This window comes from Rhineura floridana, chromosome 2, assembly GCF_030035675.1.
Source record: "Rhineura floridana isolate rRhiFlo1 chromosome 2, rRhiFlo1.hap2, whole genome shotgun sequence".
Lineage (NCBI taxonomy): Eukaryota > Metazoa > Chordata > Lepidosauria > Squamata > Rhineuridae > Rhineura > Rhineura floridana.
This window is the reverse complement of record NC_084481.1, coordinates 77,445,594-77,589,772: the sequence shown is the minus strand read 5'-3', so window position 1 is coordinate 77,589,772 and position 144,179 is coordinate 77,445,594. Positions and strand designations below refer to the sequence as shown.

Genomic DNA, 144,179 nt, shown 5'->3' with positions numbered 1-144,179 from the left:
TCACCAACATGTTACCCACTGCTGAAAGAATTGCACTGGCTGCCTATTAGCTAGCAGGCTAAGTTTTTGTTTTGGTGTACAAAGCCCTGTACAACTTGGGACCAGGTCACCAGAAAGATTGTCTTATCCCTTATATACCCAGTCGATCACTGAGCTCTGCAGGTGAGGGCCTCCTGCTTTTAAAGATATTTTAAGTTTTTTTAAAAAAGATGTTTTTCATGAAGTTTTGTTTTAATATATTTTAAAATCTGTTTTTAAGATATTTTCAAGTGTTTTTAGTATTTTTGTTTGCAGCTCTGGGCTCCCACTGGGAGGAAAGGTCGGATATAACTTTAATTAATAATAATAATAATAATAATAAAGGATAGCATCTTCTATCACACCTGGGGCAGCAGACCAGGTTAGGGGCTCCAGGACAGGCTGTATGGCAACAGAGGGGGAATGGATGGGATGCTCAGGAGGAACAGTCTCTCCCAGCATCTGCTGCCTGAGATGCTTGCCTCCCTCTGCCACATGGTAGAGCTGGTCCCAGCTCTGGGCATAACTGGTTGGAGACTTAATTGAAAGGTTATGATACGTACCCTTACAGTGCAAGCCTAAATGCAGTAGTAAGTTTGGTTAAGAACCAAAATAAGTGTGCAGAGGAGTGCACCCTTAGACTGTAAGCTCATTGATGCAGCGACTGTCCCTTTCTCTGTGAAAGTGCTGTCCTCATTTCCCCCCCTCACCTTGACCTGAGTGGAATGTGGGTTGCATCCATGACTCCAGCTCCTTTTTCAAGCCTATAGAGTTACTCCAGAAACAAAGTGGTTTTGCTCGCCTTTAGGACCAATCCCATTGGCAGTTTGCATCTAGGTCCCTCAGCCTTCACCCACTCCAAAAGGTATTAAGAAGATGGTAGTCATTAGCATTAATTTCAGCTTTTAACTTAAGCCTGTAATTAGCATTCATTGGAGAGAGAATGAACATGTTCTTAGGCACAAAGCTAACAATTCAGTTTATGCAAAGGAAAACTTTGGGCGGAAAGAACGGTCATTGTTAGAATGAGGATTCTGTTGAGCTGAGAAGGAATATGAGTGCTTCAGTATTGTACAGGATGTAAGGGTGCAAACTGTTAAGGTACTGCCATTTATCTGGAGAATGAACATGTCTTTGTTAAGAATGTTACCTTATCTTCCTTGATTCTATCACAAATGCTTTTCCAGCCTTTTCCAGCAGGCACTGGAAGGAACTTTTGAGTGGGAAAGAAATTAAGTGATTCATTAAAAAAAAAGACAACAGGCCTATCCCAAGTGCTTTGTTCTTATTTTGAAGTGGTGACTAAAAATAAAAAGTGTAATGAAAAGTAGAGGGAAGAACTGAAGATGTCACTTAGAGCTTCAGAAAGCCACCTGATGCAAGGTCTCATTTTAATCAATCACAAATGTTTGGCAGTTCTTCATTACAATAAGGTGAAGGAAAAGCCTCCAACAATTTTAGTTCTGTGCTTTCTTGGATCTGATAAGTACCTTGTTAAACATGATTAATGTTAACATAAACCATGTAGCTTGCAAGGTCTTTATTGGCAATGTTTAACTATTGAAAGACACAACTATTCCCCCCTTTCATCACTTCCAAAATAAGGTTGCATTGGAGCAAACAGAGGCTGGGATAAAAGGAGAGGGGAGTCCTTCTGCCTCCACCCACTTTTTTTTGCTGAGCACCAAACCCCTTTTCAAAAGATTTCCTATCATCCCCAACATGCAAGGGCACCTTCACATATAACATTTTTTGTAGGTGTAGTCAAATTTGTGTGTGTATGTGTATGTGTGTGCATCTAAACATGTGTAGAGTAAAAGTGACAAACAGGTGTTTAGAAAAAGAGCTGTGACTGACTGTACTCCCTTATGAGTGTACTCTTGGTGGGACTCTCAGCTGTGTAACCTGGTATGTGAATTGCCCCAAGACTACTGTTGAATACATGGACATTTATGCAGTTTGGGGGGATGGGAAAAGGAAAGGGATAGAGGTCTGTGGACATTCTTATTGAAGCTCAACCCAAAGTCTAAACAAGGTCCAGCTGATCAAACTGGAATGATGCCCAACACCACAAGATCCCAAATGGAGTTCGATCTTTTTTATGGTCCACTGTTATATTAGTTTTTCTTGTTCTTCTCATCTAATACCATGTTCTCACCAAAGCTGAAATCACAGTTACTCTCTTACATTGCCACAAGGACACCACATCTAAATATTTTTGTAGAGTTACAGCATTGTGTATGTCAATGAACACCTGGGGCATATCAGCTCTACAGATTGGTTGAATAGTCATTCTCTCTCTCACCAGGGGACCTTGGTATTATAGTTCTATAATCAAGGGGCAGGGATAGCTAATGTGGTGCCCTCCAAATGTTGCTGTATTACAACTCCCATCAGCTCTCGCCAGCATGGTCAGTGTTCAGGGGTGAAGACCATTGTCCAACAACTGGAGGCACTATGTTGGCTTACCTATAGGCTTGGGAATCTCTGTGTGACCTGTTCGTAAATGTTGCTGATATGCTATCGGTCCAGGTTTGAGGTTTTTGTGTTAATTCACAAAGCCCTAAACAACTTGGGCCTGAAGTACCTTAAGGGCTACCTGATTCCATATGCTGCCCCTCAATCACTGAGATCTCCTAACCCTCCCTGTGGAACTCCTTGCCAACAGAAGCTCTGTAGAAGTTATCCTTATTTTCATGTGGTCATCTTTTAAAAATTCTATTGTTCAGACAGGCCTTTTGAAAGTGATTTGTTTTTACAAGCCAGTTTTTATTGATGTTTTTGATCATTTTTATTAATGTTATTGTTATTCAACTCCATGAACCCTCTAAGAATTAGAATTTTAAGTTGTACACTGCCTTGTTATATTTTCTATGAAAATGCAGATTGTAAATGTTTAAACTTAATACATGAAGTACTTTGAGGACAAAATCACTCATATCCATTGTGACTTGGACACCACAATGATAGTACCTGGATCACATGATACTTCTAGGGCACTGCATAGTCATTTTCACATGGATGTGTTTCAGTTGCTGTGGGCTGAGGATGTGGGCATGGTGCTCCGAGGAGTATGGTCTACCATTGCTTACCTGTACATGTTATGGCTAATAACATCAGATAGGAGTGTGATGACTGGTTGTTTCCAGGGGAATACAAATGCTTCATTAAGAGAGAATGTGGGTCTGTCTGCCTTGAAGGAAGCAACCATAAAGCCACTCCCAAAGAAGCCCGGCTTGGAACAAGAGGATAAGCTACCAGCCAGGAGCTAATATCCTTTTCCTCAACAAGCTGCTTGAGTGGGTGGTGGCTGAGCAACTCCAGACACTCCTAAATGACACAGATTATCTGGATCAATTTCATTCTGGCTTTAGATCCAGGTTTGCCATTAAAACTGTCCTTAGGGATGTCTTATGCCAAGAGAAGGACCGGGTGGTATATGTGTGTGGCCATACTCATTCTTTCAGACATCTCAGCAGTCTTTGATACCATCAAGCATCCTCCTAGATCCATTTACTAGGCTGGGAGTTAATGGTAGCATGCTTGGGTGGTTTCACTCCTATTTGGCAGCCAGTTCCAGAAAGTGTTGTTGGGAAATTATTGTTCTGCACTGTGGAATCTCTTCTATGGAATTCTCCAGTGCTCTATTCCACCTCCTCCATGCTGTTCTTCATCTCCATGATCCCTCCAAGTGAGTTCATCACTTAGATTTGTTGTAAGATGTCAACAGTATATGGATGACAACTGGCTCTATATCCAGACAAGATGGAATTGCTGTTGGTAGATGGCCTGTTTGACCTAAACGGGTTATAGTGAATTATGTTTGCCTGGAAACGTATTCCAGCTGTGTAGAATGTCAAGATGCTCTTATGTGTGGAATATCCAGTATTTTCTGGATAGCTTAGTCCTATTTAATGCTTTGGATGCTTAAATTGCATTGGTGACACAAATAACTTTTCACTAACCTAGGTTGGTATGGCAAGAGCAATCCTGCCTGAAGGTACCTTAGTCAGGGTTATCCATGCCCTAGTAACATCTAGCTTTCAGTAGTGCAGTGTGTTGTCCATGGGGCTGTATGTGAGGATCTCTTGGCAAGTGCAATTGGTTCAAAATGCAGAACACACTCTGCTAGTTTTGAAACAGCTTCACTGGGTTTCCAAGTATTTGTGGACCCAATTAAAAATGCAGGTTTTAACCTATAAACACTATGGGGTATTCTCATGTTACATTCAACAAGTGTACAGTCTGTATACCTGTGTACACAAACAGTTCAGCTGTACAAATCAACACATGTACACTCACACAAAACCCCAGGAACCCAGGAAGCTGTTTATATTGAATCAGACCATTGGTCCAACTAGCTCAGCACGGACTGGCAAAAGATTACTAAAGTTTCAGATGGGAGTCTTTCCCAGCCCTACCTGGAGATGCCAGGGATTCAACCTGGGATCTTCTGCATGCAAAGCAGGTGCTCTAGCACTGAGCTATGACCCCTACACCCATTGGTACATGTGTAGAGATAGCTTCTTCCTGTGCTTAGTGTATTGTGCAAACAAACCTTATATGAACTGAAGTCAGGGTTGAAATCGAGGACAACTTGATCTCATATGATGACTGTGTTCTAAGATGATCCGGAGAAGCCCATCTGAGCACTGAGTACCAGTTGAGTCAGGCAGGTGGGGACTGGAGAATTCTTTGTTTTCTATAGGTATCACTTCATCTGTGGAATGTCCTCACCAGATCTATATGCCTGGCTCCCATGGTCATCAGTTTTAAGCATCAAGTAAAAATATTCTTATTTGCATAGGCATTCATATTGCTTTATTATTTTTACTGTTTGCTTGCTATTTTAGGATTTAGAAATGTAAGAGCCTATTTGATGAAGTATTTGCTGTTTTAGTTGCTGCTTTTAGTTTAGTTTAAAAATATTACTGGGTTGTATTTGACAAAGTTGTACTCAGAGTAGATGCACTGAAATTAGTGAACCTAAGTTAGTCATGTCTATTAACTTCAATGAGTCTACTCTGAGTATGACTAGCACTGAATACCACCCATTGGATTTGTTTTGGGTTATGCTCATTTTATGCTGTAGGAAATACAATAGATAACAGAGAATTCTCCATACTCTTGCTGGGCAAATATTTGTGAGATTCTTTGTAAGAAGCCATGACAGATGATACATGCTTGTAGGGTAGACAAATATACAACCATTAGTACTTAATAGGACACAATTGGGCTGTTGTCCAGCTGGCAAGTATTTATGGTTAATACCACCAACTTAATAGCCAAAATGGTTATGTCCCCAATCCAAAGAAGCACACCCCTACTAAAGTCCCTTTGAAAGGGTCTGAAATTAGTCACAATTTACTTGTCTTACTGATTTGAGTGGGACTTAAGCATGACTGATATTCTCTGGATTTGGCCCAGTTTATCAATATTTATATTTCTTTTCTCCATAACAATTCATTAACTATAGGTGGCTCCCAATATGTTAGCTAATGTTAAAAGTGCTGTTCAGCTAAAAAGCTACGAAGTAGATGAGTCCACATCCATCTGTGCAAACACCCATTTTGTGAATACTGCAGCTGTTGACAATAGGTTAGATCTACGCTAAGTTAGTTGCACATGGTGCAACTTTTATTTAGTGGGATTTCAGTTTTTTATTATGACTAGTTTTTCACGTTGATTTCAATGTGACCCAAGTGCAACTAGCTTAGTCTAAATCGACCCGGTGCGTGTGGTTTTCTTATTTCTGAAGCAGATTTGCTATCATATCCCCCCCTTTAGCTTTACCTCTTTAGTCTCCTTTTAATATCACTCCCCTAGATTTCTATTTTTTAATCTATTTTAATGGTTTGTGTGTTTGTTTATGATTTTATGGTGAAGCACCCTGAGTGCCCTATTTTAGGGCAGAAGGGCAGGATAGAAATATTTTAAATAAATTCAATAAAAAATCACAGGCTGCAATCACAATTGCCTTTATTCTTACTTCCTTGTAATGACATTGGAGTCAATGGCTTGAAGTGTGCAAGCTGCAGAATTGTCATTCTATAAAAGATCTGTCCCTGTTTGGGTATCCTTTATCCAGAGCCAGACCAAGACATTTTGCTGCCTGAAGTGAGGGACAAGATGGCCCCTTCTTCCTGTTCCATGTACACAATATTATTTATTGATTAGATTTATATCACGCCCTTCCTCCCGGTAGCAGAATGGGCTGGCGGTTGAATCCAACACTGGGGATGGGGTGGGATGGTCCACCTTGGCAGCAGGTCAGATTAGGGGATCCAGCATGGGCTGCACAGCAACAGAGGGGAATAGATAGGGTGCTCAGGAGGAATAGTCAGATGCGGTTGCTGCTGCCCCCCAGCGTCTCCTGCCTGAGGCACTTCCCTCACACTGCCTAATTCAGGGATAGTCAATGTGGCGCCCAGGGGCACATATTGTAGCCAACTGAAAAAGCTGGTGTGTGAGTGAGGTGCCCAGGACAGCTTTTCTTTTGTTGCAAATGTGCCTGTGAGCCCAAAAAAGGTGCAGTTTCTGCTTTAGCCAAAGCAGGGGCATTTCTCTGCTCTGAAGCTTTCAGCAACCTCCTGGATAAGCAGCATAAAGTAAGTTCTGGGGAGAGCTGAACAGCGTATCTCAGTCTAACTTACTTTCTGGGAAGGAAGAATTTATATTGCTTATGCTCATAACACCACAGAAACGACAGTAAGAAAATTATAAGTGGAACTGATAGTGGAATCCATGGACGCTTTTCAGTGGATGTATAAACTCCATGCCATGGAGTAGTAGTGCTAATAACCATATATACTAAAACAATCTCAATTCTTAAGCATGCTAGTCCTCAGTGTAGCCCAAATGGCACTTTCCACACATAAGAGGAAGGCATCAGCAGCATTGGGTAAATAAATAAATAAATAAATAAATAAATAAATAAATAAATAAATAAATAAATAAATAAATAAAAATAAAAACAAAAACAATCTATTTCTCTTATACATAATACCTTACTGATCAAATCCCTGAGCTAGATTGCAAAGCAGATTGCAAAGTAGTATTTATTGTGTAACAATAGATGTATATGCTAGATAATGCCTTACAGCTGTAGTATATTTTGGCTTGCAGGTATGGTCTGAAGGCACATGAGCCTGTCAGCTAGCTGATGTTAAGCAGGCCAGGGTCTGGCCAATGCCTGGCACAGAGGCTGTTTGAGAACCACATGTATGCCAGAGATGGAAAGATCTGTCTATTTCGGTTCTCTGTTTCTCATTTTTCCAATCTTAAATTCAGTTCTCCACATTTCTGCAGCAATTTGTGAATTTCTTTTTTAAAAATCCTCATGAAAATTCTCCAGCATATTAGTGCAAATTTCTCCTATTTTTGTAGGCAGTTTTGACTAATGCACACATTTTTGCAAGCCATTTATTGTCATATAATGCATTTTTGTACATTATTTTCACTCGTATATTCATTTTTATGCACACTTTCCTCTAACAAATGCATTTTTTAAAACATTGGTTGACGAACTGCATGGCAAAATTTAAATAAGTGCAAATTTTGCAAGATGTCTGTGTTTTGGTTCTCATATTGTTTCAGAAAGTGCAAATTTGATATATTTAGCTTGAAATGTGAACTGAATCAAATTTCTCACCCATCCCCGGTGTATGCCATCTTGGGTTCCATGATGGAAGAAAGGTGAGATACAACTAAGGAAATTAATCAGTAGTGTTTTTAGTGCTGATGAGAAAACAATGGTTGAATTAAAACAACAACAACCCTGCACATGAGTAGAAGACACCTCTGTTCACAGGAGTGTGTGCCACTGGTCTCTGCTATCTGACCGTTTGCTTAAAAGAAAAGAAAAGAAGACCTGGCTGTAGAGAGTAGGGGGAAACTTCACAGTGGCTTTTTGGAGGCTTTAGATGGGTCTGGAGTAGGAATTGAAAATGAAAGTGCTTTCGGCTTGTGCAGCAGGATCTTTGGATCCAACTTGATGGGTCACTACATTCTTTTGCACCAGTGATATCCTGTTGACAGTATTAGATGGAAGTGTAAATAAAGGAAAATATGTTAGTTAAAATCAGAGTGACAGCCCAGAGCACAAGAGCAGTTGGTATAGCCCAGAGTATCAGTACATAGCTATGTGGCTTTGTATAAGAATTACCCTTTTATGGGGTTCTACTTCAGTTGTGGCTCTTCTGGAGTGAAGTTCAGGACACAACTTTCCTTGTGATACAAATTTAGATAAACACTCTTCAGAAGATGTAAAACCAAAATATCTCTTACTGATTATGCGTCCCACACATTGTGACAATGAAAATTGCAGCTAAATTAGAAATCATATTTTTCCTGTCTAATTTTTGGATAATAGTATTCCTGTTTCATTCTATGAGTGTATACCAGGCTGTGGGTTGAATTCAGCTAAGAAATAGACCTGTTGAAATTAATATTGAATGTAGCACTAAACAGATTGTTCTTTCTGAGCAAGGATTTCTTCTTGTGTAACAGAATAATTTCCCACTCTCCTCCCCCTGTGCTCCCCCGTAATATGTTCTGGGTTTTTTCCCAACCCCCTCCCTAGAGCATATTTGGGGGTAATGCAGGATCCACATGGCGAGGGCAGGAGAGAGGGGAAATCTTGTTGCACTAACCCTTGCACTAACACATTTTTAGTTGAATACTGCCCGATGGACCTACTCTCAGTAGGAGTAAAATTGGATACGACTCCATGGCTGTGGGCATGTCACACCCAGTTTGTGAAACAGTTATCCTAGACTTTTGCTAATGTATTAGAACTGGGCATTTGAAGAATACAATATATCAAACTTACATTGGAATCCATGAGAGCTAGAACCTTAAAAATAGAGGCAGAAAGTTTCTGGAATCTAAGAAGGAATGATAGACCATATAAGAGAACATTGGGGCTTTGGCTCTCTAGCAGCATTCAGCAAATATGTAATATGTGAACAATAGGTGCACAAATACCCATATAACAACAGAACTGCAGGCGTGTTAAAATCCATGAAAGCTTATGCCATAATAGAAACTGTTCGTGTTTAAGATGTCACAAGATTGTTTGTTGATTTTACTGCAGCAGCTACCCCTGAAGTGGTCTACTGACTCTTGTATATGGGTGTTTAAGAAAGCCTATCTATCATCCACATGTTATGGTATTTTTCTTGTGGGAAACACTGGTGTATTTAGTTTTACTTGCAGCAAACATGGTTGCTGTTTAAATACAAAATGGCCATTTCACACATAACACAGCAAGAGACCCAGCAAATTGTATACTTGGCAGGGAGTTGCAGCCAGGTTCTCAAATAAGTGTTTTCAAATACTGATTTGTTACATTTACTCTTTGTACTTTCAGGTGTGTAATTTCCAAAGGTTATGTGCCCATCTAAAAAACCCTCACAATTAGTGAAGGGGTTCTTGATGTGCTAAGGATCACAGTATGAGATCCTAAGCCTTAATGAATTCACAACATTTTGCAATGACAAATGTCTGAATGAGATCTGTAATCTCAGAAACACTGCATCAGTCATAACAGGGCATGTCAAGATCCCGCTACTGTATAACAGCCATTCATTCTTTGGACAGCAGGACCAGCTTATGAATGAAAGGAAATTCTCATATCTGTACCTGTCTTACATTACTGTGAGACTTGCCCTCTTCTGATCATCTCTGTATCAAAGTCCTAAGTCTAACTGATTTTAATTATACAAAGGAAAATAAAAGGGGTTAGCTCCTATTCCATTACAGCAATCAAACAATTAATGCTGCAATCCTATTCACCTGCACCTTTGGGTCTCCAGATGTGCTGAACTACAGCTCCCATCAGCCCTAGCCAGCATGGCCAATGGTCAGGAATGATGGGAATTATAGTCCAGCAACATCTGGAGACCCAAAGGTTGGGAAAGGCTGCTATAGACACAACCTGGGAGTACCATTGAACTCAATGGGGCTTATGTTATTTCTGAGCAGACAAGTATAGGATTATGCTGTAAAGCTGTCATTTTCAGCTCATATACAGCAGATGAATATTTCTTCACATATCATATGAACCAATTTGAGGCTTTAGATGAGCACAACGGACTCTGTACTATGGTCCACCACTGGCAAATATTAGATTTGTAGCTGGTTACTAAAAGGACAGGACCTTTTTCGCTGTAGTTCTAGCATTGTGGAAGTTCTGCCACATATCCATGTTTACCATTTTTAGGCAGGTGTTGAAAACATTTTGATTTTGCAAGGTTTTTTTTAAAAAGGTGAGATAAAATTGATTAATATACGTAAGTTCATATTTAGTTATCAGCTTTGCACCTATCAGTTTGACTGTCATGGTGCTTCTTGAAGAATCCAAGGAGTTATAGCTTGAGAGGTTACTGAGGATTATATAACAGAACACAATTCCCAAGGTTGTGCTGTGATAGAATATGGATTGTGACTTTAAATGTTTGTTAATGGAATTCTTGATTTTTTTTTTAAACCTTGGTAAAATGGCTGGTGGCCACTATGTCAGAAAGCTCAACTGTGAACTCAGATTGCTGGTATCTTTTGAGAATTCCTACTGTGGAAGATACCAGGATCTACTAATAATGAGAGCAAATTTTGATTGATGGTTCCAAATAAATGCTTAAATGCCTACAAAGGATTGATGAAACAGGGTGATTACTTTTACCTGGATTTCTATCCTCTTATCAGCAAGGTTCTTGGAAGTTTACAATTTGTTGAAACAAAAGTGCAAAATCCACTCCATGGGCTCAATCCATTGGGAAGTTCTATTTAGGTGTAAGTCAAGTTGAACCCACAAGAGCTTATTTTTGAACACATATGCATAGGATTGTACTGTGACTCTTCAAAGCAGGTGTGGGGAATGTTTGGCCCTACAGATGTTGCTGAACTACAACTCCCATCATCCCTGGCCATTGGCCATGCTTGCTGGGGCAGATGGGAGTTGTAGTTCAGCAACATTAGGAGGCTCAAAGGTTTCCCATTCCTGCTGTAAACCATCCTACAACACAGGGCAGTTGTGAGGATAAGAATTTGTGAAATCAAAAATTGCTGTAGAAATTATTATTATAATTTTATTTATTTATTATTTGATTTATATCCTGCCCTTCCTCCCAGCAGGAGCCCAGTGATAGCAGTGATAATATTAATATGTTACACTCGGGGCTCTGCTCCTGCTTGCTTCACTTGCCAACCCTGCCTACCGTCACCAAGTCCCCTTCCCCAAAACCTCGTCCCCCAGGTCACCAAAGCTCCCCTCCCCCATGGTTCACTGAAACTCTCCCCTGTTCCCGTCAGGTGTTGCCAGAACTCCCCTCCCCCTTCTCCCCCCCACTGCCATCCTAGAAGCCACCAGAACTCCCCTCACCCTTCTCCCCCCCCCACACCACCACGCCAGGAGTCGAAGCTGATGAGGCCTCACTGCTGTTGTGGGCCTCACCGCTGCTGCAGCCCTGCTACCTCAGCTCAGGGCCTTGCTTGCTGCTACTGCTCGGGCCTTGTCTGCCACCACTGCAGGCCTGCCACGCAGGGCTTTATTCACGGCCTCTGCAGTCACGTCACTGCTCCGGGCCTCACCCACTGCCACTCCGGGCCTCGCCCACCACCTCACCTGTAAGCATCATGCTACCCATGAATGCCTACAAAAATAAAACAAAGATATAAAATATTATATGTAAATATAAAAGAAGTTTAGATGGCTTCACCTAACTCAACACATTGCAAGGAAGAACACTGCATTGCAACAACAAACAATGCTTTGTTGTTCATAAAAGTGAACAATGCTTTGTTGTCCATCAAAGTTCATAGCACTTAACATCAGTTCTCTGCCCTAACAGGCTTACAATAAAAAATAAATAGTGGAGGAGATACTAGATAGGGTTGAGAGGGGAAAGGGAAGACAGAAGTTGTCAGAGTTCAGCCCTGCCTAGCCTCCAAACCTGGGGTCTTCTCAGAGAAGCAGCAGAAAGACACCCCTGTAGGACTCCCCAGGAGAACTCTGCACCACCAGTGATTCTGAGGAGCCATAGGATCTAGACATCCCTGCTCCCCAAGACCAGAAGTCTCCATAGCAGTTGCCTTTGTTCCTGGCTGGATTTTGGAACCCTCTCATGACTCCCAGGGCCAAAGGAGCAGCAGAGATGATGAGTCAAGTAGGAGCTTCAGGGCTGCTGGCAAAATGACAAGTTAGCTGCCTGTGAGGCTATTTAGGAGGCCAGAGAAGTGCATGTAAGCACCTGCCTGGATCAGAACTTGTCTAACAATCAGGAAGGGTTAGAGTCTCCAGCTCTGAATATAAGCTTTCAGTCTGAACTGATTCACTGCTGAAACAATAGCCCTGAGCTCTGGTGCAAAGCCTTCTTGAACATGGGAAACGGGCCTGTGTCTATCACAAAGAAGCTTAGTGTCACCACACAGAACCATTGGACAGCTCCTGGGGTCCTAGCAGAACCCACCACTGATTCCTGCTCTGAATGGCTGGATCTGGGGTCATTTTAATTTCCCATAATGCCTCCCCAATGTAGTGTTGCTCAAAGGCATTATGGGAAACTGAAACCTCATTGGGGGGTCTGGGAGCCACAGTCTTTATTTCCTACAGTGCCCTAGAATGATACTATGTCTGGGGATTGTATTAATTAATTAATTGAATTTAAATCTCACCCTTCCTCCCGAAGGAGTCAATTATTTATTATTATTTATTACATTTGTATACCGCCCCATAGCTGAAGCTCTCTGGGCGGTTTACAACAATTAAAACATTAAAAACAAATATACACATTTGAAAACACTTTCTTAAAAAAACAATTTAAAAACATATGCTAAAATGCCTGGGAGAAGAGGAAAGTGTTGACCTGGCGCCGAAAAGATAACAGTGTTGGTGCCAGGTGTACCTCATCAGAGGGATCATTCCATAATTTGGGGGCCACCACTGAGAAAGCCCACTCCCTTGTTGCCATCCTCCGAGCTTCTCTTGGAGTAGGCACCCGGAGGAGAGCCTTTGATGTTGAGCGTAATGTAAGGGTGGGTTCATGTTGGGAGAGGCATTCCATCAGGTATTGTGGTTCCAAGCCGTGTAAGGCTTTATAGATTAAAACCAGCACTTTGAATCGAGCTCGGAAACATACAGGCAGCCAATGCAAGCGGGCCAGAATCGGTTTTATATGTTCGAACCGTCTGGTCCCTGTTACCAATCTGGCCACTGCATTTTGCACAAGCTGCAGTTTCCGAACCGTCTTCAAAGGCAGCCCCACGTAGAGTGCATTGCAGTAATCTAATTTGGAGGTTACCAGAGCATGGAGAACTGAAGCCAGGTTATCCCTGTCCAGATAGGGGCGTAGCTGGGCCATCAACCGAAGTTGGTAGAAGGCACTCCGTACCATCGAGGCTACCTGAGCCTCAAGTGACAGAGATGGTTCTAGGAGAATTAAAGTGGCAGCACCCAGGCCCCCTGGAGATAACCTAGCACTGATTGCTATCTCCAGCTAAGACAAGTCGGGGGTCATAAATGGCTATTTTTCAATCTATTTTTCAACAGATATATTGAAATTCTGTAGTGAGCAGGGTCATTTGTAAGGCTGGAAGTTCATTTGCTCCAGTTTATAGATGGCCCAATTCAGCCATAATGAAGCCCTTTGAAGTCCCATGACATCCACTGGAGCTGAGCATAAGTTTATACTCGCTAGCCATTGAAATTGTCAAAACTCAAAAGCGCTTAGATGTGGCTGGAGCATCCCCAGAGTTTTCTGCAAATATTTTATACACAGAAAGCACTGATCCAAGCTATAGTACATTACAAAGTCCTTCGATGTATATAATAACCTCTTCTTCAGGCAACACATTTATTGCTATATGCATGTTGGTGTCCTGAAATAAACTGTAATTATAAAACCCTTAGCAGTCTGGAGACCTAGTGAATGCTTATCCTAAACAGACCAATCTAGACATTTGTTTTACATTACTACTGTTACATGATAGGCATCTTAGAACTATGTCAGCCAATGCCAATAAATTCAGTGTTGGATTTGCTGCAAATATTTCCGCAAAAATCAAAGGAATATATGGCGTTGCTTCTGTAACTAGAAACCTTTGCTCTTCATGCTCAAGCAACTGAAATCAAGAGAATCTTTGAATGACAATTGTAAAAGGGCCTGTTCAGACCTGGCACCACTTACTCGGGTGAGTCATCTTATTGACATCAATGAGCTGAATCACTAATTGGGGATGGCACACCTCACTCAAATTTTTATCTTCACTTTAGGCTGTTATGAAGAGATGATTCCACAGTAGTTCTTCATATCAGGCCCACAGTTACCTAGCTAGAAGGATGGCTTTAAGTTCTTCATCCTTTTTCACAAGCCAGTCCTGTGAACGCCACACATGTCTTCCTGGAGTAAACTTAGCTTTTGCACTGCATTTCATCTGGCTGAAGAGTTTTGGTTTTTTTGCTTGAACCCAAACACAAAAGCCTTCTGATCTTGCCTTTACTAAATTTAATGATATTTTCTCCACTAACCCTGAAAACCTGTGGCCCTCCAGATGCTGTTGGAATCCAACACCCGTCAGTTCCACCCAGCATGGCCAATAGTCAAGAATTATGGACGATGTCATCTAGCAGTATCTGGAGGGCTATAGCTTTTTTGCCCCTGATCTAAAGGACACAGAATTGTGACCTTGCTATACAGGATCATGATGTTTACAGCAGCCTGGTGTGCATGCAAATGTTTTCTGTTGTTTCTTGGTTGCAGCAATACATTCCTGCATGCAATAATATATATTCAGATACAACAATATTTCAGAATATTTCACTTGCTCTGTGTAATGTCTATTTTGTACTTTGGAAATCTTTCTGATAATATTCTTTCTTTGTCCTGGGAAAGTTCACCACTTGTGTGTGTGTGTGTGTAAAAACATTTTTACTAAAAACATTTTTGTTTCAGCATGCTTATCTGGACACATAAATTTGACATGTATTTTAATAGGTAATATTCTTTTACAATGCATATTTTTAAAATCTGCTCATTTTATTTACATTTAATTTTATGTTACCTTGTTTTTAATATCTGATTTTATCAGTTATTTTAACGGATATTTTATGTAAACCACTTAGAGGTTTTGATGATTAAGCAATATATAAATGCTGTTAAATAAATGAACATAAACATAGATTAACACACAATAGGGAAGTGTGTGCATATTCAAGGAAGGATGAAAAGAAAAATAGTCGTGTGTATTATCCCTATTAGAACATAGATATAAATTTCCCAAAGAGAGTTCTAAATTGTTGATCATTTAGTAGTATGAGGGCGGCTGCACTGACCTCAAGATACAGTATGTGTGGCAGCAATGCAGCATGTTCACAAAGAGTTGTTCAGCTTTCTGAGTATTCACAATGGAGCAGAATTGTACCAGGTATGGTCTCTTAGTGCACCTGGGGCAATCTGAAGATGGTTATAAATAACTGAGATGTTGTTAGTCATTAAAGATGGTCTGAATTGCAATTGTGCATCTGAGTGCTGATAGCACTGTGTTTCTCCTCTGTTAAGAGTAGAAACCAAGGCAGAATAACTAGGACTGATTAACAACAGCAGTGATTGCCTCAAGGACACCTGTCCAACAGGAGTCTTTTCCAGGAATGTTTGATTTTATATTTTAATGACCAAGTAATCAGAGTGGGTTTATGGTTTCATGTTTCACTAAACGTCTGACATGCAGTGAATGTTGACTTCTATCATTTTGAACATTGACAGTCCTAGATGAATGTTGTGATTATGCAGAGGTCGACAAATGCAGAGCTGCTAACAGTCAGCTAAGTGAGACTGGCAGCATTCACACGTACATGTTCTAAAAGTGGGGGAAGAAAGAGATACAGTGGCTAGTAAAATGTGTGGTTTTTGGGTTGGGTGGGCATAAGCAGAGGAAAAAGGACTTGCATTTTGGGTCCCTTCAGGGTTGCAGTTTTTATATGAGCACCCTGTACATAGAGATGCTTTACCTCCCTGCGGTAGCCTTGTTGGCAAAGCCAGGACATTCAGTGACTGGGGTGTTATGGGTTTTTTAAATACCACATTTTGGGTCAAAGGCCTGGAAATCTGTGCACAGTCTATTAATACAAAGAAAGATTTAAAAAGTACAATAAATATGATGTCAGTTAAAACAATATAAAATAGCAAACATTTGGGGTGGGAGATAGCATTTTGCCCTCATGGCAGCTCCCTAGGTGGAGCAGAGCTGCTATGCTAAGTTTCCTGGCAGGGGGTTGCTGTTGCTTACTGGGAGGAAGAGGGGGCAGGAAGGTCAGTGTGGTGCAAATGCATTCACAGGGCCAATCTGCTACTCCTGCTGGTGCATTTGTACTGTGCTAACCTCCCTGCCATTTTGTCCCATGCCCTCCCGCTCCCAGGAAGCAATAGTGACCCACCAGCTTGGAAGCTAATGTAGTTTTGCCCCACTTGGGGAGCTGCTTTTGGAGTGAATGCCAACCATTCACTTGCATGAGAGAAAGTAAAGAGGTGCACACGGGGGTGACACTGGGGCCGGATATCAACTTGCTCTCTCTCCCAGTGACCTCGGTCACTGAGGATCAAACCTGTCCCCTGCATAGCCTCATCCTGGGTTTTGCGCACTTTTAAGTATGATGGAATGTTGGGAGATTTGAGCAGAAGAATGCTGGAAATAGACTTTTCCAGGAACTTGCAAACTTTATCTGGGATTGTCAGCATTGACATACGAAAGTTAACCACTGAATTTTAAACATTCACAGTGCATATTTCATATAGGGTCAAACTGATGGGAGTTAAAATGAAAGCAACCCTGACTTAAATGTCTGTGACTGCAGTGTTCTTTGTATATCCACCCCTAGTCCTACTCCATAACAATTAGATTGATTGATTGCAATATTTGCAATCCTCTTTTCTATCCCAAGACATGCTCAAGGTGGTGTCCAGAATGAAAGATGGAAGGATAAAATCAGAATACACTAGTTAAAAAAAAAATCTCAACAATAGAATAATCAGCAAAGGAAAATAGTGCCATAAAACACACCAGCAAACAGCAGATCTAACAACAGTGTGATGGCTCTCACTAAAGCAGGATGGGGAGGGGATTAGTGCCCCTCCAGATGTTGCTGGAATACAGCTCCCATAATCATTGAATATTGCCCATGCTGGCTGGGGCTGATGGGAGTTGGAGTCCAACAACTTCTGGAGGGCCACAGGTCCTGCATTTAAGTAATCCGCTCTGGAAGAAAGCAATCTTAAGAGCTCACCTGAATGTAGATAAAGCAGGATGTTCTTTGAGATGATATTATATTGGGTAGGTGTCCCAACCAAAAATGTTCTCTCTCATCACCACCAACATGCCTCAGTTGGCAGGAGAACAAGAAAAAGTGTCTGAAATCAAACTCAGATCATGAGCAGGTTCTAGGGATGGTGGAGAAATTCAATTCAGTTTGCACTTAAAGCCAAATATATCAAATTTACATGTTCTGAAACAATATGTGAATCCTTTGAAATCTGCAGTTTTTTAAAATTTTGCAATGCAGTTCTTCAATCACTGTTTAAAAATGCATGGGTTAGGGGAAAGTATGCATGAAAATAAATATATTAGTGAAAATAACATTAAAATGCTTTATACTAGAACTTGCTTGCAAAAATGTGTACATCAGTCAAAATGGCATACAAAAGTGTGTTTATTAGGAGAAAACTACACTGAAAAACTGGAGAATTTTCATGAGGATTTTTTAAAATAAAGATATTGCAAATTGCTGCAGGATATTTCTGCAAAAGACTGAAAAAATGAAAAACCGAGAGAATCAAAATTGACGGATCTTTCCATCCCTAGCAGGTTCCTTTGGGAGCTGGAGGCTCCTGAGATATCCTAATCTGAAGCTTTTTACGGCTATAAAGTCGATGTCTTGAATAGAGTCTAGAAATTAGTTGGATGCCAATGAAAGTGATACAGAATTGACACACTTTCAGGGGGAACTGGCCGCACGCCTAGCTGGTAGCTCCTTTGAAGAATATTGTATCTTGCTTGATGGCTAAAGATGCAAGCCAATGTTAAACAGAAAAGAAGATTGCCTGGTCAGCCATAGGAATGGCTTTAGCAGAAACTTCAAATGTGTGCAGCTGTATATGCACATCCCTTCATGCACATAACTTCTAGTTGGTATAGTTGCTAATATCTGTAAAATGTACTTGGTTAATGCTGCAGCTGCAAGTGAATGTCTAATCTGATTCTCTTGAATGTCAGCATAAACATGTTGCTGAGAGCCATTACTGTTGCAAACATTGCGAAGAGTGGTGGACCATGTCTGTGTTGTAGGTTACCTTGCTTCTGTCTAATGCTACCATGGTCTGCAGCATATTTTGTGCCCCTTCCTTTGACTTTTTCCAGTGCTTTCACTTTAGAAGTGAACCCTGTGTGCACATGTTTTGGGTTATTCTGGGACAAAAAGGGCTGTTCACAAAGACATGTGGAGATAGTTAGGTAAGACACAAAAATTGCCTGTTGAGTATTTGGAAAGGGAAAGACAGCTTTGGTTAATTTAGAGCACTTATCGTGTTCACAGAGAGATATAACTAAATAAAAAATTAACACGGCACTCCCACGTGCACATATTTACTTAATACTTACTTACTTGAACTCAGCTGGACCTTCTTCTGCGTAAATATGCATAGCACGGAGCATATTTTGCATGTGGTTTTTGCCACATCACCCCTAAAAACTGACAGAAGTAATTGACAACAAAAAGAAAAAAAATCCCAGCAACTTGATGCACAGGCTACAGCCTTTGAAACCTCAAAGAGTATTGGCTGTAAGACCCCTGGCTGCAGTTGACTGAAATAAGCCCATTGGCTCAGCAACTGAGGTGCTACAGAATACTCATAATCTGCCAGAACACAAGGTGCAGGAATGGATGGGCTTTGTTTTGCTGGCGGGAAGGAGTTTGGCAGAAGAGAGAATAGAACACACTGTTGAGATACTGTTCAACTGTTAGGCTTACCCATATGTAGAGGGACAATATGTAGTTTTTCTATATGGAATCATTTATGCTCATCCTCATCCTCAACATGCTCCTTTCAGTCTACATTGATTGTAGATCCCACCATCCAGAGGGCTGTTACTTGATATGTGTTTAAAAACCCTCCCTTTGATTAGATTATGTTTGAAAGCCCGACCTTTGCAATCTTGGTCCACGCCCACCCACAGCATCGTTGGACTGGTGTGAATACCCCATCCCCATTGCTGGGACCCTCTACATCTGTTTTCAAATGGACACAATGCAGGGTAACACAGAATCAAACTGCAGTGAGCCTTTGTTTTGGGAATGAAATAAATTTGTCAAGAAGGGATTTTCAAGGGCAAAAAATATGCAATAGGTCTATACTGTGTGTAGACTATGAAGAAAAAACAAATAGTCTCCACTGATTCTAGAATAAAATGTAATATGTGTGCTGCCTTAGACTGAGTGCCTGTAGTGTGGTTGAGTAGGGTGCATGTGGTGGGGAGGGTTTAAGAAAAGATAAAGGGAGAATTGACATAGATGTGGGGGTACCTTTCTCAGACCGAGGGTAGTATTCTCTTCTGGACAGCTTTGAGAGCCACATGCCAGAGATGGGTGAAGCCAGGTGCAAAAGCAAGCAGAACAACCAATGTGAATGTCACCGTTGTACAGTAGGCTAGTTTCTGCACATACATACCTGTCTCTACCCCCCCTCCAGCTACGCAACAGACATTATCGGTAGTCCGTGACACATTGCTGACTTGCAAACACACTTGGGGTTTGAAGCTGGGCCACTGAGAGGGTGTGGCTTGGGGAGGGGTAGTGTGGCCAGTGAGAGTGCTAAGAGCCAGAGGGAGGGGCCAGAAGGGCTGCACTGAGGCCTGATGTTCTCCACGCCTGATGTGCTCCACCCCTGACATAGAGAATGTATATACACACACAAAACATTCCTAAATTGACACAGGCCTTCACTTGTATATTCCTATTTATCGAAGCTCCCTCCAAACAAAACAAAAGAAAGACAAGCTTAAAAGACTCACTCATGTTGGGACCATTCACCTAAAATGTTAATTGGGACATATTTCGATACATTCACTTAATACCAGGTTGCTGCGATAATTTCTTGCAACTGTTGCCGCAGCCGCCTGTGTTAAAAGAAGGCATTTCTTTTTGAAACTGACTATAAAACCTGTCAACGTTTGCAAGCCTGTTGGAGGACAATTGTGTGTGTGTGTGTGGCAATTCAAAGCAGTCTGTTTGATGTTTGGCTCAGAGAATGTGCTACCTTGGGATGTATCCAACTTCTTCATAGCGTTCAGATGTTTTTCACTGTAGATTGTATAAATGCAAGCATTTGGCAACAGCCATGTATTGATAGGATGCTGGTGTATAAATCAGCTACTCTCCTTCCTCGGGTGAAGGGAAGAATATGGTGGTGTTATGAATGGAAGGTGTTTTAAGGGATGTCTGTGAAAGCTGAGCACAGTCCTCCTCCTTGGCATAGGAAAATGTAACCAAAAGGCCCACCTGCCAACATGAGTCGTGGCTTGCTTTTTAAATAAGGTTACTGGAGTTGGTGAAAAAGCTGTGCAGTTAAAGAAAGAAAAGGAATTAAGATTACTGTGCTTTCCTGCACATTATATCTACAAGAGTAACAAGCAATACGGATCACTTTAGATGAGGCACTAATTCTCAAGCTGATGGGCCTTTATGCTCCCCCCTTTTTATAAAAGCTCTTTATCTAGGCTGGTTAAGTGCTGCTGCTTAGTGCTCAGCTGCTTAGCACACTGTCTGCTGCATTATGTTGCATGGGTAGTAAAAGAGCACCTTGTGGCAGAATGAAAACGATTTAAGTTTCTTTTCATGTACCACATAGAAGGCCTATGTGCTTCACTTTTGGGGGATTATGATTTGTATTATGAAATGCTTATCAAGTTTTGTCCTCCTCCTCTCCATTCTCCAAGATTAGTTTAGCTTTAATTAAGTAAAGCTTTCTCAGGAGAAACCTCCCTGACTATTCTTCATACCCAGAGGCAACCATACTTGTTGTTTTTAATTATTTTTCACTGTTACCCAAACTGCTTTGGGTACTCCTGCCCAATTAAATCAAAGTCACAGGATCTTCAAACACAATATGTTTAATATTTAATTTTAATTAAATTAATTAAATTGTTTATTTAATTTTATGTCGCATTATTGTGCACCAAGTAATGCAAAATTTATAATCGGGAGAATTTTGAGGAGGGGTAAGTGAGGGCGGGGTGGGGGAGCAGGAGAGGAAGCTTTCAAACAAGCTAATCACAGCAGTCAAAAAGAGCCTTCTGTATCATTCCCAGGGAATAAGCAACCAAACAGAAGAAGATAAGAAAAACCAGAAGTTGTTTGGACAAAAATAGGTGAATGCTGAGCCCTGCGAGTGGTTTGTCTTACTTGAGCTATCTTGCCACCCCCCCACTTGCATCTGTTACAATAGCACAATGGCACTTCCTGAATTAAACAGGTAATCAAGTCACCATTTAGTAAAAATACAATTTAAGCTTTATCTCCACCTTTCAGAGGACTCAGGATGACAAATGTATTGCCATCATTACAGGTTAACACTGGAGCTTCATATTCAGCAGTGCTGCCTACGACGACTATTACGACTACTAGTAGTTACCACTACTATTTGTCTCTTTTCACAGATCCTGTTTCTCTACTTAACAGCAGGGAGCTCAAGTTAGCATTTGAGTTTGCACTGGGTGTATAATTCCAGCCCATTTTTTTACCTTTTTACTCTGGCCTTTGACACCTGACATGTATATTTTCAGGACCCATCCTATTTTTTGTGATGTGATCTTGGGTTGTTTTTAACTGTTTTTAATGATATATTTTAAAACTGTTGTGAGCCGCCCTTTGGGTGAAGGGCAAGCAATAAATCATCATCAATTAATTTTCTTATCAGGTCCACTTTGTTAATGTACCCAGTAAGAGAATAAAATAAACACACAAAAAAGCCATCACTTTAAGTCAAAATGATTAGTTCCCTTTGTGATTGCCTGTGAAAGGAATATATATATATATTTATATTTGTGAGCAGGGACTTTAATAAGCATGTTTTCATCCTTCTTTTCAGTCATAAAGTTTCCTGAAGTTTGGTTTCATGCCTGGATCATGATCTACAATATGGTATGATGATATGAACATAACATATCATAACATAAATTACTGCTCACTCCAATATCTCTAGGGGTATATGGATCTATATCTGTAATATGAAAGGGGATTTCATATAGCATTAATCTATGTTATTGCAGGAAGCAATTCAAACTTACTGTAAATATGTCAGTGTGCTGTGTGATATTTTTTCATAATTTGGACAGAGGAGGTTCTTCATATTCATTTGTAAGAGAAGGAGATAACATATATGCATACTTGCACTGAGGCACTTTCTGTGTGCGGGCATACACACACATCAGCATAGTCCTACAAACACAAAGGCTTTGGTAGTGATTCTGCAGGACTAACAGAGATGCCTCTCTCTGGATTTAACAGGCATTTGGTGGGAATCTTTCCCATGAAGTTGGGCACAACTCCTCTCTCTTGCAGCCTGCAATGTTATGTCCCTTTATACCTCCATATGCCTTCAAGATGTCAACTTGGATTTCCAAATTTGTTTAGAAACCTCTTCCTACTTATATCTATCTAACCTGTTCCAACTCTTCACCTTGATTCCAGCATTCTCACAGGTGTTCATGTGCTGCGTTCTGTGGCTAATAGGTGACTAAGGATCACGCCAGACTGATAGATATTTTTTTTTTGGTGGGGGTATATTCTGCAACATGTCATTGATGCAATAATAATGCATTAGTGGTGGATTTATACCAGCTAGTGCACTCATCATTCGCTTTATTAGTTGTTCTGTGATGCTTTCTCAATGTTACTCATTGCCATCTGTAGGGGCCCTCTTGCGCTATAGCTCAAAAAAATTAAAAAAATACTCCCTGTCCCCAGGAACACTTGCAGTATAAAAAGTTATAGCGGAAAGCTACAGGGCATGTTTGGATTGGAATTGAAGCAGTATGTCTGCCCCAAAACTATTGCAGCACAAACATTATTGAATACAGATCATGTATAACCGCCCCAATACCATCATGAGCACAAATCATCACAAAGGCACACTACAAAGGGCAACGGGAGGGGCACTAAGATAACATAAATGCTACAATCCTGTGCACACTTTCATAGAACTAAATCTCTTCCAACATTGTGGGACTTGCTTCTGAGTCAACATGCACAGGGATCAGGCTGTTAAGTTTCCTGTCACCCCCCCCCACTTGCACAAAAGTTCTGATCCCAAATGGAAACGATGGATGGAGTTTATCTGAACAACTTTGGCCAACTTCCATAGAAGTTTTCAGGCAGTCCCTGTTGCTGCCCTACTGAAATGGACAGAGGTTGTTCAGCAGCAATGGCATATCAGATTGCTTACAGTATGAACTGCACATGTGTTGTGGGTAGATACCGCCTTATTGAGCAAAATGGCCAAATACAGAACAATTGCTTTTACTATTATTCTGGCAAAATAATGGAGTGTATTCCCCGCCCCACTTTCCCAGACTTAATTGTTAAGAACTGATAGAGATATTCAGTCCATTTCTTAGTTTTAGCATCATGACAGAAAGGCAAATATAAATATATCCACATATATTATTCATACCCTAATGAGCAGCACCTCATCCCTAAGGAAGGAATGGCTAAAACCCAATCTCTCTTCAATATTATAGATATTCATAGGGCACTAGCTTTGTTTTAGCAGATTAAATATTATCATAAAAACAGCTTAAATTAAAAATCTGATTGGGGTAGACTTTACAGAAGGCTTTTCAAGACTAATGCAATTACTTGTTGTAGCTAAACGTTAGAATTAAATGGGCAGCACTTGCCAGAAAGATTTCCCCCCTATGTAAAAATTAATGTAAGGACAATTTAGGATCAAGCCAGATTTGTAGTCACACAATGTCTAGCAAAGACTTAGGGCCTGATCAGATGCCGGTATAATCTGGATCTGATGCTTTTTGCAGATCCTTTTAATTTGGAGTGTTTACACGATGTTTTTGCCAACGCGAGTATGTTCAGCTGCTTTTGCCTTTAACTCCGGATTAAATTGATGCGACAAAACCTCGAAATTGCTTTTAAAATCCGCACCTGCTTCGGTGCGCTTCTACAGTATATTACCTTTTAAGCGCCTTTTTTTGGCTGCGCAGTTTTGTCACCATTAGATCTTCCCTTTTCTCCAGCCCTTTAACTGTCTCTGGGCGTCATTTTGTTTCCTGCCATTGACGAGAGGAGGCTGGTGAAGGTGCCACTGGGGTAATTTATAAGCACTCAAAAGCACAGGGGAAAAGGGAGCTCATCCCAGCATCTGCTCCACTCATCTCACTCACGGAGAGCGATAATATTATTAATTTATTTATTATTTAATTTGTATCCCGTCCTTCCTCCCAGCAGGAGCCCAGGGCAGCAAACAAAGCGCTAAAAACACTCTAAAATGTCATAAAAACCGATCTTAAAATAAATTAAAACAAAACAGCATTAAAACATTTAAAAAAACAACTTTAAAAAAGGGTTAAGAAGATTATTAAAAACATATTAAGCAATTCTAACACAGACACAGACTTAAATGATCAATGCTTCCTTTAGTGTAGCTGCTTTTAATGTCTCTCTAAAGATAATTGTTTGGGGTTTTTTATGTTTCCCAGAATGCATGCTGAGGCTTGTCTCGGGGTGCCAAAGGCACACCAATCTCGCGCAGGGACAGCCTAACAGCCACAGGTGGGAGCAGGGGGGACGGGAGAAAGCCTGCACCACAGGGAAGGGGGGCAGCTGTAGGTGATTCATTTTCTTTCAAGTGCCTATTCCTCCTTTCATTTAGGGAAACACCGCCCCTTCCCCGCCTCCGCAGTTAACATGCTAATGTGTGGGCACGGCAACAAGGAAATGCTGATAAAAACAAAAGCAGCCAATTTATTCTTAGCGAGGGTGGAAGTATGTGAACTGTCAAAATCAATCGCGATGGAAAAAGCAGCATTTTTAATGCGGATCTTGGCTCATATGTGAACCAGCCCTTAATAGTGAGGAAATGGCTATTGGAGAAAAAGAAGTTAAGTACAGATAATATTTCCTTTATGCTTTCTATATTTACAGTGTGTGCATTGATAAATGCAGATTTGGCACTGGTTGGTGTAAATTGATCAAACCAGAGTATAAGGCACCTACAATACAGATGTATTGTGGGAAAATCCATGCAAATTCACCTCAAATTCACATTCATGTTCAACTCCACATAGTTAAAGAATAGTGGGGGGGATTAAAGTTTTTAAAAGTGGAACCAGGCTTTTTATTGTAGTTACAACAGATGGGAGATTTGCATAATATATTATGTTCATGCATCTGAATACAATACAATTAAAAATTGCTTACTTTCCTTGCTTTTCTGTGTGCCCAGACCACACAAGAATGAAGACACGGAAAGGTAGTTCTCTCTTTTTCTATCTCTCTTTTCATACCTATAGGGCAAGGATGGGGAACTGACAGTCATACCTATAGGGCAAGGATGGGGAACTGGACGCGCCCTGCAGAGGATTCCCATCTGGCCCACAGGGCCAGTCTTCCTCAGCCCTGCCTCCTCCTCACTTCTCTTCCTCCCCAGGTCACTCTGCAAATTGCAGGCACAGGATCCCAATCCAGACTGGAAGCCTGATGTCAGCTTTAACCCTTCTCTCTGCTGCCCCTTCTGGCTGTGCAGGTTCCCCTTCTTGCTCTGATTCCTTACTGTCCTCCAGTGCTGGCATGTTGCTGTAATCTGTAGTGCTGTATGGTATTTCTACTTCATCTTCTTCACTGTTGTGGTCTTGGAATGGTGCCCCTTCTGGTTGGAATGCACCATAACCTTCATCAAAGGAGACAGCTCTTTGGATTTCAATCCTTTCTGTTTTGGGATTTAGGATTCTGTATCCCTTTTGTTTTGAAGAATATCCAATGAAGATTCCTTCCTTTGTAGTGTTGTCCAATTTGGTTTTCTTCTGGTGTGGAATGTGACCATACACTTTTGATCCAAAACCTTTATATGAGCCAAACTGGGTATGCGCCCATACCATAACTCGAATGGAGTCTTGTTGCCATTCACCTTTGTTGGCAAATGATTTTGTAGATAGGTGGCAGTATACACTGCCTCTCCCCAATGCTTCTGTGGGAGATTGGCATCTTCTAGCATGGATCTCACCATCTCAATTAGGGTTCTGAATTTTCTCTCCGAGACTCCGTTCTGTTCTGGGTTATGGGGTACAGTGGTTTGATGCTCAATACCATTTTCAAGCAGAAACTGCTGGGTAGCATGTGACATGTACTGTCCTCCATTATCAGAACGTAGAATCTGTGGTTTTCTCTGAAATTTAGTGGTCACCATTGCCACATATTCTTTGAATTTCTGAAGCACTTCCCCCTTCTCCTTCAACATATAGATTACAGTGAATCTTGAATAAATAAATAAATAAAGCTGACAATATATTTGTTCCCACCATGTGAATCATCATCATCATCATCTTTATTTATACCCCGCCCTTTTTCCAAACTGGAACTCAAGGCGGCTTCCAGATAAAAAGTACACATGATTAAGAACTACAGTCCCTAGTGGCTTCAAAGGGTAAAAGTGCCTTCTGCCAACTTTGCCTGGTGCCACATTTATTGCCATTCCTGGATCAGATAGCTTAGCTACAGAAGTCCAGACTTTGGTAACCCCCAGACTGGATTACTTCACTGTGCTTCCCTTAGCTGTAGCTAGTACAGAATGCTACAGTAAGAATTGGCATTTCACAAATGTCGCTGTGAATCAACTCTAGGGGGTGCTTGGTCTTCCTTTCACTGTACTCAGGAAAACTGGGTCGGGTCCCTTTAGCTTTAACACAGCATGTGCATCTCCCCTTTTCTTGGCAGGGTTCAATCTTCATGCCTCTCACTAGATTATGCTTTTGAAGGGTAATAATCTTTGCCATATCTTTATGCCCTAATCTTCTATGCCACATATGTAAACATGACTTGTTACAGCATTCTTTCACAACATTAGCTTGTGGACTTTCCTGATCCACTTCATACATGCCCTTTCTTTTGGTAGCTGTGCATAAAATTTCACCATCTCTAGAAATTATGCAAGAATCTTGCTCAAATAACACAGAGCACCCATTGTTTGTAGCTTCACTGACTGATATCAAGTTGTTCGAGATTCCTGGGGTCCAGAGCGCATTCCTGAGATAAATTTCCTCAGTGATGCTTGGACTCTGGCAAATCAGCTTAGCATTTCCCTGCCCCTTTATGGGCAGTACTCTCGAGTCAGCCAATTTAACTGTGCCTTGATGTGGGGATAGTTTTTCAAACAAAGCATTTTCATTTATTAAATGAGCACTGGCTCCTGAATCAACATAGAATTTTGTTTCATTATTATAACATTTTTCAACTTGGGTTACTTGAAAGCTCTTTGCATTTTTCTTTTCTGTCCCTTTAAATCCTTGTCTTTGTTTTTCAGACCTCTCTCCCTTATCACACTGGTCTTTAAGGTGTTTTTCTGAACCACATAAGAAACAACTCTTGGATTTCACACCCTGGGAAACCTTTTGTTCCTGAAATCTGCATATGACTGCCTGTCGGCCAGCAGCTTGTTTGCTTAGTTGTTTACTTAAGAAAGAGGAGACGCAGTCCTTTTCCGTAGCTGCTTTCTGAGACAACTGCTGTCTCACTTCTGAAATAATCTCGTTTAAAGTCTTTTTCTGTTGTTGTAAAATAAGTACAAAAGTCTCCATATATTCTGGGAGAGAGTCCAGAAATAAGGCAACCTGTACATTTTGGCCCAGCTGCGTTCCCGCCTCTTCTTTCCCTTGGATTAACACCATAAATTTAGTAAGGTGTTGTTCAAAAGAATCATCCCTCATTTGCAGATTAATAAGACTTCTTAACATCGCAATCAGATGTCCCTGGCTTTTCGGATTATGATGGGATTCAAGAGTTTTCCACATCTCTCTGGCATTTTTAGAATTCACAATCAAAGGAATCTGCGCATTACTCACACATTTAGTGATGAGGTCTTGTACGGTCACATCCTTCTCAGTCTAAATTCTTTGTTCCTCCCGAGAAGCACCTTCTCCTAGTTCCGATCCTGTAATTACTTCCAACAGCTTCTGTTGCTTTAGGTGTTTCTTCATTCGAAATTTCCACAGTTTCCATCCTCCAGGTTCCAGTCTGTGGAGACCTAGCAGCTCTGTCATGCTGGCCATCCTGAAGTAAAAGCCTCAACTCTTCACTGACTAAAACTCTGAAGGTCTCTAATAGCTTCCTTGATTCAAACACAATAGCTCCTTTAATTGCTCAAATCTCCATTTGCATGGCTGGGCCCATAACCTGTCGGAATTCTATTGAGTTGCATAGCAGAGCAGAGAGTATTGAGCGAGCTTATGTGTGTGTGTTTGAATCTTTGCTAAGATTCTACCTTCCCCGCAAATTAGTCAGACAGAGACTTTAAGCTGTAAAATAAGAAACAATTACTTTATTCTGGAAGTACATGCTTGATAGGAAAGAGTCCTATATCTAGCTAACTAGCTATGTTGGAGCAGTCTGCATTGGTCCCAGTGCAGTTCTCATTCTGGTTGAGAGGGAGAGACAAAGGAAAGATGTCTGCTCGCCTCTCGAGAGAGAAGAAGGAACTGGGAAGGGGGAAGGAACTGGGATCAACTTCCTTTGCATATCAGTCTAGCAGGAGGGGGAGAGACGGGAAGGATCAAAGGACAGGTATAGCCTAGCAACAAAGAGGTCTCCTCTCTAGCTACCCTTTTTAACCCCATGCAGCCTCAACCCACCAAGTTGGAGTTGAACCTCATACATTCTAACAAAAAACACCTTAAAAACAATTCCAACACAGACACAGACTGGGATAAAATGTCTACTAAAAGGCTTGTTGAAAGAGGAAGGTCTTCCGTAGGTGCTGAAAAAATAACAAAGATGGCACCTGTCTAATATTTAAAGGGAGGGAATACCAAAGGGTAGGTGCTACAACACTAAAGGTCTGCTTCCTATGTTGTGCGGAATGGACCTCATGATAAGATGGTATCTGCAGGAGGCCCTCACCTGCAGAGCATAGCGATCAACTGGGTATATAAGGGATGTCTATGGTAGTAGCATGTGGACTTGGAGATCACATAGACAGCAAGAGAAATGAGGAAAGGTGGAAAAGGGGGTGTGGCTGTATAGGGGCATGGTGTGACTATCACAAAGGGACCCTATACTTCTGAATTTACCACTACACTACTGGCTTCAATGGGAGTTTTTCCCCCTCGTGCAAATTGCAGGCATGGGGGTCTGATCCAGATTAGGACCACAACAGGAGGGGGATTATCCCACCTCCTCACACACACCAGGGTCATGACATTCTAGAAAGGAAAGTCCTCTTTAGGACTATCCTGCTATCTTGTCTGGTGGTATGTATGGATAGGGAAGTTTTCCCAAGAAGCCCTAATGAGCATTTAGCAGTGTTAATTGTAGTCAATTCTACTCTGCCTTCCTTATATGGCCACACAGGTTGCAGCCATCCTGGTCAAGAGTTAAATGGGAAAAGGTCCTTTTTCTCTCAGTGCTTAATTTGCACTGAGGTTTGTTGTAATTTAAAAGGTGAAGCCAGCATGGCCTTGGGCATGGGAGGAGGATTTTTATTGGTAAGAACCTTTCCAGGAAGTGATAGAATGGCTGGAGAGGCTTGCTGTGGGTGCTGTGAATTTAGGGGCTTGTTATGAGTCAGGGTGGTGGTTGGGAAACAGGACTGATGTTTCAAATTCTTTGTTTGGCACTAGGGTGGAATTGTCCACATGGTGGAAAGGGATTGTGTAGAGTGGCTTCCTTCCCCCTCTGGGAAATTTCAACAGGCTAGTCTGCATCAGGGATAAGAAGAGTGGGCTTCATCTTTTAATACTAAATTTGGTAATAAAGTCATATCCTAAACTCTACCATGTGTCCTGTGAAAGGAAGCTGAGAAAGGCAGATGTTTCTGGACAGATGGCACTTTCTTTCATTTCTTCTTCTTTTTAAAAATATGTCTTTAAGGATCAGGGCATGGCAAAGAATTAGGATGTGAGAAAAACAAGCTCCTAACAAGGTGAGAGTACGGTATAATTCTCCCATCACAGAGATAGAGAAAATTGTGCTTGAGAGCTTGTAAAAGGACAGCTGACTGCTAAGCACATGTGCAGGCAGCAAACTTGACATCCATAGGTTGTATTGAACAAAGTCCTACTTGGAGTGGACCCATTGGAAGTAATGGACCTAAGTTAGTTGTGTCTATTATCTTCATTGAGTCTACTCTGAGTAGAGGTAGCATTGAATGCACCCATATATTTTTAACCAGCCTTGATGGCAGGGTTTTCTCAAATGGGTAGCCAAACTCAAAATGGGCAGTTAAAGAACATTTCAGCAGTTCAAAAATTCATGTGGAAGTTGTATTATGTTAGGTGAGATAAAAAGTGACCAATAATAATATGAAAAGTAAATTAAGTAGCCCAGATTCCCTCAGAAACCCAGACTCTGATCAAGCATACCCATTCTCCCACTGCCAATGACAGACTCCACAGAAGACAAGAGCTTGGAAGATTACTTTTAAAAAGTAATAAATTACAGTTACAATTACATGGCTCAAAAAGCAGTAATTACTGTTACAATTACAATTGCACTGAAAGTAACGGATTGCTTTTTCTCAAAAGTAATCTCTACAATTACATTTCAGTTACTTTAAAAAAAAAGCCTACAAAATGCTGGCTTTGGCTGCTGCACATCTAAGTAAGCCTAAAATAACATTAAAAACACACGTACAGAGGTAGTAGAATAATTCTTTTTATCCATGAGATAGCTCCGCTGGTAAGGTGGGTGGGGAGGGAGGCAGAGGCCACTACTCGGAGCTTTGCATGTCAAACCAAGTGCAACCTCCCCTCAGCCAGCAAGCATAATCTCTCTCACTTAAACACTTCCTGGACCCTGCCCTGCCACCAACTATGGGACACTCACCCAAGCAAACATTTCCCCCTGAGATGCAAAGAAGTTAAAATACTGCAAATGCAGCACAGTATCCAGAGAGGGTGGTAGAGGCCACTTTGTGTGCCAAGTGCAAACACAGTATTCTCTCTCTCTCTTTCTCTCTCTCTCTCTCTCTCTCACACGTACGCACGCACGCACGCGCGCGCACACACACACACACACACACACGTACGTTGATATCTTTCACCTCCACAATTCTTTATCTTCATTCTGCTGCTGCCTCCTTCTCCTCCTCATTTATCCATGTTTTTGCCCTCCAGCTCCTTTCTCCCTGCACTCCATTCTTCACCACCACCATCCATTTTTTTAAACAATTGTTTTCTCCACTCCACCCCGTCTCACTCTCCACCTCCTCCCTCGTCGCCTCCTACCCACCCATAGAGCATGAGGGAAGAGCGACGCTGCACAGAAGCCCAGTTTGAGGCACATGATTTTCATCCACAAATCAGAGGAGCAAAAGACTTCCCCAGCTTCCCCCCCAAGTAATGCCCAAAAGTAATGCTGGAAACATTACAATTACTCCACAAAGTAATAAAATTACTCCTAGTTCTGTCACAATCAAAATGTAAAGGAATTACCCACTTGTTCCCCCAAAAAGTAATGAATTACAAGTAACAAATTACTTCCAGGCTCAGCAGACGCTACTGCTACTTTTCACAGAGTATTCACTAGTGTTTCTAACATGAAGGAAATGTCTAGAACATTCTAGAACATTGAGATCTCTTTCCTGAAAGTCACGTGAAGTTGTCAATGTTATGATAAGGGCAGTGATGCCAGAAATGTCTAATAGGGATCCTAACAGGGACCTTATTGGGGCAAAGCTACAAACATTTGTGCCTGAAAGTATCATCACATGCTGGAGTTCATGATGCCTCTTGTGTGAAGCTTGACTATAACACTCTTCTACATTGGTGTCAAATTCCAGGTTCTCAGGAGTTTTCCCCACTCTGTGTGAGTTTCTAAATATCATGGAGTGTAACTCTAAGCAAGAAAGCATATATGCTCATTCAAAGACAATGCACAGGTGTGTTTTAGTGACATGCATTCTGCATACATATTATAATAAAATACTAGTGGGCACTTCTATATTTTCCTTTAGAAAAGCCTTGCTTGACAGTGTACATGTTTTGCACACCTTTTCCATCTAGGCAAAGTCTCTCACTCATTGCTTCCAGCCCTAAATATACATGTGCCCTGGGTGCAGCAAATAAGATTGGAGCATGGAAACATGTGTTGAATTAGGCCCACATGCATTGACTGAATGCAGATGCATACCTGGAATAGATGCACAGTAGCACTGTGAGAGACATTGTAGTGAGGCATCCAACACAATCCGCATTTGTGCTACATTGCCATATAGATGGAAATATTTTATTTATTTCATTTATATCCAGCTTTTACTTCAGGAGCTCAAGGTGATGTACATCTCTCTCTCTCTCTCTCTCCATATCATCCTCACAAGAACCCTGTGAGATAGGCTAGGCTGAAAGTTGGTGATTGGCTCAGTCACCTAGTGAGCTTCGTGGCTGAGTGGGGATCTGAACCCTGATCTCCCAGGTCCTACTCTGACACCCTAACCCCAACATCACACTGGCATCCTCAACAGTGGAATCCCCATTATCTTGAGCAGCATAGATTGTGCCCATAGTTTTGACATAAGGCCCACTTTATTTCTATGATACTTTTTATAATAAGAGGACTGAAGAATGTTGTGCACCACAGCCTCTAGAACAGGGGTGGGTGGGAAACTTCAGACCCAGGCACCAAATGTGACTCTCCAGACCTCTGCGTCCAGCCCTTGTGACCCTCCCCAGACCATATTCCTCACTGGCCCTGCTCTGAACCTTCCTCAAGTGTTTTTCTCTGGACGGAATGCATTCTTCAGCTGTGATAATGCCTCTTGCTTGCCTGGATGGAAGGAGGAGGATGGAGGTGTGTGTGTGGAAAATGCTGGCAAGGACAAGGAAGCATGTTAGAAGACTCTCAGTGGCTAAAACACTCTCATTCTGATTGGCACATCAGATGCTGGAGACATAGGGACCCTGCTCCCAAAAAAGTAAGGGGTCTAAGATCCCCTGAGACCCTGGACCACTACATCCCTGTTCCTCAGGCTAGTCCTGCCAAGAGCTCTCCACAGGGCTCATGACACCCACCACTGGAACGTAGCCCCTATTATTTATTTGTTTATTTTATTATTTGATTTATATCCCACCCTTCTTCCTAGCAGGAGCCCAGGGTGGCACCTATGAGGGAATCCAGCCCTCAGGCTGAAAAAAAAATCCCCCTTCCTGCTCCAGAAAATGCTTTGCATACTTCTGTAAAAGTGACCTATAACAGGATATTTTAAAACACCTTGCTTTAAAAGGTAGGGAAATTACAAATGGGAGAAACAAGTAAGATGTGATCATAGGGCTATTAAGTTTCCATTTCTAGTCCTGTGGACTTTTTAAAGAAAAACTTTTTCTAGTCGTTGTCTAAATTGAATAGATTAATGGACAAATAATGTGGGCTACACATTTCAGAATGACTGCTAAGTAAATTGGGTGAGAAGGGCAACCTCGAGTGTGCCTGAGTAGATTATTATTATTCTTTGCACTTTATTTCTTGTCAGGAGAAAGAAAACATTTATCTGAAAGACTGGATTAAATAACGGGGGACTTGCTGAAGTTATTTAGATGGGTGAAATAAATCCCAGTGACACATGAGTAGGCAGCAGGCCAGCTGAGTTTCCATTGGCATATGTGTAATTGATCACATGACAAACATTCATCATCACGTGGCTGTGAAATTTACACTAGGGATTTATAGACATGACCCAAATACCTCTGATGGTTTCTTAGTGATTGATCATGTAAGCAATTAGCTACTTCATGGAATATTGGTTGAGAACAGAACTGCTGGAAGACATTACAATGATCTTAAGTGAGTACATTAGTCATGTTAATTCAAGATTCAATAATATTTATCTTTGCACTCTGCAGTCACATGTTGTTTTAGTTCTCACATTAGAAACTAGTCTGGATCATGCTAACAGTGGGGGTGAGGTGGACAGAGCAAATTCCAGCCACACTCCCCTTTCTGTTTTGTCTCCTCCAGTGTTTATCTCTAGCCCACTTTTAACCAGCTCCATCACTATGAAGGGATAAAGATGAAGATTCTGGGGCAGATGAGCAAATAGAAGTATGAGCTTCAGAGGACTTAATGAAGATGCTGCAACAACAGTGGCGGTTGGTAACCACTGGAGCTGACATGGCCGTAGGCGGGGCAGTCAATGAGAGGTGGAGTCACAGGTCACTGGAGGTGGAGTCAACTTATTCTTTTTTTTGTTCCCATCCTCCTCCCTTACAAAGATACAGTGGACACTTCAGCAATTTTCAGATACAAGAATCAGATATTTAAGACCCAGCTACTGAGGAGAAAAGTTGAACCCAGAGAAATTTCGGATTTTTAGGAGTCAACACTAAATATCTACATATACCTGTGTTTTTTTGGCTGCTACGTCTACCAAGTGAATCTCCGAATAATTGGAAAGTTATGAATGGGGGAAGAGAAGACTAATGAGCTATACCTTTGGATTTTGAAGTGCAGAAATTATTTATTATTATTTATTATTTATTATTATTATTATTATTAATAATAATAATAATAATAATAATTTAATACCCACCTTTCACCAGTAGGTCCTAGGGCAGGTCACAATAATATATATTAATGGGTGGTATTCAATTAATGCATCCTGTCAGTGCAAGGATTTCTGCTTGCACATCATGACTTCCTCCCTCCTCCCCCAATGTGCACCACACACCATCCCCAAATCTGCTCCAGAGGGTTGGGGAGTTAGGGGCCGCATGGGGGGCAGAGGGGGGAAGGTCCATTGCACCAGTAGAAGACCTTGAGCTGATGGGATATTTTCTTAGTGCCATGTTGGATACAACCCCATGTTAGGGCTCTGCCCCTCTGACCTTAGTGACCAGCCTTCCCTGGCAAATAATATGGGAAACAAGAAGGCTCTACTCTTCTATTCCATATGGTCCATATGTTCATTTACATATATAGAAAAAAGTATAACAACATTTTTAATGGAAATGCAGGACAGAACTCACCATAGTGGGGCAGACTGTGGCGAAAGTGACCTGTGTGTCTGCTCAGTCTGCTACCCATATGCCATGGATGAGCCCCTCATGATGGTTCTTTATCTTTAAATGAGACTTGGACCAAGACAGCCTTTCAAGTAGAAGCCTCTTTCAAATAAAAGACTGCCAGCCCTTCAAAGACCGTCCTCTGTAAAGGAGAACACATGGCCACCCTCTGCATACAGGCAGCTAACAAAATAGTGAGAAGCAAGACTTTGTGAGCACATGCAGTGGTGTGTCTGACACACACAGCATCAGGAGCTGCAAGTTGAAGAAGAACTGGAAAAGCCCCAGCAAGTGCAGGAAGAAGCGGAGATGTTTACACAGGCAAGGCCATTGCAGTAAAGACGCAGCAGGATGAAGCAACAATGAGAGGGATAGGAACAGAAATCCAGTAGTGGGCAACGGCAGCACTTAGCTGACCTCCTGTCACCTGCCTTACTCTGTCTTACCAGAAGGGTGAAGCAGTGGTGAGGTGGGTGTGGTGCAGATGCATTAGCAGGAGCACCAGATTGGCTCCACTGGTACGTTTCTGTCACACTGACCTCAGCAGCATTTTGCCCCTTCCCCTCTTCCTCCTTGTAAGCCACAGCAACACTGGTGACGGGAGGTCAGGTAAGTGCCATCGCTGCTCCTATGGCTGGTGTCTGGATGATGCAGAAGGACTTTTAAAAGTACTGGCCCTAGCAAGATGGGCCATTTGATCTTCATTTCAGGCAGCAAAATGTCTTGGTCTGGCACTGTACACAGGCCTCTTTGGATCCTTCTGGGTCTGGAAACCTATGAGGATGCATTCAGAAAACACACAGCTCCTGAAACCCATTGCTTTTTTTTTTGTGGCATTTCAGGTTTCAGCCAGCACCTCTGATCTGATGACCATTTTAACTGGACATGAGAAAGAGAGTAGAGAAATCCACACAACTGTTTTGGCATCCCAATGTCTACAGTGAGGATCCACTGAGTCCCTCTTGGTACTTCAGCTGAATTGGCCCTTAGATTTAACTTCAGGATTGGAGGAAGGGAACCAGTGTCGGAGTAGCTCATAAATGTAAATGTACTGCCCTCAAGTTGATTCCGACTTATGGCGACCCTATGAATAGGGTTTTCATGAGGCTGAGAGGCAGCAACTGGCCCAAGGTCACCTAGTGAGCTTCATGGCTATGTGGGGATTTGAACCCTGGTCTCCCACGTCGTAGTCCAACACCTTAACCCAGCCTTTCCCAACCTTTGGGTCCCCAGATGTTGTTGGACTACAACTCCCATCAGCCCCAGCCAGCATGGCCAATAGTTGTCAGGGATGATGGGAATTGTAGTCCAGCAACATCTGGGGACCCAAAGGTTGGGATAGGCTGCCTTAACCACTACACCACACTGGCTCTTTCAACAGAGGGCATTTTGCTGCAGGCACCCTCAAACCTGGACCCTGCCAGATTTCTTCAGAACAGTGTAGGCTGCTTATGGTGAACAGGAAAAGAAAAGATAGCCATGTTGATCCATACTTTTTCAGCAGAGGGGGCTCTTTTGGTAGTTCGGCCACCCTCAGAAGAACTCTCTCCCCACAGAGGTGTTTTTGGCAGCTTCACTGTACAGTTTTCGGTGAATGCTGAAGATGCACGTTTTTACCCTGGCCTTTGACACCTGAAGGGTTTTTTTTTAGGACCCACCTATTTCTTTTTTATGTGATTTTAGATTGTTTTTAACTGTTTTTAATGATGCATTTTAAAACTGTTGTGACTTGTCATGGGACTTTTGAGTGAAAGAGGGGCCAATACATTTAAATCATCATCATCAACAACAACAACTTTTTGACACTTAAAGGAGTTTTTTCATATTTCAGTTCAAAGGTGAAAGAGACTCCTGCATGTCTATGGGGAAAAAGACTGAGTAAAGTATCTTAGAAACATTCAAGATTGAATTGCAAAACGTTTGCATATTTTAGGAGCATTTGTTTTGATTTTTATAACAATAATAGCAGTGTTATACACAGAGAATGACAAGAAGTCCTTTTTTTAAAAAAAACAAAGGGATTTGTGCTTTTGACATGCTTTTTGTGCACATAGACCCATTTTATTGTACAGTACATTAAACATTCAAAACACAACATTAGCCAGTGGTCCCCATTTCAGAGTATGCAGTGGGCTCATGGCCTGGAAATGCTCATGTTGAGGCATTATTTTGGTACCTACACATGGGAGTCTCTCTTCATCTAATAAGGTGCATGCAGATGTACGATTGTACATAACCTGAGCAGTGAGTCTACCCCTTGTATCAATTAGGGAAGAGGGCTGTGCACAGTGGGGATGGTCTTGTAATTACCTCTTATCTTTTCAGGATGGTTTTTAAAGGGGAGGGGCAATTAATTTTTTTAAAATGGCAAAGAAATGTTTGTCCGGACACATTCAAGGCTCAAAAATAAAGCAAAGTGGACAATCCCTCTGAAGCACAGTGACAGTCAGAGAGGGCAGTGTTTTGTACATGTGTCTATTGAGGAACAAGGGGAAGGAAACAGTACTCACATTCTCTTGGCAAGTATGAACATGAAGAATTGACTAAAGATATTAGTGCTGATTACTTGTGCTCCAGAACAAAGAGGGACAATTGTCTTCCTCACCCTCCTTAAGTGTTCCCTATCCTGCTCCAGTTAGCAGTGGCTTTAGAGGAGAGAGCTGCAGTTCAGCAGCACCTTCGTGTGGTGGCTTATGTCATGACCTTGGAGTCTGATACCTTATCTTTAGGAGATGAGGGTGAGGGCTCTGAAGCAGAAGGGGAAGGATGTGCAGACCCAGCCCCAGACATGCTCTCAGATGATTCTGCACTGCCATCCTCTGACCTGGAGGACTTCACTGCAGAAGACACAGGAAGACCTGAGCTTTGACGTGACTTGTATCCAGGCTGAGCCTGAGCCTTGCCTGCGCCTGAACCCTGCCTTGGATCCCTCCTGAACTCTGCTCCACCTTGTCTTGCCTCACAGCCCGGTTGGGCCTTGCCTTGCCGCCCCGCATAGCACAACTTTCTGGATGATTAATTGTGCATTGCAGTATTGGCTAAAGTTGGGTGGAATTTCCTAAGACACATACAAATACAGTGGTGGCTGGTGCCCATTGGGACTGGAAGGGCAGAAGGCAGGGAGACCAACAGTGTGTGGAACCAGAGCCAATGGCAGACAGAGCACCCCATGACTGGTTCTAAGTAAGAAGGCATGTAGGTGGGGGTTGGCTGATGGCAGACTGAGGTTGGGAGAGCAGTGCCTCATTTGCCCCAGTGGAGCATCCTCCACTGTAATAACTCATCCCTGACCAGGTGGTGGTGATTTTCCCTTGCTGCAAGGTGGGCCAGTTTTCTAAAGAAATGGCTTCAAAACAGCTGAGACAATCTCTATCACTAATAACCCGTATATAAATATGTTTGACTAAAAAGTAAATCAGTACTTGAAAATGGAAATACTTTTCTGTAAGCAAGTATGTAACTTTGGCCACCTAAGATATGCACATAAGGCTGCATGACAATGTAAACACTTTTTTATAAGTTTAAAATGCATCTAACATTTTAAAATGACTGAAATTGGGAAAAATGTGTTCCTTAAATATTTAACATTTTGCACTGACATTTACTTTTAATATTTATATTGAGGAAAACAAGATATCAAAATTGACAGTTCTCATCCTATTATCTGCTAGGATTGGAGGAGAGGGAGATCCTTGAATTCTGTGGAGGGCCATGGGGACTTCTGACATGCTTGCATTTCTCTAGATCAGAGTCCATAGTCATAACCTTCAAGTAATCTATAGAATTCATTAAAGAGATTGATAATGCCTTTTCCCCCTTACATCTTGGAGTTTTTCCCAGGAAAATCCTTTTCAGTAGTTCCAGCAATTATTTTGTAACAAATCTGGAGCTATGCACATTTAATCCTAGCAACTACTGACAGATGTTCCTCATGCTACTTTTTGTACTTGGGTGCACAAAACTGAATGCTAAATACATGCAGATCACACAAAATATGAATGAGAAGTGCATTTATTATTTACCACTTTTCCCTTCAAAATATTTGTAATCAGGTCACAATCCTTTCCCTGCAAGCACCCCATAATGCGTACATACCATGTTCATATTTCATGTGGTACTTGTGGACATGTGTACAAAAAAAGTGAGGAATGTCTTTCAATGTCTAAGGAATCATGATGTGGAGGTGGGGGTAGAATACCTGGATTGTTCTGATGTATCATTATAAGCATATTTTCTGACAGAGTCCTTGGATGACATCTGCAAATTCCTTTTTGATTTATTGAAGTTTTTGCACAGGTAAACAGATCAGTTCAACTCATTTGGCAAGGTGCATTTGTTTCTTTTAAAGGTAATTATAGAAGCACACAGAATATTATACACATTTGAGATAATGTTGAATTGGATTTCAAAGAGTATTTCAACTGTTGGTCCCAATCCAGGGTTCCTCTCATAGAACAGTTGGTTTATTCTCTAAGGAAGTGCCTTACACTAAGGGCCAAGTACACATTAAGCTTAATGCATAGTATGTAGTGATGTCTCTTGATTAATTATGAGATCGAGTGTAGTGGGGGGGGAATTATAAGGATTGCAGCATTTATCCCTTGTTATCCCCTCCAATTATGTGGGTTAGAAAAAGTCCCATTGTTTTTTCCCCAACACTTATATCTGTGCAGCTCCCCCAATTTTTAGTTAGCACCCCCTGGCCTATAATTAAGTTAAGAAAATCCAGAGACCTAGTTCCATTGTGCACATTAAGTGTAACGCACAGTTTGGTCCTGATTCAGGCCAATGGTCAGTATAGTTTCTTGGTAGGAGATCTGAGGCCTGGGACTGGGAGCCATATGCAACCCTCCAGCCTTCTCTGTTTGGGGTCTCCACAGCCACCCCCTCTTTCCCCAGACCACACTCCTCACTCATCTTTCTTCATACCTTCCTTGAGGGTTTTTTTTGGGGGGGGGAGTGCAGCTGGAATGCGTCCTTGAATTCTGATAATAACTCTTGTTTGCCTGGATAGAAGATAGAGCAGGGTGTGTGAGTGTGTGTAGAAACCAGCCCACTGTACAAATATAAACTGACATGCATTGCTCTGGCCATTTTTGCCTCTGGAAGGGAATGTGACCCTCGTGCAGAAAAACATTTTCCGCTCCTGATCTAGTCTGTCAGTGTCTACACTGATTACCAATAGCTTTCTTGAAGGAAATGAGAGGAACAAAAGCTAGGATCTACTGCTTATAAAGCACATGCACTACTGCTACATCGTGATCACCTCCCTGCAGGTGTTACTCAATACTGAAGAATCCTTCCAGTATTAGTCGGTATTATTTGATTCAGTTCGCATTTCAACCTGAATCTATCAAATTCCACACTTTCCAAAACAATATGAGAACTGAAACACACTATTCTTCAAAATTTACACTGTATTGAATTTTGTAGTGCAGTTTGCCAACCAGCCAATGCTTACAAAAATGCACATGTAAGGGGAAAGTGTGCATAAAAATGAATATTTGAGTAAAAATAACATACAAAAATGTATTATATGACAAGAATTTGCTTGCAAAATGTATATATTAGTCCAATGCCTATAAAATTGTTTATTAGGAGAAGTTCACACTAAAAAGCTGGGAAATTTTCATGAGGATTTTTTTTTAAAAAAATTGCACGTTGCTGCAGAAATGTGAACTGAATTTCAGATTGGAAAAATGAAAAATTGAGAGAACCAAAACTGACAGATCTTTCCATCCTTAGTCAGCATTAAAGAATCTTTCTTTGATGCTCTGCATTGGTTGTTGTTTTTTAAGTAAAAGCCTAGCTGAAACTATAAAACAGTTGTACAGACTGTCTACCTATTTTGAAAACTAGAGAACTCCTTGAATGAGATTGCTTGCTAACAGCAGTAAGCAGACATGGAACACCCTAAAACTGAGGGTAGGAAATGTAAAGCTCAAATGTATCTCTGACAAAACTTTGACTCCTATCGTGCATGCAGTGAGATACACAGGTCAATGTACCATATTAACTAGGGAGGTCTGAAGAATTCAACTGAGTGCTAAAACCCGTTGGATGCAAAAAGCCTTGCCAGTTTATTAAGGTATCAGCTATGGAGAATGGCAAAACTTTAGTAATACTTATAGCAGCTGCAGTTGCAGCATGAGCAAAAGGCATATGTGTGTTTAGAATTACTGACAGTGTTTTAGAACAGGCAAGAAACTGTTAGCCATTATAAAACAATTTCTTTCATGACACAGATATTCTTACTTTTCTTTTTGTGGAATGTACATCAATGTTTTGCCTTGCAAATAATGGGTTACCCAAGTCCTAATTGTTATTTATTTATATATTTATTGATTTATTATTTACTTTATATCCCACCCTTCCTCCCAGCAGGAGCCCAGGGCGGCAAACAAAAGCAGTACAAATACTTTAAAACATCATAAAGACAGACCTTAATATACATTAAAACAAAACAACTTGTTATAGGTGCCAGAGGTTGGAAGCTTAGTTACTTTTTTTGGGAACAAGTGGGTAATTCCTTTACATTTTGATTGTAATAGTACTAGGAGTAATTTTATTACTTTTGTGGAGTAATCGTAATGTTTCCAGCATTATCTTTAGGCATTACTTGGGGGGGGGAAGCTGGGGAAGTCTTCTGCCCCTTTGATTTGTGGATGAAAATCGTGTGCCTCAAACTGGGCTTCTGTGCAGCGTTGCCCGATTTCCCTGCTTTTTAAAGTTTGATAGAAATATCTGTGGGCTATAGGAACATTCTTAAACCGCAAGGTTTTTTGCCTGTTAGTGAATCAGAAAATAAGTTATGATGTAACAAAGTCTTAACAGCAATGAGTATAACCACCATCACTTCTTATAGAGGTGAAAATCATGCAAGGATGGATGTTTGTAATGGACGTAGGTTAAAAATGTGCTTAGTGAAAATGCATGCATACATGTAGAGCCACTCTTGGCTCACAGGAAAGAGCAAGCCTAGTTGTCTTTTCTGGTAGTCCTTAACCCTTGGATTTCCTTATCCCTTTGAAATTTTCTGACTTTGATTTAGTTGTTTCCTAAAATGTGGCCGTGTGATTGGTACATCCTAGCAAGCCCAAGAAAAGGATGGATGGTGGTGGTGGAACCACACACCCCATACTGAACCTTATTAAAGAAGTTTTGAAACAAAGACTTTAAAGTGTCATTTGCTTCTTGTTACTCATCTTTGCAAACATCTCCTGTCTTCCCAGGCTATGTCCTGATGCGCTAGCATTAGCAGCCTGTGGATTTCTGAAACTTGCTGGAACAGAAATTCATGCAGGGCAAGATAGTTTGCTCAGGCGTAGATCACAGCCAAAAGCAAAATAATCTTAAACAAGAAATCAAGTGAGAGATATGACGTGTTTATTTTCCCTTTCCCAGTTTCTTGGAGGAAATTTTTTGGACTAGTGTAGTTTTTCAGCCAGATGCTGGGAATAATGATTACACCTCCTTTAAAAAAATGCATTTGGCAAAAAAGATGCACTTTTGAACAATTAAAAATATTTTTTTCTTTAATTATTTTTGAAGTTCTGTGTACAAAAATTCCAATATAGCTATTGCCCTAGGTGCATAGACACGGTATACCAGGAAGTATATTTTGTAAACAATTTCTCACAGCGCTGGAAAATGCTAAAATATTAATTTGGTCATAATTGGCAGAGAAGCAATTAAAAACACCACCAGGCTGACTTCCTCGCTTCTTTTTCTTCTCCCTCCCCCCCCATTTATCCACAATGTAGGAACTGAATGTAAAACAATAGATCCCTGAGCTGCCCAGAATTCTAAGCTGAACTTGCCTTAAAGCTACAATATGGATTTAATTTATATGCAAATATAAGCAATAAAAAGGCAGGCACTGTCAAAATTATAGTATTTTTTAGGAGATGCTGCTAAACTGGCATGTAAACTGGAATTGTGATTTCAGTGTAGGAACTAATTATTATCGGTCACAGTGTTACCTTTTTCGTTTAATCTTTTCTCTCTCCCTCCTTTAGCAAAGTGGAAATTACTTTCTTCAGAAGGAGGGGAGGAAGAAGAAGAAGGGAAAAAAGGAAGCAGGAGTATTGGGCATGAGTGACTGAAAACAGTCAGGGAAATATCTCGTGTGAGATTCAACATCAGGATAATTTCACAGTCTCGCTTTTTGACTGTTGTGTCCTGAGCTGACCAGCCCCACGCAAGGCTGATCAAAGGCCCATCGGAAACATCAAGTAGAGCTAAATAGAGGCTAAAGTATGCTAATAGAGAAGCTAAATGTACTTTAATCCTGTTATAATACAAGGTGACTTGGAGGCAGCAAAGAGGCTTGTTGCTCTCTCCCCCTGCCTCCCCCCAGTGCTTCCAGGACCCCTGCAAACCCTGAATAGAAGTTGCTTCCTATTCTTTCTTCTGCTGCTCCTGGTGCTGCTTGGCTAGGGCTTTCTCAGATGCACACATAGGCCCCTCCTCCTCCGTTTACTAAGTGTCAACAGTCGGGTGAGCAAGCCTTCTCAGCTCCTTAGATCAGTACCCTGTGACCTTCCACATTTAAGCACAGACCATTAGGCTAAGCTTTCCAGCTGTTGCCTGAATTATGAGGGATTTTTTTTTTCAGAGGAGGACAGAGCTCAGTGGAACACTAGGCAACAGTTTTATATTATGTCCCCATTACCACCCACCTTGCCGTGCTGATCATCGTGCTATGAAGGGCAACGGTTGCTTTCTGCAGCCAAACAGGAGAACTCTTTGAAGTGATGGATTTTTTTTTCAGTTGTCCACTTTCGCTATATTGTTGCATAACCCCCTTGGTGGAATCTCTGATCTATTTTCTTTTGTTGTTGTTGTTGTTTGGGGGAGGGGGACAAAGCTTGCAGGATTTAATTGTGCTGTACAGTACTCTGATAATAAAATGATTATCTTCCCCTATCCTTAATTTAGTTTCTTTCTTTCCATCCTTCAGTTTACAACTTTTGCCTGAAGCTTCCCTAATGGGGGGGGGGAACCATGTATAGTTAATTATAGTTCAGTTTATAAAATGATATGTTTTGGTGGGGTGGCCCAAAATACTGCTTGTGAGCCCCAGATAATAAAAGACTGATGTAATTTTCAAGCCAGCCAACTGTCTCAGCAACTGTATCAGAAGATTAAAAAAACACACACACAAAGGTTTCATTGAAGCATTACCTCCCACCATGCAGCTGAAAATCTTATGGCTGGAGCAAATGATCCCAAATATCATTCTGTTAAGTGCAAATTACATACTGGATATATAGAGTTGTAATGGTGTATTTCCAAAAGCCACTCTGCTTCTGTGAGAACACCAGTGTAAGACAGAATATATATGATATTGCTCAGATATATATCATTGAGCATGGACAGGGGAAAAAAGGAATTTAGCCTCTCACAAAACAATGTTTTGTTCATATTAAATGCCCTTTTTCATATTCAATGACTTTTGCCACACACACCCCCAAGTACCCCTAAGGAAATTGGAATGTCTCAAACACCATAAATATTCCACCCAATAGATCCTTCTGAAATGTGGGGCAAAGATATCATATCCTGGTCTAGTGAACTATTATGCTTATGTTCCCAAACCTCACCTCTCTGTATACAAGTCCATGAATTTCTTTTAGCTATGCTGAAAATATTAATGGGGGGGGGAGAAATTATGCTGCACAATATGACTTTGTAAATATAGCATTATCTTTCATTTGCATCTGCAGATCCTTAAACAGTCATATAATGCTAAATGATTAACCCCTGGAATGATCAATAAAATACTAAGTTAACATTGAAAGTGCAGGGAAGTCTATGAATATGCTGATGCTTGCCCCACATTGAAGTATGTAGATTAACTACTCCATTGTCTATGTGAAAGAGTGAGGAAGAGAAAGCGATCACAATACTACAGAATTCTCAAAGTGGTGATAATAATGCAATGTTTATTCCATGAGCTGCCTTGTTTTCCCAGAGAGATTCCTACTGGAGTCCACAGAAACCCAAACCTGCACTGTGCAGAAAAGACAAGGAAAATAAAATAACCTTCTCAATGCCAACTCAAACTTTTGCTGTTCTTGCCATATGTAATGGATCACTTGGGGGAAATCTTTTGCCGAGAAGGACTTCCAACAGAAATTCATGGCAACTCTCTCTCTCTCTCTCTCTCTCTCTCTCTCTCTCTCTCTCTCTCTCTTTCTCTCTCTTTGAATGTATATACAGATGTTTGTGTTTAATTTAATGAATATACAAGTCTGTGTACACACAAACACAAATTATATATATATATATATATGTATATGTCATGGCTATCTTTTTTTCTTTAACAAGCTTTGAAAAACATCATGCGGTATAAAGTAAAACTCTACACAATAGTGGACTTGTTCTCAACTTTTAGAAATGGTTTCAGTTTACATAAGAGAGTTTTATGCTCTGGCAAACACATCCAATATTTTGTTAAGGAGGAGCAAAATATTTATTAGCCTAATTTGAGTGAAATCCCTCTACCTTCCAATAGCAATTTATCATGATGAATTAAAATATCCCTATCTATCTATCTATCTATCTATCTATCTATCTATCTATCTATCTATCTATCTATCTATCTATCTATCTATCTATCTATCTATCTATCTATCTATCTATCTATCTATCTATCTATCTATCTATCTATCTGTCTGTCTGTCTGTCTGTCTGTCTGTCTGTCTGTCTGTCTGTCTGTCTGTCTGTCTGTCTGTCTGTCTGTCTGTCTGTCTGTCTGTCTGTCTGTCTGTCTGTCTGTCTGTCTGTCTGTCTGTCTGTCTGCTGGGTTATTTCACTCCTCCAATTTATATTAATACAAGAACCAGTAAGCAAATGTTACACAAATATATACGAAGTATAACTAATCAAATGATCCCTAATTGTGGTGGCTAGTTGATGCAACATTTCTACATGAGAATAAAATTGTGATTAATGTCCTCCCCCATTTCAATATTACTTTATCAAATATGTATTATTATTTTAAGAGATATTTAAGAATTGCTTTCACTTGTAAATAGATTATATACTTTAACATGCACTATGGTGGCAATGGCAAAAATGCGGGATAAATCAACTTGGCAATGTTTATTACTACAGTGCTAAACGCTATATACTAATAACTGTTAAAGGAAAGGAACATTTAGTAAACATTTCATTATTAAGACAGCATTCCTATAACATTATATACACACTAAAGCAAGGTGAGTTCCTATGATAAGCAAGGGGCTTATTATAGCTACTTGAAACCTGTTACCTGGCAAGTACCCAGTACCCAGAGCTGAACCAGATGCAACATAAGATATCTGTGATTGGATCTGATGATCTGTTTTTCTTTAAAGCAGCCACTGAGGAAGGACGGGCGGGGGGGGGACATACTTCCAGTTCTGATTGGATAAATGGTGCTGGGGAAAGGGGCTTTAACCCTCCCCCATTTTCTAATCTAAATCACAATCCCTATCCAAGACTTACTTTATCAGAGGGAATGTAGGCATGGAACATGATGGAGGTATCTGTATATTTTGTCCCAGTGTTGCTAATAGAAGCTTAGAGGAAGGGAGGAGTGATTTGGGTCAGGAAAGCAGTGTGGGAGGAAAAGATAAATGGCCCCTTCCCTAGCATTGCTGTTCCAATCAAAATTAGAGCTGCTCATGGTTGCTTCAAAGTTTCTTTTTTAAAAAAGATCCAATGTCACATCTGTTTCAGCAATTCAAGATATGAACTACAGCACAAAATTTCTGATGGCTTGCAAATTTGGTGAATCCAATGGCCAGGGACCAAGGAACTGCTTCAGGTATGTCCAAGGGCTCAGGCATGTCCAGTAGAATTATTGTTTCCCCCCTTTAGAACAGCAAAGCCCCCCTCCTTCCTCCATGATATATTGCAAGCTGCTTTGGAAGATCTTGCTGTTTTCAGACTGGTTGCCCATGTGGCATGGAGGACTGCTTTTTGAAAAACAACAACCCACCAATTCAGAAGTCAGCATGGTCATGTCAAACTAGTTGTGCTTTTCTTTGAATTGCAAATGTTAAGACAATGTTTTGGGGGGGATTGCCAACCCCTCCATAGCCCAAAAACCTAAAGCAACAATGTATCAGTTCTTTTCACTATGCTATAATTTCTACAGGCATTTAGATTAAAACTCAACTAGCTAGGATTTAGCTAGCATAGATATCTATACTGTAGTGCCCATGTTATTCTGAGTAATGACCATGCATTATTATCATGCTTTTCAGGCTACTAATCCTGAACGCATCAATAGTTGATGAACAGAAGGACAATCAGGCTATATAATCTGCTGTAATAATATTTTTTAAAAAGGAGAAAAAATAAGAAATTGTTTTGCAATAATGCGCTCGCTTATTACATTAGCTAATGTATCCTCCCCCATGCTGGTGACAATCTGGTAGTTAAGAGAGTTAAATTAGGGCTTGGAATTCTGCAAGAGAAGAAAATCTTGCAAAAGGGATATAGTCCCCCTCACATCCAGCATCTGGATGATGATGCTTTTTATAGAACCAATGTCTGCTGGTGTAATATTACATTTTTTTGAGTTCTTCAGAAGTCTTCAACACAAAATGAGCAGCTGTCTGAAAAGAAAAAGGACATTTTTTTAAGGTCAGGTAGGTCAAATCTGTTGCACTAGTAAATGTCCTAGATGCATTTGAAACATAATTCAACCATCTTGTTGGTGTAATATCACAATTGTTGAGTTATGTTAGCATTTAAAGGAGATTCAGGATTTTGCAGTAATGCATCTGGGTGTATGGACAAACACCTTGCGAGGAAGGACTGTCATGAACTGGTGGGTCAATGTACAAACCACCACTTTTTCCTTCCTTTAATGTGGCCTGGAATACTGCATACTAATTTGTGAAATTCCATGTCTCGTGTGAAAAGTCTCCCAAAGAGGTTTCATGTATATGTCTCTGTGTTTGTTATTTACTGTTGCACTTTTTTTGGTTTGGTCTCTATATTACACAGGAGTGAGAATGCACTTTCAGATGCATGGGTTACAGAGAACATTTCAAGAACTCTGAATGTCTCCAAATCTTAAGAGCCTCTGAATGTGAATATGTCTTCCTTTTCGTGAAAACAAAAACAAAGGTGGCTTTGTTTGCCCATACAAAAGATCTCAAAATCCATAGTATAGCAATACCTTTATTAGGCCATCAAAATGTCACAAAACAGTGAGCAAGCTTTTGAGTTCTCCAGAACTCTTCATGAGTCTGCATGTTAAACAAAATGGGGAGGGAGTAGAAAAAAACTGACTTGGCTTACTTTTCAGACTGGTGGTTTGCCTCCCCTCTTCCTCAATGAGCAGCCTGCACATCCACATTCAAATCCTGCAGTTTCTAGTTCTCCACTCTTAATTACATGTAACAGATTCCCTTTGCCCACAAGCTTTGAAGAAATCCTCACATTCCTTTCTTTTCTGAGGACAGGAATCTTCTCTTTTGACACTTCTGTGTGTCATTCATTGAAGATTCCACTTCATCATCAACATCATTGCTATTGTTTTCACTAGGAATTACTAATTGGTTCATTGTTTGTCATGAACTAGGCAACACGGAATAACCACCAGTGGTAATACAATCAACTATAAAATAAACTCCAAAATGTTATAATACTACCAAAATAAAAATTACACTGAGCTGCTCTGAGCAACTAGACTTTGGCGTAGCAGTCAGAATCGCAAAGAAAACAACTACCAACTGGCATCTTCTTTCTTTCTTTCTTTCTTTCTTTCTTTGACCAGCTGAACTCTTATGCTGAAATTATCCCTATGTGACCATGGACAGTGAAGTCCCTATTGTCTGATCCTTGTTCTCTGGTAAACTATTGCCTTCATTTTTGCTTTTTGAGGATGGGTGACTAAATTTTCATTTATGGTTCTCTTCTGTTCTCTTCAGCAGTTAAGTCTTCCACATGTCCTCTCCAGTGGTCTTTACTCTTTACCAATTAAATCTCTCTCTCTCTCTCTCTCTCTCTCTCTCTCATCTTTTCTCTAATGCACATGTACATAAATGGACATGCATGAACAAGGCAACTTTCAGTGCACAGCCTTCAATTTCTCACTGCAAACTACAGAGGTATGTTTTCAGTTGTTGATAACATTTTTTTTAAAAAAAATATTTATTTATTTGGAGATTTCTCAGTTACAAAAAGACCATGAAGTAACAAACATTTCCGTTTCCAATATTACATTAAGTATTTCAAACATAACTACCAATTTTCATTTCTGTATTTTCTTTCCAGAGTCACCAGACATCAGTTTAATTGAAGGTATAACACACAATATATTTAAAATGTATTTATATCTATTTACTTTACACACATCTCCTTTTTAGAGTAATCATATACTGGAAATGGGAACAATTTTGTAGGACAGTTGTGTTAGTTCCCCCCCCACCTCCCCATCATATGTCTTTAACCCAAAGAACTAATGTTTATTCATGTGAAACTATAGAAGTAAGGGCTACTGTACTTCTTCCCAGCATCCCTGTCTTCAGCACAGAGAAGAGCGCAACTTGTAGGAAATATCAGAGGAGAGTCTGTGGCAATCCTGCCCTGCATGGCTTCAGTGAATATGATCTTCTTGGGATAAGATGGAACCGCATTATCTACTCTTGTACCAAAAATATGTGTGAACAGTTCAGAAACAGGCTGCTTACTATTGTGCGTGCCATAATCCCAACAAAAATATCTAACACTGGCCTAGTTCCTACAGAGATGGCAATTCTATGTCTGAGCTAAACCATTTCAGACTAAAGGTGGAGGATCACATGACTGAACACACCTCCATTAAAAAAAACACCCACAACCAAATCCACACATAGAAATCCATCACGTTAGAACTATTCTTCCTGACATGCTAGTCTATATGAAGGGATTTATAAAAAATATGCTCATAATACATTTACCAAACATCATAATACATTTATCAAAAGTTGTCTTTAGTACATTCGAACCATATATGTGGCTGTTTGAATCCTAGTTAAATCTAGATCAAGTAGGCGTAGGGATAACATCTCTTTCTGTTAGAAGGTAGTGCTCTGTGACGTCCTTCCCTGGTTCTCCCTGTCAGGTTCCCACCTGCTTGTGGCTACTGTCTTTCACTAGGCACCACCAGGGATACCACCAGTCCGGACCGTCCTTTATATGGTTTCTCACTCCGCTCTAGCACAGATCTCACTAGATCCCCCTGCTAGGCAGCACCACCAGTCACATCCTATAACCAATACTCCCAGAGACTTTGCCTGAGTCTCTCTCTAGCTGGTTACTTTTGTGACTGCGTGCTTATGCTGTTCCCAACCCCCTTGTATCTTTATAGATAACGCATACAACTCTGGGTTGCTCTGGATACTTGAATTGTTATTATTCCTCCCTTCACCGCTGCCACCATTAGATACTGTTTCTGTTCAGCCTTGGTAATTACCTTGCCCTCCCTTCTGGTATGTATATCCCCCAGCCAAGGATCAGGCCTTTGGTAAACCAAATAAGTATTTATTAAATATCAGAAATAACAAGATTAGTTTTAGAATGTTTCACAAGCGTATGGTTTCATCTATTCCTGTTTTGTACTTGACTTATTATTAATCAGAACTCCAACTCCCTCTTTCTCCACACTCCTGACCTCCACCCTCAAACACCTCTTTCTCCACACTCCCAACATCCACACCCAAACACCTCTTTCTCCACACTCCCAACATCCACCACCAAACACCTTCTTCTCCACCCTACTAACATCCATCCACCAAACACCTTCTTCTCCACCCTACTAACATCCACACCACCAAACACCTTCTTCTCAACCCTACTAACATCCACCCCACCAAACACCTTCTTCTCCACCCTACTAACATCCACCCAGATTCAACTGTCATTCTTCCATTTATACTCCCAGCGACTCAAACGCTCAGCCAATCATCCAGCATTCTACTGCTCATGTACTCCCCGCTCCTCTTTCACTCCACTTACCATATGTCTTCTATATCAACAGCACTTACCATTTTTACCCTACAAGCAGGAACATCACATGCTCCTCTCCCCCTGATTTGGATATCCTGTGCTGGAGGAAGCCTTAGAAATTCTGCTTTGTCTGTGTAACTAACACGTATTTCAAATTGCAAAGCAATAGCCTGGATTTTTTCTTTACCTCCTTGGCAGTCTTATTTGGTGGGAAAGATTTTCTAATGCAGCAAAGTTCCAAAGAGGTTAATACCAAAGGAAATGGTCAAGTCTTGTGCAGATTTTCACTGATGCACTATAGTTAATCTGGCTGCTGTACTCATATAAATAACTAGATCTTTAGATTTTTCATATATTTGTTACAGTCTTCAAATATAGACAGGAGCATTAACCTTGGTGTTAATATAATAACCTCATTTGTAATTTTAGACATTTCAGGTGGACTCTTCCAATATTTTGAAATTTTGTCATATCCAACACTGTTTGTGTTTGGGGTCTCCTGAATCTCACACGCCCTCCAGAACACTGGGATTACCTTCTATATGTAATATGTATGATAATTCTTTATGGTATACAGTGCCTCTGATCGAATAACTTCAACAGTTTTTCTTGATGTTTGCAGATACTGACCTCATAGATTTAGAGCAAGAGGTGCTATTCCATTGATTCGATTGTGGTTCTGGTCAGTGGCTAAAAAGCATCTATTCCCCTTGCTCCCCCCAAAAAACAATGCAGTACACAGATTAAAACCAAGGGTGTTAGGGCTCTTGTGTGATTTGTTCTCTTCCACAGCTGCTATCCAGAGTTACTCTGGAGGAATGGAAAACTTGGCAGATTTCCAGAGTTTTGGAGAGGAGGGGGAAGGCAAGGTATTGCCTACTTCCTAGCTTTCTCCCTTCTTGCATTCCTCATTCTCTGAGTTCACACTCCGAAATTAGCAATTGATGGGAAGGACAAATGTCCCATGGTATTTACTGGGCTTGCAGAGGGCCCATTAAAAGATAATATGGAAGGTGTCCTTGAGCTTCTGTATTGCATGGAAACAGTTAATTTTGTTTAGTTAACTGCAAATGGCTTGCAGAAGATAGGGACTCTTGTAACCAGTAGTGTAGTGGCAAATTCAGAAGCACAGGGCCTGTTCACACCATGTCCCTTTACAGCCACACCCCCAGGATTCACTGTGTCTTCTGCAATTACAGAATTACAGAACCAGAATACAACTGCTGTGTTCATAAGATCCCCACTCCCCAATCTCCCTTTCTGGGGGCTAAATGTTGCCAGAAACCTATTAATTTTAAGAATTCTGAAATGAAGCCAAGTGTGGGACTAGGATTTGAGAAACAAATGTACTTTGCCATTAAGCTCACCTCGTTTACCCAAGAGCCAATCATGAAAGGGGAGATGTGTGTTAGCTACTGAGAAGAGCCTTCTCAGTGACTGACTCACCTCGTTTCACTGATTGGCTCCATTCAGCATAAAAGGACAAGGAAGCATGTTGTTAACCAAGTGATAAGACTCTTCTCAGTGGCTAACATGCTCCATTTTCATGCTGATTGGCGTGTATATAGGAACTCTGCTCTCAAAAAAGTAAAGGGTCTACAACCCCCATGACCCTTGATGACTACACCCCTGATTGTAACAGATGATATCCAGCATCCCCTGGTCGTTTAAGTTCAGAGCTGTGAGTTGCTTCTAGGTCCACAATTGGGTGAGAAAATCTACTGGCTAGAAAGCCTCATTTTGTGAGAAGGCTTCAGACCATTTCTTATTGAACAAAACTCAGCAACCATCTTTCACACTTTCCCAACCTTAATGCTAGACTACTGTAACATAATCTATGTTGGTCTACCCTTGATGACTGTCCGGAAGTTTCAGCTGGCAATGGTCCACCTCCTAATTTACATAGATTACCCAGAGCAGATTACATCAGTGTTCTGCATCTGCACAATGTTTTGTGGGTTTTTACACTTGCTTAACACAATCCTATGCATGTCTATAGAGAAGTAAGTCTGATTCAGTTCAGTGTGGCCTACTCCCAGAAAAGATGGTTTAGGTCTGCAACTTTAACAGTAATAGTTGTATCCCACACACCTAAGAGAGCAGAAGTCTTCAAACTTTTCAAGCCTTTAATTCTGATGCACAGTTTTTATTCCCTTCCTCCTTCTCGCAACTTTGTTGTTAACACCCCTTCCAGCTGCAACTAAAAGAATTAGTTGTGGTGGCATGGACTTTATGTCAGGGCCTGAACCACTAGGGAATGCTGGTGCCTTACCTATTTCTCTGTTAATACTAACTGGTGCCAGACTGGTAGAGCTGGACTGGGGTGGCAAATATCAGCACATTGGGGGATTTGTGGAGGAGAACTGGCAGGTGTGAGAGGGGTTAAGCATCCCTCCCTCTTGCCTGCTGACCCTCCCTGTAAATGTTCTCCCCCTCTACATTCCTCACTATCTCAGCAAACAATGGGTTGGGACTATTCAATAGCTTGGTCCACAGTTTTCCATCATGATTAGGAATGGAATGTTCTGTCAGTTTGGGTTCTCTCAGTTATTTTTCTAATCTTAAATTAAGTTCTTCACATTTCTGCAGCAATTTCTGTTTGCTTTTTTTAAAATCCTCATAAACATTTTTCAGCATTGCAGTGCGAATTTCCTTTACTAAACACATTTTTGTAGGCAGTTTTGACTAATGACTAATTTTTGCAAACAATTTCTCATCATGTAATAATTTTGTATGTTATTTTCACTGATGTATTCATTTTAATGCACATTTCCCCCTAACATTTGCATTTTTGTAAACATTGGTTGGTTGGTGGACTGCATTGCAAAATTCAAATAAGTGTGAATTTTGAAGGATAGCTGTGTTTTGGTTCTCATATTGTTTCAGAAAGTGCAAATTTGATAGATTCAGCTTCAAATAAAAACTGAATCGGATTTCTCACCCATCCCTAATCATGATATATAAGATCAAATGAAAATACACTCCTGGCAGTTATGTATTAATGCACGAAGTAGAAGACATCCTCAGTTGCTTCCTCCATAACTGCTAGATATTGCTGGAAACATCATGGAAATTCAAAGGTATATATGCTCCTCTGGAACTGATAGAAAGAATTCTGTGAGGGTGTTCTTGGGTAACTTTCTGAGGCCACATCAGCACCATACATGGAAAGCACTGTTATACCACTTTAACAGTCATGGTTTCCCCCAAAGAGTGGTTTAACAATCAATCCCTCTTCCCAAGGAACTCTGGGAACTATAGCTCTGTAAGGAAACAGGGGTCTCTTAATAACTCTCAGCTCCCTTAGCAAGCTACAGTTCCTAGAATTCTTTGGGGGGAGTCATGACTATTAAAGTGTTATAACAGTGCTTTAAATGCATGGTGCTGATGTGGCCTCAGTATAAAACATGCTTCTAGCAATGGTGGAATAGTTTATTATGCCAATTCTGTTGTTGTTACCATCTGAAGACCAAATATGAATTGATAATAAAATAGCCCTCAAGGATGGTTTGAGTTGAGCATCCCTGGCCTAAAGGTTGGCCCGAGTACTTTCCTAAACATTATGGGATAATTTCAGTTATTTTTATTTTGGAATGAACGATACATAAACAAATGCAGGAAATCTCTTTTGGTGCTATTGACTTTGGACCTTGGTAGCATTTCAGTGCTTTCAAGCATCAGACTTAAAAGAATCTGATCTGAACTAAGCATCAGTCTATTGATGTAAGCACATATCACAAAACCATACCCTATTGTATGTATCATTTTAAAGCAGGACAGGGCAACCTGTGGCCCTCCAGATGTTGCTGAACTACTACTCACATCATCCCTGACCTATGCCTATGCTGTCCAGAGCTGATGGGAGTCAGAGTCAAAACATCTGGAGGGCTATAGGTCCCCATTCCTTTTCTAAAGGCACTTTGTTACACCATAAACCCATCTATCTATATGAGTGCAAACCTAAATGTCTGTTAGAATTGGGGTGCAGCATAGGAACATCCACTTCTTAGCGGATAGTGCTCCGCTTTCCTCATATGGAACATTTATGTACTTAGATGAACATTACTCTGTGAGCCACGTCACCTATGACAATTTGCAGGATCAGGGTTTCACTTCAAGATTAGGGGTTCACCCCCAATTGAAGGAAACAATGGCATCATAACAAAGCCTTCCACACCTCACTAACAAGTACTTCAGGCATTAACTATGGTTAATAATTCTTCAGTGTTATATTCCTGAAGACTGAAGCAAAGTAAGGCTTGTCTTTGCTTTTGTTTATAACAGGGCTGGCTAACCTTCGGCCCTCCAGATGTTGTTGGACTACAACTTCCATTCTGTCTGACTACTGGCTATGCTGGCTGATGTTGATGTTAGCTGGATTCTATCAACCTCTAGAGGGTCACAGGTTATTTCCCGCCCCCCCGGTTTAGAAGAATCACAAGATAATCCACTTGGTTCTAGTTTATTTGGTACTTTAGGAAGCCTGAAAGAAGATGGTCCAAGCCATATCCTATTGAAGCCACTAGTAAAACTCTGCATGGTGATAATGGCTGTGGATTGCTCCTATAGCTTCTTTGTATACCAAAATATGTATTAGGTTTCTTTCCCCATCCTCCAAATACTTCAACGGTTTGTTAGTCAGTGGTTGTGTGGTCAGATGATTATGGTGCAGGGTCTTTGCTATCCAGGTGGGCCAGCTGTGTAAGCTCAGGGAAGCCACTACTACATCTCTCTTTTTCTGTCTCCCTTCTGAAAAAACAAGGAGACCGATAACCTTTCTGCTGTTGAGAGCTATGAAAATGAAGCACCAGGAGCATTAAAGCATAAGGGGCTTTAAAAGATGGATGACAAGAGAATTCCATTCTCTCCCTTGCACCTGCAAGCAGTAATGTAATAGCAAACATATGAATCCCATTTGCCACAGACCTTCTTCAGAGCCACATGTTTATAGGCTGCCTGCTTTAGTGCAGTGGAGATTTTTTCCCCTTGTTTGGAAAATACACGATATATACACAACCTATCTAGCAATGCTTTCTTCACTTAATATGGCACAAGAGAGAAGAGCTTGTTAATTGCATTCTTTTTCAGGGAGCAATTGTAAACTCCACATGCTGACTTGGGGAAGGTAAAAGTCCCCAACAAGAGCATCTGGCATCTTTGTTCATTTACAGGAAACTGTGTGAAGGCTAACTTTAGACCAGCATCTGGTTCATCCAGGTGGCTAGCAGGGTTGCCAGCACTAAATGTTTTTTAAAATCAAGCTCTCTCTGTCTTTCTCCCCTTCCCACCTTTAATAAAGAAGATTGATGTTAAGTCTAACAAGATCTAAAATAATCATCAAAGTGTGGGTCATTCAGTTTATACTGCTGTCATGTATTCAGACTGAAACAATAAATAGGGTAGCTAAGAAGCTTATCTTGAAAAACTGACTCTTGAGATTGTTAGGATTGTGACACAGAATTCAATTTTTTAAATTTTTCATTAAAATGTTTACATCCCACCATTCAACAGGCTCCCCGCCATGTGGCTCACAAATATCAATTAACAATATACAGGCAATTTAAAAATAAAAACAAAGAACTAAATTAAAACCAGCAGCCAGGTATTAAAACCGGGGGGGGGTAGGGGGAAAAATCCCAAACCAAACTGAAATATTGTCAAAGTCAAAAGACTTTAACAATATGATAAAGCAGCAATAAAAGGGGGGGGGTCCAATGGAATCTCCTGAAGCAGAGAGTTCCACAAGTGGGCACCACAACTGAAAAATGCCCTGTCTTCACATTCAGGGCCAATCAGAGCCCCCAAACCCAATTTTTCTGCCTGAGATAAAGGCCAAGGTGGTTCTTCTCCCATTCCACTTACAAAAATGTTGGGATCTTATGCAAGTTCCAGCCATGGTGAACCTCTCTGAGGTCACGATAAGAAGATTCCTGCTGGATCTGACCAAAGGCCTTTGGGTCTAACATTCTGTTTTGAATAATTGGTCAGCCAAATGTTTGTGGATCATTGGAACAGTATTATTAAAATGTATTGTTGTATATTTTATGCCTTTTGGGCTTTTAACCTTTTAATAAGTCACTTAGATACTTATTGTTTTGTAGTAAGGAACTAATGACAAATAAATAAGTCCAAGGCATCAGTCCAGCTGAGGGTGGCATAAGACAGGTGATGGAGCAAATTTTAGGGATAGGCAAGAAAGTCAACTCAGTTTGCATTTCAAGCCAAATCTATCACATTTTACAAAACAATATGAGAACTAAAACAAACCCATCTTTCAAAATTCTCACTTACCTGAATTTTGCAGTGCAGTTCTGCAACCAAACTATGTTTGCAAAAATGCATGATTCAGGGAAAGTGAGCATAAAAATGAATATCTGAGTGAAAAATAACATACAACAATGCATTATAGGATGAGAAATTGCTTGCAAAATATGTAAGTTAAAACTGCCTAGAAAAATGTGTTTATTAGGAGAAATTCACGCAAAAATGCTGGAGAATTTTAATGAGGATTTAAAAAAAAATTACAAATTGCTGCAGAAATGTGGAGAATTGAGTTTAAGATAGGAAAAAATGAGAGAACTGCAATTGAGATATCTTTCCATCCCTACAGCAAACATGCCGCTTTGGTCACTCTCTTCTTTTTGGCATCTGCTGCCTGAGGTGGCTGCGTCACTCTGCCCAATGGTTGGGCCAGCCCTTGCAGCAACAGGATGTGAAACAGGCTCTTTAGTGGCAATTGCAGTGGGTGGGGAGGCTCAAGTGGGAGAATGCAGTCCTTGAAATATCCTGGTCCCAAAATGTTTGAGGGTTTCTTTTGAGATTCTAAACATTGTGAGGCCTGTGTAAACATTGGCAGAAGGAGAACTAAACATTCATTTATAGGCAGAAGCCTCCATGCCATTCATAGTCTTGGAGTTATTACGCATGATCCAAAGACCTCTATTGGCACAAGCAGGAAGCATATTCTCCCCATAGTCTTTTATTTTTTTAAATAATCATTACATGTTTAGCCAAACAACAGCATCCCTCTTATGTGGGACACAATTGAGAAAAGCAGAAAATAACAAATAAACTTCAAGGAAAGAAACTGGAATAATCACAAATAGTATAAGCTATAACAAACATTTAGAACCACGCACTATTTCCCCCTTTATAAAATCCTCATTAAATTTAGGGTTAGCTGTAGCCCTTACTTTAAGTGTGATTTTATCCATGGTTAGTATTTCCATATCTTGTCATATCACCCTTAGGAAGTATGGTGATTTTATTTACTTGTATAACAAGAGGGCATCTGATTTCCCCTAGTCCTCTTTTCCAGGCACCCTATTGCCTCACATTCCCTAAATCTTATGAGGGAGGGTTTTTTGGGAAGAGGTGGGAGAGCCTATTATGTGAGCAAAACTCCACTCATGGCAGACTGGATCCACCCCTGTGGCCTGGGTGGGGCAAATGTATGCACTGGCACCTGGACTTTTTTTTTAATTGTCTCTTTAATTTGTGACATGACAGCAGAGCTTGGAAAAGTTACTTTTTTGAACTACAGCTCCCATCAGCCTAATCCAGTGGCCATGTTGCCTAGGGCTGATGGGAGCTGTAGTTCAAAAAAGTAACTTTTCCAAGCTCTGCATGACAGACAATGGCAGCCTCCATTTAAAGACAGCTTGTTTTTAAGAACAGGACCAACTTAAGAATAGGACCCTCTGAAAAATTCAGTGAATAAGGCAGGAGAAGTGCACAACAAAAGCTTCATCTGGAAAAGGACACTAAAGTCTGCTCATGCAAGACTTTCCCTGGCTAAGGGTGGATTTTTCATGATCACAAGCACCCTATAACCTGTGATACATATTGAGTGACCCTGAACAAACAAGTCTGTATAGTTACATGATACTTAAAAAGTTAATTAGAGCTTTGTATTATGGGCTAGAGTTAGACTCCATCCCTTGGACTTTGCTTTGCTTTTGTGTTTCAGTTTCAGCTGTTTTCTCTACCCAGGCAGCAATAAAGAAGCATGTTTGTTTGCCTGTAGTAAGAAGTAAGAGTTTATTTATTATGCAGTTATTATGATGAGTAGAGCAGGATTGGGTGCTTATTGCTAAAGATTGAAATAAAGACATAACTTAAGCTGATCTGAAAAAAACCTATCCTAAGTTACCTTTTACTCTTTTAAAGCACTCACTATATTCAAAATCATGGTGGCTATTTTCTTCTTCTTTTTCTTACTTGATGGCAATAGATGAAAACAGCCCTGAAAATGGAAATGGACTGCTTTCAAGTCAATCCCGACTTATGGCTACCCTATGAATAGGGTTTTCATGGTAAGCGGTATTCAGAGGGGGTTTACCATTGCCTCCCTCTGAGGCTAGTCCTCCCCAGCTGGCTAGGGCTCCCTCAGCTTGCCACAGCTGCACAAGCCAGCCCCTTCATTGTCCGCAACTGCCATCTGGGGGGCAACTGGGCTCCTTGGGGCTATGCAGCTTACCCACAGCTGCACAAGTGGCAGGGCATGTAACCCCTGACCCACTCACTGTGGGGTGATCTTTAGCTGGCCCTTGACACCCAGGAGACACGAGCAGGGACTTGAACTCTGGACTCCCAGTCAGGCTCTCCTCCCCACTGTACTATACCAGCCGTCTGAAATAGAAATACAATCATGCACACCACAGTTAGCTGGCTGGCTGGCCACCTACCCTGTAATTCAGGACTAATCACTGATTTTCCCGATGTGTGCACCTCAGCATGAGGTCTTTTCAGGGTTTCTGGGCAGAAAAAAATCAACTCAGCAAACAGTAAAAAAGATCCAATTGTTTTTCACAATTAGTTTCCAATCACTTCAATAGTCCTTTATATAGCAACCAGTTTAAAAGTTTTTCCTTAATTGCCCAGCAGGAAGGAAAATCTAATGGTCAGGAACAAGATGAAGGAGGGACCCTCAAAGAAGACTTAATAACTTTTGGTATCCCCTTGTTCACTGTAGGGATGGAATCTTCTCCCTTTTTACATTTCATTTTTAAGTGTGGCCCCCTAGTGGTCATTAACGATCCGATTTCTTTTTCCTCTGATATCTTTTAATTTTTCCAATATCCTCCAACTTTTTTGGCTTTGCAGAGAATTATTGATATAAAAATTGCTATTTATTCACAAGTCTCCACTGGTATTGATCTTTATTCTGAACTCTGTAATTATTGTCTGTTTACATTCCCTTCCAAGTGCATTGCAGAGCAGATTAAGGCAGATAATCTAGTCAGTGTCTTCTCCCCTGCTGTTTACAATCAAAACATCATTTCCCTCTGCTGCTTTCTGTCTGTCAGTTACAATCAACACTTCATTGACATCAGTGAAAGGTAATACACATTTGAAGAACTCTCGTGGAAAATACATGGATAAAAGTATTGGTCACACAACCAATGATTTCAAAGCGATTTAAAAAAAAAATGAATTGGAAAAGAAGGCATGAGAGTTGCTACTTCAAAATTCTCTCCACAAAGATAGATAATATCAGAAATAATAATTAATCCAATGGCAAATCCGATTATTACAGAAATGGAGCCCATCACTAGTTCACTGTATCCTTAACATCTTTTTTCCTTATGAAACAAAAATATGCCAGTCATTTAATTCCTTGTTTTCATACTCAATTTTCTGTTAACTTGACCTTTATATGGCCCTTTATATAAGTTAACACACTCTCTGCATTGAGGAGGAATGATGGGGGTCATTGCCTTTCCCTTCCCTTGGCCTGGCCCTCACATCCTCTCCACCAGTGTGTGTGTGGGGATTGGCTGGTGCTATGCGCCTTCTCCCCCAAACGCCCCACTTAGAAATGTTCTGCCCCACCTAACAAGGAAGGCTGGCTACAGGGATGATGTAATAGCTATGTGAGCTGTGGAACCAGTCCAGATAATGTCGTTGGACTCCAACTCCCATCATATCCAACCAGGCTGGCTTATGGTCAGGGATATTGAGAATTGTAGTCCAGCAGTGTCTGGCCTCCAGTTCTCTATCCCTACAGTATAGTATGATGATGCCAGCAACCTCCTGCTTAACACAAGATTGCCCCTGCCAGGTTTACTGTTTATCATTTCTTTAGCATACTACTACTACTACTACTACTACTACTACTACTACTACTACTACTACTACTACTACTACTACTACTACTACTACTGTAGTAGAATTTAAATCCCATCCTTCCTCCTGAAGAAGCACAGGGCATCAAGTTATGCCATGTGGAACAGATATAGCACTTGGCAAGTTGACTCTATTCCACACTGTTTCTTCCCCCTAAGGCTGGCACTGATTTGTGCCCCATTTCAATGGCAGTTAAAACAACAATTTTTGGGGGACCCTGGAAGTACAGCAGGGAAGCCCTCAGTGAGATTTAAGAAAACAATTTCTCCTGTGTCAGAAATGCCTTCCTTTAATTAGCTTTTGTTACTTTTTAATTTATGGGTCTGGAATCTCAGCGGAGAACAGAGGCTTGGAATGGCTTGCCATGAGGGAGAAAACAGTGGGATAAGGGAGGAGTTAAGAACTCCTTTCCTCTCCCGCTATTTGCCCCCTGCAAAAATTGCTGCTCCCAACACTGCTTTGCAGAAAAGTGGCACTCAAGATTTCAAGATGTGAGGTGGTGGTGGAAAACATAATTCCACCCTTACTTCTGTACACTCCCAGGCCCTGCAGTGCACAACCTACTGGGACTGAAAATAATGGGCAGAATTATGGCAACACCCCATAACACCCTTCCTCCCCCTGTAAAAAAGGCTACTCCCTTATTCATAATGAAGGGACAGAAATCATGCTGTTGGCAAAAGACTGATGGTGGCAGAAACACCCTAAGAGGTTTTAGCACGTTCTTTAATCACCTGGAAAGGCCCTGCAAATGGAGAGTGTGGGATGCAAACATTATCGAGATGAGGTTTAATAAATGTAGAGAGGCAAAAATCCTTAGATGAGAAGGCTAGGTGGACTTTAAGGCTGAGATGAAAAGAGACAGACAGTCTGTGAAGAAATTTGGAAATGGTTTCATGATCTATGATGGAAGAGGGTGTTTGTGGGGTACAATTTAATCACAGAGGCATTCTGAACTCAAAACAAAAGAAACAAGGGAGAAGGGAAGTTAATGAGAAAAAAGTGGCAATCACCTAGGTGAGAGAGAGCAAGCTAGAGAATGAATGACATTTTGAGCTGTTACGAGTGGAGAAGATTGGGATTTGGAGACACTGAAGACGAAACAATGGTGGGATCTGGCATAAGCCTGGATATCAGACAAGAGGGGAAATGCTCAGTTGAAAAAGATCACCAAAAATTGCCGGGCAGGCTGGAGTGATAGTACTGTAGTTTGTATTTTAAAAAATGACAAGAAACCTCATGATGACAAAATAAATTTGTTAGTTTTTAAGGCACCACAAAAGTTTTACATTATTGTTTTTACTACAGCATGGCAAAATCTCTTAGTACTATTGAAAAGGCGACAGTAGTGCTTTGTTAGAATGCAGGTGTCCTTGAAGCATGTCTGGGCCTTAAATGGACTCTGACTGTATTATCATTAGTCAGATTCGTTCAAGTTTTAATGCAACTAACACCTGCTAACCCCAGATGGCCCAACTGATTAATATTTTTAAAGGTATTAAGACAGTTGCCTGGTTATAATATATTGTTAAGAGGACAGGCCTGTGCATGCTTACTGAGACCAACGGGCTTACCCCCCAGCTGGGAGGTTTAGGATTGCTACAATCCTATGCACATTTTTTTTGGAGGAAGCACCATTGAATTCAGTAGGACTTGCTTCCTGGTAAACATGCATAGCATTGGGCTATTAGATGGTTACTAGTGCAGACCCAGTAGCAGATGCACAACTGAAAATTCTAAATGTTCAGTGATATTAACTGCTTTAAGAATTTTTAGAAGTAATATTTTACAAATTATAATCAAAGGACTGGATCCAGAGAAAAGCACATGGAAGGAGACTAGGAGAAAGCCAGTTTCCCTGCCCCTTTCTCCCTTGGAAGCCCCTCAGCCCTCCACTTGCAGAGGGTATATCTAACCAGTTTTGAGGGATCCCTCCTGCCACAGCCCACCCCATTCAGTACGGTCCTTTGGCCCTTGGGAGAGGCTGTTTGGAGGACTAGGGGCTTCCAGGCAGAGGAAAGAATGCGGAAGTCAGCTTCCACCAGCCTCGCCCATATGCTTTTCCCTGGATCTAACCCAAAGACAATGAAATATTTATGGTTCCTGCTGGAACACTGACCCTCTGCCTAATCAGGAGGGCAAACCAAGGCAGCCATGTGAGAAGAACATGATTCTATTTGACAACAATGAACCAAATCACTTGGCTGACCTTTTGATTTTCAGTGTTCAGAATTCCATGTTTGATCTGAAAGACCTGGTCCAAGAAAGGACCATCTGAACTACATCATAGGCATGTCAGATATGGCATATGTGGCATTCTGAAGAAAGCCTAAGACCATCTCGTAAATTAAACTGAGAGGTCATTTATTTGTGAAGGTAAAAATTGTGTGAGGAAAAGCAAATAAGCAAGAACTGCTCAGGAGAAAAGAGACCAAAAATGGGGACCCTGCAATGAGGTAAACACCCATTTTATGGATAAAATGGGATTTAAAAAAAGCCAGCGTGGGGGTTGGGAATAGAATAAACATCTGCACATACACACTTTGCTTTTCCAAGAGATCAGGGTAAAGGTTGGATCCAGTGGAATTAATCAGAGCCTTGAAAAGGATGTAGAGCTGAAAGAGGAAAGAGTTGAAAGAGTGTTACTCTTCCAACTTTCCCCCTCAACTCTATGTATTTTTCAAGGAAGGAAAAGGTATCCACCCTCAAGGGGATGCTCCCAGATAATTACCAGATGACCAGAGCTGAGGAAAGGAAAGCAAATTTTGCTGGACCTGATTCTATAGCTTACTCACCATGATTACTCCTGTCTTCTGTATTTGACTTGGCCAAATGTGAATTGCTTAGGATACAAGTGCCTTACACGTCTCTTCCTGCACTGTTATAAACTTTTATTGCCACACTCAATGATAGAAGACAGTAAACTGCCCACAAGAGCAATAGCACAATACTTTATTTTAATCATGCACGCTAAAACGTAAAACAAACGTTTTAATTTCAAAGCTCGTAACAGATTCTTTTGATTTTTTGTAGCCACAGCTGGCTATTCTTTGTCAGAACAGCATTTATTAATCCCTTAAAACAGTTAAAGAACTTTAAACTGTCTTGTGTTGACTGCAAAAATAATCAAGGAATAATCTAATACATGGAGCGCATGTCAGTTGCTTTGTTTTTCATTAGGCCATTTTTTAAAACCCAATCAATCAAACTTGCAAGTGAAAATGTGCTGCTTTGCATGCACAGACATAGACATGACTTTGAGAAAATCTGAGATCACTCTTGCCAATAGACCCGTTAAATTGGTTTTATCAGTCTGGTTGACTGGAATGTTTGAGTACATACAATAGACTCAAGTGTATTAGGCTGAAAGTCTTTCTAATACACTGCTGAATTAGATATGGCTAAATAGTTTCATAGCAGTCTTCAGCTGCTCTTTCTCTCCCCCCCCCACCCCGATCTGAACATTCCAAAATGTAAATGGTTTGTATGGAAACTTTCATAATATATTTTTTAATTCAGCATTTTAATGAGTCTCCTTAGAGGCCCCACACAGTATGCACTTGGGGGCTGGGCGAGTTGCAGAAAGTAAGCTGCTAGTTATATAAAGCTAAGATTTATATCAGGAAAGGAGAGAAAACAAGTTGAACTTTCCATAGCATAATGAAATTTCTGTGACTCATTCTGCCCACTCCCCTCCCCCATTTTTTATTTCTTAAACACAGGATCCTGACAGTTGGTCAAGAACAATATAATCAACCCTGTGCCACAGGTCGCAAAGTGTGACTGCACAGAACTGGAGTAAGAGGAAACAAAGACAACTGAAAGATACAGCTGGGGCAAAACTTTTATTAGCTTAGAACTGGACAATGGAAAATTTGGAAGCAACAGAGAAGGGACAATCTAAGGCTAACAATCTAAGGAGGTGGAATCCAGCCCAAGTATCTAGGAGAAAGATAGTATTAGGAAAAGGCTGGTGTAGGCCAGACACGCTAAATACCTCTTCATTACCCAGGAATGTTTATTTATTTATTTAGGTAGTGTTATACCATTTTGCATGAAGCATTCCAAGGTGATACACAACAAGGAAACTACTACAATCCATCAAGTCATTTAAAACATTAAAATAGGGGGCACCAACTTGGCATCCATGGGCACAATGGCACCCTTTAGATCAACTCCTGGCATCCATAAAACCTGTGAGCCCTCCCCCACGCTGTCTCCTCAGTCATGGTGAGGGCAGTTACCTTTGTCTTCCTTGAAAAGCACATAGAGTTGAAGGAGTAAATTGGAAGAGTGACATTCTTCCCCACTTCCTCTTTCACTATGCCCTTTTCAAGGCTCTGATTAATTCTACTGGATCCAGCTTTTACCCTGATCTCTTCAAAAAGCACAATGTGCATGTGACAAGCTTTCTTTCTTTCTTTCTTTCTTTCTTTCTTTCTTTCTTTCTTTCTTTCTTTCTTTCTTTCTTTCTTTCTTTCTTTCTTTCTTTTGGAGCAGGGGAGGGGAGGGCCTAAAAAAGGTTGCCAACCCATACAGTGTTTTGTTAAGATCTGTAAAAAATAAAATAAAATAAAATGCAGCGGCAATTGGGGGCAAAGCAACATAATACCATAATACTAAATCTAGAAATAATCATCAGCAGAAAATGGACTATGTCTTCAGAAAGATCCTATTTCCTTCCTAATCACTGATCCAGTTTGGTTCCCTTTGACCCCTGAGGTATGTTAAGCAATTAGGCTTGAGAAATTTGATCTTTGATAATTACTGTACAAAAATGAAATATTCATAGTCTCTTGGATTAATGTGTGAATTGGAACCTAGAGAATTTATACACTTCTCCAAATGTTGTGATGCTTATTGGCTGTTTCAATGTATCAAAATACGTATTGAAATATGCAATAAACACTTAAATACATATTCCAAGGGAAAGTACACATTTAATTATGTATTAAGATACGTATTAAATACGTATTTTGAGAGGAGGGAAGATCAGAGTAATGTGGAAACAGAAAGGGATAGAATTATGCATAAAAACCTCTGAAAATGACTTTGATATGAAACAGCCAGATTCTGTTCATTTAAGGAATCCCTCTCCTAAAAGTCATAGTTACCCTTTCTGTTTTTCTTTACCAAGCAAAATCCCCATAAGTGTCAGCACACCTGTCCCTCAGTGTCACAAGAAATGTATGCAGTGCTGATTTGCTTGGGACCAGGCTATGAAAAATATAATTAGTATGAACTTGAGAGAAACTGGGTCAAGATTATACACTGATGGTATCATACCCTTGCTAAATGTTTCCAACTAGATCTGATGGTGAAGCTGCACATACATGTGGAATACTTGACTATATCTGAGATCCACTCTAGCTGTGAATATAATTTGTTTTAATCTGTTTCAATAATGTATTTTATATTGTTGTGACCTCTCTTGGGACCTACGGGTAAAGAATATAAGAGCTGCTGGATCAGGCCAGTGGCCCATCTAGTCCAGCGTCCTGTTCTTACAGTGGCCAGCCAGATGCCCAGGGGAAGCCCACAAGCAGGACCCAAGTGCAAGAGCACTCTCCCCTCCTGCACCTACCAGCAACTGGTTTTCAGAAGCATACTGCATGTGACTATGGTGGCAGAGCACAGCCATTATGGCTAGTAGCCATTGATAGCCTTATCCTCCATGGATTTATGGATTTATTTATTAATTATTGGATTTATATCCCGCCCTTCCTCCCAGCTGTAGCCCAGGGCGGCAAATCTGTCTAATTTGTCTAATCTTCTTTTAAAGCTATCCAAGTTGGTGGCCATCACTGCCTCTTGTGGGAGCAAGTTCCATATGGGCGGGGAATAAATTTAGTAACAACAACAAAGATTTTTGGAGGAAACTCAAGCAAGAAGTTAGAGAAATAACAAATTTACAACTAGACCTCTTAACCATGCTAGGTTCCTGAAAGTTCTTTTGTTTTGGTCTCTCATATGTTGATAATTGCTTATGTCTTGATAGCAACAACAACAAAAGGGCAGGGAGAAACAGATATTGTATCATCAATAGACTTCTGGAAGAGAGAAATCTGGGACATAATGATCAGGAATAAAATAACAGGATATCAGCAGGTATGGGAGGGAAGGATCTATTCAGTGGAGATCTTTAGAAAAAAATGGTTGTGCATTTTTATTGCACTAGAATCAATATAAAACAAATGAAGCCGTAATTATGTATGTATGAAATATAATTTAATTAAATGGATGTCTAGTCATGATTATTGTGTATTATGGAATTAGAAAAACAAAATAAAAGTAAACATTTTTTTCAAAAAACAAATGTGTGCTACTACTCCCAAGATCAACAGAAAAACCCTACAGGGATTTCTGTGAGGAGGCAAAACAGCAACAACAACACAGGGTTGAATCAGCCAGTTAACAACCACAGCAAAATATCTTTTTGGCCTGTTGGTTAACCAAAACCTAACTGAGATCTGGAGCAATTCCTTCAAAAACAGAATGGGAAAGTAGGAAAATCCAGTGCAAGGGCCTGGCCCATTTTAGATCCCTTTGAGTGAAGCTATAAATTAAAGCCTTCACCCAGGTCTCCCCATTCTGGATGCTGCCCTGAAAGAGGCACCATGAAATTGTGCCAACCACTGGAGACAGGGCCAGCCCTTGAAATCTCTGTGGACAGTGAAGCCTAGTGGAAGATCTCTGTGCTGCACTGCCTGGTGCAAAACTGGACCCAATGTAAAGGGAGGAATCTCAGCTTTTTAGAGCAAAACTCATAGTATCCATTAGAGCACTGCCAATTCTGGGTCTTTTTAAAAAAAAGTTCAGAAATATTGATGTACATATTGATTTATACTTAAAAGGTGAAGGTAGCCTGTGCTTTGAAAGTAGGGAGTAGGCATGAAAGATCTGTTCTTCACATTTCTGCAGCAATTTTTGAAATTTTCTTTAAAAAAAATCCTCATGAAAATTCTCCAGCATTTTTGTGTGAATTTCTCCTAAGAAACACATTTTTATAGGTGGTTTGGAGTAATGCACACATTTTTGCAAGCCATTTTTCATCATATAATGCATTTTGGAATGTTATTTTCACTCCTATATTCATTTTTATGCACACATTTCCCTAATATATGAATTTTTGTAAACATGGTTTGGTTAGTGAACTGCATCACAAAATTCAAATAAGTGCAAATTTCAAAGGATGGCTGTGGTTTGGTTCTCATGTTGTTTGAAAAGTGATAATTTGGTAGATTCAGTTTCAAATACAAACTGAATTGAAATTCTCACCCATCGCTAGTAGAGAGGCAATCTGTTGCACACTTACTTGGGAGTAAGTCCCATTGAACTTTTAAGTAGACATCCATAGGTTTTGGCAGCACCTCCCTGCCTGTCATATAAAATATATACACCCTTGTTTCTTATTTTACTACTACTATTGTTTTCAGTCTTTTGCAGTTTGGAGAAGTAATGGCAATTTAAAAGTCTGGTACAGTTGTGCTATAATTCACCATATATTTTGTTAAAATAAGAATAAATATGAGAAACAAAAGGCAACAAAGTCATGCATGCAGAACATGGGGAGCAAAATGTATGTCAGACTATTTAAAAACTGGTCTATAGGATTTTAAAATTTAGGTTATTAAGACAAATCTGTGCTAGTACAAGAATCTTTAATAAGCTGTCATTTAAGTCTGGGTTTAAGTAAATAACAATTTAGGTAACTGAATAAAATTTAAATTCATGAAATAACTTTTTCAGAATTTTCAGAATTTATTCTGTTTCTAAACCTTGGATTTCCAGATCACAGATTTTTTGTTTGATTTATAACACTCAGTAAACACGTACATGCACCTGCGCACACACATACATTGTTTGCTTGGGGAGGGGCAATGGTAAGATTCCTCTCTGCCAGAGATTACCCCACCAGTGGTAGAGTGTGCAAAGTCCTGAAATGGAGCCTTTCAGAGTATGGCACCAGCAGCTTCGAATCCTTGAGAGTCTGATCCTCAGGCGTCTCAGCTACCTTAGCCTAGAGCAGATGTAGCAAAAACAACCATTTGCTGGCACAAGCTGGCAGGGCTTTGAATGCAGTGGTGAATCCTCCTTGTCACACTTACCTTGCCTTTTGTTAGAATTCTGCTCTGTTAGAATTCACTAGGTCAAGCTATCACTGCACTGAGTTAAAGCTTGTCTGGTAATGAATACGTGATCTTGTAATCCATGCAGGCCCTAGTAAGTCTGAGACATGGATGTCCAAATCAACTTTTATATTCATGCATGCGAAGCCAGATACAGGTTCAAAGGTTCACTAAGAAGGGACTTTGTTCTAGTTTCTTGTTGTTGTCATGTGCCTTCAAGTTGATTATGAATCAATGATCTCCAATAACATATGTTATAAACTACCCTGTTCAGATCTTGTAGGTTCAGGTCTGTGGCTTCTTTTGTGGAATCAATCCATCTCTTGTTTGGCCTTCGTCTTTTTCTACTCTCTTCTGTTTTCCCCAGCATTATTGTCTTTTCTAGTGAATCATGTCTTCTCATGATGTGTCCAAAGTATGATAACCTCAGTTTCATCATTTTAGCTTCTAGTGAAAGTTCTGGTTTAATTTGTTCTAACACCTAATTACTGGTCTTTTTTGCAGTCCATGGGCTCAATATTCCTGAAGAACTTACCATCAGGGTGGGTTCTAAAGGGTGGCCAGGCGGGGCACTGGCCCGAGGGCCCCTGGAGCTACAGGGGGCCCTCCCCTCTCCTTCCGCAATCCCTAAGGGGCTGAAGCCTCTGCCACCATCTTGATTGATGGCAAACCTGTGCGCGCCGCAAAAAACAATGGAAAGGTAGGTGAAGCGTGGGGATAGCAGGGGGATGGTGGGCAGGGTGGAAGTTCCTGTCTTGCTGTCCACGGATGCTTCTGCACATCGCGGAAGAGGAGCGGAGGGGCCCAGGGCAGGTTGGTACCCAAGGGCCCCGGCATGCCTGGGGCCGGCCCTGCTTACCATGAAACATGCCTTTAATGAATTTACCTTTACTTTAATCACTTTATTTAGACCCAAAATGTACTGCTTCTCTGTGTAATGATATGCTTGCAGCTGACTTGCTGTCAGAAATATGCTAATGTAAAGTGGGTATGTTTCTACTTCTATCTTATTGTGAAATAGTGTTCTTTCAGATGCACATACATTCTTGCTGCAACATCAGAATGTAAAGAATGTTTTTGGATTTTAGAATGATAACTTGATTGATGATGGAAACAGAACTTTGCAAAAGACCAAGAGATATCTACTTATTACAGTGGATTTAGACAACCTTCTTACTCAGTTTTTTTTATTTTTAAGTGATGATTGCCATTGTCATACAATAGTCAGATAATTTGAAGCTTTCATCAGATGACATCTGATCTCAAGGCGGCCTTTTAATCTCTTAAGAGCAATTGCTGTAAATGGGCAGCAAGCTCACATGTGGAGAGATCATCATCAAATAGGTTGTTAACATGTCCTCTGAATCCAGTCATGATGCGCATCCAGGTTTAAACAATTATTCTATTTCTTAAGGCTCCTTTGTGTGTAAAACTTTTTCTATGGAAATAAGCTGGATGTAAGAAATGTATACATCAAGGATGGTGTATCTGTGGTCCTCCAGATGTTTTTGGACTCCAGCACCCATCAGTAGCCTGCATGGCCAATTATTATGGATGACACAATCTGCAGTCAGACAACATCTGGAGATCCACAGGTTCTCCATTCCTGGTGTATAGTATGCAGTGAGTACATGGATTTGAGGAGCTGATTGCACATATGCTCCTTGTTCCATATAATTACTGCTGGCCAATGAATTCTGTGTTGTTATTTCCATGCAAGAAAATGTCATACCTGAACTTAAGTGATATTTAGACGACTTAGAATGGGCTGTAGTTCACTGGTAGAGCATATGAATTTCATGTAGTAGGTCCCAGGCTGAATCTTCAACATCTCCGGGGAGGGCTGGGAGATGCTTCTGTCTGAAGTGCTGGACAGGCATTGCCAGTCGATGTAGAACAGAATTCTTCAACCTTGGTCCCTAGATATTGTTGGACTGTAACTCCCATCAATCCCAGACAGCTTAGCCAATGGTAAGGGAAGATGGCAGTTGTAGTCCAATAACATCTGGGGACCCAAGGTTGAAGAACACTAATGTAGACAATGCTGAGCTTGATAGACTAGTGGCTTGACTTAGTATAAGACAGCTTCCTATGTTCATAAATCTAACTTTGCCATTTATTATTTACTTATTATTTGATTTATATCTCACCCTTCCTCCCAGTGGGAGCCCAGGGCGGCAAACAGAAACACTAAAAACATTTTAAAACATCATAAAAACAGACCTTAAAATACATTAAAACAAAGCAATGTTAAAAACATTTTTTTAAAAAAACTTTAAAAACATCTTAAAAAAAAGGGTTAAACACATATTATTAAAAAATATTCAAAAGCAATTCTAACACAGATGCAGACTGGGACAGGTCTCAACTTAATATTTTCATAGAATCATAGAATAGTAGAGTTGGAAGGGGCCTACAAGGCCATCGAGTCCAACCCCCTGCTCAACGCAGGAATCCAAACCAAAGCATTCCCGACAGATGGTTGTCCAGCTGCCTCTTGAATGTTTCCAGTGTCAGAGAGCTCACTACCTCTCTAGGTAATTGGTTCCATTGTCGTATGGCTCTAACAGTTAGGAAGTTTTTCCTGCTTGCCAGTTGAAATCTGGCTGCCTGCAACTTGAGCCCATTATTTTGTGTCCTGCACTCTGGGATGATCGAGAAGAGATCCTGGCCCTCCTCTATATGACAACCTTTCATGTACTTGAAGCGTGCTATCATATCTCCCCTCAGTCTTCTCTTCTCCAGGCTAAACATGCCCAGTTCTTTCAGTCTCTCCTCACAGGGCTTGGTTTCCAGTCCCCTGATCATCTTTGTTGCCCTCCTCTGAACCCGTTCCAGTTTGTCTGCATCCACAAAAGAAACTACTGTATTCTCCTCAGCCTGCCTCTCGTGTGTGTGTGTGTGTGTGTGTGTGTGTGGTCAGGCAGTGGGGCAAAAAGAGTGATTTTGCTTGCTGGCTTGGAGCCTGTGCACACAATTAAAATATGTGGGATGTGAAGAATAACTTGCGTGGCTGCTCCTATGCTTGAAGCCAGGGTTGGGTCATCTGTCCAAGATGCATTTCAGAAAATGTGGTTTCTCAGTTGCTACCTTAGTAGCAAGCCTGCCTACACTTAGTGAGGCAGTGAACTGAATCAGTATTTTTTCCAATTTATTTAATAAAGCTATTTTAGACTATTACAAAATACTTCACATGGGGCTACCCTTGAAGAGCACCAGGAAGCTTCCATTGGTGCAAAATATGGCAGGTAGGCTGCAAATCAGACTGAAGAGTCTGCACTGGTTGGCAATTGTTTTCCAGGTTCGATTATGGTGTTGGTTTTAATCTTTAAAGCACTAAATAACTTAGGGCAGCCTTCTCCAATGTAGTGCTTTCCATACATATTGGATTTCAACTTCCATCATTTCCAGCCAGCACGGCTAGTAGTCAGGGGTGATAGGAGCTGTAGTCTGACAGCACAAGAGGGCACAGGTTGGTGAATTCCAGCTTAGGGCCTGGCCATCTGGCTGTCTTATTAGGAACCTGTCCTGTTATTAAGGTCTGCAAGAGAGACCCATCTACGTACAGAGAGGACTGTCAACAGATATGGCTTGTATGGGATTATTGCTCTTTGGTAGCTATGGTTTTATTGCATTTTATGTAGTTTTTCATTTGCTTTCATAAGAACCCACTGGCTTTATGGTAGGATAAAAGTGTTACATAAATATATATATTTATTTAGCACAGATGTGTGGAATCTTTGCTGCTCCCCAGGGCTGAAGCCAGGCATGCTGGGGCCCTGGGGCACCAGCTTCCCCCTGGCCCCAATACACGCACACCCTGCCTTGCCTGCCATCAAGCAAGGCGGGACAGTAGCGATCTGATCGCAGGGAGGGAGCCTCCAAGCTGCCCACCCGTTCCTTCGCTCCACCTACCTATCTCTCCTGTCTTTTGCAGCTGTGTGCGCTGCACACACAGGGCTGCCATTAACCAAGATGGCAGCCGAGGTTTCCCTAAGGGGCTGAAGTCTCTGCTGCCATCTTGGTTAATGGCACACATGCATGCTATGTGTGTGCATAATTGATAGTTGATCCCTGCCATCAACCAAGATGGCGGCAGGAGCATCAGCACCTTAGGAAAACCTTGGCTGCCATCTTGATTAATGGCAGCCCTGCACGCACAGCATGTGCAGCTGCAAAAGACAGGAGAGACAGATAGGTGGAGTGAGGAAATGGGCGGGCGGCTTGGAGGCTCCCTCCCTGCGATCCGTAGCAGCTATCCTGCCGGGGATGGCTACTGTCCCACCCTATTGAGGGGCCCCTCAGGGGCCTCTCTAGCCCTTGGCCAGGGCCTGACCTGGCTACACTTTGGCTCTGGCCCTGTGCCTCCCCCCCACATTGCTGAATTATAACTCCAAACATTCCTAGCCATTGAACATGGTAGGCTGATGGAAGTTGTAACTCATCAACATCTGGAGGGCCAAAGGTTCCCCACACCTGATTTAACAGATTTTAACCTACATTTCCATGCAAGACTCTCAAAGCAAAGAACATAGTAAAAACCAAGTGAAAACATACTCAAAACATAGCACATTACTAATACAATTATACTGATGCACAAGGACAGGCATCAAAGTTGAGTTGGGAAAATGCTAAGAGGCAATGATTCCTAAATCATTCACAAACCTCACTAAGGCCAACTAAATGATTCTCAAGTGAGGTAGTGCTCAGATTAAAAGGGAAAATGTAGGAGCTCTTAAAACAAATCCAATAGATCCACTCTTTTACTCCCTGCAATTTTCACCAGTTCATGGTCCCCTGTAATCTTCAAACAATAAAAGGTAAGGGGGCTAACACCCCAGCATTACTGTAATCTGAGCACTGGTTTAAAGGGTAGAAGACCACTAGAAGAGGTAACAGGTATCAGTAGCTCAACTTACCCTTGTTTAACTCCCACTGCACACATTACTTCTGCTTACTGTGCATATTATGTTGAAAACTACATTTAAAAATCTAGATCTGACTGACTCATTCTGAAGTTAAGTACCTCAAAACAATTATCTTAATTTGACTTTTTGTCACCTATTGTTGAAAGGGTAGTGGAATGTGTTGCAAAATTAGGATCCAGGTGTTAACTGGTGTGCCACCCACCTCGACAGCCAGTAACAAAACTGAAAAGTGCTGGGATGTATGGTTTTCCAATGGCAGTCCATTCCCATCTCTTAACTGGAGCTGGAGGGATACCTGAAAATATCTGCTTGCCACACTGGATGATTCAAGCAATCAGATAATGAAGCATTTTGCTTTTGTGTTACTAGCTGGAAACCACTCCAGGTAAGGCACAATGTTGCTCTTTGCTGACTACTCTGCGGCTTTTAATAAAGTTAACAACATATCTGATAGGTTTCTGCTTTGTAAAGCTTCCACTCAATCAGGTGCCAAAAGACTAATCAGTGAAGCCAAGGAGTTGTACATTATGACTCTTAATGGCTTTCTCCACCCAAAGGGCGAGTCCACAGCTACACACCAGAGGTGTATTTTCAAAAGCGTTGCTAGAATTGTTGCCTGCTTCATGAGTAAGAAAACTGTTCTTTCTTCTGAGTCACTAGTCTGGCAACTGTCATGAGTACCAAGATTCAAAATGACATGCTTCTTTCCTTAGTAGTATAGAGCTAAAAACTTATGAATTCTAGGAGAGAATCCAGAAAACATCTTGTCACAAACTAGAACTACCACTTCCTTTTGTGGAAGTGCTGTTTCCCCTTTTGATCATTCTCTACTTAGCTTCGGTTGGTATACATTTCTTGAAAAAATAGGTTATTTGATTCACATGTACTTACTGGTTGAACCTTATAATCTTTGTAATCGTGCTCACCCTTCCTTAGGTACACCACATGGGATGCACCTATCTGGCATGACTAACTGGGCTGAGTTTTCCATGACAGATTAGGTATAGAGCTACAACATCTCTTGACAGTTATTGCTGCCATGTGTGCATGACAGCTTGAGACTGTTAATATTTTATCCTGGCTTTACCTGAGGGTAGGCATGTGGGAGAAATTCAATTCAATTTGCACTCAAAGCCAAATCTATCACATTCACATTTTCCGAAACAATATGAGAACTGAAACACAGCCATACTTCAAAATTTGCACTTTTCAAAATTGTGCAATGCAGTTCTCCAACCAAACAATGTTTACAAAAATGCATATATTAGGAAAAAGTATGCATAAAATGAATATTTTTGTGAAAATATATTATTGAAATAACATACAAAAATGCATTATATTAGGAGAAATTGCTTGCAAAATGTGTACATTGGTCAAAACTGCATGCAACATATGTGTATTAGTAGAAATTTGCACTATAATGCTGAATTTTCATGAGGTTTTTAAATTTTCTTTTTACATATTGCTGCAGAAATGTTGAGAAATTAATTTAAGCATGGACTGTGAAAAAGACAGATAATTGGGTGTTAGAACAAATTAAACCAGAACTATCATTAGAAGCTACAAAATGGCTTTCACAGGCAGGGCAGGGCTAGTCACAAAATGGCTGCCACGGGGTTGTGAACACTCCCAATATTTGTTACTGCAAACAAAACATTCATTTCATAGAAGGCCTAAAGACCAGTAAGTTGTCCAAGAACCTTAGTAATATGCTAGATATTGACGTGTAGGGAGAAATTTAGTTTTTTTAAAATGAGGGTGCATTCAATATTCAGTGCCCTACCAGCAGCCTGTAGCATACAAGAAAACCACTGGCACCTGATTCTGCTGAATGTATAAAGCGGTTCTAAGTTGATGCAGAATTGAATATTTGCCAAAGTATTTTGCAAAGTTGAGCAGATGGAGATTTGAAGAGACATTCTCCCTGTGAGCAGTGAAGGTAGGTGTGGCCATTCCAATCCTTTGGTTGCTAATGTTTTCATGGATGAGAGATACCATGGCTACTTCTCTAAATGCACTTTCCTTTGGATTGGAAGTGGAACTTACAACCTGATCTGAACCATGTACTTGAAAGTCAGTTGCACTTATTGCAGTGGGCTTTACTTCCAACTAACTACACTTAGCAACATAGTTTGTTGCTCATTATCAGGACTTTTGAACATCACAGAAAAGGAAGGAGGGGGGAATTAACAGACCCTAATTGAAACAGATGGTTGCTTCTTCTCCTGTTCCCCTTGCCTTTCTTTCTTTTTTTTAAGAAAGAGCCTAATGCTAGAATAAGTTGCATACACAGCATTAAGTGTACAATCATAGTACACGACAAAGCAGCAAAATTCCTGACTGTGTCAATCATTGTAGCACCATATATATTCATTTTATTCCACTGGGAGAAGCCCAGCTTTCGAATGAGAAATCAGATGGATAATGCATCTACGTGGAAAACATCCAATGCATGAAGCAACCACTGTTTGATTAACTGGATATTGAGTGATACAGAAAACAATATGAAACTGAGGTTGAGCTTCCTGCTTTAATTGGTGTTTTTGGAGACTGCCAAAGGAACAGTCTTCACATTCCAGCCACTAGTCACTCTCAAATCATTTCTTAAATTTAAAGTTACCCGGAACGGAGCTAGTTTGCTTTGCAGCAATGACATTCTGAAGGCACAGCAAAGTATGTGACAGAAACAAAATTGAGTTAAGGAGGTGATGTTTAGTGTCTCTCTGGGCTGGCATCTTGCCAAAGTTAAGCCTAAAAAGCTTATTCCTGGTTTAGTATCACAAAAAGTTTCTCTACATTTTTGCTCTACACTACCCCCTAATGGATGTTAGTGGCAACCCATACTCACAGTAGTGTGGGAGCCATTTTCCCATGGCTTCATGGCTGTTGGCACCATTTGTATCCAGGAAACAAATATCCAGGTTCAATGAAATGGCACATTTCTCATTGATTATCATCCTTCCTGGTTGGGTGATGAGGTAGTGAAGGAACTACACAATTGTCACCACTCACATGATTTCCTGGATACAAACTTTATTCGTAATGGAGTGGAACATGGAAAGCTACCTTATACTGAGTTAGACGATGGGTTTATCTAGCTCAGTATTGTCTGCAGTTATTGGCAGCAGCTCTCTAGGATTTCAGACAATGATTTATCCCAGTTTTACCTAGAGATGCCAGAAGTTGAACCTGGGACCTTCTGCATGGAAAGCAGATGCTCTACCACTGAGGTAAGGCCCTTCCCCAGTGGAGAAGACCTAGGAAAGCAATTCTCCTGTGTCTGATGGCAACATATGAATCACTCATAAGTCCTACTGATTTAAATGAGACTTACATCCACTTTTTTATTACTACTACTATTGCTACTGCTACTGCTACTGCTACTGCTACTGCTACTGCTCTGCTGCTGCTGCTGCTGCTGCTGCTGCTGCTGCTGCTACTACTACTACTACTACTACTACTACTACTGCTCTGCTGCTACTACTACTACTACTACTAATGCTACTACTACTACTACTATCCCACCTTTCCTCCCAGTAGGAGCCCAGGGTGACACTTGAGTATATATAGGACTGTAGCTCCAGGATCAAGTAAATTTATGAGATGTAAAGGACAGCTAACTGTTATGCTTTTACATAGTTTATTTATTTATTTAAAACATTTGTATCTCACATTTCCTTATTAAAAAACTCCAATAATAAATTATCAATTGCAATGATAATCAATGACAACTAGTGCAGGTTGTTGCGTAGGGGTGAGAAAAAAGCATCACTTGCTAGAATTCCCTCTTTTTCATACCTATGAAAGGTGTCTTTGCCTCTGAGCACCTTAGTGCCAAATTCTGCATCAACTGAGGCTGCATGCACACCATACATTTGAAGCACATCCCCCCCACCAAAGAATCCTGGGAATTGTAGTTTATTAAGTGGTTGGGAATTGAAGCTCTGTGTAGGATAAACGACAGTTCTCAGGATTCTTTGGAGGGACGAATGTGCTTTAAATGTATGGGGTGTATGCAGCCTGTGTGAATGAATTATTGCTCATATTTTTTTTTTAAAAAATGTAAATAGCAACCATTGGAGGGGGAGTAATACTTGAAATATGGATGCTGCGCAGAGAGTTAATCCTTTGCCCCCCTCACTGTGGTCCTGGTGAAAATCTGCCTCCTTAAAGCTGCTCTTTGCATTGAGAGGGAGTTCTCTATTGGCTCCAATGGGGCCTTTCCTCCTAATGGAAATAGCAGCTTTCAGGCAGTGTTGATGGAGGGTTTTTTATAGGATCACAGCAAGGGGGAAGAGTCAAACTCTCCCTCCCATCCTTAAGATCCCAATGCTTCTCCCCCATGGCTGCTAGTTACATTTTTAAAATGTGCATATTAACTACATTCAGACAATGTCATGTCTAGTTTGGCTCTAATTTTGCGCAGTGGAATGATAACTAATGTTTTAGACAAGAGCAGTTAAAATATGTATATTGGGAAGAATCACATTCAGACTAGCTTTCAATAGTTTAGCTAATGATTCTAAATATATATCTCAATGAATTTCAAAGACAGCTGTCTTGTAGTGCAAGATGTAACTTGTTATTTGGAAACGATATAAAGACCTGTATACTTAAATATATTCAGCTTAGCTCCAAGGGTCAAAGCAAAGCTGATAAAGCGAACATGCTGTATGAATGATACAATGCTTCTTTTAGCTGCATCTCTTTATATTCATGCACTGGAACAAATTTCTTCCACTTCCAGATTATGAGATCTTCCTAAGAGGTATTTCCCCCAACTTTCTCAGTTCAGCAAAAACTCAGATTTTCTTTTGTCTCTCAGATCAGTAGGGGTGGCTTCAAAATTAGATATACATTTTGGTTCAAGTTTTGAATAATGGAGGTGTCTATGTTTGACAAATATGCATCATATATTAAATTGTCTTGGCACATGAATCCAGTGGGGTTTATATATATATAAACATTTCAAACAGTCAGGGCTTCCCCCAAAGAATCCTGGGAAGTATAGTTTGTTAAGGGTGCTGAGTAGGGTTGCCAGGTCAGAAGCATCCCAAAACCTGAGATTTGAGGGGCGGGCCCTAGTGATGTCATGGGGCGGGCCCGAGTGATGTCACGGGGCGGGCCCGAGTGATGTCACGGGGCGGGCCCAAGTGATGTCATGGAGCGGGCCCGAGTGATGTCACGGGGTGGGCCCCAGTGATGTCATTAAGCATGATACATTAAGCACAGTTGCTTGGAGCATACAATTAAAAAAATATATGATTCGAAATTAAGATAGAAATCTTAGCTAAAAGATGGAGCCTGGGTAGGGAACATTTAATCTAGCCTACTTGCTTTCAGCAAGAAGGGTTAAGTGCCTTCAGGCCAGGGCAGTCACCAGAAGGCCACTGCAGAGACAAAGGAGCCTAGTGTTGTGGAGATGTTAGATACGAGCTTTGGGGAGTAAAGATGGAGGCTCCTGAAGGCTGCAATTCTAAACACACTAAGGGATTAAGCCCCACAGAACTCAATAGGACTGACTTCTAAGTAGATATAGTTTGGACTGTGCTGTTGGTAAACCTTGACTAGGGTTCTTCTGCAAAGACATCCATATCCAAGCAGGGTTGGCAACCCCCTGCCTGGAATACCCTGCCCTTATCTTTTAACGTGGCTGCTCCAAACGTTTTTACAGATTTGACCCTTTACTTCAGAAAGAGGTCTGAAAAATGAGTAAGAGTAAGAAGTATCTTTTAAAATTGTTCTTTTCAATTCACTCTTGAATGCACATCATACCTAGGGCAGATCCACACCATTCCTTTAAAGCACATTCAACACCCATTTGAAGTACATGAATCCCACCACAGAATCATGGGAACTGCAGTTTGTTAAGAGTAGTGAGAACTATAACTGTGAGGGGGAAATGACACTTCCCAGAATTCTTTAGGGGAAGTCATGAGCTTTAAATCCAAGTTGGATGCGCTTTACACATATTGTGTGAATCCACTTAATAAATTTTGCCTGCATGTAAATTGTTTTAATTAATTTTTCAAAATGGAAATGAGCTATAAAGTGTAGTGGGTGACCATGGGCTACTCACCATCTCTCAGCCTATCTGCACCTCAGGATGAAAACAATGGAGAACCATGACTACCCCAAGGCATACTTACAATGTAAAGGAAGTATTGTACAACCATAGTAAGAAATCGGATACTTATAGGGACACAGCATGACAAAACTGGGTGGAAGTAACGAGTGGGGTACCACAGGGCTCGGTCCTGGGCCCAGTGTTCTTCAACAATTTTATTAACTACTTGGATGAAGAGGTACAGAGCATGCTTATCAAATTTGCAGATGATACAAAATTGGGGGGCATAGGTAATACCGTGGAAGACAGAAAGAAAATTCAAAGGGACCTTGATAGGCTGGAGCATTGGGCTGAAAACAACAGAATGAAATTCAACAGGGATAAATGCAAAGTTCTACACTTAGGAAAAAGAAACCAAATGCACAGTTATAAGATGGGGGATACTTGGCTAAGCAGTACGACATGTGAGGAGGAACTTGGAATTGTTGTTGATCACAAGCTGAATATGAGCCAACAGTGTGATGTGGCTGCAAAAAAGGCAAATGCTATATCAGGCTGCATTAACAGAAGTATAGTTTCCAAATCATGTGAAGGCTTAGTTCCTCTCTATTCAGCACTGGTTAGGCTTCATCTTGAGTGCTGCGTCCAGTTCTGGTCTCTGCACTTCAAGAAGGATGCAGACAAAGTGGAACAGGTTCAGAGGAGGGCAACAAGGATGATCAGGGGACTGGAAACAAAGCCCTATGAGGAGAGACTGAAAGAACTGGGCATGTTTAGCCTGGAGAAAAGAAGACCGAGGGGAGATATGATAGCACGCTTCAAGTACTTGAAAGGTTGCCACACAGAGGAGGGCCGGGATCTCTTCTCGATTGTCCCAGAGTGCAGGACACAGAACAATGGGCTCAAGTTGCAAGAAGCCAGATTTCGACTGGACATCAGGAAAAGCTTCCTAACTGTTAGAGCCATACGACAATGGAAGCAATTACTAGAGAGGTAGTGGGCTCTCCGACACTGGAGGCATTCAAGAGGCATCTGGACAGGCATCTGTCAGGAATGCTTTGATTTGGATTCCTGCATTACGGAGGGGGTTGGACTTGATGGCCTTATAGGCTCCTTCCAACTCTACTGTTCTATTATTCTATGAAAATATTTATATAAGCATGACTATCAAATATGTTTATTATTTATACAACCTGTAAAGATATTTATAGTGCAATCCTATGTTTGTTTACTCAGAAGCAAGTCCCAATGTTTTCAATGGGGCTTACTCAACCAGGGAAAACTGTACCCTGAAGTGATAAGGAACTTGTTCTTTTAACAAGTCTTTTAAGTTGAGACCTTATCCCAGTCTGTGTCTGTGTTGGAATTGCTTTTTAATATGTTTTTAAACCTTTTATTAAAAAAAAAGTTTTTAAAGCTTTTAAAAATGTTTTAAAAGATGTTTTGTTTTAATATATTTTAAAGTCTGTTTTTGTGATTTTTAAAGTGTTTTTAGTGCTTTTGTTTGCCACCCTGGGCTCCTACTGGGAGGAAGGGCGAGATATAAATCAAATAATAAATAAATAAATAAAATAAATAAATAAGCTTCATTCATTTTTTAAAAAAAATCAGTATTAGTTTCCTACATAATAAAAACTGTGATGAACCCTGCCTAATTTCTTTAAAAATAGGGTTGGAGGGAGAGAGAAAGATTTACAACACAAACACAAGTCTACGCTATGTTTACTCACAAGTCCCATTAATTTACAGCACAATCATAACCATGTCTACTCAAAAGTAAATCCTAATGGAGTTCAATGGGGTTTACTCCAGGTACATGCTTTACTCCCAGAAAAGCAGATATTGGATTAAATACTTTCATATTTCATAGCCCAGGGTCTAACTCTTGGACAGAAGAGGAAAAAAAACGTTAAGCCATATTACTTACTCAAACTGCAAAAATCTTAAAGCCACCATTTTCTGACGTTGAGCCTAGGCATGCCTGGATCAACAAGTCACAATTCTGGCTTCATTGGCTACAATCCTGAAAGGGCAGGGTTACAGCCAGAGCTTTGAAAAGTTACTTTTTAAAACTACAACTGCCATCAGCCCCAGCCAGCATGGCCACTGGATTGGGCTGATGGGAGTTGTAACTAGAGCAAGGATCTGTAAAAAAAAAGTTGTGTGGGGGTGCGGTTGACGTTTTGGTATATATCTTGGGAACTAGACCACCTAGAAACTTACTTTTTTAAAAAAATTGAAGCTGAGAGTCCGGAGATTACGCCGGAGAGCCGGAGCCTCCCCCCAAAACCGGAGACTGCAGCCGAAAACCAGAGATTACACAACATGGAGGCAATTTCGGCCGGAGGTGAGAAAGGCAAGGGCGTGGCCGGAGACTCCGGCCGTTTGCCGGAGATCTGGCATCCCTAGTGCTGAGAGTTGTTCTGAGCATCAGAATCCACATACACCCTGAATGGGTCTGTGTTGGACTGGCCCTTGATACTGAGGTAGCCCAGGAAGGATTCTAGCTAAGTGTTTTCTAATTCATAGACTGGAGGAATGCCAAAGTCTATTAAGATTCTGTTTCCTTCTCAGTGGCAGTCTCTTTCCTTTAGCTATGTTTTATGCTTTGCTCTTTCAAATTGCACTGATCCTCTTCTCTTGGTTGCTGCCAGTGACACTGCAAAGACCCCAGCGATGGCTGTTAAGGTGGGGCAGAGCCACCCTCCCCGCACAGGTGTGACGGCAGCATACCTGGACAATTCTGGGGCAGGGCATGGCAAAGTTGGGCCTGCTTGGGTACACCAGCAGACCCAATCTGGCACTTATGCCTCTGTGCCCAGGCAGGCCTGACCACCTCCATCCTGCCCTGCCACATCCTCATCCAGATAAACTGCCGTGATGCCAGTGTTGAGAGGGAAGCTCCACCCCATCCCACCGACTGTTACTGAAAGACACAGTGACATGTTTACCCAGTAAAATATCTGGGTAAACTACCCTGTTTGACCTATGAGTGAGCACACTCTGCATTCTGAGTTAGGCTTCCTGTGCTCATGATGCACAACATCTGCACTCTACATATTATGCCAGCCTCTTCTTAGCCTCTGCCCCTTTGTTTACCTTTGTCTGAATGAATGCACTGCTCTCCAGTGCTTTCTGCATAATTTCCTTTCCATCATTGTTCTGATGGTAGGGTTTAGATAGTCTCGCAGATTTTCATGTGTCAAAACAAGTGCTTGACAGACCACCTGAATTCTAAAGGGCCTCATCTGCACTACATACATTTAAAGCAGTATCAAACCACTTTAAATAGATAGAGCTCCTCCCAAAGAATCCTGCAAACTGCAGTTTGCAAAGGATGCTGAGAGTTGTTAGGAGACCCCTGTTCCCCTCACAGTTCCCAGCGTGATTTAACAATCAATCCCTATTCCCAGGGAACTCTAGAAACTGTAGCTCGCTAAGGGGAGTAGGAGTCTCAGAACAACTCTCAGCACCCTTAACAAACACTTCCCAGGATTCTTTGGGAGAAGCCCTGACTGTTTGAAATGGTTTCATACTGCTTTCAATGTATATAGTGTAGATGAGGCCAAGGTTTCAGAGCAGAAGCTTAGACTCTGTAAACCCAAGATTATCTCCGTACTGCTCCAGGGAATTCATGCACAATTCATAGGAACATAGAAATCTGCCTTATACCAACTCCTTCTAGTTCAGTATTGCCTGTGCAAGATGGCAGTGTTTCTCCTTGGTAGGTATTTTCCAGCCCTGCCAGGGATTGGACCTGGGATCCTTGCATTCAAAGAATGTGCTCTTCCACAGATCTATAGCCTTTCCAAGCTGCAGCTCTTCACCAGCCTTTGCTGGTTCTGTCCCTTATGTTCCCTGGTGTCTAGAAGTGGAGAAGGGGGTATAAGTGCCATGGCTGACAACTCAGAATCTTTGTCCAAGGGTAGAGAAGCATCCTGTGGTACCCCAAGTTCACTATCACCACAGTCTGTGGGGTTATTCTTATCTCAGGGATCTAGCAAAGAGGTGCCCCCTTGCTCTCCAAAGAGATTGCTACAAACCTAGGGTTGGGCTCTGTCCTAATCAAGTCAAAAAGGAGGTGTTTGGTAAGGCACCAAATGTTTGGTGGGGATGTTTTGCATTAAGAATATCCCAGGCTTAATCCTTGACATTTCCAGGCAGGCCTGGGAAAGAAATCTTCCCGAGAACCTGGAGAGCTCCTGCCAGTTATTGTAGACAATACTGAGCTCAATCGACCAGTGGTCTGACTTGGGATAAGGCAGCTTGCTATGAGCACCCCAGTACTGCATGAAAAATGCTAACCTTAAATAGACACCAGCTTCTTAAAAAAGGGGGAAAAGACCCATGTCATAAAATACAGCTACCTTTCTTCAGATGATTTTAAAGATAATTGAATATGACTTACATATTGAGCAGGTCTAAGCCTAAGGAACAGGTCTTTGCAGATAGTGTGTTTGGACAAGAGCAAACACCTCTCAGGGGATGCAAAAAGCCCCTTCTCCAGTTGTTGTCTGCTTATAAATTACAAGAAGAATCCAGTTTCCAAGCATAGGAATTCCCCTTTTTCTTGCAGGTGGACTGCAGCAAACTCTACGGATGGCAACTGCATTCCTGTACTTTAGAAAATCCCAAGGTCTGTTCTATTTTGGTTCTGTTCCTTCATCCCCTGTCTCCCTATCACCACTGCTGCTGCCATAAGTCAATGTGTATGCCTAAAAGCTGCCAAAGCCCTCATATGATGCCCCTTCTATGATAAGCTTCCGCCGGGCCTTGAAGACCTGGCTCTTCAGGCAGGCTTTTGGGGTGGGTTAGGTTTCTTACTGTTATGGTTTTAAATTTTAATGTTTTAATGTATTGTTTTATCTTGTACGTCGCCCAGAGTGGCTGGACAACCAGTCAGATGGGCGACTAATAAATTAAATAAATAATAATAAATAATAATATTAATTAATTAATTGGTTTATATCCTGCCCTTCCTCCCAGCAGGAGCCCAGAGTGGCAAACAAAAGCACTAAAAACACTTTAAAACATCATAAAAACAGACTTTAATATACATTAAAATAAAACATCTTTAAAAACATTTTTTAAAAAGCTTTCAAGACATCCTTAAAAAAAAAAAGGTTTAAAAACATATTAAAAGCAATTCCAACACAGATGCAGACTGGGATAAGGTCTCAGCTTAAAAGGCTTGTTGAAAGAGAAAGGTCTTCAATAGGCGCCAAAAAGATAACACAGATGGCACCAGTCTAATATTTAAGGAGAGGGAATTCCACAGGGTAAGCGCCATCACGCTAAAGGTCCGTTTCCTATGTTGTGCAGAACGGACCTCCTGATAAGATGGTATCTGCAGAATGCCCTGACCTGCAGAGTGCAGTGATCAACTGGGTATATAAGGCATAAGACAGTCTTTCAGGTATCCTGGTCCCAAACTGTATAGGGCTTTGTACACCAAGACTAGAACCTTGAACTTGGCCCAGTAGTAAATGGGCAGCCAGTGCAATTCTTTCAGCAGCGGGGTGACATGTTGGTGATACCCTGCCCCAGTGAGTAGTCTCGCCACTGCATTTTACACCAGCTGCAGCTTCCGGACCAACCTCAAGGGCAGCCCAACATAGAGTGCATTACAGTAATCGAGCCTAGAGGTTACCAGTGCATGGACAACAGTGGTCAGGCTATCCCAGTCCAGATCCAGGTCCGATATTGTAATGGGGTTGGCAAGTTGTTCTTGCCATACTTAGTGTGATCCCACAGTGTGGCATCTTTTCAGAATTTTTGGAGATTTGGGATGTGAAATTCATTTTCATTGCTTTAATTCACTAATCTGAGACTAAAAGGGTGTCCTGGACATGCTGTGCTGAAAGCAATTGTGCATTTGTCCCCCAGGAGAATTCAGCTGTATGTGAAACTGAGCTTTAGCCAGGAAAGTTTGGATACAAGGAAATAGAAAAATACAATTTTCCTCCTTGCTCCCTTTCCAGACTGAAGGATTAGTATCAATCTGTTTTATATAGCAAACCAATGAGCACCATACATAATGCTATTTTGCAGGCCAAACAGCCTGGGAAGACAGAAGTGAAGAGTCCTTTCCTGGCCTACCCCTTAGAAAGTTTACAAAGCTGCTTCAGAAGCTGCTATATGGGCTGAACATTGTGGGAGAGAAATATAAATAACATTACTTGAATGCATAGTATTTTCAGAAGGTCTGCATAGTATTTCCCCCCCAGAAGGTTAATGTTTAAACTCAGGCAAAATGCCATGATCCAGATAGAGGGATGTGTAGCAGCTGAATGCCCCCCCCCGAGAGATTTTTGCTTAGCAGCTATCCAAAGAGAATGTTGGCATTGTGGAGTTTAAAATGGAGTTTGGAGATTTTGCACGAGAGCAATTTAAAGGAGAATGATGAGAAAAAATAGTCCATGTCCATGCATTAAACATGCTTTCTTACCACATCCTTGGAAGCCTTCAGGAAGTGCTTTGGTTGTTGCATGAGCTGCCAAATGTGGAACTCTAAGAAACCTCTTGAGTGTATGGAGGAAGCCTGCCTCAGCTGCCCCTCTAGACCATGATCTAAGTTAACATGGAAAGAGTTTTGACAATTAAAGTTCTGAGAGAACATAGGTTTGAAGAATGATTCACACTTGCCTTTGCAAGAGTGTTTGCAAGGAGCTCACTGGGATCTGAAACAGTAAAGTGTAAAGCACATATGGGGACACACACCAAGGAGCTGAAGCCAGCTGTGGATGTCTCGTGTGTTTACAAGGAAACATATCTCCCTCACCATTTATAGTGTTTTCCATGGCAAACAGTGGTGTTCAGATGGCATATGTGCTTGCCACATCAAGTGCAAATTTGAGGTTGCAAACACTTGTACTTCTTCACTTGATTCTTGTTCAGTCTCCCAACTACTCACCTAGTTTATTCATGTTCACTTATTCAGTTTATGGTAGAGAGCATCATTATTGTATGCGGACAGGGAGTACATTTTCTGTTCTAGTGCTCTCATTTTAAATCCTCTTACAGTCTGTAGGATTATTTGGGATTTCAAGCATACAGTGGATGGAAGCTAGACTTTTGTCAAAAGTGGACACTGAGTTCATAGTTTTAATGGTCAGTTAACCAAACCGTCATATCATGAAGGCACTTTGCTCATGGAATTCTCTGAACTGGACATTTCTCTAAACAACAACTAGTGAGGAAGAAAGCGTTCTTTATTACTTGTGCAACCATCATTCATAGGAAGCTTAACTTAAAGCATCCGTTGAAATTATGTAGTTGAACTTGCTAAACCCCTTTGGAGTCAATCACTTAGGACACATTCACAGGTTTGTGGTATTGTTTCACTCTCCAGTCTGCACCCATGTATTTCTAATACTCCAATCCTAAACTATTAGATTTGCTTTCACTTAAAGGATTTTGGATTGGAATGTTAGTCACTTTGCATTAACTAGAATGTCATAAAAATATATTTCTAGCATACACTCACTGGAAGAACTAATTAATTTCATGCAATAATTACTGGACAAGGTATAATGTGCTTGGACAGTCTTTTTCAACTAGTAAAATGTAAATTAGGTTGCAATTGTGATATTTTTGAAGAGGAAGAAGAACATTAAATGGTCTACAACTAACTTGGCTAATTTCAGCTGAAAGTTTTAGGGTTGCTTGTAAACTGATGTTGCTATTGCCAGTAGCTGTCAAAATAATATGAATCTAAAGAGAAACTCTGTGGGTCAGATAAATTACACCTTGTACAATCTTTGTTTTCAGTTAGTGGTCTTAATGCAACAGTGAAACAACAGATTAGAAATGAAATAGCCCAGATCAAATGTACATAGTTTTTGACATGCATGTGTGCGTGTACAGCATTAAAAACTTAAAATTGGTACATGTGTAAATGTTCCTCAGGCAAGTCTTTCACTTTTACTAAAAAGGTAAAATATATTTTAAATCATTGTTTCTCTGTTTGTTTATTAAAAAATGCCTTTAGAAATAAAAGAAATTCTGGACTTCATGTACTTAGTAACCTCCATATTTATATATTTATCAGACTTCTCACTGATCCTGTTTTTAAGGCAACTGGCTTGTAATAATATCATAATAAAGTAAAATTGTGTAATACTCTTGCATTATCATGTTTAGGATTATAGGGCTGATTTAGAATAGTAAAAAATAAAGATCATAATTAAAATAGCTAAGCACTCTCTAATACTGAGCATTAAATGCATATCTCAGGTTATTTTAAAAAATACTAACACCCTAATACTTGGGGCACCTAATTACTTGTGGTGCCAGTGGGAGAAAGTCCTACACTGCCAAAAAATATGTTTAGGGTTATAGTTCAAATGAAACCTTCGTAGTATATCTGAAGACTGGAAGCTACCTTTAGTAAAAACTAATCCCAAATACAATTCAAAATAAATAAGTGCCAAGAATATTTAAGTCAATACGTCAAATTAAATAATTAAAAACATTTGTATAAGGAAACAACAGATGGGATGTAATCATTGCCTGTCTTTGCTAAGTTGAAAAAAAGAAACGAAGAGGATTTTCCCCTCAGAACATTTACGAAAAATTAATTCCCCCCTATTTAGAATCCCTAAAAAAGGGGAGTTGTTAAAATCTTGTCATAGAAAAATACCAAATGAGAAAACATTTGTACCAGTTGGTCACAGGAACGCTGCAAGTGTAGGCAAATGAGGAAAAAGTTGGCTAAAATACTGCCCCATAATTGTTTGAGTGAATTCAACTCAAAATGGCACTCTTGTCTACTTTATTCTGCAAAAGAAATGCATGAGTGATCTCAGAAGGCAGGAGAAATGTTAATCTGCACCTTTCCCCTTTTCTTTCTAATTATTTAGGAAATCTCTGAGTGAGTGCCAAGATATTTACCTTGGCATTTCTAGAGGAATTTCCCCCATAAACAAGAGGTGTATATGCGCCCACACACAAATGCCAGATATATATCCAAATCAAGCAAATATCCAATAAAATAAGTACTCTGCAATGCAAAAATGATTTCAAAGATCTGAAGACAACCCTGATGACAGTCTGTATTACTGTTATGTTCACCAAGGCACATCTGCAAAACAGACCTAGAGACATCTGTAAATCTTCCCTAGCATGCGAAAGGTAGACTGTTTTCATTTGCTGAAACAATGTGCGAAAACATATCAGCATTTTTAGAAAAAAGTTACAGTGATGGATTTTACAGACATGCTATGTTTATTTACGTGTCATAGGTATAATAGTGTTTACTTTTCCCATTTACCTTGAATAAGCTGATGTCTGGGATCATAGAAAATTGTTCACTAGGTTTTAGAGGCATCGCTATGATGATACAAGCTTGGAAACAAAATGGTGTTAAAGCTAGCATATGTAATACTACCTGGCTATTTTGTAGTAGTTGCCATTCATTAAAAATGATTCATGTTCTTTTAAATAGTCCCTCCCTATCTTACCCCATTATCTTTTGTAGTTAAGATTTAGAAGAACCACTGTGTTTAATGGTATATTGGAGGTTTTAGGACTTGGTTTTTATTAAAATAACATTCTATCTTTGGTGCATTGCCCACTACAATAAGATTGTGACCTCTCATAGCAAAATAGACAAGCAGTGTGGTATAAAAATTAAACAGGCTACATTTAGGATTCTGTATACTGCAGTCCTTTACTGTGGTCAAAAACAAGACTGGAATTCTCAAGATGATCAGTTATGGTACAAATCCATTCCAGAGTACGGTTGATTTACAGCTTTAGCACTATTCTCTGGTCTTCACTATGGGTAAAGTAAATGTACACACACAGACAGACACACACAGACACACAGAGTAGTAGTCTAAAGGGTGGCCCAAAGCATTTGCTTTCACCAAGGGAAACTCAGGCTCCTGTATTGCCCAGAAATATTGAAAAGGGTCAACTATGATTAATATATTTAAGAGGTTAACTGTGCGATGAGTATATTTAAGAAGCTTAATGATGTAATGAGTTATGAGGTATGTAAGCCAAGAAATGATCCTTTTCTGTCACCCTGCTGTTCATTTTCAGATTTTTCCTTTCTGTTTTGTTGCCAACTTGCATTCACATATTGGGTGAACACATATTTTCTCCTAGTGTCGTCAGTTTCATAAATAAGGTACAAGTGTAGCATGCTGTTTCTGATTTTCTTTCATTAAGGTACCTAGATTAATAATGGGTAAACATAAGCTGTAGTTGCAAGTTACCTTAACAGAGGCTCTAAAAGATCAACCAAAAAGATTTGGCAGAACAGTAAACACAGAAGTAAGATGTTGGGATTATTTTAAGACAGATGCCTTTTTAAACTGTATTAAGAACACCCATCACAGATCCCAATTCCATGCAGATCCTCACACAGGAGGTATTTTATCTTCACAACATCTGGACCTGTCACAGAGGTGCAGTTGTAGACCTTACCAGATGCAGACAGTCCATGCATAAAAACTCACTAACAAATCATACCATAAAGGAAAAGTAGAAGAACATAAATGTTATATGTCCATGAAGAAAACTTCTCTAGTGCTAAGAAGAAATTTGTGTATTGAGGTGGGGGTAGGGTAGCCAGAAAAGAAATGCACAAGACATTTCTACGCATTTTTTAAAAAAATCTCTAACCACTTTATCAAGATTCCCCCGATTTTCCATAGATGATAACTGGCAGGACAATATTGTTTCTTCAGGGTGAAAACTCCTTGTCCATCAATACAAGTGGCTGGCATATCAGGGTAAATTTGTATACTACCTCAAAAGATTCAGTGAGTTGATTATCGCTTATTTGGCGTGTTTTGCTCTCTCTTCAGTAGGAATGGTGGAGAAATTCATTTAGTCCATATTTAAATGCCAACCTACCTAATTCACACCTCCCAAGCCAATACACAAACCAAAACACTGCTGTCCTTCATAATTCACTTTGTCAAATTTGGGGATGTGATTCTCCAACCAAAAAAAATGCATGCAAACAAAAAATCCATATATTAGGAGAAAGTACATGCAAAAACAGTTATATTAGTGAAGATAATCTGCAAACATACATGATATTAGGGCAAAATGTTTTTAAAATGCACATATTATGCATATGCAAAATTGTATACAAAATGCATATATTAGGTGAAATTGATACAAAAACGTAAGCTCATCTTCATGTGGACTTTTTTGTAAAAAAAAATCACAAACTTATGTGAAAATGGGGAGTTCTGAACTTAAGATTGGAAAAATGAGAAACTGAGAGAAAATGAAATTAATATATTCTTTTATCCTTACACTTCAATATGGAAGCAGAGAGAGAGAATTAACAATATTTGATGGAAGTTCTATATTATTTTCAAATATACATCTGCTTAGCTCTATCAGTATTTTTACATATGATCATATAAATTACATTGTTGAATCTGAGGTTCAGTCCATTACAAACTGGGAACATATGAAGTGTTTCCTTTTATTGACAGTTGTGTAAAGTATGAATAGTTCATCAATGCCGGTGTGTAAAATAGTGTAGATGAAAAGAAAGATACTCATAGCATCCAGTTGTTATTAATAATTATTTTATCTTTTCAGTTCCTTTTCCTTACTCCAAGTAAACAGAAGGGTAATCCAGAATGGCACAATATTGGCATGGATTTACATTGATTATCACCTCTTGCCACATATGCATGAGAACACTTATTGCACCTCCATTATATTTTTTGTGGAGAGCAATGTATTCTTTTCGTGATAAAGAGGGCTGAAAACAAATTATTTCTAAGGAGATACCTAAGGAGAACTTTTGGAACATCCACCTGAGTGACTGAAACAATCTCTATTAAATATTTCTGCATGCGGTTATACATTTCCTGCAATACATTAAATGTGAAACAATTGTTTGATTCCTGCAAAAGTTCCTGTTAGCACAATCCCGGACAAAGGAGAACTGTGAGGCAGCTTTTGTAAGTATTCACCTCAAATATTCATCCCCCTACAACTAATTTGCAGTTCAGTGCACACAGCCCTCTCCCTCACACCTTTCTCTTTCCTTAAACTTGACTTAAAATTAATTTCTTATAACCTATGTGCCACTCCACGGCACTTAAGCAATTGTGAGAGTGTCTGCCATATTATGATGGCCGAGATGATGGGGCTATAAGGCTGGCAGAGGGATTAGCTATGGGTCAAGTGTTTAGCCATCTGGATTTTCCATGAGCTAAACTGATTTTTTGACACCTCTCTTTAGACTAAATCGGAGGCAAAGTGACTAGCAAATTATTCTTCCTGAAGCTTTTTCTTTTTCTCCTTTTCCAGTTTGCCCTAGTGTACATGAGGAACTGCACTGCTTCCACCCCCCTGTGGTAATTCTGTGCCATGACATACATTCCATTTCACATGGCCTACTCCTTGAAAGACTCAGACTTTCTGTAAGTGCTGTGTAGTGATTTCTAAGACACAATACAGACACACACATACACACACAAATTCTCTTCCATTCATTGCCGGTAACATTCACAAACAAAATGAGTGTATATAGGTAAATCTGACATAGGGGGGAATTCTGTTAAATATTTTGAATAGTTTGAACTCATTAAATACATTTGAGAGCTGCTTTTGTGTGTGAATATACCATTTTTTTAAATACTCCATAAACCAGATGTTGAGCCCAGTTAAGCTGCTCAGAAGGATAACTTTTAAAACAACCTTAGAAATGTGAAATGAAACTACTTTATACTGTATGCCACTTGAGTGATACTTTGAAAACAATTGTTTTGAATCCCCCCAAAGCCAAACATAACATTATTGACATTTTCTCACTGAGAGCACATTTTACAACTTCTCCACTTGTTATATGTAGCAGATGGTGTTCAAACAAATCAAGGAGAAGCTGCAGAAGTAAGGGGGGGTTAGGATGAAACCAGCAAAGAAACTCATATATTTCTTCAGATGGTAAGATGAACTGCAGATGGTGAAGAGCAGCATAGAAGCAGGCAGTGTAAGAAGCAACCGCTTAAAGAAGAGTCCGCTTGTTTTCAGGATCGGACAACTCCAGTAGCTGTCGCTGCATGATTTATGAAGGTTATTTTCTATACATTATGACGCCAGGGAAATGACAATTAAACCCGAGCAAACTCCAATCACTTGCTTTTACTAATTGGGAATTCTTAAAAATGTTTGCCAAAGGCTACCACTTATCTTTTGTCCATCTCATGACTTAGGCTTTTCCAGGAGGAACAGATATTTTAGAGCAGCATCAATCTTCTGGTACAGTACTGTTTTTAATCTGACACCTGCAGTCAAATTAACCCTAAGTTAAGCTTAACAAAGTCAGTAATAGAAAAAAAAACTGCAATCCATAGTTGTCTGCTGAAAAGCTTTAAGTCGTACAAAGCATCTGGATTGATAAGTGCTAAGCAACGTCAAAAATCATTATGGTGCACTTAAAAATGATTTTCAAGAATATACTTGATAATGCTTGATAATGAATGATGTGTCAGGTATTCTATATTTAAAAAAAAGAACTAGATTTTTAGGACAGTTTGTAACTTGGCCGTAAATATATACTCTACACTGATGCTTAGTATACAAGGTTACAGCCTTGAAGCAAATATCTCTTTCAATTATATGGACTTTCCCATTAGTAACTTATTCAGACATCCTGACTCCGCCCTTCTCAATAGCTGATCTTACCTATAAACCTGCATAGAATCATAAAGAGTGTCAAGATTGCACATTTGGAATAATGGGCTCCATCCACAGATTCACTCAGCTGGCACTTAAGGTAGTATCAGAAGGAGCGTTGACTGTCTTAGTGGCATGATGTGATCCTCAGAGAGGGCAGCGCTGGCCCATGTGTTTAAGCAAGGGATATCTAAGACGAATGGTTTAAGTTATGTTTACATTGTTATTATTGTCATTATATTTATTATACCTACAGTTACTTGTAGTGTTGTAACCATGCTCATTAGGGTACCTCCTGCTCCTAATATTAAAGTGTCAGGCAGCCATTAGAACAGCATCAAAACACATACATGATTATTAAAAGATTACGTCATTGTTATTGTTATGCTCTCTACACTTCTCCAAGCAGTGAGACATTTGAAGGGTTTGGTTTCCTTTGGAAGGAGGTCACTGGTAGCTTATTTGGTGTTTTGTAGTATCTGAGTTTATTTGTATGTAACAGCTCAAACACTCGAACAGGCAGTCAAAGTCACTGCTCCACACCAGATTGCCAGAGAGGCAGTCGACCTCCCGCCTCTATGAGTTGTAATGTTTTAATTAATAATTTAATATTCAGTTGTAGTATATTTGAAGAGAATTTGTTGGGATTGGTTTGTTTGTACACATAAATATTTCATAGCCTGAAATATAGGTACTCCTGAGAAATAAATCATATATGATGTATGAAACAGTGTGTACAAATGCCTTCCCATCCTCCCTAAACGATATCCCAATTGCAGGGAAATAAGAAAACAAGCACAGATGCTTGTCCTCCTGGGGTCACAGTCTAATGCAGGCATGGCTAACTAGTGGCTCTCCCATCATAGGACTCCAGTTCCCATCACCGCCAGCCAGAATGGCCAATAGTCAGAATCCATGGAGCTGTACTCTAGCAACATCTAAAGGGCCAACTAGTTCAGTGTCATAAAGTACTACCCTGAGGTTCGTAAGCCTTAGAGATAGAGTCCATGCATGGGCATGAAAGCATAATCTGAGTGCAGCCCCCTCCCCCTTGGCTCAATTTCTGTGATGATGCCATCTTCTGCTCTTGCTAGGGTACAGCTTTGCTGCATAGCTTTGCCACCAATAATCAGGGTGTGGTATGACAACCATCCAAGCAAAATGGTATTTTGAATTTGCCCGCAAACTATTTTAATTTTAAAAAATAGCTTCTTTTTGTTTTTTGTTTTTTTATTTTGACATTGCGAGCTGCAAGAAATTTATAGAGATTCGGGAGATGTGCTCAGTGTTTCCCTTATTGTGAAATGTGTCTTGATGGAGTGTTGATGATTCTAAAGTGTGCAGCAGGTCTTTCTGCTCTGAACTTAGCCTTAATTCGGATTGTACAAATTTCAGTTAGATCCTTGAGCTCTACTAACTGGTTGTCCTCTTTTTAAGACTGTTTCAATTACCAGGACCTAAACACTGATGAAAGAATTCTCCTGGATTTGCAACATGACTAATGTGTGGTGCAATATATAGCTTGGTTGCCATTGTGCCATAAAAGTTAATAATTATGCCTTAATTATGTTTTTAGGCAGATTCTTAAACCAAAAATTGATTTATTTTTGAATCTTGCTGTCCCTCAGTGTTATCAGACTGAATATGGTTTTGTGGCACCTTATATGACTACATTTGTGATGTGAACTCTTGTAGCTTGCTTTCAGGTTCTGTTTGGTTGTTGTTTTAAAAATCTCATTGCATAGTGATCTTTCTCAGTGCCTTTCTGGTTAAATCTGTATGTAATTGTGAGCACATTTACCCTAGAACTTTACTCCTGTTGTGCAGCCAGAGACCATCAGCTCACCTCCATTTTGGGTTCCCAATTGGCTCAAAAGTCTCTATTTTGCCTGGAGATATTAGTTGGCAAGGTCTAATCAATTAGGACAGAATTCATTTGCAGATCCTATCAATGTTCTATTGAAAATGAAGTGTCCTTAACCCTCTATATGCTGGTCAGGGAACTATTGGACTCACTAAAGCCTAACCTTCTTTGCTTCCTATCAACACAATACTGTATCACTGATCAATTAGGAAATGAGAGCCCCAACTTGCGTGGCCTTCTAGTTATTACCAAAACATACTTACCTAAAGTCAAACATTCCCCTTTGCCAAGGAGGACAGGGAAACTTTCTCTTTCCACAGCTGGAAACTTTTCTTCCAGATGCAACTGTAATTTATTTAAATATGCCAAGTAAATACAAATACATATCAATAACCTTATGATAGACCCATAATTTAACCAATTATCAATTAACTTTAATAAATAGACAATAGATATAATCAACTATACACTGAATATAGTCCAATAAAAATCTCATTCTTGTTTCTAGTACCTTTCAATAGTATTATCTCATACATTATTATATTCCTAAAATGTAAAACCATTACAATCAACCAGCTAGTTTCTAACTATGGAAACATATTTCTCCAATCTATATCTCTTCTCCTGTTCCTGTTGTCTCTAAAAGGCTGCCACTCCTTCTAAAAACAAACAAACCAACAAAACCTCTTCTCTTTCTTTGCTTATCTGTCTGAAAGGACCCATATGATCTTGCTCAGAATGGCTAAACCCCAAAATTTGATATACCATTCCTGAATTAATGATGTTTTCCTTTGATTCCAACATTTAGCATATGTCTTCTGAGACTATAATTGATCTTAGATCCCTGAACTCAGTGATGTTTTCTGGAGTAAGGATAAACTCAACGATTAACCCATATGACTTCCATTCTTGTGTGTCCGTCTCCTAACTAGGGATGGATGGATTGGACTTAATTTGGTCTGTCATCTTTTTGCACATGACTGATAGAAAGTCTGTTCCATCCCATTTTCAAGTACTTGTCTAGATGGAGCCAGCCACCTTTTTCTTCATACAATTACCCAGGAAGAGAAAGAATGTCATAATATAATGCTGTTTCTAGTAACCTTTTCCAGATGCATTTTGTGCACACACAACAGGTGTCATGCTTTGTGGCTAAAGATAGCCCTCAGATGACCTTGTAAACTATAAGTCAGGGAAAATAAACTGGTGGCCCTCCAGATGCTGCTGAAATATAGTTCTTATCAGTCCCAGCCAGCATGGCCAATGGTCAGGGATTATTGGAGTTGCATTTCAGCAATATCTGGGGGGCTACAGGTTCTGTAAATAATTGAAGCATGCAACAGTATACGTTGCAAAATTGTAGATTAATCCACATATCTAAGCTTTGATCCAACCACTGGTTTGAGAGTTATGAATCAGGTAAGTTAGCTCCAAAATGGAGCAAATGAAATTCTCCACCCCATCTAGTGATCCTTGCCTGGGAATGTTTTGCCATGACTATGTAAGGTCTGCTCTCCCTGTCTTCTTTTGGGATACATCCTAATGCTAAGGACCCTTGCTCCCCCTTTCTGTGGTGTATTTTCTGTCAGATTATACGGAATGAAAACTATGACTTGTTCCCTCCTTCTCCCTTGTTAGCTTTCTAGCTTCCACCACTTCAGCTCCCCTCCTTTACCCATAAATGCTGACGCATCACTGCACAACCATTCTTAGCTCTCCATGTATTTCCGATTTAGGTTCTCCCTCTCTTTTGGGACAAGCCCTCAGTAATTTACCTTACAGTGGTTTTTTTTCCACTTTTCATATAAAAACCTATTCCTTAGCATGAGCAATTATGTGTCAGATGTGTATAGAGACACTTGTCCAGAAGGTCTTATTCCTTGAACATGGGCACATAAAATTAAGATGTATATAAATACACTTGTCGCAAGCAAGCATGGCCACACTGGATTGGATCTACCACTGGATGTGCACTTACTGCTGTAAGTTCATGCATGACCAGAATTAGATTGGTGCTAAAACTATTTCAGGAGATCAATCAATAATTGAAGTCTCTTTGCTCTTATCTCTCATCCAACTTCCTGGGGTTACACTATCCAACACATTTTCATCATGAAATTTACACATAAGTAAACCTACAGGGGGAGAGCCAGTGTGGTGTAATGATTAGAGTGTTGGACTATGACCTGGGAGACTAGGGTGTGAATCCCCACACAGCCATGAAGCTCACTGGGTGACCTTGGGCCAGTCACTGCCTCTCAGCCTCAGAGGGAGGCAATGATAAACCACCTCTAAATACTGCTTACCATGAAAACCCTATTCACGGGGTCGCCATAAGTCGGGATTGACTTGAAGGCAGTCCATTTCCATTTCAAACCTGCAGGGTAGTCTTTCTAAGACACTGGCACAAATTCTCACCCATACAACATCCTCAAATTTCAGCTGGTTACCTCTTACCATTTTCATTCTGAAAACAAAAATGCTACCTGGAGCATAAAATATCACAGAAATACACTGATTTGGGGTGTATTTAGTACCCCAGCTAATGTTAGTGGATTGTGTGGGATGTCAAAAGGTTGGCACAAACCATATAATGTTGTTTGGGGACATTTTGCCAACCAAGGGCAGTTTTCTTGCAGGTTTCTAACACTCCACAAAACCATTAATATTAGCTCTCAGTTGTAATAAAAAAATTTTGCTAGGCACTTACAATATTTTCATAACTTTTTTACTTAAAATAAAGTTTTTGTTGTTGCAGTTGAAAATAAAAACCATAGTTTATTAAAGGAACAGAAATTGAGGTGTTCACTCAATATGCAGGGGGAAGCACACATGTTTACTGCACAGAAAAATTCTATGCCCTCTGAGTAAGTGTTTTTTGGCTCTGGGTGTTTGGGTATTATCAAGCACACGTCTTCTGACCCCCCATATTTTTGAGGTCAAAATATCACCCAGCCATACTTTGGAAATCACATTGAGGTAGAAATAGAGTTCAAAACCATTAGTGTGATTTTTTTTTATTAAAAGTGATAAAACGTGGACAGGTTAAGAAACAATGTAACTTCTTCTTTGCCTTCCAAGACAGAAAAAAAATGGGTCAAGTGTCCTTTAAAAAGATAGTGTCCTTCAGATTCCATTTCTTTGAAAAAGTTAATATAGGATAGTTACTCATTTTAGTGCTAAAGTTAATGTGGGGCTAAACTTCTGCTGTTTGAAAATGTAAATACATAGTGCTGATTCTATGCACTATGAATTCATGTAGACTCTTGCCTGTGATCTAGTTCCATATGGATCTCACTGTAAACTGGGAAAAAGACATTACAATGGATCAAACATAAATGTATGAGTGTGTCCATTGTTTATTCATATCACTGTATCCAATATAACTGCACATTTTATATGGAGCTAATATATGCAACACCTTTTCCTTTTTAAAGTATTTTTGCAGGAAGTTATGTCTTGCTTTTCTGAAACATGATCAGGATAATAAGTAACCTTGTTTTAATCTGTCTATTAAATTGTATTTCTGCAGGTGACAGCACTTGTTTCATAGCAGCCATGGCAACTAATTTCATAGTACAAAATAAAGATCACCACCAGAATTCTATGTTTTCTTTACAACCTCTTCACTATTTGAAACCCATATTCCTGTATCCCATTAGGTGAGTACCTTGGACTAGAAGTTTTGTTATCTGTTTCTAGATTGCTATGGAATATGCACATTTATTTTATGTAAGAAATCGCATGACTGGGCATAGTGTTGTCCAAAAAGGCAACTTCAGGGTGGTAGAGAAAGCAAGCCATCACTAGCAGTCAACTAATTCCTGCAAGTACAAGCAGATCTATGTCCACCTGAAATCATGAAAGTAGGCTGGCTTCAGAAGACAGCATTGATTCTTTCCTTTGTGCTGAACTGTATTTCTGACAAATAGCATAGACATTTAGAGTTGTATCCAGCTAAGTCATACTCAGAATAGACCCACTGAAAACAATGGACTTAAGTCAGTCATGTCCATTAAATGTAATGGGTTTCCTTTGAATATGACTAACAGTGTATACAACCCTTACAGCTTCTTTTATGTCAGCATTAATAGTGGGCCAATGTAATGCAGCCTGTGCTCTTCTTTGACATTTTCCTGTATCTTTAAGTAGCCCTTTAAGTAGTCTTTGTATCATGCCTTACAGTAATGCTTTGGGCAAAATCAACCCTGTTCCTTTCAACAATATGCCACAGTACAGATAACTTTTTTTATATACTGGTAATTAGGGCTGTGTATGTGACTTCCAGACTAGCCAGTACAGGTGGCTTTCATAACCTTTGGCTGTGTGTGATCCTGATTTGTAGCTTCTGCAAAAATTGTCCATATTTTATCTGAGGCAGGAAATAATTTTTTAAATTAGATTGACATGGATGACATCTGTTTCTGTGATTTGCAATTTTGTGCTGTCAAAGGCTTTGGATATTACACAGCAATCAATAGATCCTTCCAAGGATTATATGTTATGGTTGTGACACATAGCTACCTTTGAAAGAGCAGTCTTTGCAACCAAGGGAATATCCCTGATAGACTCTTCTTTGCTATTGAAATCAATGGTTTATGATCACTTTAAGGCAACATAAGTGTTTCATATATGAATACATTAAATCGGTGCCTGAACTTTATGATTCCACCTTGGCAACTCATAATGCTTGCTTTTGATCAAAGACAAGTATTATGGCCCCCATGAGTTGTTCTTCATCTTGGATTGTAATCTGGGTTGGAGAATAACTCATTCGTCCTTCCCTCCCTTCCACTGGTGGTAGCAAGGGGGTGTCATCAAAAGCCTCTCTTCATCCCTGGTCCCATGTTCCCATATCCATATGCACAGAGCATAATTTTGCAAAAGTCTTCTGGCATATTTGCTTTCACCTGAAAAATTGGGCATAAATTTCACTATGAAATTAACCATACCAATGAATTTCTGTATCCCTTCTTTATTCTTAAGGGTGGCATTTTTTATTATTATTATAGGACTGGGGTCATAGGATATTATGATACCCAATCCTGTGTTGGTGTTCATCTTTTAATAGGGTGGGGTAGGATTTGTACTTTTTATGTTATTTCAGGATGAGTAGTTTTAGTCTATTATTTTTTATATATCTATTTTATGTATATCAGGGCCGGTTCTAAAAGGCGGTCAGGTGGGGCACTGGCCCGAGGGCCCCTCTGCTCCCCTTCCGTGATCCGCGGCAACAGGCATGGATCGCAGGGGAGGAGCTTCTGCCTGCCCACCATTCCTTCGCCCCACCTACCTGTCTCCTGCCTTTTAGCATTGCCCTTAATGAAGATGACGGATGATGTTTCCCTAAAGTGCTGAAGCACCTGTCGCCATCTTGGTTGATGACAGAGATGCATGTGCATAGCACACACATGTGCCATCAACCAAGATGACAGCAGAGGCTTCATCCAATTAGGGATACCGTGTCCGCCATCTTGGTTAATGGCAATGCTAAAAGACAGGAGACAGGTAGGTGGGGCGATGGAATGGTGGGCAGGCAGAAGCTCCTGCCCTGCGATCCACAGCTATTGCCACGGATCACAGAAGGGGAGCAGAGGGACCCCTCAGGGGCCCCTGTAGCTCCAGGGAAAGGGGAAGAGGAAGTGGAGACAGGTAAGTGGGGGGGCATGGGGGGAAGGGGAGCAGAGACAGGTAGGTGGAGGGCATGGGGGCGTGGGGGACCCCATGCGCATGCATGCACACACATGTGCACACACCAGGGCCTGGGGCAAGCTGATGCCCAAGGGCCCCAGCATGCCTGGGGCCAGCCTTGTATTTTAGATTTTCTATCATGTATGCTTTTATAATTGTAAGTCACTTTGAGACATTTTTGTAGTAAGTGGCAAATAAATGGAACTAATAATAATAACTATGGATTGGATCCTGAGTTCCCTTCAGCTAGTGGGAGGCAACTTTGGCTGATTATCTCTTTCCCCTGCAGACAAATAGAAAATCTGCTCTGGAGGGTTGGGGGAACGTTCTGAAGCAGTATGAAGGGGACTGCAGTGGAAAGGGGAAAATTAGGAAAGTCAGCTCCTCCCTTCTGCCAGTGGGATTATGGTCTGGTCTGGATCACAAGACCTTCTGTGAATGGAAGGAGGCTTTTCTTTTTGCAGAAGGGAATTCAGGACCCAAGCCCTTGCAGTGTTACATTGTTGTCTGAATATACACACCCACACACACAAACACACTTTGTGTCATGCTCTTTGGTGGCATCAGTATGTCATCTGTGCACACCATAGTCTCTTTGAGGCCCTCAAATATTTGTTAAACTTTTTTAATGAAAGACTGCAGGGGTGGTATGGGGTGTAAAAAGGGAGGGTTTACAGGAATGGCATCCCTAAGCACTCAGAGAAGCTTTTGTGGGCAAGAACCTACCTTGCCAGATGCCACAATGTGCTACTAATGCCTCTATAAGTACATCAGTCTTAAAAGGTGCCATAGGATTCTTTTCTATTTATTTTAAATATTTTTATCCTGCTTTTTGATCAGGATGAAAAATGACCTTCAAAGCAGTTAACCACAAAAATGAATATAAAACCATGTGTACAGCTCAAATCAGTTACTATACAACTCAAATAGGCACTTCTTCAACTGTTCATCAAAAGGTAAGCAGTGATGTGGCCAGGCAGGACATTTCACTGGAGGACATTTCACAGATGACAGAGAAAGGCCCAGGAAGACCCCTGATGTTGATCTGAGTGCATGGTCTGCTTCCTCTTGGGGGAGGCAATGATTCTTCAGATATCTGGTTCTATTTTTGGGTTTCGGTGATCAGCACCACCACTTTGAATCTGGCTTGCAAACCAACAGGAAGGCCATGAAGATGGTACAGTATAAGAGGTACATGCTGCATATGATTACACACCAGTTCAAAACCAGGAAGCTGTGTTTGGAATAACTTTCTTGGTGTATTGGAGAGACAATTCGGCCTTGCTAACCATTGTGCAGCAAAATGGTAACGTGCTGAGGTGCTAGAATTTTCTTCTTGTTATATACCAGTTTTATATTTGAAGGAAGATGTGGGGGGGAGCATTCAAAAGTGGCAACCCTCCCCTGCAATCCAGAGTGATATAGCCCATTCTACCCCCTCAGCTCTCAACTGGCTCATTCTCATCTTAGGTTCCATATGCATTGAACATTTAAAGCAGTATTATACCACTTTAAACAGTCATGGCTTGGCTTCCCCCAAAGAATCCTGGGAACTGTAGTTTGTTAAGGGTGCTGAGTGTTGTTAGGAGATTCCTATTCCTACACCCCTCACAGAGTTACAATTCCCAGAGTTCCCTGGGAAGAAAGATGGATGGTGAAATCACTCCGGGAATTGTAGCTCTGTGAGGGGAATAGGGCTTACCTAACAATTCTTAGCATCCTTAACAACTTATGGTTCCCAGGATTCTTTGGGGGAAGTCATGACTGTTTAAAGTGGTATAATAGTGCTTTATATGTATAGTGCAGATAGGGCCTTATTCTGCTGTATATATAGACCCAGCGGGACAGACTGGAAAGCTGAGGAAAAAGGAAATGTTGTGGTTAGCAAGTCACCTACAATCTCAATAAAAAACTCTTTGCTTTTACTTATACAGTTCATTCCTAAGTATGTGCTTACTCAAAAGTAAGCTCCAATGATTTCAGTGGAACTTACCCCCAGGTCAGTGTGCATAAATTTGTTGTTACTCTCACAGTACAATCCAACCCAGGTTTCTTCAGAAGTAAGTCTCACTATCTTCAATTGGGTTTCATCTGTAGTAAGCGGGTTTTGGATTGCAGCCTAAGAATTCTAACTTTGATGCACCGCATTCTTCCTCCTATGAGCTACTTTTTCAGGGCTATGCAGTCAAGAGCTGTTTTGTGTGAACATTTTCCTGAGAAAAGTCACAAAATACAAATAATTTATTTCCCTGCCTCTAAAATTTTCTTGGGAAGTGAGACCATTAACAAACATTGTTCAAACAATATCGCTGGCAAGTCTTTCTGGCTTTCTGCATCTTGTTGAAGAGCGCGCTATTGAACCAAGCTAGTCCTCCTACCGCAAATGATTGTTGAATGAAAGAGGACTTCCTAGTTAACATTTTGTAATAATGTATTAAGTAACTTTCAATTAAAGTTTTCTATATATGTGGAAAATGTGTAATGAATAAATCAGTAAAGACCACATAATGAAAGCCTATTAGCAGGATGAATATATTCTTGTAACTCAAATTTCTATACCACTTTGCTATTATCTTCCATCAGAAGAGAACTTACAATTACCATTTTTTTATCTTATCTTGGACTTATTATTAAAGAGTAGTAAAGGAAACTTCATTCCAGAAGCTCTAATGTGATTTTTGATTAATAGCAGGATTTTTATGTGACAAGAATATTTCTCTTAGGCAAAGTATGCACATGTATCATTGCCTGAACTGACTTGTTTCTGGCAGAGCTTTTCACTGACAGTAGGAACTTGTGTTATTGTATAAGTCGATGCACTGGTATATTTGTATACACAGAGCAGATTGTATCTGTTGTACACATTGCACTATAATATGCTGCCAAGTTACAGAAGGCAGCAGATTCTAATCAATACAAACTCATCAAGAGACAAACTCTTCTAAGAAACCAACTAGCCATTTCTCCTACCTTCTAAATTGGTTAAAAGGGGGGGACCCCAAAAACCTGCTGCTTGAAATGTTGCAAACAGGCTCTTGCTGTTAAAGGTATATAGGCCCAAGAAATATATTACTGTTATTGAGAACTATGTACATTTGGGGTGTGTGTGTGCAGGCTTGGCAGGAGTTATTTCTATAAACCCTTTCAAAATATGGGGTTTTAGCCTTTAAAATGCTTTCTCAATTGGCAAGGAGAAAACTCCCTGACAATTCCACATCTAGTCAATTCTTGCTGCAGTTTGATTCCCCCCTCCCAATGAAAACCTCCTATAAATATATGTTTACATAAGTAGATTAAATGTGAGCAATTAGAGTCCTGCCCAATGTGGCCATTTTATGGTGCAGAGTTTCCAATTCCGCCATAATAATTTACTGTTATGGTAAGAAGACATCTCTCATATGAAGGATCACCTCATATTGAGCAATGCTCAGTGTGCCCTTGAGCAGCCTATTCCAAAAATGGTGTACAACCTCAGTAAAGGAGCTCAACAATCACCTCACTGGCATAGCATCATGAATCTTTGTGCTACACTATAGTAGCAGGTGGACTTGGAATGTTTTGCTGCCACGACACAAAGAGGTTGAACTGTATGGTCAAATGCTGCTACTTAGTGCATTTCATTTGTATCCAATTAAGTGCTAAGTAACTCGTTCCATCAGTGCAAGGACTCACACTTGAGCAACAGAACTTCTTCATTACCTCCCCCTTCACCCCTCTAAAACTATCCTGGGGGTTCCCCAAACCCTCCAGAGCAGATTTGGAAAGGGTGTGGGATACACTCAGGGAGATGAGAGTGGAGGAAGTTCCATTGCACAAGTGGAAATCCTTGCACTGATCGAACAAGTTAGCTGGATAGTGCCCTATATTTTTAAAGAAGTTTTAAACTGTTTCAGACATTTTAATTACATTCTGTTATTGATGTATTTGCCACCCTGTGCTCCTTCAGGAGGAAGGACAGACTTTTATTTATTTATTTATCTATCAGTCATCATCATCATCATCATTATTATTATTGCAGAGCTATACCTGAAAGCCCAAAGTGTGAGAAATAACAATTATTACAGATCTATACATGCAAGCCCAAATTGGGAGAAAGTGTGAGAGGAGGGAGTGAAACTGGGAATGATTTACTTACACATGTTCCTGATGACATTCTGGCTGCCACCAAACCAGTTACATCAGTTCAAACTGGAGTCTGCAATATTTAGCTGACCTATATCATTTTAGTAATTACTGAAATGCTAAAGATAACATCCATGTGTGAATATGCCATTTTATGCTGAGAGGTTTTTTTAATATTGCATATAATTAATGATGCTGTTTTGATTAACAAAATAATAAAAAAAAAGTCAGCAGGCTTTGGCAAACCAACAACTTCAGAGTGACAAATGGACAAAACCTGGTTATTTGAACCCATCATGAACAAAACTTTCTTTCAGTATTTTGCTGTATGAATACAGATCAAGAAATTGTTGGATGATTCTGGTTACATAAGAGTAGACAAAAACCAATGTGACCTAATGGAGAGGACCAATGTGGCCTGATTTGGTTTGGGGTCTGGGATTTATCTGAAGTCGATGCATAGTTCTAGATTATACTGAAATATAGATAATCAGGTGCAAGATACCTTCGTTCTCTATCAGTCATTAATTGTGTATTAACATATAAATTGTAACTCTTCTTTGCAAAATACATGGAAGCAGAGGCCCAAATATATATGGATTATTACTGTGTATTTTGCAAAGAAAAGGACAGCACATTTGCATAGATGGCTACTCAGAAGTAACAAGTCCTCTAAGTTCAACGGGGTTCACTCCCAGGTAAGTGGGGATAGGATTGCAGCTGAAATGGTTAAAATGATGCATGTGTTATTTATAACTGACAGGAGGCATGCTTATTTTCTACTTAGCTATCAGTACTTAATCACAAAAGGAACCGAAAGAAGCATTTACTTGGACATGCAAGTAGCTCTCTGTCTCACCTTTTCTTCAGGAATATGGTAACTGCTTCATAAGGTTGTTCTGTGCACAAATGAGATAAAAATCATTAAAAAGCAATTTGTTCACTGAAAAAAGAGACAAAATGATTTAGAATAAGTGATTTTATCAGCATGTTGCAATAACTGAATTTGTAGGTTGCTACTTAACCAGATATACAGTTTATAATTTTACAGTTAAGAGACACGCTATTGAGATTTATGTATGAGATAACAAAATTGTCACAGCCACACTACAGTCCATATGAGAGGCTGGAACCACTTCTTCTGGACAGCAAACCAGCTAGCTGCTGGATGGACCGTAATGAAAGTAAAAGCAACCTATGTTGCAGGATTTATGTGTCAAGTACCAATCAGATAAGGATTCTATGGAACTTTGTTAATTGAAAATCCTGTAATAATGATCACTAATAATATCTTAAATTGGCACTATGCTGCAGAACCAGTAATGAAATAAATGCTTATTTTTAAAAAAAGAAGAAAAGAACATGCTTGCACTTTTCCCAACCTCCCTTCTCTAAACAAAGAAGTTTCAGCTGGGTCATTTCTCTTTCACCTTTATTCACTTCCTTGCTCTTTCAGTCATGTATTTATGTGTAAATTTCATTTTAGTCAACTCCCCCCACCAAAAAACCCTTGAGATCTCCCATCTCACTTTCAAGAGTGTCCCCTGGGAGACCCTGATGGCTGCAGTCAACACCAGCCTCCCCTCTAAAAGCTAAAACAAAAATATGACTTTTTCCATTATTGTGGCTGCAAGCAGAGAGGGAGAGATGCACTCATTTCCTTTTCAAAGTGCCATGAAAGATACGCAGTCATAAGACCTCATTGTTTATTGGTTTGTCCTGGTTGCTCTCTTCTTCTGTTTCCTCCACCTCCTTTTTTGGTATGTGGGGAGTGTATTCTTCCTATTGTCTTGCAGCACTTCCACACAACAGACCAAGGTCTCTTTGCAGAGCTGGTAATCCAAGCCAGTGAATTGCAGCCCATGCAATTTACATGAAAGAGTCGCATGCCACGTAATTCTCTGTGCAAAAAAAGTACAAAAGGCAGACACAGATTGGCTTTTCTTGTCGTAGAATTTCACAGGGAAAGGCATCTAATGATTATGATCTTTTAATTAATGCTGCATTCAGCTCAACATGAAACAAAAGTGTTTGTATTAAGGTCGACAAAATTGACTTTTAAAGGAAGGGGACTACATTAATTACAGTTCACAGATTGTTTAAATGCGATATAAGGGGCATGCTGTGTAGTCCTGTTGCCCAAGCAAGTGCATGTATGCACGCACACAGAGAGCAGGGTTTAAAAAGACAGAACTGGGAACTACTAACTATTTCTGTGGAACATCTCTACCTGTGGAATGAAATGAGCCCTTGGGGAGAAAATAGGCCATGGCAAACAATCAACAAAAGAACACACACACACATGTACCTCTCCAAACAAATAAATACAAAGATTAAATTCTCTACAAAACAAAGATATTTTTAATGGTCATGTCATCATAACAGCAAATACAGAACAGGTAATTACATTACTTTTTTAAAACTGCACTACCATGATAATGGCTGTTCCCTGGTATAATAATCTGTGGTATTGGCTTAATCACACACAAGGCAATCTTACTCATTTGTACTTGTGAAAAAAACTATTGTCCTACAGCTGTGAGAGGATAAAAGTGATCGTAAGTATTCCTCTTGGACTAGTTACCACTTCTAGCCTATAGGACAGCCTTTCCCAACCAGTGTGCCTCCAGATGTTGTTGGACCACAACTCCCATCAGCCTCAGCCAGCATTGCCAATGGTCAGGAAGATGGGAGTCGTGGTCCAACAACATCTGGAGGCACACTAGTTGGGAAACACTGCTATAGGGGGTCTATCAGAAGATAGTCCTCTGTTGTGAAGGACTGCCTGGTCCTCCTCAGATTTATACACAGCAGTTCAAGGGGAGAACAAGGGCCTTGAAATTGCCTATTAATAGTTAGCACCTGGACAGCAGACCCAGGTGTGCTTAACCAGATCACCTGGTGACACTCTTCCACATTATGGTGAGATGTACTGTATTCTATTTAAATTAAAGCAACCCCCCCAAATGTGCATCTACACACATAAATTAGTATGTACAATTGGTATGCAAATCTGTGGTCCCTTTTGCCCTCTTGTTTGGCCACCCCACCTCAGGGGAAAGTGTCAGCAGTTGAAGATCAGACCTGGCACTCACCACTGCAGATGAAGTTCTGAAACTGATACTCAGCCACTCACCTTTCTTGCCTTTTGGCCACCAAAAGACAACAGGTAGTTGCAGCAGTGGGAGATTGGTTCTATGCAGCTTCCCATTAAGAGCATTATGGGTTAATCAGGCCTCTGAGGAGTCCAGGGACAATGAAAAAGGATGAATGGTTTCTGTATACATGTATGTATCTATGAATATCTGTATCTATATCTAACTATCTAGAGTGAAAGAGATAGGGCCTCTTCAGCTGTGGCCCCCAGACTGGAATACCCTGCCCAAGAAGCCCACTCTGTTCTCTCGCTGATGGTGTTTTGGAGACTTCTGAAAAACATCTTGTTCAGGAGAGCTTTGGGGAGGTACTATATAGCCTGAAACTGCCCCCCTTTCTTTTTTTGCCCCCTTTCTAGTTTTACTTCTTTAGTCCGCTTTTAATAACATTCCCCTTGAATTGTTAACTGTGTTTTATGTATTTTTATCTATTTTAATGTTTTATTTACCGTGTGCCATTGCATTGTGAGCTGCCCTAAGGGCCCAAATGTGGGGTAGAAGGGTAGAACAGAAGTATTTTAAATACATAAAAATATATATCTATATCTATCTGTTCCTTTCTTTAAAAATCTGTGATCTGGTCTTGCAAAGTGACCAGATCTGGTCATAAAGTGATAAATCAATGTATTATTAATTGTAATAGTGCACATCTAAGAGAACACATTGATCTGCAGCTGGTAGATCATGGACTTAAGGGCCATCAGTGCAATTTTCTTTTTAAGAAAAGATGAGAGAAGCAGAAAAGCAGGAGGGGAGAAATGCTCATAGAGCAACAGAAGGACAGCCGGAAAAAAGACATATATATATATAGTAAAAAAAATTAAACAAGGCTCACATAGTTCAAGTTGCAGTTAAAGTTGAGATCTGGGTCTGCAAATCTTGAATTGCTGAGAGAAGTGATAGAGCAGCTTTTTCTGGATTTCCACCCTGAGCTTTTATTGAAAATTTTTATGGGAATGCATGGAGTGCTTTAAGATTCAGTTCACCAACTATTTAGGCCATACCATTAGGATTTAAGCTGATGCGGTCCCACTGAAGTTGATGGGACTTAAATGGGATTAAATCAACGTATTCTTCACTTTATTACAGGCTTATGGATCAGGCTGCCCAAGATAAGATAAATTCAAGGATAAGGCTTCTGTCGATGGGGCTGTCAGATAGTTTGTTATATATCCCTCTTAACCCTAGAGTTCATAGGTCTTCCTAGTCAGTGTGAAGCAGTTTAATCTCTGCTATTGTTGCGGAACAGGCTTACATGAATGACCCCTTTTAATACTTGCAAATCTCCTTCCTCTGACACTTCACTTCCACCATTAGAGAAAAGTTGCTTAAAAATACCACCAGAGGACTTGCAAAATAGCCAACATCACTTTCATATTAGAAAACCTGGATTTTTATATCATGCGAAAAATCAACCTGTACATTTCTTTAGATTTTTCTTCCCTGACTTTGTTAGGGATGAAACTAGCAGAACACTCATCCATCATTCAGTACAATAGGTGGTATTCAATGCTAATTATTATTGGAGAAGACCCACTGAAATCAATGGACTTCAGTAATGAAGCTACTGTGAGTATGACTTAGTTGCGGACTTAGGCTTGAGGTGTTCTTGGGGGGCCCAAGGTGGAGAAATAATGAGATGAGACACCATTATGGTTGCGATAGTGGACAATGAAGTTGCAACAGTGGAAAAACCATAAACCCCCTGCTATGGGAAGGCAAACACCCCCAGGGAAGGCCAACCATGTTGGGGCAAAATTCCTTCCCAACCCTGTCAACCAGCAACTGACCAAGTCCACAGCAGCAGGGAAACCACAGCAAAACCAATCCTGAACTGAGGGAGGGTGGGAGTGAAAAATCTTTGATGCAACTGGCTGCGGTGGATGGGGCAGACTCCTTTTTATAGGCCCTTGGGTGAACCAGACAGAGCCCGGTTCTCCCTCTGGTCCGCTCACAAACCCAACTCCTGCAAGATCCAAGCAGCTATCTCATTGGCTCTTGCTAGAGTCCTCCCCCCCCCCCACTGGCCTGTGCCAGCACTGAGGCACTTTTGCCTTGAAGACTCTCCTTCCCCCAGGTCCCCGCTGCCTCGCAAATTTGGTCTCAGGCCAAGTCCGGGGGACTGGTAACTTGCGGGCCCAGATGTGAGGTGTTCCTGGGTGGGGGCAAGGTGGAGAAATAATGAGACAAGACACCATTGTGGGGCAAGACAAGGCCACAACTTCTTTATTGATTACAGTGACATGAAAAGGGGTTGGTGTGGCATGGATGCAGGATCAGCACATCGCACAGCCTGATTGCTATGCGAAGTGAACCCCCGCCCCCCAGCCCAGGTGCTGGGGAGGAAACCTAGGAGGTTGGTATCCCCTCCCCTTTGGGAAAAGGTGAAGGGAGGGCTTGAGATCTCCTTGGTATGGATGGATGTTATGGAGAACAAAGCCAACCGGGGGTGCTGTCTCCCTTCTGGGCCCCCAAGCTGGGGCTTTGGTTATTTTGGCCCACGTCCCCTAAGGGGGGCCCTAAATGCGAACCTGGGGGCTAACCCCTGTTACCCATAAAATGGATCCTGCCCAATGACTACTCCCGCTACAAAAGCTGTGAGGCCCACCTCGCGGCTCCCCACCAACCCCTAATGTGACTCCAACCAATTAGCAAGGACCTCCTGGAGATCTCCCAGCCAAAGATCATTTCCTGTCTCAGATAGATGGACTCCATCATGCCAGTATAGCCCAGCCATTTGTGTGAAATGTCTGGGTGTTGGATTACCTCACCCCCATTGGCACACACAAAGCAGCCCACCACCTTGTTCACTTTCCTCCAAGCACCGTCAAGACGTGCTGGGTCATCCACCCATTTCCAGGTGATGTGCTCCAATAGATTTGACCAAAATATTGTTGTATGAGGGTAGCGGGAGAGTAGGTGGCCCAGGTGGTTGGTGACTGCAAAGCTGATGTTGATGCCTTTTCTTAACCAAGATCATTTTCATCAAGTTGTATCACTAGCACATCTAATGGTCCAGTGCTGGCTGCCTGATCCAAGACATGAGGCAGGAACTCATCCCACAACATGCCCTGAATACCTATCCAAGAGATATGGATGGAATGGCTGAGATGCTGCTCCCAGTGGGAAGTTTTGGCATGATGCCCTGCCCAGAAGACGATGCTGTGTCCCACAATCCAAATTTTCTTTGTACCTGTAAGGGACAATGAGATGGGCAAGAACTCAGTTTTTGTGCAACAATACCTGAGGACTTGATAGGTGGATGAACACCACCTGCCAATGGCCTTGATGTGCCCCACAGATGGTCCCTACTCTGCAGCAGAGGTGGCTGCCCCAATATGAAAGGAGTGGGAGCCAAAATCCCCAGGGGTGAACCCTAGGTCCCTTAGTGCCAAACTCATCACCCTTGTGATGGGGAGTGCCCCATCCTTGTGTATCATCAGAAGCTCTGGGTCCAAGGGGTGCAGTTGCTAATAAGAATTGGTGTCTTGGTCAGGACAGGGGCCATCCCCTTTTGTTGCCTGTAAGACAAAATCCTTCCCCCAGCCCTGCTGGTCACACATTTCAAGTGCCTGATGTGAATGTGAATTGCTCCCCAGAAAAAGGTGAGATCTCGAATGTGTAAGGCCTGGCCATCATAGTCATGAGAGAATGCCTTAGTGATTTCACCCACATGTAGGGCCCCAAAGAAAGCCAGTGACAAACTTGCCCAAAAGAGCAAGGCCTCTTACTTGGACCAACACAGGGAAGGCAAGACCTCATGTATTGTCCTGAGAAAGTCATATGGGTCTTCTTTTATCCAGCTGGGTAGGTGATTCTTGATGCCAACCCTCCATGGCTTGACAAACCCAGAAGGAGTTGCCAGGTTTGGGCAGGCCCCTGACTTTGGAGAAGAATGACAAGGCTGCCTGTTAGATAGTCAAGGTTCTCGGCACTAAACCCTGCTCCTTAAGGGAGGCCAGGTATCTGAGCAATGTTGTTTCCCCCACAATATTATGTTGTTTCCCCCAGCCAGTCTCTTCCCCCCTTTAGACGTTCTGCAGATAATTGGAACTGAGCCAGTGCTGCTAAGTAAGAGCTCAGGGTTGATGGGGCAATGGATGGTATACTCCCTGGGCTATGATGCCATCCCAGCGTTCCAGAGTTTGCCTGGGAATGGTTTGGGGTTGAGCTCTGTTCCTGGTAACAGGATGCGGAAACAATCCTGAAACTGGGACAAGGCATCTGCAATGCATTATCTAGCCCTAGCACAAATCTAGCTGAGAAGAGAATGTTAGCTTCCACACAACAGAGAACAAAGACCCTTACCAATCACATCACCCACTCAGAGTGGGAAGTTTGCTTGTTAATGACCTGCACCACCGCCTGGTTATCACACCAAAACCAGACCCTTTTGTTGGCAACTTCCTTTTCTCAGATATGCACTCACAACAACGGGAAACAATTCCAAATAAGTCAGGTCCCTTGTGATGCCCTCTGCTGTCCAGCATTCTGGCCAGCACTAGGCACACCACTCCCCCCAAAAATAAACCCTGATACCCAGGCTGCCTGAAGCATCCGACGTATCTCAAGGTCTCTCCTACCATGAGGAAGTCCTGCTATAATAAGATGCCATTAAAGGAAGCCAGAAAGCATAACCACGTGCAGAGCGAAGCAGCTATCTGATTGGCTCTCACTGGAGTTCCACCCCCCCCACACACAGCCTGTGCCAGTACCAAGGAGCTTTTGGCTTGAAAATGCTCCTCCTCCCTGGTGTCTGCCATCCCACAAATGTGGTCCCAGGCCAAGTCCAGGGACTGGTAACTTGGGTGTCATCAACATTCTATACAGAAAGCAAAAAACCATTTTTTAAAAATGCTAAATATTGTGGTATATCCAGTGTTTCATAGGACCTTGAGAACAGGTTAGCTTGATGACCTATTTTAATATAACTCAGTCATGAGGTTCAGCATGTAGTGATATACTTGCATTGAATTAAAAATAGGAAATAAATGTAATTCTGGGGTTTAGTAACTTTCATGTACCTTTGTATAACTCACAAAAGATATAGCCTCAATATAACGGAGCACGAATAAGGAGGAGCATCATAATAGTCTCCACTGCAAGGTTAGCTAGTGGCTTTTCTATAGTCTTTGGTATCTAATTTGACAGACATATTGTCTTCTACAAAGCAGGCAGTATAATTACCATGAGAAATGGATCAAACAATCTGCTCCTGCTTACTCAGAAGTAGTCAATTCAATGAGACTTACTCCCAAATAAATACTCCTAAGACTACAGCCAAAGAGGTTTTCAAATATGTGGTAATTATGGATGACCCCAGGATTCAAAATGAATATAAGCAATTATAATGCAAGAGAAATTCATAGACTATATCAATCTATGAAATAGTTCCCCACCTGCAGATTTTTTTTATTATTAAAAATTGCTGGGAAGAGAATCAGTGCTAACTTTAGTCCAGTACGTCTGCAAAAGATGTCTTTGTTTTCAACATACGAGGTGGTAATGAATGAACAAACTCCGAGTTAAAAAGGGATTCTGGCTCCAAAAGGGCATTTATTTATTGACCCTAATGGGCCCATCTAAACTTAGCTCATAGTTACCAGCAGAGACGTGGTAGCTGCTGTGGCGTGGCTATTCCCACACCATTTTTGGTAATGTCAGAAGGCTCATGTACACAAAGTCAGAAACACACATACTTCCTATGCTAGTTCTTCCCCATCCTGGGGACAGATAGCAATGAAGTGGGAAGTAACCATGTTGATGGTTACACCAACAAGATCTACAAATCTTACATGGTTGTTAGTAGCTGCAATGCAGTGGCTCTCACATCAGTGCTGGTAAGACATGAACAACCCCCCCCCCCGCATTAGCTGCAAATACTTATACATAGTTTGCAGACAGATAAACATGGTTTGTTGAAAGCAAAGTCTGATGACATTTTACTCCAGCCTTGCTGATTTAATCTGCAGAGATAGTTATCCATGGACAAATAAGAGTATCTCGTAAAATAAAAATATCTCATGGCTGAAACTATAAGAAAAGGAAGGGGGGGAAGTAAAAATAAAATTCCCTCAATTCTAAGCATTGGGTAATTCTGAAAATCGTTGCATGCATCCATCTTTCTGTCTTTCTCCAAATGTCAAAGGCAAAGACAGCCAAGTAGGTTAACCTGTAATTAAAAGCAGAATATATATGTATAATAATCTTTCTATGATGAAATTAAGATATCTCATGTCTGCACAAATCAGAGCAGAACTCACAATTTTATCTTTGGCTTTATCTTGTCATGAGTTATTTACTGCTTCTTCTTCCTAGAACAGCACACCTGCACATACCCTGAATTTCCCTAGATAGAAAGGAGACAGCATTGGGGCACTCCACTCTTAAATTAAGGCATTAAGAGCTTGATGCTTCAGCCCTGACATACATGAGGTCTTTTGATTGACGTGAGCAAAGTTTGTTGGATCAGACTGAAGTATGCACCTGTACATTAACCCTTTATACAATAAACAATGGATTCTTTTTAGAAAAATGTCATTCACTTGGTTGGAACTGGTTGGCCAGTGGGGTATGGGTTGATTCATGCAACCATTAAAAAAATGAAGTCAATGTGAGTTGGCTTTAAAAAACATTGGATCTGGGCATATTCAATAAAACTTTCAGAATTCTGGTCATCCATGATCTTAATGTGTTAGAGCATTGATAAAACCAACATATCAAATCAGGTTGTTTCTAGGGGTGTGCTGAGTTTTCCCTCATGAAAATTAGGGAGAAAAAAAAGAGTGTTTGAGGGGGAAAGAGTGAAAAATTTCACAAGTTGCATTGCTTATTTTTTGGGCTTTCTGGTTGTGCCTTTTCACACCAGCTTCTTTCCCCAGTCTGGATCCTCAGTATCATTTTTCTTCATGAGGAGAAACAAGGTAGCCAAAGGTGTGCTGAAGCAGGATAAGGAGATTGCAGAGAATCTGAATGGATTTTTTGAATCTGTTTTCTCAGGAATTGAGGCAAATAGTAATGACAAGAGATGAAGTTATAGGTTTAATAGACAAAATAAAACTGACAAATCGTCAGGTCCGGATGGCATCCACCTGAGCGCTCTCAAAGAAATTGCTGGTCTTTTAGCAAAAATATGTAATATGTCCGTCAGATCTGGCTCCATCCCTGAGGACCTGAAAGTGACCAATGTAATCTATGGGGAGGCTACATATAGAATATTGTGTACAGTTCTGGTTGTCTCACCTCAAAAAGGATACTGCAGAGTTGGAAAAGGTTCAGAAAAGGGCAGCCAGAATGACCAAGGTGATGGTGCTGCTCTCCTATGAGAAGGTTGCAGCATTGGAGCTTTTTAGTTTAGAGAAAAAGCAAGTAAGAGGTGACATGACAGAAATGTATAAAATTATGCATGGCATGGAGAAAGTGGATTGAGAAAGGTTTTTCTCCATCTCTCTTAACACTAGAACTCATAGACATCCAATGAAGCTGAATGTTGGATGATTCAAGACAGAGAAAAGAAAGTACTTCTTCACACAGTGCATAGTGAAACTATGGAATTCACTCCCACAAGAGGAAGTGATGGCCACCAGTCTGGATGGCTTTAAAAGAGGATTAGACAAATAATGGAGGGTAAGACTATCAATAGCTACTAGCCATGATAGCTATGCTCCACCTCCATGGTCAGAGGCAGCATGCTTCCAAATACCAGCTTCCGGAAACCTCAGGAGGAGAGATTGCTCCTATGCTTAGGTCCTGCTTGTGGGCTTCCCACAGGCATCTGGTTGGCCACTGTGAGAACAGGAAGCTAAATTAGATGGGTCATTAACCTGATCCAGCAGGCTCTTCTTGTGTTATTTAGCCATGTGATTATGTCAAAAAGCCAAATTAGAATGTAAAGGCACTTCTCCCACTCATCATATGCTCAGAGACGCATTACCAAATTCTTCCAAGCTCACAGCAAGTGGATTGGACTGTGAAAGACCAACTCAAATTGTGTTTGCATTTTGACAAATTTGTAGGGCAGTACAATATATCAGAGAGGTCAGGTCTCTTGCTCCCCTGGTGCATTCACTATAGCTGCCCAATTTCCCTGCTTTTTAAAGTTTGATAGAAATATCTGTGGGCAAGGTTTTTTGCCTATTAGTGAATACATTTATAGTTGGGCATTGGGGGGGCAGAATTCATGTTGTTGCTGCTGCTGCTCCTCATGTCACCAACATAACCATGACCCAAACTCCATTATTCACTTCAGTAAGTGCTTTACTGGATGGGGGTAATGGTATTTTCCTGATGACAAAATCATTACCTATTGAGCAACTGGGAAAATGTGATTTCCTGGCAACATAAGCACTTCCTTGAATGTAGGCACTAATATCTGCACATTTATTGAGAAGAAAATGGAATGGGGCTGGAATAATGTCTTTTGGAAGATTGCCTTTCACCGGCTGGACCATAGATTTGTATAACGGCATTATGATAATAGCAGTTTTATTTTCAGTTCCTTTCCTAATCCCTAGCATGGAATTTGCCTTTTCACAGCTGCTGCACACTGGTTGACATCTTCACTGAGCTATCCACTACAACTCCAAGGTCTCATTCCTGGTCAGTCACTGCCAATTCAGACGCCATGAGCATAAATGTGAAATTAAGATTTAGTTTTGCTCCAATATACATAACTTTACACTTGTTTATGTTGAATTGTATTTACCATTTTACTGCCCATTCGCTCAGTTTGGAGAGGTTCTTTTGGAGCTCTTCCCAATCCCCTTTTGTTTTAACAACCCTGAACAATTTAGTATAATTAGCAAATCTGGCCATTTCACTGCTCATCCGTAACCGTAGATCGTTTATGAACAAGTTCAAAAGCACAGGTCCTAATACCAGTCCTTGGGGTCTCCACTTTCTACATCCCACCACTGAAATAACATTCCATTTATTCCTATTCTGTGCTTCCTGTTACTTATCCAGTTCCTAATCCATAAGAAGACCTCTCCTCTTTATTCCATGACTGTTAAGCTTACTTAGAAGTCTTTGGTAAGGTACCTTGTTGAAAGCTTTTTGAAAGTCAAGTACACTATGTCAACTGGATCACTTCTACCTATTTGCGTGTTGACACTCTCATAGAATTCTAATAGTTTAGTGAGACAGGCCTTAACCTTGCAGAGCCATGTTGGTTCTGCTTCAGCAAGGCTTGTTCTTCCACATGCTTGAGGGACTCCACTTTCTACAGCCCTCCATTGGGAGAACTGTCCATTTATTCCTACTCTCTGCTTTCTGCTTCTTAACCAATTCCTTATCCACAAGAGGACCTCTCCTCTTATTCCATGACTGCTAAGCTTCCTCAGAAGTCTTTGGTGAGGTACCTTGTCAAACGCTTTTTGAAAGTCTAAGTACACTATGTCCACTGGATCACCTCTATCTATATGCTTGTTGACACTCTCAAAGAATTCTAATAGGTTACTGAGACAGGACTTTCCCTTGCAGAAGCCATGCTGGCTCTGCTTCAGCAAAGCTTGTTCTTCTATGTGCTTAGTTAATCTAGCTTTAATCATACTTTCTACCAGTTTTCCAGGGACAGAAGTTAAGCTAACTGGCCTGTAATTTCCGGGATCCCCTCTGGATCCCTTTTTGAATATTGGCATTACATTTGCCACTTTCCAGTCCTCAGGCATGGAGGAGGACCTGAAGGACAAGTTACATATTTTAGTTCGCAGATCAACAATTTCACATTTGAGTTCTTTGAGAACTCTCGGGTGGATGCCATCCAGGCCTGCTCCACGAGCTAGAGGGAGCCCCAGCTGATGAAGCGTCAAAGGCCCCAGATGACAAAGCGTCAAGGCGAGTTAAGCAGCAGGTGAAAAGAGGGTAGCTCCCATTTATTTCATTCTTTAATTGAATTAAAACAGCTCAGAGCAATAAGTAATAAGGGCAGCCTAAGGTCACCCTGAGCTAGGAGCCAAATCCTGGAAGAACCTATATCTTAGGAGACAGATCCTAGGAGAAGGAAGCCTATAGAAAGCTAGTTTTCAACACCACCCTAGCAGGAAAGCTTCAGGGGACACTGTAAACAAGGCTAAATTCCAGTCGGAGAGAAGGGGGTAAAGGAAACTCCACCAATACATACAGGGAGAGAGTCAGCTCAGTCTTTGCTAAAAAGGGCAGCTTTAGCCTTCCTTAAACACAACCACAAGCTCTGTTTCCCTAGGTTAAAGAAAGGTCAGACTGTTCTAGGTGGGAAAACAACAAACAAAAGTCCTTAAACAGCCCCGCCCCTCGCTAAGGAAGGAAGCCTGCCTTCCTGCCTTCAAAGGGAGGAACTCTGAGATAATCCTAAGGAGTTAAGCCCCAGCTGACAGTTGAGCCATCAGCCTGAATTAACACATCACTGCACCCTAGCGAGGGAGCCTGCTCCACGAGCTAGAGGGAGCCCCAGCTGACGAAGCGTCAAGGCGAGTTAAGCAGCAGCAGAGCGAGTTCGGCAGCAGGGCGAGGAGGCCAGGCCCCCCCCACTCTGCCCGTCTGTTCCCTGACCTCAACTAAACCGCAGTCCCCAACCAATTGACGTAACAAACCTTAAACAAAACTATGCAGGTAAGAAGCCAGCAGGGGTGTGGGGGCTTTCAAGTGTTTTGCACTGCCTACAGCATGTACGACTATCTGCCTGTTGGACAGAAGTCGTGGGTGTGCTCTCAGTGCAATGAGCTCCTGGCTCTCCGGGAACGACTTCATTTCCTTGAGGCCAAGGTGGCTGACCTGGAAAGCTGAGAGAGGCAGAGAGGTGTGTGGAGGAGGCCTTCAGGGACGTTATAGCTCTTCTGCTATCATGGAGAACGATGGTCTCGGGGAAGGAGAGCATCCAGCCGAGGAAGAGGGAAACAATCCCTTAGAAGGGACCCATTCCTTGGGGGATGAGCAGCTATCCTCTCGTGCCGAGGATATATCTCCAGGGGGTGGAGGGATCCTTGTAGTGAGTGATTCAATCATTAGGAACATAGAAAGTGGGGTGTGTGATGGGCGTGCAGACCGCAAGGTGTTTTGCCTGCCTGGTGCGAAGGTTGCGGATATCGCCCATCGTTTAGATAGTTTGGTAGACAGTGCTGGGGAGGTATCAGTGGTCGTGGTGCATGTTGGCACCAATGACATGGGGAAATGCAGCCATGAAGTCCTGGAAGCAAAATTTAGGTTGCTAGGTAGGATGCTGAAAGCCAGGACCTCCAAGGTGGCTTTCTCTGAAATGCTACCGGTTCCACATGCAGGACCAGCCAGACAGGCCCAGCTTTGCAGTCTCAATGCGTGGATGAGACGATCGTGTCAGGTGGAAGGGTATGGATTTGTTAGGCACTGGGGAACATTTTGGGACAAGCCGGGCCTGTACAAAAGGGATGGGCTCCACTTGAACCAGAATGGAACCAGACTGCTGGCACTTAAAATTAAAAAGGTAGCAGAGCAGCTTTTAAACTGACTGAGGGGGGAAACCCGACAGGAGCTGAGGAAGGTCCACTTCGGAATAAACCTCCCCCCTGGGATAAAGACCTAAGAAATGATGAAATTTTAAACGGGGTAGGCCTAGAAGTAGGCATTGTGAGAGCAGGGCACAGGATATAAATTCAGAAGGGCAAAATTACCACAGGCCAAACCACAAGTGCCAAAGACACTTGAAGAGGGACACTGCTTACAAGTGCCTGTACACTAATGCTAGGAGCCTCCGAACCAAGATGGGAGAACTGGAGTGCTTGGTCTTAGAGAAGAGCATTGATATACTGAGCATAACGGAGACCTGGTGGAATGGAGAAAACCAGTGGGATACGGTTATCCCTGGATATAAACTATATCGGAAGGACAGGGAAGGACATATTGGTGGCGGAGTCGCTCTATACGTGAAAGCATTGAATCCAGCAAGCTTGAAACCACAAAATAGGCGGGCTCCTCCACAGAATCGTTGTGGGTGGTGATACCATGCCCCAGGAGTGATTTAATACTGGGAACGATTTATCGTCCCCCTGATCAAAATGCTCAGGGAGACCTTGAGATGAGATATGAAATTGAGGAAGCATCCAAACTAGGAAATGTGGTAGTAATGGGTGACTTCACCTACCCTGACATAGACTGGCCACATATGTGTTCCAGTCATGACAAAGAAGCAAAATTTCCAGATATTCTAAATGACTATTCCCTAGACCAGTTCGTCATGGAACTGACCAGAGGGACGGCAACCTTGGACTTAATCCTCAGTGGGGACCGGGACCTGGTGCGAGATGTAAGTGTTGTTGAACCGATTGGGAGCAGTGACCATAGTGCTATTAAATTAAACATACATGTAAATGGCCAATTGCCAAGAAAATCCAACATGCTCACATTTGACTTCGAAAGAGGAAACTTCACAAAAATGAGGGGATTGGTAAAAAGAAAGCTGAAAAACAAAGTCCAGAGGGCCACATCACTCAAAAATGCTTGGAAGTTGTTTAAAAACACTATATTAGAAGCTCAACTGGAGTGCATACCGCAGATCAGAAAAGGTACCGCCAGGGCCAAGAGGATGCCAGCATGGTTAATGAGCAAAGTCAAGGAAGCTCTTAGAGGCAAAAAGTCTTCCTTCAGAAAATGGAAGTCTTGTCCGAATGAAGAAAATAAAAAAGAACACAAACTCTGGCAAAAGAAATGCAAGAAGACAATAAGGGATGCTAAAAAAGAATTTGAGGAGCACATTGCTAAGAACATAAAAACCAACAACAAAAAATTCTATAAATACATTCAAAGCAGGAGACCATCTAGGGAGGCGACTGGACCCTTGGATGATAAGGGAGTCAAAGGTGTACTAAAGAACGATAAGGAGATTGCAGAGAAGCTAAATGAATTCTTTGCATCTGTCTTCACAGTGGAAGATACAGGGCAGATCCCTGAACCTGAACTAACATTTGCAGGAACGGATTCTGAGGAACTGAGACAAATAGTGGTAACAAGAGAGGAAGTTCTAGGCTTAATGGACAATAATGGAGAAAACTAAGGAATGTCAACAAGGAAAAAAGACAACAAAGGGTGCCACAAATCAGACTACTTCCCATATCCAAAATAGAGTCCAAGAAAGAAGGCTTATCCTATGAACGTCCCCATAAAAGCACAACTTAAGTAGTTAGCTTCAGAAAGTTATGCCAGAGCATGCCCCAGAAAAAAGGCTCATAAAGAATGATCTAATTTATGCTCTGAAGTCATTCACTCACAAAACAGGTAATAGGTAATCTGCTAATTCATTATTAAACAAAATTCCTGCTTACACCTGTAAGGCAGCAGTGGAAACCTCACCAGGTGCCAAATTGACCCACTAAGCCTCTCTATTGGCTCTTGGGACTTTCCTTATGCTCCACCTCCTCCTTAGCCATACCCCCTCTTCCCAGGCCACATCCCTCACCACTCCTGCTTTGCACCTTCCTTTAGTGAAAAAGGTCCCCACTCTAGCTGTCCATATACACAATTTGCTCTGCTTTGTGAAATAAAAGCTGATTGAATTACAGCCTTCCATACTTTTTAACACAACAGTGTCCAGTGTGATAAATAGGAATGCTATTCTGTAGGTACAGCAGAGAAATGTAGACCTGTCATTAATGGCAGTGGCAAATATCAAGCTGTCACACAGTGAGATAGGTAATGGTGACACATTTGCCAGTCTCTCCTAGTTTAAATGAGCTAGATTAGAATGCTCAGGGAAATATGGGAATTTACCATCTTGTCCTATTGTCACAGGATACCAAGTTTTTGATCATTTGTAAGAAGCAAAGTTATCATTAAAAGGTGTGACTCTAATCAAAACAAAATACATGTTTAATTAGAAAACATCTTGAGGTATTCAGTTCTAAATTCATATGTGGAGAACTTAACTACAGAACAGAACAGAACAGACAATGATACAGTATGGGAAATGCCAGTGTATCAACAGGCTTACAGTTGGTGATCATAAACTTCAGGATGGAATTTACACCTGATTTATATCCCTGGAAATCTCACTGAACTAAAAGGAGATTTGTCTATCTATTCTTCACATTCAGTTGGTACTCTTTATTTGCCAGCTCTTTCAGTTTTCATGAGAAATACCTTGGGGTGATTTCTGTTGTTCATTCCATGTCCCCATATGATTATAACCAGATGGTAAAATATTATTTTTCTTAGGTTAAAGGTACTGAAAGGCAGCAGTTCATGCTGACTTAATCTGAGGCTGATGAAGTGGTTTGTATCTTTGGAGACATCTAGATTGAATTATCACAGCACATTATTTTATGTGGTCTCTTGGATCAAATTCCTTGGATAATATTAAACTGCCTAACAACCAACACACTGTAGACAAGCTCCATAGCTGATCTAGATAGTACCCTTCAAATTACAGCCACTGGCATTACCCTTAAAACATACTGTAAAGGTGCAGTGACCCTCAACCTTGGATGCAGTTATTATCTTGAAGTGATCTTCTTCATCCAACATGATTAGCAGAGCACAAGGGCAGGTCTATTGGCCCACCATTTATTCCCGGTTGTGAAAATGTTTTTAAAAGGCTGAAATGTTTCCAGACTACCTTAATTGGCATTCCTCCCTATGGCTACGAGTAGAGATCTTCAGATGTTTCCCTCCACACATTCAGTGAATGCATGGAAGGTAGAGTGGAATAGTACCTGCTGGTCCCACCCCTTGACACCATCATGCCCATTGACCCTGCCCCTGATGTGTGCAAAAGTCACAGGCATAATCTTCCACATAAACAGGAATTTCAATTAGTCTCTGCCTCTTTGAGCATCAAGTTATTGTGGTCTGACTGATGAAAGAGTGATTTTGAAATGGCAGGTCATGGGTAAATGTTAAGGAGGTTCTCATGCTGTTCATAGCCACTGTGGGAACATGGCTTGGGAGGTAGAGGCTATGCCCATCTCTACTCAAATGCAGAATGGAGCTCTACTGGAATAAAGGTTTTCTACTCATTCAACTGAAGGAGCCTCTGCACATGTGCATTTGTCTGCACATTCAGATTAGCATCTGCTATTGAAATGAGTGGGAAGGTTGCAAGTGCAGGAGTTCCATTGCATTTCTGAGTATATCTAAACCTCTGAATGAGAGCAAGTGGACATTTGAAAGTTCACAGGGTTGTTCTTGTTAGTTTTATTTATGTTCAGTATTTACAGAGTGGCATTCAATGCTCGTTCTACTCAGAGTACACTTATTAAAGTTTATAGAGATGTCTAACAGGTTCAATGGGTCTAGACTGAGTAGGACTTAGTTGAATATAAGCCATAGTTTGCCTTTCAGGTTTGCTCCTCTCAAGGTGCCTCCTAACACGTTAAGAACAATAGATTACATTATAAATCATTTTTAAAAATTAGGTGATACCCAACTATTTGCCATACTCAGAGTAGACCCATTGAAATCAACAGACTGCATTAATTTCAAATAAAATAATACCTGTTTAGTTTATTGCACAATAGCCAACCAGGTGTTTTGTATTATATAAAGAAAAATACATATACAAAAGAGGACAGATTAAAAATAGAGATTAAAAATAAGATAAATCAGTTATATAAACATACTAAAATAGTACAAAGATTGATTATTTAAATTAGATTAATTAAAATGGCTCTCAGGAACATATATTTTCACCAGAGGGAATAGCAACTTTCCTCCTCTCTAAGGCTAATTTAGCAACCCAATAAGTCACACAGAAATCTGTTCCTGTCAATAAAAATACAATCTTATTTTAAAAGGTATTATCTCTAATACCAGCAATGAGGGGGACAAGATATTGAATTCTTAAGTCTGAATATAAGGGACATTCTAAGAGAAAATGAGCCATATCCTCTACCTTCCACCATCCTGCTGGGCAATATCTGCTCATTCTGCATTGACCATTATATCATCCCTTAACCTCCATCAGCTGCAGAGAATGAAGTCTACATTTGGTTAGAAGCCCCTTAAGGCCATATGGACAAATAAAAGCCAAATATGGGAGCAGTTTCCCAGGGGAGATGGTAAAAAAATTATATAGCGTGTTAGAAAAACCATGTGGAAGTAGCCTGGAAGTCAATATTGGTTAAACACCTTGTGACTTCCAGACGAGCACCTATTGCTGCTGGGAGGAAGGGCGGGTTAACAAATAATAAAATAAATAATAATGGTTGTTATTGTATTGTTATTGAAAGATGTTGCTGTTGCTTTTTTAACAATGTTAATATTTTGTTATTTAAATTTTTGTACACTGTATTACTCTTTTCTGATGTGTATTTTGTATTTGTATTTATTTTTTGTGAGCTGCCTTGAGGGCCTTTTTGGCCAAAAGGCAGCATAGAAATAAACCGTAACGTAACGTAACATAACACTATAGCCCCTTGTAATCAAATAGGCCACTGAGAAGCCCAAGCCAGAAATAATCCGACAGACTCTGATCCCATATCCTCATATGCCATTAGGATAAGGGGAGAAGCCAGTTGAAATATTACCTTAAGCCAATAATAAATGGTTGCTTTCTCAGCTAAAGTTTTCACTGAAAAACAAGCAGTCTCCAAATGTACAACTGCCTTAGCAATAGATCTGGGAACACTCAGAGCTCTTGTCAGGAACTTACATTCTTCTGAATCCAAAACTGCAATATCTGAGAGTGCCCAAAGAAGGACCCCATATAGTAGTTGGGGCAAGAGCTTAGTTTTATAAAGCTCAAGGAGGGACATCTAGCCTACCAACTGGTCCACCTGTATAGCCATTAGCTGTTAGTGCAGCAGCTTTCAAGTGGGTGGACCGAGATCCAGAGTTTTTCAACATCACACTTAGATATTTATAATAGTTGCTCAAGTCGCTGATTGTTCAGCTGCCAGCAATATTTCTGCCTTCTCTTTCCAAACACCAAACACTTAACATGTAAGTGTTACTTCACACAATAAAGACCAAGTGCTCTCAGAAGTCTGTGCATCTCTACCTGTATATATGAACAAGAATAATATCATCAGCATACATTAAGATGGAAATACGGGGGCGGGGACTCCACTTCTGCCAGAGAAGACACTATGGCTGCAATCCTATACATGTCTACTCAGAAGTAAGCTCCATTGGGTTTAATGGGACTTACTCCCAGGTAAGTACATACTGGATTGCAACCTATATCGTTAATAATCAAATTAAATAGGAGAGGCTCTAATAAGCACTCCTGGGACTACAATAATACAAGTGTGAAAGCAGAGAATAAAAATAGTACATTGAAATACCTGCAGCAGAAAAGTACCAACATAAATATACATTAAAAGCAGTTAGGAATAATAATAATAATAATAATAATAATAATAGTCTTCCAGTCCATTTAAGTTATAGAAGGAGGGTAAGGGCACCCTTTTAAAAGTCTATTTATAAGGCTGCTAATTTTAAAACAGTGCATACTCATGCACATGTCATAAAATTATAAACATGGTTTTCATGACTGGTGAGCGGAAGGTCCATGCAACTAGTGCAGTCTTCAATGTTGCTGAAGCCTCTGGACCTCATTCTTCACAAAGTTCTGGTAAGTTCCAGCAGTCCAATCTGATCTACCCCTGGATTATGTGTTTTTCATTTGGGAATCATATTGGGTTCCACACCAACAGAAGTCCAAGGGAAAAAATTGATGATTTGCAGATAAGTCTTCAAAACATATGTCACGTTTTGATGAGGCATACACATATTTTCAAATGAAAAGGAAAGCATGTAGCCCATCCCACATTCAATGGGATTTCCAAGGTAATGATTATGATGCATAAGAACACTTAAGTTCACACACACCATGCACTTTCCCCCAGTCTTTTCACTGGAGTTGTACAGTTTGGCCGCAGGAATTTTGTGCTGGTTCCTTATTTCCAAACCAATTTTTTGGCACTGGAGGGAGTTTAAAAATTGGCTTGTGGTTTGGCTGCTGCAGCAACAACAGAGGTCAAAAAACCAAAGTGTGTACACCCCATCTGATCCAACTGACATGTCCAACTGGCTCCTCTAGAATGTGGCTGCCAGGTGTAATCCACTGTGCAGTTATGCATGTCTGAGCCTTACACTAGGGTTGCCAGGTTCAATCCCTGAGACTGATCCTGTATCTTTAGGAGAAGAGAAAGTCAGCCAAGTGCAGGTGTTCTTGCAACCCTGTAATGGGAAAAACCACAAGGTGGAATTCTCCCTTCCCCCTGCACAACTTTTAAAGATACACAACACCTCTTGATTGCCAGGCCCAGCCTCCGTCTTGTGTATCTTTAAAAGTTGTGCAGGGGGGAGGGAGAATTCCACCTTGTGGTTTTTCCCATTACAGGGTTGCAAGAACACCTGCACTTGGCTGACTTTCTTTTCTCCTAAAGATACAGGATCAGTCTCAGGGATTGAACCTGGCAACCCTACCTTACACGTATCTATGGGAGTTGCATTTTGGACTGGTGTGCTGGAATACACAGCAATCCTTGTCCATTTTATTTCATCATTAAATAGTCTCAAAACAACATCTTAAAACATTCTGTTATTCAGTCAGCAGCTATGTGAATAAACATTTCTATATTAAAAACACACACACCATAATCAGCACACAAAATTTACAGATGCGAGACTCCCTTCCCTTGAATCTATTCATATGTGCACTCATTACAGATTTTTGAAGGACTTTACCCCCTATTAAATATATTTTTTATTTTCTGCACTGACATCCACACTTTACACTCATTTTGTACACATGACTTGGCTGGAGAACTTTGCTATAAAATCTGGAGAAGTACAAATTTCAAAGGATGGCTGTGTTTTGGTTCACATCTTGTTTGTTAATTTGTTACATTTGTCTTTAAATCTGAACTGAATTGAATGTCTCCCCACCTCTAAGGAAGAGATACTTCATTTGAAAACTTAAAGCAGTTTACAAACATCAATTAAAGTAGGGAACCCCTTATGGTGTGTTGAGAGCTATCATAGTTAGCACAGACAGATGTAACTTGCCTAGAGTCAAATAATAATTCATATGCAGATTTCACTAACATCTGCTTTGATACTAAGACCACTTTCAAAAACAAATGTGGGCCTCGATTGGAAGCTTGGCAAGGACTATAAATCATTTGGAAGCACCATGCTTCTCTTCTGTATATGAAGCTAATTATCATTTGTAAGCTACACACACACACACACACTTGTGATTAACAAAACAGAGGTTTTTATTGTTCTACCAAAACATTTCAGCTTCCACCTTCATCAGTTGCTGACATACAAATGCTATTACCAAGGTGGCAGTGATAGAGCTTTGAGGATGGAATGCTCAGAGAAGCTTCATTTGCAGAAGCTAAGTGATGTTTGTACTGCCCTCCAGGTCCAGGCCATGTCATGCCACTGTGTCCAGAGAGTATATCCAAAAGTTCTCCCTCTTAGTCAGTGCTGCTGGATCTGTTGGCATCTCCATAGCTGTTACAGAAAAGTCCAACAGGCTGTGGCCCTTGGTGTTGAAATGTTTTACAACTGGTTGCTCCATTTTTTTGGTCAAGATTGCCGATTTGTGGTTTCTGAAGTGTGTGCGTAGGTCAGTTGTAGTTTTTCTTATGTATTGGATATGACATTCTGGTTTTTTGCAATCGATGTCATAAATTATATTGCAGGACCTGCAGGTGATATTCTGTTTGATGTAATATGTTCTGCCCGTCCTAGTGCTTTTGAAAGTAGCTGTCTCCATGAGGTACACACAGGTGATACAGTACGTACGTATGTATATATATGTGTGTGTGTATACATACACGATTACAATTGAACTGACAATTTTAAGAAGAGATGAGCTCATATTAATGCAAATTAATGATAAAAGTTCTGTTTTAAGATTTCCACAGTAACTTTATTTGTGAAATTTATTCCTGTTTATCAAAATCATATAATAAAGATCACAGTCTCTGGCAACTAGCTGTTTGTTAATAAACACAAGCCTGTTCCAATATATTATCCTATACCTTTGTGACATTTCAGTAATCACAGAAATCTTGATCTGGTTTGAAACACATACAAGCAACCAGCCTCCAATCCATCTGTGCCATTTTGCATGTCATTCATGAGGAGACCCTTCATAGAATATCCTACAGAGCATTTATAGGTAACTTGGCTTAGCTTGAATATTGTGTGCTAAGTTAATTTTATTACTACCCTGCTAATGAAGACAGATGTCAGATGGCAACCAGTTTATTCAGATAGTATAAGATGTTATTTGACTACCCAATTTATTAGTGATGGAGATTCATTGCCATGACAATATGGAAAAACAAATGAGTTAGAATTATGATGAGGTAATACTGCATCTCTCAGCCTTTTAATGTATCACTATTTTCCCACCCTTCCCTGTCCTGATTTTTAAAATTGTGTACATATATTAAATATTTTGATGAGGATGGTGTCTATTCATCTTCTAAATTCCCTCCCAGTTTCTTCTAGGAAGGCATCAGTCATTGAATGAAGAAAATAAGATGCAGATGTGTCCTTGAGATCCAGAAGAACAGTTACTGTGGAGAATTCAATGAGAGGGTTGTCTGTCTGTCTGTCTGGATTTACTTTGATGGGTTTTTAAAGAAAAAAGAACTGGGGAGATCATATATGCCTACTAATAGCTTCTAATATGTATAGTTCACGTTTAAATATGTTTATGTGTATGTCTTCTCAGAAGTATGTTTCACTTTGTAAACCCAACACATTGTTAGGCATAGCAGGGAGGTTTGCCATTTAGGGTCCACTTCAGGCAGCAAAATGCAGGTGCAGGTTACTGTGGGCAGTGCCAACCATCAGGAGAAGGAAGGAAGGAAGGAAGGAAGGAAGGAAGGAAGGACGTGTCCACCAGAAGTGGAGAAGATTAAATTTCTTATCCTTATCTCACTTTTTTTTAAACTGGAGATAAGTGGCTTTCCAGACAATCTTGACAACACACAGCAAGAGAAAATAATGACGATGGGAAGTTTCTGTTAGTATGTCAGGCGTTTCAGTTAATGTCAAGTTTAATTAAGAATCAAGAGTCCTGCTGGATCAGACCAAAGGTCCATCTGCTCCATGTGTCAATGTATTTACAGAGGATAATCCTCTATTTGAAGGTGTCTTTTATTTGAGGGCTGACCAGTCTAAATCCAGTTTAAAAATGAGTTATGAAAGGGGAAAGTCTTGATGTTGCCCATTGACAGTTAGCAGCACTTGGTTTGGCAGATTGAGCAAGCACACGTCACCTGGTGTCTCCCCCACTATGGTGAAATGCATTGTATTTCTATTTAAATTATAGTAATTACGAGGCGGGCTCTCCCCCCCGCTCACCTTGCTCACCACCCCCATCCCTGCTTGCTCCACTCACCAGCCAGGGGTTCCCAAACACACACACACACACACACACACACACGCACAGAGGCAACTCTTAAAATGACCCAACAGGCACTTGCCACCACCTTGTGAAGGTAGCTTACTGGCCTTTTGCCTGCCCAGGCTACTGCTGCGGCTACCCCATCTCAAGCACTTATCTGTCTTCTGCATTGTTGCTGCTGCCCACCCACTCCCTCCCTCCTGCCACTCACTCGCCTGCCCCTTCCCCTGCCAGCCTGCTCCCTCTCCCACCACCCACTTGCTCGCTTGTCCACCTTCCCCCCTCCCGCTGCCTTTGCTTCCCTCATCTCACTTGCCTCCTGTCCCGCTGCCGTGGCCCACTACCATATTTAACGGCTTACAAAAATATTACATAGTTAGATTAGATTTCTAAATTTGCATCCATATATAAGAATTATCATATGCAAATTTTATGCAAATTATCAATATCTTTTGTACTCTTTTTTGTTTTTGGCAGTACATAAATGGCTAAAATGGTCTAGCCTACATTGAGTCTAGAAACCTGGATTTAAATATCTCTCCTAAGAAGTTCTCTTGAACTTCTTTCTCATATTTATCTGCCCTATCTTTAAAACAGGCATACAGTTATCATGAGGAACAATGCAGCAGTGTACAAATAACTACATTAAAACAGGCAGCACTGCTTTAGACATGATGACGACAACGATGACAATATAAGACATTATAAGCCCTTCATTTCTAATTATAATGATATAATTCTAGCATATCGATCTCTTAGCACAAAGTTTCTATTGCACAGATACAGCTGACTAAATCTCTCCTACTTCTAAAGATTTGCCTCCTCTTATTTTTGGCATTCCTGCGATGACTTTTTCCTTTTAGATTAGGTGACCAAATTAAATGCAGCTTTCAAAAAGAGTTTGCCCCATTGATTTGTATAATGGAATCATATTTTCTGCACTATATCCATTCCCCTCTTCATGTAGCCTAACATCTAATTTACAGTCTTGACTGCCTCTCTCTATTGCATTTGAAGAGATGTCTTCATTGAACTGCCCGTCCACAATGACACTAACATCAGAGAAGTTTACAACTATTTCACATCTCATCAGAGTGCAAGAACAGTTTAATGTGCACATTCGAAAGCAAATTACATCATAGGACCCAGAATTCAATCTGCTGATATACTAGCTGGCATTCTAATTTTGCTTTGTATTTCATAACGTAACTGCAAGTGCTTTTCACTAATTTTTATCCTCTGCAAATTGATTAATAACATCAGCCATAGTGCTTATTCCATTGGGTACTCCATTATATTGCTGTTTTATACAGCAAACTGGTCATTTGTTCTTTTCTCTTTTTTGGTCCTTATCTCTTAATTTTAATCCATGACAGAACTTTTAGCTCTTAATTTTCCATTTAACAATTTTCCATAGTAGATATTTTTGTGCAACATGATCAAGCCTTAGGGGAGTCTAAATAAATTATATTCACCAATTCTCAGCAGCCCACAAGAGAGGGAGAGGGATATCACTTACATAGTACCCATGACATTTTCTTTCTGATATGAATGTAATATTAACTTTTTCAGAACTTTTAGCATCATAATTAATTAAACCGAGCCAAACAACATAAGAGAAAATTTGAACAAATGTATTTATTTTTTAATTAAATTTATATCCTACCTTTCCTCCCAATGGGAGCCCAGGGCATCCAAAATGCCTGGGATGCCAAAATTCCAGGAGTATCTGTCTCAACTATGTAAACATTTTGGAGCAAAATTGACAAACTACAGTTTTGGAGGAGATGCACAGCACCGAGTCAGCTTAGTAACTTTGCAGTCAGGTGATCAACTCTGCCGGTTGACCAGAGCAGGCACAGGCACAGTTGTCAAGTGGAAGGGAGTAAAGAAGTGACAAATGTCAAAAATGAGAATTTTTTTGTCAAAAATGACAAGACTTGTCATGGTCAACTCTTGATCATTTAATATGTTATTGTGATGCTGTGCATAATAGGGAGGGAGAGATGGTGACATTCTAATTTTGCTAGGGCAGGAGCAGCAGCAGCAGCAGTAACACCTTGTACTGGCTGTGAATATAATCTTTGTAACTAGATCCCAACCTTTTGCCATGCCTATCAATTGATACTCTCTTCAGCAAATGTAAGATTACAAAAATGGACAGGCAGATTTAATCAGATTGGTTTATTGTAAATCCAGGCTGCCTTCATCTCCTCTTAAATCTTGACAAGGGTGGGCGACAGGGCCAGCTCCAGGAATGCCAGGTCCCTTGGGCATCAGCTTGCCCTGGGCCCCAGCATGTGTGTGCATGTATGCACACATGCGTGCCTGCGCCCGCCCGCCCAAAGCCCCCCCACACCTACCTGTCTGCTGTCTTTTACCATTGCCCTTAACAAAGATGGCGGCCGCAGTTTCCCTAAGGGGATGAGGCCTCCACCGCCATCTTTGTTGATGGCACGTGTACCTTAGGGAAACTGCGGCCACCATCTTCATTAAGGGTAATAGTAAAAGACAGCAGACAGGTAAGTGGGGGGTGGGGCCCGTTGATCACAGAAGGGGAGTGGAAGGGTGGCTGAGGGGCCCCCTGTAGCTCCAGGGGCCATTGGGCCAGTGCCCCACCTGGCTGCCCTTTAGAACCGGCCCTGGGTGGACCCTGGGCAGCAATCTGGAGCAAATCAGGAGGAGCCAGGAACCCACAGTCAGGATCTAAGAAAAATCAGGATCAGAAAACAATCCAGAAGTCATGAGTGTAGAACAATCAAGGATCACAGGACAACCTTGAGCTGTAAATGAATCTGAAGCCAGTGCAATTTAAACAAAACTAGTATAATGTGGTCAGAAAAGTGGACACCAGATATTATCATGGGCACAGAATTTTTGCACCAGTTGTAGTTTCCACACACTTTTCAAGGACAGAGCCACATAGGGTGTGCTGCAGTAACCTATCTAGATATGAGTATAGCATATATGTCTAGATCTTCTCCAGGGAAGCAACTGAACCACCAGTCAAAGCTGGGTGAAGGCACTCCTAGTCACAGAAGCTTCCGGGATATCCAGGAGCAATGTTGGGTCTTGGTCCTTCAAAATAAATGCAACTCTGCTCAGAAAAGGTTGTATTTCCAGTCCTGGTTCAGCATTCCTTTTAACCAACAGAATGTTTGTTATGTCTGGATCAAGTCTCAGTTTGGTAGTCAACATCACTCCATCACTGTATCCAGACACTGGTTCAAAATCTCCACAGCCTCTTTGGCATCAGCTGAAGAGCTGGTGTCATCAGCATATTGATGACGCCAACCTCCAGATGACCTTTCTCCCAGTTGCTTCATGTAGAGGTTAAACAGAACGGGATAAAATGGAACCCTGAGAGCCTCAAAAACCAATGACCAAGGAGCTGAACAGTAGTCTCCAGAACCACCCACTGAGAATGTTCATTCAAATTGAACTGGACCACCATAAGACAGTACGTCCAAGCCACATGCTGGCCAGACATCTGGTAAGTCATGGCCACTGACAGAGGGCACTTCAGGGTAATTGAGTCAATTGTCAGGACAATTCCCCCATTTCAGGGGTTACCCAGGATGTTGACAGAATCACCATCCCTGGTGGGAGGAAAATACTAGTTCACCAGATTCAACCAAATCCAAAACTGAATTGGGCCAATTTAGGGGCATCTGGCTCTGACAGGTGGAGATAGCCACAGATCATTGTGTGTAGGAATGATCCAGGACTGTTGGGGAGGGGGGAAGGGGGAGAAGGAGAGGCAGAAGGAGAGGTAATACAATAAAAAATAAAAAGTAATAAACTGAAGCTTAATCAAGATGAGACTGAGATGCTGTTGTTAATTGGTTTCTCTGACTGGCTGAGTGGTGTGCAGCCTGCTCCAGATGCAGTCATACACCTTCTGATGGAGTGGGTTTGTGGTTTGGGGGTTCTCATGGATCCATTGCTGCTGCTTGAGGCACAGGTGGCCTTAGTGGTGTGGAGTGCCCCTCACCAGTTTACACTGATAGCTCAACTGTAACCCAATCTGGACAGGGATAACCTGGCTGCAGTAATCTATGCTCTGGTAACCTCAGTGTTGGATTATTGCTATGTGCTTTATGTGGGGCTGCCTTTGAAAATAGTTTGGAAGCTTCAGTTACTGCAGAATGCTGCTGCCCAATTGTTGATAGGTTCAAGGTGAACATATCATATAACATCAGTTCTGTTTCAGCAACACTGGTTGCCTCTCTGCTTCTGAGTCCAATTTAAAGTGCTAGTTTTGACCTATATAGATCTTTACAGCTCAAAACTCCAATATCTTCTGGAAAACCTCTCCTTATATGAACCTACCCAGACCCTTAGTTCTTCTTCTGAGGTCCTTCTCTAGGTCCCCCCTCTAAGGAAGGCTCAGAGGATGGTGACAAAGGAGAGGGCCTTTTCAGTTGTGGGTCCCCATCTGTGGAATGTGCTCCCCAGAGAAGTCCACCTGGCGCCTTCAGTTACATCTTTTTGGGGCCAGGTAAAGACTTGTCTTTTTTCCAGGCATTTGAAAGACTGAGATATTGTTTGTACTAGTTTGTTGCCAAAGCTTTCTGGGGTTGTATGGGGGTGGTTGTTATTGTTTTATTATTTTGTTTTTATGGTATAGTATATTTACTTTTGTTTTTAACAATGTTGTAAATCACTTGGAGATCTTTGGGTAACAAGCGACTAACAAATCAAATAATAATAACACAATTAAATATCAATATGAATAATCAGCACGATGAATATGTTATATCCCATCTTCAACCATAAATGCACAGACACATCACAGACCATTTGAATGACAATCGCGGACCATTGGTGGTGTATGAATCTCAGTTTGGGAACCCCTTGTTTACATATATTGGTACACACGTGGTTTTTTGCTGTTGTTGCTATAATCCTATACAGATTCAATAGAGTAAGCTCTATTGAAAAGAAAACTTACTTCTGAGTAGATGTGTATAGGATTGTACTGTTAGTAGAATTAAATTTCATTGGAAAAGTTATTTGCTATTCACCCTTCCTTTGAGATTTAAAATAACTTAATTTTGCCTGGATTGGGTCAATATTTTCTCAAGTACAAGAGCTGAATGCTGTAATCATCACCATTCCAAATGGTTGCCTGATACAGCTATTAGGTTTTAACAGTAACCCGATACATATAGTTAACTATAGTTCTAAAATGAAAATTAAATACACTCTTTAACAATTAATTCCAACGTTTAATCAACTGTCTTTATCTCCCTTTCAAAAGGATATTGCTTTTATTTTATAGCATCTAGGCTGGCCTTAAAGCAATATTCTGTAATCCCTGAGCCATGGCCTACACCCTCATTACACTGAAAGCACACAGGATGGCCTTTCCACTGTCACAGATAGCTGCCTGATATTACTCTGGCTCTATTGTCCACATCACCAGTGTTCTGAAAATTCTTGGCACTCCATATGCTGGGAATCCCCTGCAGCCTCCCTCTATCTGAAAGAAGCACATTTGCCATTCTTTGTTGCTGCAGTTCCTCCTCCAAAGATCACACTTATCCTTCTCAGGCACATTTGCTACTTCAGATCTCTCCCCCACTGGGATACTGTCTTTATATTCTAACAACCTGTTTGCTTGGGATGGAGGGGGGTGAGTAGAAATGGCTTACAGCACATTTTTGAGGTTTTTTTTTTTAAAAAAAATGTATCCACAGAATGTTTGCAAATGATCTGTGTGAAAGGATTTAAAAATGGCTTCTACACAAGGCAGCCCAGATTGCTGAAAGGGTCATAGCTTAGTTGCAGAGCACATGCTTTGCATGCAAAAGGTCCCAGGTTCAATCCCCAGCATCTGCAGGTAGGGCTGGGAAAGACTCTTCTCTTGTAGCCTTGGAGACCCACTGCCAGTCATTGACAGCACTGAGCTAGATGGACTAATGGTCTAACTTGATAGAATGAATGTTTTCTTGAGTACACATTTGTTTTGTCATTACTTCACACACACATCATCTCATCACCAAAGCTAAACAGCACTGATCTCATTGAACATTTACCGCAGAGGGATTCTGACGACCCCCTCCATGTATGGGTTAGCCACCATAAATTCATGGAAGATAAGGCTATTCATGGTCATGAGGGCTATATTCTACCTAGAGGATCATAGGCATCATGCTTCTGAATAGCAGTTGCCAAGGAACAACGTGGGAGAGGGCTATTGTTCTAATGTCCTGCCTGTAATCTTTCCATAGCCATTTGGTTGGCCACTGTGAGAAAGGATGCTGGACCAGATATAATAAATAATAAAATAATAAATTTTATTTTTGAGTCGCCTATCTGGCCGAGTGAACGGCCACTCTAGGCGACGTACATAATACCATAAAATACATATAAAACCAAGAAGGACCATAATCAATAATTAATCTAAACCCCAATTAATAACAGCAATTAAAAGACTAACCCACCCCAGAAATCCCATAGGCCTGCCTGAACAGCCAGGTCTTCAATGTCCGGCAGAAACTTGTCAGGGAGGGGGCATGGCGAAGATCAAAAGGAAGGGAGTTCCAGAGGGTGGGAGCCACAATCGAAAATGCCCTCTCTCTGGTCCGCACCAGTCTAGCTAGTTTAACTGGTGGGACTGAGAGAAGGTCTTGTGTGGCTGATCTTGTCAGGCGGCATGCTTGGTGATGCTGGAGGCATTCCTTCAGATAAACTGGGCTGAAACCGTATAGGGCTTTAAAGGTCAACACCAACACCTTGAATTGGGCCCGGTAAACAACTGGTAGCCAGTGTAGGTCTATTAATACCGGGGTAATATGATCACGGTGACGGCTGTTCTTGCTCAAACGTGCCGCCGCATTCTGTACCAGCTGTAGTTTCCGGACCATTTTCAAGGGTAACCCCACGTAGAGCGCATTACAGTAGTCTAAGCGGGAGGAAACCAGGGCATGTATCACCCGTGGGAGCAAATAGACAGGAAGGTAGGGTTGCAGCCTTCGTATCAGGTGTAATTGATACCAAGCTGCCCGGCTCACTGCTGAAACCTGAGCCTCCATGGACAGCTGGGAGTCAAGAATGACCCCGAGGCTGCAGACCTGGTCTTTCAGGGGTAATCTTACCCCATTGAACACCAGGTCTATATCTCCCAACCTTGCCTTGTCTCCCACGAGCAACACCTCGGTCTTGTCGGGGTTCAGCTTCAGTCTATTCCTTCCCATCCATCCACTTACGGACTCCAGGCACTTGGACATGGTCTCCACAGACAACTCTGGCGAGGACTTAAAAGAGAGATAGAGCTGAGTGTCATCCGCATATTGGTGACACTGCAGCCCAAATCTCCTGATGATGGCCCCCAGCGGCTTTACGTAGATGTTGAATAGCATGGGGGAGAGGATAGAACCCTGTGGCACTCCACAATTGAGAGGCCAAGGGTCTGATACCTCATCCCCCAATGCCACCGGTTGACGTCTGTCTGAGAGATAGGAACGGAGCCTCTGTAAAACAGTGCCCCCTATTCCCAATCCCTCCAGGCGATCTAAAAGGATACCGTGGTCGACGGTATCAAAAGCCGCTGAGAGATCCAGGAGGACAAGAAAGGTATATTCTCCCCTATCCAACGCCCTCCTCATATCATCTACCAGGGTGACCAAGGCTGTTTCAGTTCCATGTCCTGTCCTGAAGCCTGATTGGAATGGATCTAGATAATCTGCTTCATCCAAGTGTGTCTGTAACTGTTTGGCCACCACTCGCTCAATCACCTTGCCCAAGAATGGTAAATTAGAGACTGGGCGAAAGTTATTCAATTCTTGAGGATCCAAGGAGGACTTTTTCAAGATGGGCTTTATTATTGCCTCCTTGAGGGCTAATGGCATTGCACCCTCTTCCAAGGATGCATTGACCATTGCCTGGATCCATTCGCTCAGTCTCTCTTTGCAGCTCATAATGAGCCATGAAGGGCAAGGATCCAGCAGACAGGTGGTTGGCTTCACAATAGAGAGTACCTTGTCCACTTCCTCAGAAGGAAGAAGCTGAAACCGATCCCACCGGACCAGAGTGCCACTGGCCGCCTCCGGCTCACTTTCTGTGTCCACGGCGTACGGAATCGCTCGTTTTTATCAGTAAAGTGTTTAGCAAATGTGTCACAGGAGGCTTTAGATTGCTCCATGGGTTCCTGAGCTACTGGACCGACCAGGCTTCGGACCACTTGGAACAACCTCCTGGGACAACACTCTGCCGATGCAATAGAGGCAGCAAAGAAGTCCCTCTTTGTTGCCTTTGTTGCCATCTGGTAGGCAGCTATTGCTGTTCTAACCAGTGTTTGATCGTCTTCAGAGCGAGATTTCTGCCACCGGCGCTCAAGTCATCTCACCTCCTGTCTCAGACCCCGCAACCGTGGTGTGTACCAGGGTGCTATCTGAGTTCTATTCAGGGGACGTTTCGGAGCCACCCGGTCTACCGCCCTAGTGATCTCCCTGTTCCACTCCTTCACCAGGGTTTTGACCGGGCGACCTTCAGCCGGCTCCAAGTCTCCCAGCGCATTCAGGAATCCTTTAGGATCCATCAGGCATCTGGGGCAGACCATCCTAGTAGGTCCTTGTCCCCTGCGGAGGGTGTGCGGCATTAAGAGGTCTATATTCACCAGATAGTGATCTGACCATGACACGGGGTTAGAAGAAACAACCCCCATTTTCAGAGCACTTTCCTCCCCTCCCGAGACAAATACAAGGTCAAGAGCATGACCGGCTACATGGGTAGGCCCTATATTACTAAGGTGTAGCTCCCAGGAAGTCATGGTTTCCATGAAATCTCGAGGTGCTCCAGTGAGGGCGGTCTCGGCGTGCACGTTGAAATCCCCCAAAACCAATAGGTTGGGGGAAAGCATTCGTACATCCGAGACCACCTCGAGCACCTCGGTCAGGGAGTCTGCTGTGCAGCAGGGTGGGCGGTACACAAGTAGAATCCCTAAACTGCCCTTTGGGCCCAACCTCCAGTACATGCAGTCAACAAACTTGGTCTCATGGAGAGGGGGTCTGGAGAAAACCAAGGAGTTTTTGGTCTGATCCAGTAAGGCTCTTCCTGCAATCTTCTTAATTCTACTGAAAGTAGTAGAATCTATTTCTGTTTAATATCCCAGTTCATGCATGGGCAAACTTGGCTGGCTTTAGCAAGCCTCTGTTTCCCAGAAGACATAGAGAAATAATTGGGACCTATTTCACACAACAGTTGTGAAAACAAAGCCACAATGCAAAGTCACTCATAGACAACAGTACACATTTATACATGGGCAATAATAACTGTTCACCTTAGAGAGAAAGAGAAGAGGAATCTCAAATGACACAGTTCAGTGCTGTGGATTGAGTACTCTGGATGTTCATCTGCATCCCATCAGCTCTGACCATTTGTTGGGTGCTATGTGAGCAGTTCCAGATCAGGTGTCAGGAAATATGTGTGCATCCCCCCAATTGCTGGATGCAGGCAAGAAGGAAGGAGCAGTCAGTTTCAGTTCTCTCAGTTTCAGTTCTCTCAGTTTCTCATTTTCCCAGTCTTAAATTCAGTCCTCCACAATTCTGCAGCAATTTGCTATTTTTTTAAAAAAAAAATCCTCGTGAAAATCCTTCAGTATTTTAGTGCAAATTTCTCCTATGAAACACATTTTTTGTACGCAGTTTTAACTGAAGTACACATTTTTGCAAGCAATTCCCCCTACTGTAATGAATTTTTGTATGGTATTTTCACTAATATATTGATTTTTATGCACATTTCCCTATATATATTAATTTTTGTAAGCATTATTTGGTTGGAGAACTGCGTTGCAAAATTCAGGTAAGTGTGAATTTTGAAGGATGGCTGTGTTTCAGTTCTCATATTGTTTTTTGGAAAGTGCAATTTTTGTAGATTTGGTTTTAAATGTCAACTGAATCAAATTTCTCCTTCCTCCTTATCTGTCACATAGCACTTTCATGCATATGCAAATTCTGATCCCAGCATGTGGATTTGTGCTGCACAGGTCTCTGTTGCTTGGTGGGGTGGGAAGAAAATGGAAATGGTGAATTATTTCATAGAAAAAACAGTTACGGACACAATCTGTCCCACTTTGGGCACAACTGTGGATGGAGAAGGAACAAACTGGCATAAGGCTCACTGGAGCCTTTTCTCCCTCTCTCCCTTTTCTCACTTCATACTTGGCCATATATGCACAACAATGTGCTGGCTATCACTTTTAACAAAGGCTGGGCTGAAATTTCACCTCCAGGTTCCTGAAAATATTCTCCACCTCCTCCACCACATGAATATGGGGCTAATTTTCTGCTGCTTTCTGGAGATGGGGGGAAATGTCTTTGAAAATTTCAAGGTCTGAGTATTCCTGCTTACCTTGCTTAGGTAATGAAGAACTTAGCCACAAAGTGACTGAGGGTTTACCATATTTTTTCCCTTGCTTTAAAAACATTTTTTAAAAAGCCCTGCACGGCTTGTAGTGGCGCAAGGCTCTTGCCACAGTTTTCCTCTGGCTGTACTTCCTGCAATGTCTTGGAAGTAATGCCATCATGATGCAATGTGATATTGCATTGCTCCCAAGGCATACCAAGAAAACTGAACCAGTGGGAAACTATGGAGAGAACTACGTGCCACTATGAGTGGCACAATAAGGGAAAAAACCCTGAAAAGTACTCAGACACCTCATACGATCAAATAAGCAACATCTACCCCCCCACACACAGGAGAAATGTCTTTCCTCTCAATGCTCTTGGTGTTTGTGTATCTTTGCATGTGTGTGTGTGTGTGTGAGAGAGTTTCCTGTTTCAATGAAGAACTGCAAAATAAAATTTCAAAATTGGCACTCAGCCCTCCTTATAACAGGGCATCTATTTGCGCTTTCCATGTACCCACAGAGCAGTTCCTCTTGTCCCCAGGGCTCTGGACTACAAGTTACATTTTCAGAACTATGGTCAATGGTAGAAACTTTAAAGCAGGGTTTGAAATGACAAGAACTGCAGGATCGGACTCCAATTTTCTTAATCTTGGCAGCAAGATCAAAGTGAATATCTTCTGTCTTTGTTCAATAAAAAAGTACAAAAAAGTGCAATTCCCATTTTGATTGATATAACTAGGTGAGAGACAGGCAGGCTGCTACTGTCTGTCTCTTTCACACACACGCACACACACATTTTGTTGTTGTTATGTGCCTTCAAGTTGATTATGACTTATGGCGACCTTATGAATCAGCGACCTCCAATAGCATCGGTTATAAACCACCCTGTTCAGATCTTGTAAATTCAGGTCTGTGGCTTCCTTTATGGAATCAATTCCTTTATGGAATCAATCCATGTCTTGTTGGGTCTTTCTCTTTTTCTACCCCCTTCTGTTTTTCACAGCATTATTGTCTTTTCTAGTGACTCTTGTCTTCTCATTATGTGTCCAAAGTATGATAACCTCAGTTTCATCATTTTAGCTTCTAATGATAGTTCTGGTTTAATTTGTTCTAACACCCAATTATTTGTCTTTTTCATGGTCCATGGTATTTGCAAGGCTCTCCTCCAACAACACATTTCAAATGAGTTGATTTTTCTCTTATCTGCTTTTTTCACTGCCCAACTTTCACATCCATACATAGAGATCGAGAATACCATGGTCTGAATGATCCTGACTTTAGTGTTCAGTGATACATCTTTGCATTTGAGGACCTTTTCTAGTTCTCTCACAGCTGCCCTCCCTAGTCCTAGCCTTCTTCTGATTTCTTGACTGTTGTCTCCATTTTGGTTAATGACTGTGCCAAGGTATTGATAGTCCTTGACAAGTTCAATGTCCTTATTGTCAACTTTAAAGTTACATAAATCTTCTTTAGTCATTACTTTAGTCTTCTTGACGTTCAGCTATAGTCCTACTTTTGTGCTTTCCTCTATAATTGGATTCATCTAGCATAAAATTTAACTGGAAATCCTCTCTTGTTCAATATTTTCAAATCATTTGCCAAAGGCAAGCATTGTCAGCTGGCTAGTCCTGCCTTAGAATTCAAATACCAGACCCTCTTTGTTCTGCCAGAGTTCCTCCAACTTTATGTAACTTTTTTCTTACTTCCGTTATTACAATCCCTTCCTTCCAAAGTTGTTTTTAAAAAGAGAAACTTTGTACTGTACAGGCCAGAGTCTTATCTGGGTTCCTTTAACTATATCTCTTCCTTTCCCCTATGAAATATTATTCGGCCACAAACCACTCTAGTTTTGCTCTGAAGCATGAGATACACAGTATGAAGAGCCAAGTATTTGCATGGAGCAAGATTAGACTAGCGGATACATTTGAAAAATCAACCAAAACGCTATTGTAGCAAGAATGAAATGTTTAGAAAAACTAAATATGATTTAATCCCAGTGCTGGAGTGGAGGTAGAGAGTTTAACCAATCTGATATTGTATTGTTATGCCACACTTTATCTCATTTTAAACATGTATTGTTGTATTGCCTGTCTAAGGGCCAAACTACAGGTGATGGTAAATGCATATTTGCTTCTATGTGCAGGTTTTTAAAAAATGCAAATGGCATCAGCTCAGAGTAGGCATGGGAAGGGAATTTAACTACATGCCTGCTCTGCTCCTGCTAATTATCAGCCTCCCCTCCAGCAGATGCAATTTGCATTTTAAAAAAGCAGCATATTAGATGCAAGGGCTGCTCTGATCCCACTAATTATCAGCCTTCTCTCCAGTGGATGCAATTTGCATTTTAAAAAACCTGCATATTAGATAGAAAGATGCATTTAACATCATGTCTAGTCTGGCCTTCAGACAGTGGAAAGCTTCTCAGCAGGTAGGCCCTAAAAAAACACTTAAAATACTTTTGGTAAAGACAGTAAAAATGAAGTAGGAAGCATAGTTTATGCCACTTAAGTGATTTCAGGATCTTTGAGCAGCAGCAACACTCTTGGAGCCACAGAAAGGAAAAGCCCATCGGTGACTCCTTGTTAGTTGGTGGCCTCAGACTGCTGCTTTGGAAGCACTGCAGAAATGAAAAATAACTGACAGAAAACCTTAGACATCCAGTTATTAATAAGCAGCCTACATTTCCCTTATAAAACAAAGGAATTGTTTGGAAGACAATCTGGGAAAAGCACACTTATTTGGATTGTTTGCAGCATAGCATGATTATTAGAAATCTAATTCACTTTATCTTTGAAGGACACAATATCAAGACTCAGGAGACACCTATTAGAAACAAAATTGAAGTTAAATTTCCAGTAAGAACAAACACACTTGTTAAAAAAAAGTAAAACCAGCTGGCTACTTGATGTTTCCATGGATGCTCATGTTGCATCCTACATAATAAACTTCCCTCTGACTACTTCCACAAGCCTGTGGCCTTACAGGCAGGAAGGGCTAGTACTCTGCAGAATGACCAGAAGGGACACTGACACATACTGTGACTCTTGGCCACAGATGTCAGCCATGTCATCAGCACCTGGAAGGCTTGCTGGGTGCTTAGATGGACATTTACCAATGGATATTTGCTCCTGGCCATGAGAAGAGTGAAATGATCAAAATCTCACAAAGCACAGGATTTGTGTGTTTGTGAGATTTGGGGAGAAGGCAGGGGGAGATAATTTTAATGAGGGTTACATATAACTTTCAGAATTTTAGTGCAAATTTTTCCTAATACACACATTTTTGTATGCAGTTTTGACTAATGTACACATTTTTTGCAAAGCAGTTTAATGCATTTTTGTATCTTTTCATTGACATATCCAGTGTTATGCACATTTCCCCCTAATATATGCATTTTTGAAAAAAATAATTGGAGAAGTGCATCACAAAAATTGGATATCTGCCAATTTTGCAAGATGGTTGTGTTTTGGTTCTCATACTGTTTTGGAAA

General features: G+C 41.0%; 3 long non-coding RNA genes across 4 annotated transcripts in view; 2 read left to right on the top strand and 1 right to left on the bottom strand.

Moving 5' to 3' along the window:
- The window catches only part of LOC133378175 (uncharacterized), a 25,198-nt gene extending 3,037 nt beyond the window's left edge, over positions 1-22,161 (top strand). The window contains exons 2-3 of the long non-coding RNA XR_009760902.1: positions 21,370-21,533; positions 22,149-22,161. This is a non-coding gene — a long non-coding RNA (uncharacterized LOC133378175). The remainder of the gene's footprint in view (positions 1-21,369; positions 21,534-22,148) is intronic.
- A 24,852-nt stretch (positions 22,162-47,013) lies between these two features.
- LOC133378176 (uncharacterized) lies at positions 47,014-102,658 on the top strand. Its single transcript, XR_009760903.1, has 3 exons — positions 47,014-47,092; positions 99,578-99,707; positions 102,577-102,658. It is a non-coding gene; the product is annotated as an uncharacterized LOC133378176 (long non-coding RNA).
- Positions 102,659-111,211: 8,553 nt separating this feature from the next.
- LOC133378174 (uncharacterized) lies at positions 111,212-124,933 on the bottom strand. Of its 2 annotated transcripts, XR_009760900.1 has the most exons (4): positions 124,846-124,933; positions 115,277-115,362; positions 112,745-112,896; positions 111,212-112,206 (listed from the first exon to the last, which is right to left on the bottom strand). It is a non-coding gene; the product is annotated as an uncharacterized LOC133378174 (long non-coding RNA). The 2 variants fall into 2 exon arrangements; XR_009760901.1 differs by lacking the exons at positions 111,212-112,206; positions 112,745-112,896 and adding an exon at positions 114,070-115,185.
- Between the last annotated feature and the right edge of the window lie 19,246 nt (positions 124,934-144,179).